At 50.6% G+C, this 142,544-nt stretch overlaps 3 protein-coding genes across 5 annotated transcripts; 2 read left to right on the top strand and 1 right to left on the bottom strand.

The window, feature by feature from the left end:
- Positions 1-85,706: 85,706 nt before the first annotated feature.
- On the top strand, positions 85,707-92,087 carry FICD (FIC domain protein adenylyltransferase). Of its 2 annotated transcripts, none has more exons than XM_075534143.1 (3): positions 85,707-85,781; positions 87,938-88,296; positions 89,344-92,087. In XM_075534143.1, exons 2-3 carry the CDS (start codon positions 87,969-87,971, stop codon positions 90,414-90,416), a joined length of 1,401 nt encoding a protein of 466 aa, XP_075390258.1. In that variant the 5' UTR covers positions 85,707-85,781; positions 87,938-87,968; the 3' UTR covers positions 90,417-92,087. The 2 variants fall into 2 exon arrangements, with proteins under 2 accessions (XP_075390258.1, XP_075390257.1); XM_075534142.1 differs by having other exon boundaries at positions 89,341-92,087.
- Positions 92,088-94,514: 2,427 nt separating this feature from the next.
- SART3 (spliceosome associated factor 3, U4/U6 recycling protein) lies at positions 94,515-120,172 on the bottom strand. Of its 2 annotated transcripts, XM_075533352.1 has the most exons (19): positions 119,816-120,171; positions 114,134-114,260; positions 113,119-113,223; positions 112,030-112,214; positions 110,992-111,043; positions 110,085-110,209; positions 108,155-108,310; positions 107,411-107,549; positions 106,915-107,022; positions 106,293-106,370; positions 106,116-106,174; positions 104,281-104,390; positions 101,914-102,026; positions 101,022-101,098; positions 99,798-99,939; positions 97,777-98,231; positions 96,852-97,004; positions 95,972-96,162; positions 94,515-95,460 (listed from the first exon to the last, which is right to left on the bottom strand). In XM_075533352.1, exons 1-19 carry the CDS (start codon positions 120,143-120,145, stop codon positions 95,283-95,285), a joined length of 2,883 nt encoding a protein of 960 aa, XP_075389467.1. In that variant the 5' UTR covers positions 120,146-120,171; the 3' UTR covers positions 94,515-95,282. The 2 variants fall into 2 exon arrangements, with proteins under 2 accessions (XP_075389467.1, XP_075389468.1); XM_075533353.1 differs by lacking the exon at positions 106,915-107,022 and having other exon boundaries at positions 119,816-120,172.
- A 2,050-nt stretch (positions 120,173-122,222) lies between these two features.
- Positions 122,223-127,631, top strand: ISCU (iron-sulfur cluster assembly enzyme). Its single transcript, XM_075534252.1, has 5 exons — positions 122,223-122,374; positions 124,893-125,006; positions 125,758-125,868; positions 126,899-126,977; positions 127,208-127,631. The coding sequence occupies exons 1-5, from the start codon at positions 122,261-122,263 to the stop codon at positions 127,288-127,290; spliced, it is 501 nt and encodes a 166-aa protein (XP_075390367.1). The 5' UTR covers positions 122,223-122,260; the 3' UTR covers positions 127,291-127,631.
- Positions 127,632-142,544: the final 14,913 nt, after the last annotated feature.

The raw sequence follows: 142,544 nt of genomic DNA, 5'->3' as shown, positions 1-142,544 counted from the left end.
ACAAGTGTCTCTATGTTTGACTCCATGGTTACAGCCACTGGATCCATCTCCTTGAGACTCCCCCTCTTTTTCTCCTTACTTTCCCGTGATCATGTCCGAAGTACAAGAGAGGATGTCTCCCCACCATTTCTAAGGGAGATTTTGGCTGTGCTTCACTCAAGATGAATATGTTCATTCTTCCGGAAGTCCATTCGAGATGCCTCCCTAACACCATAGTGATTCAAATGCATCAATTCTTCTCTGCTGCTTTTTATGCGTGGTCCAGCTTTCACATGGGTGTGAGGCAACTGAAAATATCATTCCAGGGGCTAGGCCCACCCTAGTCCACAAAGTGACTGGTGCTTCAGAGAGATACTTTGCAATCATGCAATGTGTCGTTTGGCTTTTTGACTGGATTGCCATGGGCATTGATTGTGGATCCAAGTAAAACAAAATCCTTGATATCACCCTTTCCTCCTTTTAATTGTGAAAGTGTTTGTGGCAGTTAAATAATCTACTGGTAACTTGAGGGAGGGGTGGAGTCTAGCCTGTCAATCAGGTTGCAGGTTGATGACCTCATTTGGAGGCTCCGTGGAGATAAATAGATCACTGGAGGCCAGACACACTCTCTCTGCGGGACTGTTACGCTGATGGAACCAGAGCCCTGGAGCAGGAGGTACCACATAGTGTCCCACGTCAGTGCTAAGATGCTCCCACCCCCACTGAATCCACAAGACTTTCCACCCACTGGCCTGTGATCTTCCTACATTTGGTGTCATTGCATGTGTTGCATGAGTCTGAAGAGGAATAATTAATAGACTGGAATTGGACATATGGGCTAATATCAGACTTATGGACTTGATCGGGACTGTACTGAGATGTTTTCTTAATTTATAGTTACTCTTTGATATAAAGTTATTTATTACACACATATGAGTACCTCTGGATTTGTTACTCTAGTCAACCCAGACTAACACAGTGCCTATTGACCCAATTGTGAGGATTGTTGTTGTCCTTACTCTGAGATGTAATCCATACTGGATGCTGCAGTCTTTGATCTTCCTCAGTCAAGTCTTCTTGGCTTTCAGCAAGCAAGGTTGTGTCATTTGCATTTTGAAAGTTGTTGGTGAGCCGTCCTCCAATCCTGGTGCTATGTTCTTCTTCATATACCCCAGCTTCTCAAATGAAGTACTCGGCATATAGATCGAGTAAGTATGGGGAAAGAACACAACCCTGATACACAACTTGTCCTGATTTTAAACCACTCAGTATCCCCTTGCTCGATACCAAAAAAAATTGAGTCTTGGCTTGTGTGCAGCTTTTACATGAGCCCATTGGAGTGTTCTGAAATTCCCTTCCTTGGCAATATTATTCATAGTTTGTTATGAGCCACATGGTTGAATGCCTTTGCACAGCCCAGAAAATGCAAGTGCACATTTTTCTAAATTCTCTGCTTTCAGCCAAGATCCCTCTGGTGTCAGCAATGAGATCCCTCTTTCCATGTCCTCTACTGACTCCAGCTTGAATTTTGAGCAGCTCCCTGTTAATTCACTACTGCAATCTTTTTTTTAATTACCTTCAGCAAAATTTTACTTGCACGTGATATTAACGATATGGTTCAATCATCTCCACATTCTATCGGGTCACCTTTGTTGGCAATGGGCATCAATATGGATCGGCAGGCCACAGAGCTGTCTTGCAAATCCCTGACACAGATGAGTGAGCACACTCAGGGCTGCCTCCACTTATTGAAATATTTCCATAGGTATTCCATCAACTTAAGAAGTCTTGTGTTTTGCCCATACCTTCGGTTGGTACTTGATCATATGACTTCTCCTGAAATGGCCCAATGGTGACCAATTCTTTTTGATACCATGGCTCCGTGTATTCCTGCCATCTTCTTCCTTTACTACTGACTGCAGGCTTTATTAGGGAGGTGAACAGGTTAGAATTCAGAAATGCTCAGGATTCAGTTCTGAGGTCAGGACAACCCTTCTCAGCCATTCCCCCAGACATGCCTCTCTTGGGTCTTGAGCCTCTCGGCTAAGCAGCCTCTCCTTGGTGTCTGCCCAGCTCTGGCAATGTGGCAAAGTTCTTTCAGTGCTTCCGATGAGTGCCCTAAAGACATTCCACTCCACCATAAGCCCCCAACCAAAGGTGCTCAGTTCTATCTCTGGGGGTCAGCAAACCTCTCTCCCCTTAGTAAGTGTCTGAAGGCACAAGCTAGCATCCTCCCTGAAAAACACTAAGCTTTCTCACTCTGTGGGCCAGAAGTCCGCTGGCACCTTGTGCTCTTGGTTCTGTTTCTACCATCCCTCTGCTGCTCCTCGGTGTCACAGCCTCCTGTCTCCTGGATCAAGGAGACTCTGTGCACAGGTCTCTCAGGGTCCAAATGACATGCTCCACTTCTGTGTTTCTCTCTTGATGCTGCTGAAATCCCCATTCCTGCCTCTGAGGTGGCTCATTTTAAACCCAGCTGGATGGCGACATGGAGCTGGATGGCTAAACTGACCAATCCCTGTGTGAGATTTCCATCCACTGTTTGTCTGGCCACAACCGAATCATTTGGTGGGCGTTCCAAAGCCAACAGCTAGAAGAGCCCTATCAGTGAATTCACTGGGTGGAGTTGGAGGTTGGAAAGCAGAAGAGAAAGGTCATCCAAGGCAAGAAACAACCTGGTTGGAATCTTCACCCACCACTGATGGGAATGTAAGAGGGTACAACCACCATGCAGAGCAGTTTGACTGGCCTCCAAAGGGTTGAACGTTGGTGTCAGTCATGGTGTTGTTAGGCATGGTTCTGACACAACGGAAAGAAAATGCTGCCTGTCCTGCACCATCCTCACCATGATTGCTCTGCTGGAGCCTGTTGGAGCCTCCACTGTGGCCATCCCTCTCATTGAAGGCCTTCCTCTTTTTCACTGACCAAGCATGTTGTCCTTCTCCAGGAGCTGGTCCTTCCTGATAACATGTCCAAGCGAAGCTAGACCAAGTCCCTTCATCCTTGGGTCTCAGGAGCATTCTGATTACACTCTCACCTCTCCTCCAGGGCAGCTGTTGGGTCTCCTGACCGTTTATGTTATAACCAACATTCTTTGCCAACCCCAGCGTTCACATGCTTCAATTCTTCTTTCATCGTCCAGCTTCCGCTTGCATACGAAGACACTGAAAATGCCATGGCTTGGGTCAGGCGCACGTCAATCCCCAAAGTGACGTCTCTGCTTTGCAAGATTCGGAAGAAGTCTTTTGTAGCAGACTTGTCCAAGGGCAATGCATCACTCCATCTGTTGACTGCTAATCCCATGGGTATTTATTGTGGATCCAAGTAAAACGAAATCCTTGACAACTTCAATATCTCCTAAGCTTATCGCGATGTTGCCTATTAGATCTGTAATCAGGCAGCAACCGCAGAGACCTATTGCCTTACTACAAAATGTGGGACGTGTCCATGATCATCCTTGTGTATTTTGTCTCATCCTCCTTGGAGGGATGAAAGCCCCTGAAGTCAGAGGGATTCACCTGTTTAATTCACAAGGCTATTTCCAGAGGGCCTGGAGAAGTGCCTCTCAGTTGTGATTTCAGGAGCCAGGTCAGGGCCCCTTCCATCTTCTTTGGATGTTTCCTGCATCGTGCAATATCTTAGTGTATTAGTCTGAATGCTTTAGAAAAACAAATCCACAGAAACTCATGTATAAGAGAGGGTTTTCTATAAAGGGTAAGTGCACATCAAGAAAACATCCCAACCCAGTGTTGCCCAAGCCCACAAGTACAACATTAGCCCATATGTCCAACACCAATCCACAAAGTCCTCCTCCATCTCACAAAATACACACAATGATGCCAACTGCACGAGGAAAGCCAGATCAGTGAGCATGTCAGCATCTCTGCGCTGGCAGGAGTCAGCACATGGCTGCTCCAGCATCCAGGGCTGCATCGGGATAGATCCATGGGGCTTCTCCTCAGGGATGTCTTGCAGGAAGTGAAGTCTTGCCAGCTGAAGCAGGGAACAAGCTAAGGCAGCTGCACCCTGGTCAGACCATCAGAAAGCAAGAGACCCAAGAACTCGAAAGGCGAGGCTCACCGAACTATGCCTCTCTCTGCCCTTCAATTAACCCCACATGTGTTTATCGGCCAGGTTGGCACAATAAATTAACTCACTCATCCATGTTGTTGTTGGGAGCTGTCCGGTCAGCACCAACTCATAGGGGCCCTCGGTACACCAGAAGGAAGCCCTGTGCCATGTTCACAAGTGTTATGCTTGAGCCCGTTATTGCAGCTTTTGTGTCAATCCATAGACTTGAGGGCTGTAGTCTCTCTTCTCTGACTCAGCATGAAGTGTTTTGACAGGAACTAGTCCCTCCTAATCACACGCCCAAAGTATGTGAGACACAGTACAGGATTCTGGCAGCGCTTCCTTTTTCAATATTGCAACTCCAGGCTTCGATTAATATTTCGGTTCCTTCCGCTAGAGAAATGCGGAGAGGGTTTCTTTTGGTTTTCTAACTCCCGGTCTTTGCACATGTCATTGTCATTCCTCGATGTGTCTTCTTGACCTGCCCTTTCCATTTTTCTGTTCGTCGTTTCTTCCCATGGCTTTTACTTCTCTTGATTCAAGAGCAACTTTCAGAGTCTCTTCTGACAACCACTTTGGTCTTGTGTTTCTTTTCTGCCTTGTAAATGACCTTTTGTGTTTCTCGTGATGATGGTCTTGCTGTCACCTCACAATTCATCTGGTCTTTAGTCATTAGTGCTCAATGCATCAAATCTGTTCTTGAGATGGTCTCGAAATTCAACTTGGATAGACTCAATGTTGTAATTTGGCTCTCCTGGGCTTGTTTTAATTTTCTTATGATTCAACCTGAACTTGCATATGAACAATTGATGGTTTATATGATGGTGGTAAATTGATGTTTACAGCTGACCCCTAGCCTTCTTCTGGCTGATGACATTGAACTTCTCCATCATCTCTGTGATAGGTAGATTTATTGTGCCAACCAGGCCAATAGGAACATGTGGGATTAATAAGGTCACAGTTTGATTGGAGGGCAAAGAGATAAATGGCTCCACAAGCCCAGCCTCCCTCTCTCTTTTGCTCTCTGGTGATTGGACCAGTATGTGACTGCTTTAGCTAGTTCTCTACCTCAACTTGTGGGCTACACTACCTGTGGGACAGCCACATGTCACTAGAGCTTGAGATTCCTTCAAGGCCTGCTTTGCCTCACTGCTGGTGTATACTTCACTTGAGCTCGAGCCTGTTGGATCCTATCATCTTGCATTGCTTGAATTCTATATCCCAGTAGGTCTGCTTCATTAAGATCCTGAGCTGCTGACTGTTGGTGACCTGCCGTTTGCTGCCTGTGGCTGGACTGCCTGCATTGCCTTAGGGAAGACTCAGCTGCCTGCTTCCTTAACCTTGGACGCAGCAGCCCTCATGAGTTGAAGGACTTCCAGTATATTAACTGTTTCACGGACGTGAGTTGAACAGAGCCCTCTGTACTGCTGTGTGGACAAATTAAGCTATATATATATACACACACACACACATAAGTGTCCTGGTTTTGTTTCTCTAGAGAACCCTGTGTAACACAATATCTTTTCAAAGATGTAGTCAATTTGATTCCTGTGTATTCCATTTGAGTTCGTGTGAGTCACCATTTACATTGTTGAAAAGGGTATTTTCGGTGAATCATTGGTCTTGCACAATTCTATCATGTTATCCCCAGCTTTAAATATGTTAACACCTTATTTTCCAACTAGTGATCATTCCTTTGTTGATAACTTTCACCTTCCAATCAGTAGTAATTATCAGTACATCTTGGTTACATGTTGATCAATACCAGACTGCAGAAGTTGATAGAATTCTCCAATTTCTTCATCTTTGACTTTAGTGGATGGTGCATAAATTTGAATAGTCATATTGCTTGATCTTCTTTGTAGTTATATACATATATTTAAATCATTTTATTGGGGGCTCTTACTGCTTTTATAACATTCCATCAGTTGTATGAAGCATATTTGTACATATGTTGCCATCATCATTTTCTAAACATTTACTTTCTATTTGAACCCTTGATATCAGCTCCTCTTTTTTCCCTCCTTCCTCGCCCTCCCCCCACCCTCATGGCCACTTGATAAATTATAAATGATTATTGTTTTCATATCTTACACCAACCACTGTCTCCCTTCACCCACGTTTCTGTTGTTCATCCCCCTGGGGTGGGGTGGGGTATTATGCACCAATCATTGCAATTGGTTCCCCCGTCCTCCCCTTTTCCCCTACCTACCCTCTACTCCCATATCTGTTCCTGAGGGGTTTATCGGACCTAGAGTCTGTGTGTCATGAGCTCTTATCTGTACCAGTGTACTTGGTGGGGGGTAGGGAAGCCTCAAAAAAAAACAGAGGAATATCATGTGTTTCATCAGTGCTATTCTGCACCCTGATTGATTTATCCCGTCTGTGACCCTTCTGTGAAGGGATGTCCTATTGTCTACAGATGGATTTGGGGTATGGGCTCTGACCCCCCTCGCTCTCAATAATGTGTGTGTGTGTGTGTGTGTGTGTGTGTGCTTGGTCTTCTGGTGCCTATTACCTGATCCCCTTGACACCTCATGACTGTACAAGCTGGTGTGCTTCTTCCATATGGGCTTGTTTCTTCTCTACTAGATGGCCGCTTGTTTAACTTTGAGTCTTTAAGACCCCAGACACTATATCTTTTGATAGCTGGGCATGATCAGCTTTCTTTACCACATTTGCCTGTGCACCCATTTTGTCTTCAGTGATCATGTTAGGAGGGTGAGCATCACAGAGTGCCAAGATGTTAGAACAAAGTGTTCTTGCATTGAGGGAGGACTTGAGCAGAGGTCCAAAGTCCATCCACTTCCTCAATGTACTGCTATATGAATATATGTACCTAGGCCAATACTTCTATTTGTATGAATTAATATATTTACATAAGTGCACACCTATGTTTATGCTATTCATAGCTTTGCTTCCAAGACCTTCCCTCTGTTTCCTTTTACCATCCCCCTGCCCCACCATCACACTCGCCCTTCTTCTACCTCTTGGTAATTCCTCTCAGCAAGATTTCTGTTGCTCCAACAGCACCGGGATCTCTACGTCCTCCTCATTGCTGATTTTAATTCCATAGCTGTTCCCCTGTGTAGGTATATATATTTTTAAAAACTCAAATTCACTGCCATCAAGTCAGTTCTGGCTCATAGTGACCCTGCAGGACAGGGTAGAACTGCCGCTGTGGGTTTCTGACACTGTCACTCCACAGCAATAGAAAGTATCATTTTTCTACCGGTAGACATATGGATATCATTTAATGACTGATAACACTGGATTTCAGGATAGATCTTGAAACATTCTTTTTGACAATAAATCTAGCCCATTCTTCAATTTGTCATTCCTGGCATAGTAAATTATATGGCTCTTTAATTCACAATGGCCGCTATCCATCCATTTCAGCTCATGAATGCCTAGGATATCAATCTTTAGCCATTTCAATTCACTTTTTTAATAAACATTTTATTAGGGGCTCATACAACTCTTATCACAATCCATACATATACATACATCAATTGTATAAAGCACATCTGTACATTCTTTGCCCTAATCATTTTCAAAGCATTTTCTCTCCACTTAAGCTCCTTGCATCAGGTTTCAATTCACTTTTGATGTCTTTCAATATCCCTAGGTTCGTACATTGTACATCCATTCTGATTATTAATGGACATTTGGGGCTATGTCTTCTCATTTTGAGTCATGCTACATCAGCCAATGAAGGTCCCCAAAGCTTGACCCCATACTCATCATTAAGGTGGACTCCACGTTGAGGAGGCAGTTCTTCCCCAGTCATATTTTGGGGAGCTCATCTTCCAACATGATGTCAGACAATGTTCCACTGTGATTTGTAAGAGGTTCGTCGACAAATTTTATGTAAGTGGTCCACTTCTCCCTAGTCTGTCTTCATCTGGAAACTCCTAAGGAACTGGTTCATCTGGGATGATTCTGTTGGCATTTCAAATATTAATGGACACGTGTGTGTGCATGTGTATGTATACATAGAGAGAATATATCTCAAGGAAATGGCCCACAGGGTTATAGAGGGTCAGACGTAAGGCTGGAGACCTCTCCTGGCTCATGTAGTTATAAGGAGAGATAAACCCAAGACTGGCAGGCCAGGCAGCAGGCTGCTAACTGCAGAGGTGCGCAGATCCAAAGTCAACAGGTAAGATGGCAGCGTGGTTGCTGGTTCATAGACAGAAGGGGCTAACGACACCCAGGGTCAGTGGAGAACAGGGCAGGTTGCTGGATCAAGACCGGAGAACTAGAGAACAAAGGATGGCGAGGCAGATGCAGGATCCAGAGCTGAGAAAAACAAGAAACCAGAAAGTCCACATATCCTGGAAGGAGGGAACAAGCTCAAGGAAAACTCCATTCAACGGAATGACTGCTCATGGCAAATATCATCATGGAAGTGGTGACATCATATCAGAGCTCATCATGGTGATGGTGACATCATATCAGAGCTCATCATGGCAAACGACTGCGTCCTAGCTGCCACGCCACTGAGAATCATCATGGCCTAGATGAGCTGCCACATAACCATAGCCACCACAACACGGAACTGCCTTGGGGTCTTAGTTTAGGTTCTTCAAGGAGCAGACCCTGAGGCAAGGACTTGGGTGCAGTCATTTATTTGGAACTGGCCCCAGGGAATGCCGGCCAGGAGGTGAGCAGAGAAGGGAAGGGAGACCAACACAGAGGGCGCTTGGGGCAGGTGTCTATCATGGACGACGTGGATCTTATCTTGTTGGGGAGCCTCTGGGAGAGCGTGTGGAGTGTGCTCGGAGTTGACTAGCCTGAGAGGCAAGGATGCTGCAGTATGTCTCCACCAACAACCATCCCTCCCTGGCTACCTCCCCCGAATCCCAGCCAGCCTCGCTGCAGGCTGAGCTCATCTCCATAGCAGGAGGACTCGCCTCAGGCAGGAAGACTCGGGTTCTCCATGAAGCTATGGTTCTAGTCAGGGCCCGAGGGTGCTAGAGTGATGGATGGAGGTGGAGCACCAGGCTCACTGACTACAAGATGCAGAGTGCTTCTTGACAGGAGATGCTCAGTAAATATTTCCTTTTCTCTTCCTTCCTTTCAGTTCACCTCCTGTGGAGGAGGCAATAGGACCAGTGTCTCCATGGAGCTTGCTTCAGCCTCATTCATATACAGAGGAGTGTGTCTCACTGTCCTGCATTCCAGATCAGAAATGGGCTTCAATAGGCTAAGGTAGGCAATGGATGGAAGAATCCAAGTTCAAACTCAGGTGTCACATCATCAAATCCTACCCTATTTCAACAGTGACTCCCTAGAACCTCATGACTGTGGTGTGTCTGGAAAGGAAGGCCCTACGTGTCCTGGCTCTGGTTCATATGTTCCTCTCAGCTGGTGGTGGCAGGTAAGCCCCTGCCCATCCCCATGCCCTGCAGGAGTCATCTGTGCCGGTGGCTTTTTGCTTGTAGCAATGATTAGCTGATAGACGGTGCTAAATGAAGAACAGCTGCAGGTGTGAATTATTTAAAGGAGACAGCATGACTCCGGTGGGCCTGGTGGCATCGTGGGCTACTTGATGGGGCTGCTAACAGCAAGGTCAGCAATCTGAAACCATCAGCCTAATGGCTCCAAGGGAGAAAGATGAGATTTCCACTCCCATAAAAAGTTAGTCTGGGCATCCCCTACGGAAGGATCGTGGGGAGGAGATGAGCCAGTCTGGGTGCAGGGTAGCAACGGTGAAACATACAACTTTCCTCTACTTCCTAAACGCTCCCCACCCACCCATCCACCCACTATCATGATCCCAATTCTACCTTACAAATCTGGCCAGACCAGAGGATGTACACTGGTACAGATAGCAACTGGGAACACAGGGAATCCGGGACAGATAAACCCCTCAGGACCAGTGCTGAGGGTGGAGGGAGGGTGGAGTGGAAAGGGGGAACCGATTACAGGAATCTACATATAACCCCCTCCCTGGGGGACAGACAACAGAAAAGTGGGTGAAGGAAGACATCAGACAGAGCAAGATATGACAAAATAATAATTTATAAATTATCAAGGGTTCATGAAGGAGGGGCAAGTGGGGAGGGGGGCGGAAATTGAGGAGCTGATGCCAGGGGCTTAAGTAGAGAGCAAATGTTTTGAGAATGATGAGGGCAATGAATGTATAAATGTGCTTTACACAGTGGATGGATGTACAGATTGTGATAAAAGTTGTATGAGCCCCCAATAAAATAAAAATTTAGTCTCGGAAACCCACAGGGGTGGTTCTACCCTTCCCTCTTGGGTCCACCACGAGTCAGAATTGACTTGATGGCAGTGAATATTTTTGAGCATTTATCAGAGAAGCCCAGTATTCAAGCGCTTGGCTGGCTACTAACCACAAAGTTGGTGATTCAAACCTATCCGATGACTCTGGGTGGCAGAAAGGCCTGGGTATCTGCTCCAGTGAAGATGACAGCCTAGAGAATTGTAGGGGGCTGTTCAACAACTCACATGGGACCACAATAAGTCAGAATCGACGTGATGCCTTCCAACAACATGCCCACGCTGAAGCCCCATTGGACGACCTCCTGCGCCCAGGCTCTCTCTCAGACTGAGCTGGCCACCCCGCCACACACCCTCCCCCATGCCCTCCCCCTCCTCATTGTCCTTCTATGCTCAGCTCAGCCACCACTGACCTGCAGCCTGCAGGTGCACTCAATTCAAAGGCACCGACCATCACCAGCAGGCAACTTGCAATGGCAAAGCATGACTCCCATGAAAGGGCAGCCAGAGCTGGTCCCCCACCAGCCCTCATGGCCCCACTGGGGACTGAAACCACTCTTGGTGGCCTCTGTTTGGCTCTGGCATGTTTTGACTCGGGAATTTTCCTCCTCTCTCTGCCCCAGTCCTGGATCTGGTCCTCGCGTGTGATCTACTGCCGTGGCATCCTCAGTGGGTTTCTTTAAGATGCTCCTGGGTCCCATCTGCCCTCTGTGGCCTGTGAGGCTCACGGGTCATCCAAAAGCCCAGCTACTTTCGAGTTTCTGATCGCAACAGACCTGATGGTGATTTTCAGCCAACAGAGTGAAGTTCACACTCCTAGGCCTGGCACCAGTGACCCTGCTTGATCAGGTCCCAATTCCCCTGACTGCCACCCAACCTCCCTTCTCATTCTCCTTGACCCGACCTTTCACTCTCCAAGGGAGCCCTGAGCTACACGGAGGGCTGTTCCCCACAAGGTCAGAGGTTTGAAACTACCAGTTACTCTGAGGGAGAAAGAGGACATTGTTTACTCCTGTAAAGGTTTCCAGTCTTGGAAACCCACGGGGGCAGTTCTACTCTGCCTGATAGGGTCACTATGAGTCGGAATCGGCTCGACGGCAGTAGAGTTTGAGGCTTGGGGAGTTTTTTTCTACTCTCTAGCCTCCTGCTCAGGCACCACCTCCTTCAAGGAGCCAGTCCTGACTGCCCAGGCTGGCAGGCTCAGACCTCCCCAAGTTAAGCATCTGGGGGCTGGGCGAAAGAACAAGGCATGGAACAAGGAACAGTGTTGCGTTAGATATGACCGAGGCAGAGCAAGACTGGAAACATCCAGAAAGCCTTTCTCAACAGGCTTCTGCCTGGCAAAGAGGGAGGCAGTGTCCCTGGCAGAGGGACCTGGAAATGGCAGTAGGCAAAGCTCGGCGAAGAAAATGAAAGCTGCTTCGTTCATGGAGCGGCGAGGTCCCCAGGGAATGCTGAAGGTGGACTTTGGGGCCAGGACGTGGTGCCCCAACAGACTGGACTCCTAAAGGCCAACAAACAGTCCTTGAACTAACTACAAGCTTTTCTTTCTTGTTGTGTTTAGTTTTGTTTTTTGCCATTGGTTTGTTGTTGTTGTTGTTTTGTTGTATATTGTTGCTTGGTTTTGCTCTGTCTTATTTTTGTTCACATTACTATCTCTGCAGATCGGTCTAAATAAAATAGGCTGGATGAACAACCTGGAGAAGAAAACAATGTGACTGACAGTTCTGGGAGGACATGGTAGAGGGAGAGATGGGGGGGAAGGTAGTGGTGTTAACAAACCCAGGAACAAAGGAACAACAAGTGATCCAAATTGGTGGTGAGGAGGGTGTAGGAGGCCTGGTAGGGCACGATCAAGAGTAATGTAACCGAGAGGAATTACTGAAAGCCAAATGAAGACTGAGCATGATAGTGGGACAAGATGAAAATCAAAGGACACAGAAGAAAGAACTAGAAGGCAAAGGGCATTTATAGAGGTCTAAATAAAGGCATGTACATATGGAAATATATTTATATATGAGGATGGGGAAATAGATCCATGTGCATATATTTATAGGTTTAGTATTAAGGTAGCAGAAGGACATTGGGCCTCCACTCAAGTACCCTCTCAATGCAAGAATACTTTCTTCTATTAAGTTGGCATTCTATGATGCTCACCTTCCTAACACAACCACTGAAGACAAAGTGGGTGAATAAGCAAATGTGGTGAAGAAAGCTGATGGTGCTCGACTATTCAAAAGATATAGCATAAAAAAAAGATTTAGCATCTGGGGTATTAAAGGATTGAAGGTAAACAATCAGCCATCTACCTCAGAAGCAACAAAGCCCACATGAAAGAAGCAAACCAGCCTGCGCAATCACAAGGTGTTGACGTGATCGGGTGTCAGGCTCATCAGAACAAAAATTCTTATCATAGTGAATGAGGCGGGGGGTGGGGGCAGAGTGGAGACCCAAAGCCATTTCTAGGCCACTGGACATCCCCTTACAGAAGGATCTTGGGGAGGAGACAAGCCAGTCAGAGTGTGATGTAGCAACGATGAAGCATACAGGTTTCCTCTAGTTCCTAAATGCTTCCTCCCCCACTATCATGATCCCAATTCTACCTTGCAAGTCTGGCTGGACTAGAGGATGTACACTGATACAGATAGGAACCAGAAACACAGGGAATCCAGGGTGGATGATCCCTTCAGGACCAGTGGTGTGAGTGGCGATACTGGGAACCTAGAGGGAGAGTGGGCTGGAAAGAGGGAACCGATTACGAGGATCTACATGTGACCTCCTCCCTGGGGGATGGACAACAGAAAAGTGGGTGAAGGGAGACATCAGACAGGGCAAGATATGATAAAATAATAAATTTTAAATTATCAAGGGTTCATGAGGGAGGAGCGAATGGGGAGGGAGGGGGAAAAATGAGGAGCTGATGCCAGGGGCTTAGGTGGAGAGCAAATGTTTTGAGAATGATGAAGGCAATGAATGTACAAATGTGCTTTATACAATTGATGTATGGATAGATTGTGATAAGAGTTGTATGAGTCCTAATAAAATGATTTCTTTTTTTTTTTTAAGTAGAAGGCGCCAGGGAAAGGTGGGGAGGCGGCAAAGGCTAAAACAGGCAAGGTCAGGAGGGAGCAGATCACCAAGGGCCTTGTGGGCCTTTATTAGAAGCTAGGCTCTATCTGGGGCTCTGGGGAGCCATGGGGGGGGGGTAGAGAGAAAGGAGGAACTGAAGTGCACTTTAGGAAGCCCACCTGGGGCAGAATGTGGCAGAGGGATTGCATCCCCCTATGGTGGAGGCGGGACACCCAGGGAAAGATGAGGCTGGGAGGGGCGAAGGGTCTCAGGACATGGGGCCAGTAGCCCAAGGTCCTCACCTTCAAAAGCCAGTGTGGGGAGAAGGAGTCTATAAACTACAAAGCATGAGCAACGTGGAGGTCAGTCTGTTTCTTTACGTCTTTACATCCGTTTTTCTCAGGCCTCCTGCTCCCAGGCCTCCACCTGGGCTGGTGAGAGACTGGCCGGCCCAGGTCACCTGACTCCCTCCAGCCACGTGGCCGGAGAGCAATGGCCATTTCCCAGCTGAGGGGGCATGCAGAAGCGTCTCTGGCAGCTGGAAGTGCCCCTAAGTTAATTGGGGTCATGCGGGATGAGCTGCTGCTCTGTTTGCTCCTTGATGGATCTAATTAGACAAAGCATGATGGTGCAGCACCAGCCAGCCCTGGCAGACCTAGGCCAGAGCCGCAGGCACAAAGCAGAGCAGCCTCAGCCAGGTGACCTCAGACACAGGTAACCTTGAAGTACATTTCCATGGACACGGTGGCACGGTCACTTCGTGGCCCACAATGACCGCCCCAGTGGGTGCATTTCCTGCGCACCTACTAGGGGCCCGGTGCTGTGCTGGGTGCTGGGGACCTAGCTGTGAATGAGGCAGAATAACCCCTACGCTCCCGGAGATGACAGTCTGTGGGGGGAGGCATTTTAGTCATGTGATCCTACGAGAACCAAGCCCGTTGCCAGCAAATCAGTTCCAACCCACCATATCCCCATGTGTCCAGGGGGTTTTCTTGGACATGATCTTTATAGGAAGCACCCTGGTGATGCAGTGCTGAAGCACGCAGAGGCTAGCCGAAAGGTCGGGGGTTCGAACCTACCTGCTGCTCCATGGGAGAACGAGATGGCCGTCTGCTTCTGTAAAGATTCACAAATTTGCAAACACTACGGGGCCCGGTGGGTCGTCACGAGTCAGAGTCGACTGGACAGCAAGGAGGTTGGAATGTTTCTTCTTTTGTCATCTTGACAGACGCAGATAGCCAGGCCTTTCTTCTGCAGAGCTGCTGCCTGGGTGCGAACCACCAACCTTTAGTCGTCCAACACCAAGTGTTGGCACGCAAACCAAACCACTGCCATCAAGACAATGCTGACCCCTAGTGACCCCATTGGACAGGGTAGAACTGCCCCTGTAGGTTGCTGAGACTGTCACGCTTAATGGGAGTTAACCCTGTAACTCTTTACTCTCCCTCGGAGCAGCTGGCTGGTGGTTTCGAATGGCTGATCTTGTAGTGAGCAGCCCAGTGCTTGGCCTACTATACAATCATGGCTCCTGTTCCCACCCAGGGACCCCCTAAAATGATCAGATATAAAAAGCACTACACCCCCACTGTTCACTTACCAACACAGGGAGATTCCCAAGACCAGGTTGTTATATAAACCACATCACACTGGCCAAATCACTGTGAATCCTGGCCCAGCCACGTCAACCCATAACATTAGCCATCACAGCCAGCATCCTCTCGCTACGTAGCTCGGTGCTTATTACTGCCGGGAGTAATGCTGCTGGGTCAGGCAGCTCAGCAGCACCTTTTTTACATGGTCATAAATGTGGAATGCCAGATAATAAGAGAGTCGGCTGATAAGAGAGGAGTAGGTGTCACCGTGGCTGAGCTGTGAGAGAGGGGTCATGGGAATGTGAAAAAAAGAGATGTGTTAGACAGGGTTCTTTCCATGAGACAGCTAATACACTGGCAGTCCTTCTAGTCTTGAGGTCCACCAGGTGCAAGTCAAGGAAGCAGACAGCTGAGTCCTCTGTAGAGCAATTCAGGCAATCCGGCTACAGGCAGCAAACAGCAAGGCAGGTCACGAACAGTCAGCCAGATGACAGGGTCCGACAGTCCCCAGCTCAAGAGATGTAAATTCCAATGGTATGGCAAAGCAGGTCTTGAAGGAACCTCAAACTACAGTGACACAGTCCACAGGTTGGGTGTCCCACAGGTAGTGTAGCTCACAAGGTGAGGCAGAGACCTAGCTTAAAGCAGTCACATGCTGATCCAATCACCAGAGAGCAAGAGACAAGAAAGGTGAGGCTTGCCAAGCCATTTTTCTATCTGCTCTTCAATCAGTCCCACATGTGTTTATTGGCCAGGTTGGCACAGTAAACCCACCTATCACAAGAGAATAGTAACCATCACAGAATAGGCATCTCTCACAGACACATAGCTTATTTAAACATCACAGCCACCCCGGGAAGCAGGTGTTAGGGCTGTTGGCTCGGTTTTGCAAATGAGGAAACTGAGGCTCAGGATGGTCATTGGGTGCCATTGAGTCAGTTCAAATGCACAGTGACCCTACACACAACAGAAAGAGGAAACACCAGCCAGTCCTGTACCATCCTCACCATCATTCCTGTGCTTGAACCCATTGTTGCAGCCACTGGTCCATCCATCTCTTGAGGGCCCTTCCTCTCCTTCTCTGCCGCTCAACTTTCCCAAGCAGGATGTCTTTCTCCAGGGACTGGTCTCTCTTGACAATGTGCCCAAAGTATGTAAGATGAAGTCTCGCCACCCCTGCCTCTAAGGAGCACTCTGGCTGTACTTCACCCAAAACAGACTTTGTCTGTCCTTTTGACGTCCAGGCTAATTTTAATATTCTTCTCCAGCACCACAATTCAAATGCATCGATTCTTCTTCAGTTTTCTGTATTCAGTGCCCAACTTTCACATGCATAGGGGGCCATTGCAAGTATCATGGCTTTGTGTGATCATGTGGTTCTGAAGGGATCAGTTATCAGACATCAAAGAAGAAGAAAATCATATCATTGGGTGCACTCCTCCATGATATAATCGCTGAGGACAAACGGGTGCATAAGCAAATGTGGCGAAGAAAGCTGATGGTGCCCGGCTATCAAAATGTATAGTGTCTGGGGTCTTAAAGGCTTGAAGGTGAACAAGCGGCCATCTAGCTCAGAAGCAACAAAACCCACATGGGAGAACACACCAGCCTGTGCGATCATGAGGTGTCGAAGGGATCAGGTATAAGGCATCATCAGAACAAAAAAAGTCTTACCATAGGGAATGAAGGCGAAGTGCAGCGTGGAGACCCAAAGCTCATTTGTGGGCCACTGGAGATCCCCTCACAGAGGGGTCTAGCGGGGGAGATGAGTCAGTCAGGGTGCGATGTAGCACCGATGAAGAATATAGCTTTCCTCTAGTTCCTAAATTCTTCCTCCCACCCCCCCGCCCCCCCTACTATCATGATCCGAATTCTACCTTGCAAGTCTGCCTAGACCAGAGGAAGTACACTGATGCAGATAGGAGCTGGAGGCACAGGGAATCCAGGGTGGATGATCCCTTCAGGACCAGGGGTGTGAGTGGCGATACTGGGAGGGTAGAGGGAGAGTGGGTTGGAAAGGGGGAACCAACTACAAGGATCTACATGTGACCTCCTCCCTGGGGGATGGACAACAGAGAAGGGGGTGAAGGGAGACGTCAGACAGGGCAAGATGTGACAAAATAATAATTTATAAATTATCAAGGGCTCATGAGGGAGGGGGGAGCGAGGAGGAAGGGGGGAAAAAAGAGGACCTGTTGCAAAGGGCTTAATTGGAGAGCAAATGCTTTGAAAATGATGAGGGCAATGAATGTACAGATGTGCTTTAGACAATTGCTGTATGTATGGACTGTGATAAGAGTTGTATGAGCCCCTAATAAAATGTTTAAAAAAAAGAAAAGAAAATATCATGGCTTGAGTTGGGCACTCCTTAGTCCTCAAGGTCACGTTCTTGCTTTTCAACACTCTAAGGAGGTCTTGGGCAGCAGATTTGCCTAATGCAATGCATCTTTGATCTCTTGACTTCTGCTTCCATGACCATTGGTTGTGCATCCAAGTGGGACAAAAATCCTTGATTACTTTGATTTTTTTCTCCATTCATCATGATGTTACCTATGAGTTTAGTTGTGAGGATTTGGGGGTAAAGCCTGTGGGAGTGGAACCTTTGGCTGATGAGGATCTGGGATGGGGAGCAATTTCCCCAAAGTACCGAAGGAAGTGGCTGGGCTGGGATTTCAACCAGATGCTCTGACTCCAGGGTCTAGGTGCCTAACTAACCAACAGGGCTTGGGATGCTTGCATGTAGGTAACAGGAGCAGTGCAGAGACTGCCAGCAGGCAGTGGAGCTGTGGGGTAGGAGGGGGGAGGCAGGGCATATCATGGGGATGTCAGTTACACCGGGGACATGTGTCTTGGTTTTGAGGGAGGGCAGCATGGAGCCACAGAGACTATTGCAGGGGAAGAATGGCATTGATATGGATCTTAATGCCACCCAGAAGAGTGAGAGCAGAAAGCAAAGGTATCGGGGGTGGGGGTGGGGGGGCTCTCCAGTACATTCAGCCTGACTGAGGACACTTGGAAAGGACCCCACCAGTTGGTTGGACTTAGACAGCCCTCTGCCCCTCTGTGGAGCTCAATATCCCTATCTGAGAAACAAGGTGTGTTAGTCCGGGTTAACTAGAGGAACAAATTCAGGAGGACTAATATGTGTATGAAAGTTTTATATAAAAGACCAATTGTATATTGAGAAAGCATCCCAGCCCAGTCGCGGTCAAGCCCATTAGTCTGATATTAGCCCATATGTCAGATACTAGTTCATAAATTCTTCTTCAGACTCACGCAACACATGCAATGATGCCAAATGCAGGAAGATCACAGTCCAGTGAGTGGAAAGTCCAGTGGATCCAGTGGTGGTGGAAACATCTCACTGCTGGGATGAGTCTTCACATGGCTCCTCCATCTCCTGGGCTCCGGCTCCATCAGCTTAGCTCCATGTGGCTTGTCAACAGGAATGTCTTGCAGGGAGTGAGTGTATCTGGCCTCCAGTGAGCTATTTATCTCCTCCGTGCCTCCAAATGAGATCATCAAGCTGTGACCTGACTGACAGGCTAGACTCTACCCCTTCACAAGTTGACAGGAGATTATGTAACTGCCACACAAGGACCTCGTGTAATCCTCAAAGACCATCCTAGCTCGGACCTTTGATCGCTCTCTGTTCTTTTCATCAATGTATCTGTGAGATCATCGCTAAGGGCCAGGCTCGGTGCAAATTCCAAACTCATCACAGCCCAAAAGTGCAAGGGACCGTGGACTGTGCTGCGCATCCATTAGGGCCCCATGCTATGTCACTAGGGACAGAGGGACCAACCCAGCATCTGCCAAGCTTACCTGGGACCCTCACTTCTCACTGTCCAATAGTCGCGGCCCCATCGCCTTCCATCTCTGCTCTGATCCTCTGAGGATAACAGATGGAGGAACTTGGAGGCTGCGCAAGCCAGTCCCTGCCCCAGGCGCTGGGCTCTGGGGTGGGAAGAAGGCAAGAGTTAGTTCCAGGACCAGCTGCCTGGTACCACCTCCAGCCTCTGAGGCCAACTCCCCCAGAGCCATAGCTGCTGCTCAGCCAGCCTGGGGAACTCAGACTGGATTTCTGTGAGCTCCATCACTCTGCTTTTGGCTCCTACTGTACACTGCACACTCAACCCTGTCTCCCTGGCAGGCACACCAGCCATCCTCACCCAGCTCTCTCCCCAAGCCATTTGGGAGTTCAATGCCTGCTGTCCATGAAAGGCCACCATCCCATCTCCACAGGATGCAATGGCCTCCTTTTCTTTTCCTTTTTTTTAAATCACTTTATTGGGGGCTCGTACAACTCTAATCACAATCCATACATCCATCCATTGTGTCAAACACATTGGTACATGTGTTGCCCTCATCATTCTCAAAACATTTGCTTTCTACTTGAGCCCTTGGTATCATGCCAACTTGAAACTATATAAAAGCATAGAAAGAGAAAGAAAGTGGACCTCATGCTGGCCCACCAAGCCTCAAGGACAACACTCTTGCTCGGAGCTGCCAATGCACAGAGAGGACCGTAGGACCAGCCCCAACTTGAGACATGTCATCCCCTCACTGGCCCACATTGCAAAAGAGGACAACACTGGAGACATAGTGCAGGAATGTATCTGGTCAGATCCCCCAACAGTGGGGTGAGTCACAAAGGGATCATAACAGATCAGCAATGGGAGCGAGGTTATGAAATCCCTGAGGAATCCCTAAAATAGGCTTCTAACTCAGGGGCAGTACTTGGCACCTCACATGACTGGCTGAAGGACATTCACAAAGGTCAACAGATAGACCTGGAACTATGTCTTTTCTTTTCTTTTCTTTTCTTTTTCTGTTATGTCTCTCTACATAAGACAGGCATGATAAAGAATCCCAAGGAAAACAACGGACAGAACGTTCCAGTGGGGAGGGAGGGATGGGAGAGGAGGAGGCTGGTGGGGGGGTGGGGCAGGGAAGGAGCAGTGAGCCAACAAACTCAGGGACAGGGGAGCATCAAGGGATCTAAAATGGACAGTAAGGAGGGTATAGGGTGCCTGGTGGTATTTGATTAATTATAATGTAGCCAAGAGGAATTACTGAAAGCTGAGTGAAGGGCGAACATGATGGTGGGACAGGAGGAAAATAAAAGGAAATCGAGGAAAGGACTGGTAGGTAAAAGCTATAGAGAGAGGTATAAATATAGACATGCATATATGTAAATATATTAATATATAAAACAGGGTTATTGATCTATGTATATATATTTATCTATTAAAGCACTAAGGTAGCAAACAGACTCTGGGCCTCTACTTAAGTCTTCCCTCAACACATGAACACTCTGTTCTAACAACGTGGCACTGTGTGATACTCACCTTCCCTATATGCTCACTGAAGACAAAATGAGTGCATAAGCAAATGTGGTGAAGATAGCTGATGGTGCCAGTCTATTAAAAGATGTAGTGCCTGGGATCTTAACGGCTTGAAATTAAAAAGCAGTCATCTAACAAGGAAGCCACAAATTCCACATGGACAAAGCACACCAGCCTTTGTAATCATGAGGTGTCGATGGGATCAGGTATGAGAAAATTAAAACAAAGAATCATATCATTGTGAAGGAGAGGGGTCAGAATGGAGACCCAAAGCCCATCTGTTGATAATTGGACATTCCCTCACAGAAGGGACACATGGAAGGGATGACTCATCCAGGGTGCAGTGTAGCACTGATGAAACTCACAACACTCCTCCAGTTCTTTAATGCTTCCTCCCCACGCTATCATAGCCCCAGTTTGACCTCACAAATTCTGCTAGACCAGTGTATGTACCTTGGTACAGATAAAAGCTTTCGACACACAGAATCCAGGATAGATAAACCCCTCAGAAGCAGTAATGGGAGTAATGATTCCATGAGGGTACAGAAAGAGAGCGGGCAGGAGGGCAAGGAGGAACTGATAGCAATGATGAATGCGTAACCACCCTCGAGGGCAATGAATAACAGAACTGTGGGTGAAGGGAAACATTGGACAGTGTGAGATATGAAAACTAATAATAATGTATAATTTATTAAGGGTTCACGAGGTTGGGGGAGGGAGGGGAAAAACAGGAGCTGATATCAAAGGGCTCAAGTGGAAAACAAATGTTTTGAAAATGATGAGGGCAGCATTTGTACAAGTTCATTTGATGTGGTTGATTTATAGATTGTTATACTATCTGTAAGAGGCCCCTATTAAATGGTCAATTTAAAAAAGCATAGGGAAAAACAAAACAAAATAATAAGCATAGGGATAGAGCCTAGCCTGTCAATCAGGTCACAGTCTGATGGCAATGTCTCCCTGTGGGTGTGGCCTTCTCATAGAAAGGCCCTGGGAACCTCCCCGCCTCCCTCTGCCTTCACTCTCTTGCTGGTGAGCCACTTGGACCTGCCAGAGCCCTGGGGATGTGTCCACCGCCACTGGATCCACAAGACTTTGTGCCCAACCCACCGGCCTGTGATCTTTCTGCCTTCTGCACCATTGCATGTGGCTGCGTGAGTCTGAAGAGGGACTGATGGACTAGTCTCAGACCGATGGGCTTGAGTTGGACCGGGCTATTTTCTGGGATATATAACTACTTCTGACTATAAAGTTCATTCTTGCACATAGATGAGTGTCACTGGATTTGCTTCTGCAGTCCACCCAGCCTACCATATCGAGGCTGTACATCTTTATGAGAGCAGATAGCCTCAACTTCTCCACAGAGCAGCTGGTTTGAACTGCCAGCCTGGCAGTAAGCAGTCCAGCGCTTACCTGACAGGGCCACAAGGAATATGCACATCGCTCATGTAATCATAGACATTTTCTTTGCATGTATACGTCCATCATCTATGTCTGTCCACTTGTATGTGCGTAGAAAAGAGACAAAGCATCTGTTTAAGGAATCCCAAGACCAGGGTCCTAAGCCACTTTTCTGACTTGGAACTGAAACCCTTCCCAGGAGACCACCTTTCAGCCAAACGATGGACAGGCCCGAAAATAAACACCGCCACCTGAGAGGCACAGGGATCACCAGACAACCTGTGTCCTGAAGCAAAGATGAGGCAGTAGGAAGGGGTAGGAAACCTGAGGGAAGGAAACGGGCCCCAGGGCGGAATGGGGAAAGAGCGGACTCAGGAGGCGGAGTCCAGCAGTGTCATAGAACACTTTCCTATCCACTGTTGGATGGGAGATGAGTGTGCTCAGAAAATGTTCACCTAAAGTATAATACATGGCTTTTGAGAGAGAGAGAGAGAGAGAGAGAGAGAGAGAGAGAGAGAGAGAGAGAGAGAGAGAGAGAGAGAGAGAGAGAGCGCCTAATTGGCTACTTTGGAAGGGGAAGAATTCCAGGAATTAGGGATGAGATGGGAGGACTCCATTCGAGTGGATCTCTCTCTCTCTCTCTCTCTCTCTCTCTCTCTCTCTCTCTCTCTCTCTCTCTCTCTCTCTCTCCCTTTCTGTTTCTTTCTCTTTCTCTCCCTCTCTCTCAGAAGTGGTTTGGATGTTTTACCAAGAATGGAGGTTGGAGAAGAGAAACAAACTCCTGTCTGGCCTGGGAGGCCATCTCCCTTGGATTGTATGATATGGTGTGGTATGGTTGTGCATTATATTGTTTTCTTTTGTATTGTATTGTATTAGGAGGTAGCAAAAAAGGAGGGGGGAACGGATGTGATGAGGGGGATAGTGCATGTGGAATTCATTTTACCAACCCAGACTATTAATCAAGCTTTCTATTTAGAGGTTCTGAACAGATTGTGTAACAGTGTGTAACAAAAAAGGCCTGATTTGTGGCAGACGGGGGACTGGTTTTGCCACCACAATGTACTTGTTCGCGCAGCCATCTCAGTGCACTAGTTTTGGGCAAAAAGCAGCATGCCTATCTTGCCCCACACACCTGACTCACCTGACCTCGCTCCAGGCGACTTCTTTTTATTTCCAAGAATGAAGAGGGACATGAAAGGACAGGGATTTGATGGCATAGAAGAAGTGAAGGAAAAAAATGAGGGAGGTGCTGTCAGCCATTCAAACAGATAAATTTGAAAAATGTTTCCAAGAATGGAATCGTAGATTTGACAGATGTATTAAGTGGAGTGGAGAGTACTTTGAAGGTGATAAGGTTGTTTTGTTAAAAATTTTTAAATACATATCTTTTGGAAAAAATCCATTGTTTCTTTGTTGTTGTTTTGTTTTTTGCATTGTCTGGTCTGGTTTAGTTTAATAACTTAACTCACTGCTACTGAGTTTACTCTAATGCAAAGCAACCCTATAGGACAGAGTAGAACCCTGCTGTTGGTTTCTGAGACTGGAACTCTTCACAAAAGCAGAAAGCCTTGTCTTTAGAGGGACTAGTCAGAGCAGGGGCTCGGAGGTGGGCGTGGCTTTGAGGAATAGGGAGGACAAAGGGGGGCCGCTTGATTGCCCAGCTCCAGCCAATGGCTTGCAGGCAAATTGAGAACACGGTGAGTCAAGGCAGGAGCAGCAGCCACCTACATCCACAGGCTGCACCTCCTGCCTGCTGTGCCTTGGTCTCCAGAAACAGGCAGGCTGAGTTGCTCTGTGTCCAGACTCCTGAAACAGACTCCCACCCCCACAACACAGTCAGCAGCGATACAGCATAGCAGCTGACCTGGCTGAGCAGCAGGCAACACCAGCCTCCAGATGGTTCATGGAGGAGGGGTGGGGTCTCAGTGTTGCTGTTGTGTTTGTTAGATGCCGTCCGGCCAGTTCCAACTCAGAACAACTCTATGTACGACAGACGAACACCGCCCGGTCTGCACCATCCTCACAATTGTTATGTTGGGGTCTGTTGGTGCAGCCATGGTGCCTGTCCATCTCCTTGAGGGTGAGGTAGTTCGTTTATTGTGCCAACCTAGCCAACAAACACATGTGGGATTAATTGAAGGACGGAGAGATAAATGGCTCGCCAAGCCTCACCTCTCTTGTCTCTTGTTCTTTGATCATCGGACCATTGTGCGGCTACCTTGCTTGTTCTTTGCCTCCATTTGCAAGCTACACTACCTGTGGGACACCTAACCCGTGGACGGTGTCACTGTAATTTGAAGTTCCTTCAAGACCTGCTTCACCACACCATTGAAGGACTGCCAGTGTCTCACAGGAGTGAGTTGCACTGAGCCATTTGTACTGCTTTATAATTTAATTAACTGATTGTTTCTTATGTTATCTATCTACACAGAGGGCCTTCCCCACCCCCACCCCCCTTTTTTCTTTTTTTTTTTTTTTGCTGCCCTTCTACTTTCCTAAGCATCATGTCCTTCTCCAGGGATTAGTCTGTCCTGATAACAAGTCCAAAGTACGTGAGACAAAGTCTTGCCATCTTCACTTGTCGGGAGCATTCTGGCCGGACTTCCTCCAAGCCAGATTGGTTTGTTCTACTGGCCGTCCGTGGGACTTTCAATCCTCTTCCCAGCACCATCGTGCAGCTGCATCAATTCTTCTCCGGCCTTCCTTATTCAATGTCCAACTTCCACATGCAGAGGAGACCATGGAAAGAAAATACCAGGCTTGGGTCAGGCTCATGCTAGTCCTCCAAGTAGCATCCTGGCTTCCCAACCCTTGAAAGAGGTCTCATGCGGCAGATTGACCCCATGCCATGTGTCATTTGATCTCTTGACTGCTGCTTCCGTGAGCATGGATTGTGGATCCAAGAGAGATGGAATCCTTCACAACTTGTTGGTGTGGGACTCGAGAAACCTAGCTTCTAGCCTGAGTCTACCAGGAGAGAGGGCTGTGTGACCTTGGACAAGCCACTGAAGCCCTCGGAAGACCCTGGACATGCATAACTCCTAAGATGCGATCAAAGTCCCTGGGTGGGGTGAAGGATTTGCTCGGTGCCACAGAAGAAAGGTCTGGCGATTTGCTTCCATAAACCTAATCCCCACACATGGGCGTGTGAGTGAGCGATTTGCTGGCATTGCGGAGCAAGTTCTGTTTTCTGTTTTTCAGTAAGATGCTACCAGCCCCTGTACCTCACAGCTGAGAAACTGGCCTGGGAGGTGTCACATGCCTTATTCTGTTCACACAGCTAATAACTGACAAAGTGGAGATGCTGTTGAAATCCATCAGTGCCCCAGAACTCCTTTGCAGTCCCCTCATGGGCCCCAGGCCTGGGCGTATGGGAGCCAACCTGGTTCACAGCCCTCGGAGTGGAAGATTTACTGATCTTGTCTCAACGACAGAACAGTCCACAGTTGGAAAATTACTGAACAAGGAAGCACAGCAGGCACTGATTTATGCGATGTGTGGCACCATGCCAGGCAAGCCAATCAACAGGCATGGATTTGCATATTAATGAAGCCTCATACATAATGCAAGCGGACGATAACCAGAGCTGAAGCTGGCCACCGGGCAGCAAGCAAAAGTCATGGTTCCCAAACAGGAGGGGGCCTGGGGATCACCGCAGAGCACACAGATGGTTGGGCCCACCTTGAGTGGGCGGGATGCAGTAGGTCTGGGGTGAGGCCCAAGGATGTCTGTTTCTGACCAGTTCCCTGGCGGTGGTGCTGCTGATGCTGCAGGTCCAGGGACCTCACCGCTGCTCTCTGTCCCTCCACCCTTCCCCACATCAGGACATGCCCAGAGACTAGCTGGGCATGTTACTGATGCTCGTGGGTCCTTAGTTTCTTGGTCTGTAAAACAGGACACAGGTACTTCCCTCCAGGGATAAACATGAATGACGATTGTGCTACGTACCACATACAAAAAGTGCTGGCCAAGGGCCTGGCAGGTAATTGAAAGACAGATCTAAGAGGAATACCCAGCATGAAGAACAGAAGTCTATTTTGTTTCCCATATTGCTGTTTAAGGAGCCCTAGTGGCATCGGGGGTTAGGCACTGGGCTGCTAAGTGCAGGGACAGCAGTTCAAACCCGCCAGCTGTTCCTTGGGAGACAGATGAGGCTCTCTGTTCCCGTCCTCTAAACAGGGGCAGCTCTACTCTGTCCTAAAAGGTCCCTATGAGTTGGAACCAACTCGATGGCAGTGAGTTGGGTTATTTTTGCTTTGGTGGGTTGGTATTATTGTTTCGTTTTTTATCTAGAGATAATTTCAGACTTACAGAACAATTGAAAAAAATAATACCTAGGACCCTATATAGTCTTCCATGAGGATTCCGCAAAAGTTAGTGTTGACCACATTAGTTTCATCCTTCCTTCCCTCTGTATACATACACAGGCATGTGTGTGCACATGCATGTGCACACATGTCAGTGTGCAAGCGTGCATGAACATGCACTTATGTGGATATGAGAAAGATTAACCACCAACTTCCAAAAATATTAGAGCCAAGAGAACCCTTGGCTAGGATAGGTCTACTCTGTAACGCCAGGTGACCATGAGTCAGAATCCACTGACAGACAGTGCCCAATAACAAGAATATATATACACTGTACATGTTTCCTAATAGCACTGCAACAAAGTATCAGATTGTCTTAGAGTTCTGGAAGTCAGAAGTCCAAAGTTAGGTCTTACTCAGTGAAGCTCCCTGTATCAGCGACGTTGGTTCCTTTCCGAAGCTCCTGGGGAGAATGAACCCCCAGCTTTTCCAGCTTCCAGAGGCCACCTGCATTCCTTGGCTTATGGCCCCTTCCTCCATCTACAAATCAGATATTACGTGAGCTACCAAGTTCTGGGTCGTTTGTAAGAACCGCCATTGGAAGCCAGTATAGTCAGTAGTGTTTTGTGTGATGATCCCGTGGGACAGCACAGCTCTCCTGGTATGCTCCTGTTCCTGAGCTTTCGCCCTACTGATTGGCATGTCTATATATTGTAGCAATGATAAAGTGCTATTGCTAGCAATAATAGTCATTTGTAGTGGTGGGGGTTGTTTGTTGAGATCAAGTTGGCTCTGACTCATGGAAAGCCCCTGTGTTTTGAGCAATCCCTATGTCCCAAGAGCAGAGCACTACACCTATACGTCTAACTGAACGATCACCTTTACCCTACGAGGATGATACGATGCTCACTCATTGCCGCCGATAAGAAACTGAGGCTCAGAATGATGATGGCAACAAATGGACAAATGTGCTTGACACGATGGATGGATGGATGGATGGATGGAAGGATGGATGGATGGATGGATGGGTGGATGGATGGGTGGATGGATGGTGATGTGTTGTATGAGCCCCCAATAAAATGATTTTTTTTAAGTAAAAAAAAACTAAGACCCAGAGAAAGAGAAAACATGCTGCCCAAAGGCACACAGCTGGTAAGGGGCAGAACTGGGATGTAGACCCAGGCAGTATGGCTGTAGTACCCATGCTCCTAACCCCTTCATATTCTGCCTCTAATTCTCGGGCATCATCTTATCCTCTGAGATAGTTAAAGTTTATTGTGTCGACCTGGCCGATAAACACAGGTGGGGGTAATTGAAGGATGGAGGGATAAATGGCTCGGTGAGCCTCACCTCTCGAGTTCTCGGGTCTCTTGCTTTCTGATGGTCGGACCAGGGTGCAGCTGCCTTAGCCAGTTCCCTAATCAGCTGACAAGGCTCACTTCCTGCAAGACAACCCTGAGGAGAAGCCACATGGACCTACCCGGACACAGCCCTGGGTGCTGGAGCAGCCGTATGGAGACCTCTGCCAGCACTGAGATGCTTACACGTTCACTAATTCAGCTTTCCTCCTGCAGTCTGCATCATTGCGTGTGTTTTGTGAGATGGAGTACTTTGTGGATTGGTGTCAGACATATGGGCTAATGTTGGACTTGTGAGCTTGGGCAGCACTGGGTTGGGCTGTTTTCTTGATGTGCACTTACCCTTTATATAAAACTCTCTCTTAAACATATGAGTTTCTGTGGATTTGTTTCTCTCATATGCCCAGACTAACAAATCCTCTTACTTTGCAAATGAAGACGTAGGTCACCCCAGGAGGAGAGTCACCAGCTGAGATACACACCCCAACTCCAAGGCCAGAGCACTTCCTAGCCTGGTGGACAAACCCAGACACATTCCTCATTCCTGATCCCTGCTGCCCAAGTGGGAAGTACAGCACGTCTCTCTTTACAAACCAAGCAGTCACCCATGTCATGTCGCCAGACAGAAGGGGGAGATCAAAGGTTGCAGCCTTCAGTACGGATTGCAACTCAGTGTAAAGAAAACCAAAATCTTTGCAAGTGGACCAATAGGTAACCTGGTGATCAATGGAGAAAAGAATGAGGTTATCAAGGATTGTGTCTTACTTGCTTCTGCAATGGATGCTCATAGAAGCAGCAGTCAGGAGATCAAATGATGAATTGCACAGGGCAAATCAGCACAAGACCTCTTTAGTGTGTTGAAGGGCAAGGATGGTACTTGGAGAACTTAAAGTGCACCAGACCCAAACCAAGGAATTTTCCATTGCCTCGTATGCATAAGAAATATGGACATGGAATAAGGAAGACCAAAGAAGAATTGACACATTTGTATTAGGGGTTGGCAAAGAATATTGAAAGTGCCACGGTCTGCCAAAAGAACAAAGAAATCTGTCTTGGAAGAAGTACAGCCAGAATGCTCCTTCGAAGCAAGGATGGTGAGATTTCATCTCACATACTTTGGACATGTTGTCAGGAGAGGCCAGTGCTTGGGAAAGTTGAGGGGCAGCAGAGAAGAGGAAGACCCTTGGTAGCATGGGTTGGCACACTGGCTCCAGCATCGGAACAATGATTTGGATGGTGCAGGATCCAGTGGTGACTCCTTCTGCTGAACATAGGTCACTATGAGTGGGGCTGACTCGGAGACACCTAGCAGCAACAACAGAGATGACAAGTTGCGGTAGACCAGAAGGTCTTGCAGACCAACTCTCGGGGTCAAAGAAAGCCAGCCTTGTGAAGTTCAGGGTATACACAGCATCAACCTCATCTCTCTAGGGTTCAAGGTTCTCACGTGTGTCTTAAGCACAGCCAAATCAGTGGCAGTCTCTATGCACCTGGCACAGTCCTTAGTAAGCAGTTGATCCTCACTGCCGTCATTTCGGTGATCCTGGCATTTCCCGGGTGCTGCCAGTACAGCCATGACTAGGAAGGGCAGACCCTCATGCACCCACAAACTAACAGGCACATTCAACAGTTGGCAACTGATCTCTGACAATGCCTTTCAGAACTGTGTATCTCCAGAGCCCAGCATGTTGGAAGGCGAGTGTGTCACGTTCGTGCGGAGCCTCATCTGTGAAAAGGGGACCACGTCAACTGTAATGGGGTTGTACGTGGATTAGCAAGAAGATGAATATAGCCCTAGAAGTATATGTACAGTGTCCGTCCACCAAATGAGTCGCCTCACACGACGATGCTCAGGCAAAATATCCAATATTTTCGCCAACCCCATACTTCAAAGGCATTGATTCTTCTACAGTCTTCCTTATTCAATGTCCCAATTTCATATGTAGATGAGGCCACTGAAAATACCATATCTTGAATCTGGCACAACTTAGTCCTCAAGGTAAAGCAACATCCTGGCTCTTTAACACTTTAGAGATTTTGTGTGGCAGAATGCAATAAGTCTTTTGATCTCTTGACTGCTGCTTCTGTGAGCATTAATTGTGGATCCAAGCAAGATGAAATCCTTGACAACTTCAATCTCTCTCCATTTATGATGATGTCACCTAGTGGTCCAGTTGTGAGGATTTGGGCTTTCTTTACATGGTTGTGCTCCACACCGAAGGCTCAAACATTGATCTTCATCGGCAAGTGCTTCAAGTCCTCCTTGCTTTCAGGAAGCAAGGCTGTGTCATCTGCATAGCACAGGTTGTTAATAAGACTTCCACCACTCCTGATTCTGAGTTCTGCTTCATACAATCCAGCTTCTCTGAGTGTTTGCCCAGCATACAGATTGAATAGTATGGTGAGAAGATATACCATGATGCGCACCTTTCCTGATTTTAAACCGTGCAGTAGTCCCTGGTTCTGTTCTCGCAACTGCCTCTTGATTCATCCGAGTTCCACATGAGCACAAAAAGGTGGTCTGGAATTCCCATGCTCTCGAGGTTAGCCATAGTTTGTTATGATCCACACAGTCCAGTCCCTTGGATTAATCAATAAAACACAGATCAACAACTTGCTGGTATTCTCTGCTTTCAGCCAGGATCCATTTGACATCAGCAATGATGTCCCTTGTTCCGTGTCCTCTTTTGAATCTGGCCTGAACCTCTAGCAGCTCCCTCTCAGTGTACTGATGCAACTGGTGTGGGATGATCTTCAGCAATTTGCGACTTGCGTGTGCTATTAACGATACCGTTCTATAATTTGAGCCTTCTGTGGGGTCACCTTCCTTTAGTACAAATCTGAATCTCTTCTGGTCACTTGGCCAGGCAGCTGTCTTCCAAATGTCTGGACATAGATGAGGGGCATGACCCGTGCTTCATCAGCTTGTGAAAACATTTCTATTGTTGTTCCATCAATGTCTGGAGGGTTGTTTTTGGCTACTACTTTCAGTCCATCTTGAACTTCTTTAGTGCCATTGGATCAGATGCTACCTCTTGAAATGGTTGAACATCGATTGCTTCTTTGGGGAATAGTGACTGGATATTCTTTCAACCTTCTTTTGATCTGTTCTGTGTTCTTTCCGTTTAGAATATGCTGAGTGTGTTCTTCCTCTTTGGTTTTCCTAACTCTAGGTCTTTACACATTTCAGTATAACATTTTATTCTGTCTTCTCAAGCTCTCCTTAGAAATTTTCTGTTCAGCTCGTTTCTCCCATTTCGTTTAGCACAAGTGTCAGAGTCTCTTCTGACACCCGCTTTGATCTTTTCTTTCTTTCCATGCATCACGTCTGTTCGTGAGATGTCTTTGAAATTTGGGTGGGTATATATTCAAGATCGTATATTGGGTCTCATCGACCTGTTTTCATTTTCTCCAGCTCCAATTGGAACTGATATATGAGCAACTGATGGTCTGTTTCACCGTTGGCCCCTGGCCTGGTTTTAGCTACTGGTATTGAGCTTCTCCCATCAGCTCTTCCCACAGATGTAGTCCACTTGGTTTTTCCCTTAATAAGTATTCCTTATAAAGACACACTTAAGAACTGAGTTTCCATCACCCAGGTATTGCTGGTGATAATATAAACTGTAACAGCTAAGGCTGATTGGTTTATTTCATGCCAGGAACTATGCCTTGGGCTTTATGTTTTACTCAGTTCCAACTCACGGCAACCCAGGTGTGACAGAGTAGAACTGGGTTTTCTCAAATAATATCAGATCACCAGACCTTTCTTCCACAGTGCCACTGGGTGGATTACTACCACATTTAGTCAAGTGCAAATCATTTACACTATACATGCACTCACTCATTACCACCATCAATTCTCTTCTGGCTCATAAGGACCCTATAGGACAGAGTAGAACAGCCCTGGTGGGTTTATAAGACTATAAATCTCTATAGAGTGGAAGGGCTCATCTCTCTCCTGTGGATCAGCTGGTTTCACACTGTTGACTTTAAGGTTAACAGCCCAATATGTAGCCCACTACATTGCCAGGGCCCACACACTAGTCCATTTAATCTTCACAGCAACTTTATACCCAAACCCACTGCCATTGAGCCATTTACAGCTCAGTGACCCTATGTGATTTCTGAAGCTGTGAATCTTCATGGGAGCAGAGAGTCTCATCATCCATCAAGGTACGGTTGATGGTTTGAACCACCAACTTGTAGTTGAAAATATAACAAGGGAGGGGACTCCCGGGGACTCTACTAGCTGTGCAGTCATGAGCAAATCATGTAAGCACTCTGAGCCTCATTTTATGTGTGTTAATTTGTTGTGTATTGAAGATGAGACGATATCTGTAAGAGACTTTGTGCCTATAGAGCGCAATGTGAGTTCTCATTTAAGGACAGGTACCAAACCTTGAAGGGGCTATAGTGGGGCACTGGTTAAGTGCTCAGCCCTGATGGCTAGGGATTATGTCAACGAGACAGACACTCTTGGGTGAGGACAGGGACCAAGCTCAATGCATCAATTTCATCACAGCCTGATGACACCTCTGTGGTGTCATCACCCTTTTTGCATAAGAGAGAGAGAGAGAGAGAGACTAAGCAGAATCAAATCCTCTTTGGCCCTTCATCTTCTGCCAGAGCTGGATCTTGTGTCTGGCTCCTCAGTCTCCTGCTGCATTGCCTGCTGATCCCAGGAGCCGTCAGCAGAGTACCGATGGTGGATTTGTTAGACATCTCGGGTGGGAAATACCTTGGTTCTTCGCTTAGCATGAGAAAGAATTCACATCAAAGCCTGGTTTGTGATCCAATTGGGTTTTTATAAAGGCTAGAAGAAGTTTCAGGCTTCACAGTTAACTGAACACAGAACTGCACCGCCCCCCCAACATGGGGCAACCTGAAGGGAAGAGAGAGAGAGATTGATGGCAGCACGGCTGAGCTGAAGGCCAAGGAGCAGCTGGAAAGAGAGTAGTGGGCTCCAGGTTCTGGCTTTTCAGGGCCTTCCACTGGGAGGTATGGTCAGTGGTACTGGTTGACCCCATTGGCTGACTTCTGGCCTAGATTGGGCCAATCCAGGTGTACTGCCCACCTAGGTGTATTTCCCCCACCACCCCACCTCTTAGTTTGGGGCCTGAATTGGTGCATGCCCTTTAGCCTTTACCAACTTCTAACTTCCTGTAGGAGGCCCCTAGGCATGGAGAGGAAGAACTCCCTATCTTGCTACCTAACAGATTAATTCAGCCGCCTTCAGACATTTGCATCCACCAGCCTGTGCCCCCTATGGTCTCTGCTTCGTCATCCTGCTTCTTTTTCATCAGCTTCCACGAGTCAGGCAAAACCTGACTTGAACCAGACTGGACTTACCTATTTCTACACCCGTGTAAGTCAGTGATTCTCAACCTTCCTAATGCCACAACCCCTTAATACAGTTCCTCATGTTGTGGTGACCCCCAACCATAAAATTATTTTCATTGTTACTTCATCACTGTCATTTTGCTACTGTTATGAATCGTAATGTAAATATCTGATAGCCAGGATGTGTTTTCATTGTTATGAATTGAACATCATTAAACATAATTAAAGCATAGTGATTAATCTCAAAACAAAATGTAATTACATATTGTGAAATATTTCTGTGTTTTCCTATGGTCTTAGGCGACCCATATGAAAGGGTCATTCGACCCCCAAAAGGGGTTGAGGCCCACAGGTTGAGAACCACTGGTGTAAACCATTTCCCAACCTAACACATACGCTGTGAACCAAAAGGTTGGTGGTTCAAACCCACCCAGCAGGTCTGCAGGAGAATAACCTGGTTGATTGTCCCATAAATATCACCACCAAGAAAGGGCAGCTCAACTGTCACATAAGGTCCCTATGAGTAGAAATGAACTCAGTGGCACTATAAAACGATCGTTCCCATACAGGAAGGAACTACTTCATAGAACCAGAGGGTCTTGGACAAGTGAAATCCTTCATGCTATGAAGGAAACTGAGTACAAGGGGGTCTCAAGATCCTGGAGCACGGGTCTCTTTCTAGTTGGGTGACATCTGAGGTGCACCTTCAATGCTGGCCCCAGAGACCAAAGGCAGAGCCCAAATACCCACGACCATCAGCAAGGAAGACCATTGTCTCCTGTGACTATAGAAAGCCAAAAGGAAAGAACAGGGTGTCGTGCTCCCCGACCCCACCTTGCACGTGTCCATCACCCATCGCCTCGCTGGGGGTTTTGCGGACACCGTTTCTAAGTTACAGCTCAAATTAGACGCTGTGGCCTACATTCGGGAAACAGAGTCATCACAGTGCTAAAATTGGCATGTCCAAATCCATCTCGGGGTGGAATCCAGGAAAATGAAAACACGATCACCAACCCAACGGAATCTCCCCCAATTGCAGGACTTGCCAAAGGGGGTGGGGAGGCAGGTCAGAGGCCTCGAGCTCAAAAGTCTCAAAAGCCAGACAAGTCTTGACAATGAGTGAAGAGGGGACAGGCGGTCCCGATTGCATGTTGTCTCCTCTAAGAGGTGTTGGAATTCGAACCTCTAGACCTGCCTCAGGGGGCACAGTAGTTAAGCACTTGGCTGCTAACAATGGTAAATGGTTTAAACCCACCCATCTTCTCCAAGGTTGGAGGGGGATATTTGTCCTCTACTCTCCTAAAAATAACAACCTAGGAAACCCTGGGGGCCGTTCTACTCTGTCAAGTGAAGTTGTTGCTTTGAGTGTCAAATTGACTAGCTACCACCTAACAACCTACTGTGGGTTCAATCCCATGTATAATAGGGTTTTCTTGGTTGGGTTCCTCGGCCACTTCCACTGAGTCATTCTAACTCATAAGGACTCCATCTCTAGGTTTTCGAAGACTGTAAATATTGATGGGAGCAGACAGCCAGGGAGTGGCTGCTGGGGTTGACACACTTACAGTTAGCAGTTCAATGCCTACCTAACCCATTGCATCTCCAGTGGTTCTTTTTGTTAGTTAGGTGGTATCTTGGTGGGGTTAGGGAAGGAAGGTAACCAATAAGTATGTTCTAATTCACAGTAGCCCTCTCTACAAAAGAAGGAAACACTGTCTGGTCCCCCACCGTCTTCAAAATTGTTGTGTTTGACCCCCTAATTGCAGCCACTGTCAGTTCATCTCACCAAGGGTTTCCCTCTTGTTCGCTGCCCCTCGACTTTCCCCAAGCATGATGTCCTTCTCTGGGGACTGGTCTCTCCTGATAATACTTCCAAAGAATGTCAGCGTTGGTGGTATAATGGTGAGCATAGCTGCCTTCCAAAGAATGTCAGAGGCACACACATAGGCTGCACAGATAGATGTTACATGGAGCTGGCCAAAGAGCCAAGGAAGGAGGAATGCCCAGCTAGAGAAGCTGAGGCTAAATGGATTTTCTCCCAGAGCTGAGCAAAACCACACCAGGCCAAGCCCAATGCCATCGAGTCCATTCCAACCAGTGTTGCTGTTGTTGGGTGCCACTGAGTCAGTTCCGACCCATAGTGACCCTACACCCAACAGAACGAAACACCGCCCAGTCCTGCGCTCTCCTCACAATGGTTCCTGTGCTTGAGTCCATTGTGGCAGCCACTGTGTCAGCCCATCTCCTGGAGGGCCTGCCTCTTATTTGCTGATCCTCCCCTTTCCCAAACATGATGTCCTTCTCCAGGGACTGGTCTCTCCTGACAACACACTCTGAGAACATACATGAGATGAAGTCTTGACATCTGTAGTAGTTAGTTGCATCATCTGCTGTCAATTTGAGACTTACGAGTCAAGGGATGGAGTTTAGCCTGTCAATCAGGTCGCAGCTTGATGATGACCTCATTTGGAGGCGCTAAGGAGATAAATAGCTTGCTGGAGGTGGGACACGGGGTCCCTCCCTGGAAGACACTGCAGTGGACAAGACACATGGAGCAACACTAGAGCCCTTGAGCTGAAGGAGCCATGTAGAGACCCCTGGCAGTGATGAGATGCTTACACCACCACTGGATCCACAAGACTTTCTACCCACTGGCCTGTGATCATCCTGCATTCATCATCATTGCATGGTTTTCGTGAATCTGAAGAGGAATTTATAGATTGGTGTCGGACATATGGGCTAATATGAGACTTATGAACTTGATCTGGACTGGCTGGGATGTTTTCTCAATGTTCATTTGCTCTTGTCTATAAAGCTCTTTCTTACACACATGAGTGTCTATGAATTTGTTTCTCTAGTCTACCCAGACTAACACAACACCCTTGTTTCTGCCTGTGCTTCTTCTAAGACAGCTTTGTTTGTTCTTTTGACAGTCCATCGTACTTTCAATAGTCTTAGCCAACACTGTCATTCAAATGTATCAATTCTTCTTCAGACTTCCTTATTCAATATCCACTTTCACATGCGTCTGAGGGGATTGAAAATGCCATGGCCTTCCACTCAAGTACTCCCTTTGTTCTATTGAACTGGCATTCCATGATGCTCACCTTCCCGACATGATTGCTGAAGACAAGTGTGTGCACAAGCAAATGTGGTGAAGAAAGCTGATGGTGTCTGGCCATTAAAAGATTTAGTGTCTGGGGTCTTAAAGACTTGAGGTAAACATGCAGCCATCTAGCTCAGAAGCAACAAAGCCCACCAGCCTGTGTGACCAAGAGGTGTTGAAGGGATCAGGTATCAGGCATCAAAGAACAAAATAATCATATCACTGTGAATGAGGGGGAGTGCAGAGTGGGAACCCAAAGCCCATCTGTAGTTAATGAGACATCCCCTTACAGAAGGGTCATGGGGAGGAGATGAGCCAGTCAGGATGTAGTGTAGCAACGATGAAACATACAACTTTCCTCTAATTATTAAATGTTTCCTCCCCTACTTATCATTATCCCAATTCCACCTTACAAATCTGGCTAGACCAGAGGATGTACACTGGTACAAATAGGAACTGGAAACACAGGGAATCCAGGACAGATGATCCCTTCAGGACCAGTGATGAGAGTGGTGATACCAGAGGGTGGAGGGACGGTGGGGTAGAAAGGGGGAAGCGATTATAAGGATCTACATATAACCTCCTCCCTGGGGGACGGACAACAGAAAAATGGGTGACGGGAGGGAGACAGCAGACAGTGTAAGACATGACAAAATAATTTATAAAATATCAAGGGTTCATGAGGGCGGGGGAAGTGGAGAGGGAAGGGGGGAAATGAGGAGCTGATACCAAGGGCTTAAGTAGAAAGCAAATGTTTGGAGAATGATGAGGGCCACGTATGTACAAATGTGCTTGACATAAATGGATGTAGGTATGGATTGTGATGAGAGTTGTATGAGCCCCCAATAAAAATGATTTTCAAAAAAAGAAAGAAAATGTCACGGCCTAAGCCAAGCGTACACCAGTCATCAAAGTGACAACACTTGAAAGAGATCTTGTGCGGCAGATGTACCCAGTACAATGCCGCCTTCTTTGATCTCTTGGCTGCTGTTTCCATGGACACTGTTCGAAATCCTTCACAGCTTCAGCCTTTTCTCTGTTTATTCTGATGCTACCTATCGATCCAGTTGTGAAGGTGTTTTGCTTTCTTTACAAGGAGTTGTAATCTAGACTGGAGGCTGTAATCCTTGATCTTTGTCAGCAAGTGCTTCAAGTCCTCCTCACAAGCAAGGGTGTGTCACCTGCATATTGCAGGTTTTTCATTCTTCCTTTAATCCGGATGTCGGGTTCTTCAGATAACCCAGTTTCTCTGGTGATATGCTCAGCATACAGATTGAATCAGTATGGCTAGAGGACACACCCTGACGCACACTTTCTAACATACAGCCACCCTGTACAAGGTCCCCGAGGCTGTGACTCCTGTGTGGGAGCAGATAACCTCGTGTGTCTTCCCTTGAGACCAGTGCTCTGAATGCAAACCTGTTGCCTCCTGGACGCTGAGAAAATACCGGTAAATGTCTGTTCTTTAAGCCTACCCACTCGTGGTATTCCTGTGACAGGAGCACTAGCAAACGGAGACACCCAGACCAAGGGCGCAGCTGCCATTCAGCAGCCAAGTGGAAGTGTGAGCCCAGGACTGCCAGGCCCAGCTCCGCCACTGACCAGCTGGGTGGCCTTGGTCAAGTCACCTAACCTCTCCCTGACTCGCCTTCCTCATCCATGAACCAGAAATCATAAGAGGTGCCTCTTGAAAAGGGCTGTGAGGATGACATGGTTAATACAGCGATGCTTGTGAAACATCGCCTACCCCATAGGAAACACTCAAACACGGTTAGATTATTTTTAAAAGGAGGCGAGTGACTAGCTGGGAGGAAAAAATACCAAGTAGGAAGGGAGGCAGCTATTTTAGGCAGAAGACAGTTTTTAAGAATTACACGGTCTAAGAGCTTTGAATGTTTTGATACTTCAAAGGGTATTTTTTCACACTCTGTCACATGAGGAGCCCCAGGGGCATGCTGGGTTACATGCTGGGGTGCTAACCTCAAGGTCTGCAGTTAGAATCCACCAGCCGTGCCAAGGGAGAAAAACAAGGTAAATGAGTTCAGCTGCAATCTGAAAGGTCAGCAGTTCGATACCACCGGGTGATCCTTCAGGAGAAAGACGGGGCTTTCTACACCTGTAAACAGTTACAGTCTCAGAAACTCACAGGGGCCGTTTTTCCCTGTCCTACACGGGAATGCTGTGAGTGAGTTTGAGATAGGGTCACTGTGATTCAGAAGCCACTCGATGACAGTATTCCTTTGGTATAAAATTATAGAAGCTGCAAATTGTGGGGAGCAGAGAATGAGAAGAGAGCTTATATGGATGAATCCTTTGTTCTCATATATTAAGAAGCCTGACAGGCTGGGTTTCTGGGGTGAAGGCCTCTCTTGCCCCCCACCATATCCTCCCATCATAATGCTACCTGAAAGTCACCTCTGACAAGCACATGGCTGATGCTATGTAGCCGCAGCTTTAACTAAAGAGGCAGACACGGACTATTGCCCTCTAGGCTCTGCAGACAGCCACCCCCCCTTACCTACCCCTGCACTGGCATTAGGTTACTCCTCCCACAGACTCAGGGTCCTTTAGGGTTAGGGTACAGACCACTTTGTTACGTATGTGGTTACCTGTCATTAAGGGAGCTTGTATATAAACAAACCTTGGCTGGAAATATATTCTCTTTCTCTGCGTGGACCTGGCTCCTGAATCATAACTGCAAAGGTGAGCATTTGCATGCTTTGTCTTTTCTGATGTCTCTTGAATGTTACCCCTCAGTTACACAAGCGCCCCTTGGACCTGTTTGTTTGTGGGGGCTGGCACCTCACAGTAAACTAACCAATAGCAGCAAAGGGGTGAGTTTTGCTTGGGGCTTGGGGACAAGGTGGAACAGGAGGTATGAGGGCACCTTTGAAAGGGATGACTGCTCACTCTCTTGATTACAGTAATGGTGTCATGGGTGTACACATGTGTCAAAATCCATTCAATAGTGCCTTTCGAACTCGAGTGACTAAGGGCATGTGATTGTACCTCAAGAGCTATGGGAGGAAACTTTAAAAGAGAGAAAACATTTTCTTAACAATGCTTGCCTTATGTGAACCTTTATAGGGTGGTTGTTTTTTTCTTTTAATCAGAGCAGGCATTGTGGCCGTATGGTGCTTGGATCCACAAACAGTGCTCAATGCCAACTCACAGCCACCCTATAGGACAGGGTAGACCCGTCCCTGTGAGTTTCAGCAGTAGAAAGTCCCATCTTTCTCCTTCAGAGTGGTTGGTGGTATCGAACTGCTGACCACTAGGTAACCATTCCAATAAGAGAAGAGAAAGGTAGGAATTACTCTGTGGCAGCGAGTTTGATTGGAATGGTGAGTGCTGGACTTGAGCCCTCTCAGGTCTCCCTAGTGACAGCTTGTCTTCCTGGAAACACTTGTTCCTCCTCTACCTGAGTCACTTCCATGGCTGCGCAGGAGAGGTTGGGTGATATGAAGAGTTAAGCCTCTATTAGGCAAAAGGTGAGTTGGGAGTTAAAACCACCCAGAGGTGACTCTGAAGACAGGCCGGGCCTTCTGCTGGCAAAAGGTCACAGCCTTGACCTCCCCGAGGAGCATGGGTCTATTCTGCACGCCTGTGGTCACCCTGAGTCGGACTGGGCGGCACAGCAATTGCTGGATCTGGTGAGCACCATCCACGCCTTCAAACGCATATCCATACTCTGTGCACATACACACAGACATGTGAAGGTTAATTGTGGACCATGGGGCCTCCATGTCCCTTAGTGACCATTAAATCGGCTCGATTCACGGTGACTTCATATGTAAGTGACCAAAGTGAGGCCCAGCCCTGCACCATCTTCATAGTCGCTGGTAGCCTTGGACCCATCGCTGCAGCAGTTGCGTCAAGCAGTCTTCTGTCGTGATCCATGGCGTTTTCATTGGCTGAGGTCCAGAGTAGATCACCAGGCCTCTCTTCCAAGCCTATCTGGGTCTGCTGAGACCTGTCTGCTATGGGTGATGCTACTGGTATTTGCAATATGGGTGGCAGAGCTTCCTGCATCCTAGCACCACTCCAACCACCGCAGTATGACAAACTGGTAGATGGGTGGGGGTATACCAGCACTCGTTCACTCAAATTCGCTGATCAATTAAAAAACAAAACAAACTCACTACCATGGAGTGGATTCCAACTCATGGTGACCCTATAAGACAGGGTCAAACTGTACCTGTGGGTTTCCGAGACTGTCACTCTTTCCGAGAGCAGAAAGCCTCCTCTGCCTCTTACTGAGCAGCTGGGAGTTTTAAACTACTGACCTTGCAGTTGCAACAGGGATCTGGAGACTCAGACGTCTGCTCTCTCTGCCCTTCCCTGGAGCTCTTTCGGGTTCAGGACACAGCCAGGTGGACTTCATCCTGAAAGCTTGACGCTGGAAATCATGTTGGCATGGGAAGAGCTGAGGGGCAGCCATGGAGCACTGGCTGGGGTCCAAGGCCTGCTTTGGCTGCCCCATTGGAGTCCGGCCCCTTGGGTACTGGGGCAGTTAGATTTTATGTCAACTTGAATTCGTGTAAAACTGTATGGGTAGAATTGAACCTCTCAATCAGGTTCCAGCATGATGATGCCTCCTTAGGGGTGTGGCCTTCTTATAAGGGAGAAACCAAGACCTTTCCTCTCTCTCTGCCCCACCACCTTCCTTCTGGCTGGTACTCTGCCCGTCCCAGCGTAGATCACCAGGCCTTTCTTCCTAGTCTTTTGGGCGACCCCATGTGGGCTGCCCAGCCCTGAGATCTATGGGTTTCCTGCCATGTTTCCACCAACAGTAGATCCACTGGGCTCTACACCCACCAGCCTGTGCTTTCCCTGCACCCCGCTTCACCTTTCTGCATCTCCAGCCTGCAGCTATGAGTGTCTGAAAAGGGGTCTGTCTAGCACAGGACACATGGACTTAAGTTGGACGGGGCAGCGATGCCTTCTTGATATAAGGTTATTTATTGACATAAAACTCTTTCTTCTACATGTATGAGCGTCACTGGGTTTGTTTCTCTAGACAACCCAGCCTAACACAGGCCCTTCTTTCAGCCGCAATGAGTCTCAGTGGATCCGTCTGTGAGCCACAGGAGCTGTGGCTGACATGAGAATGCATGTGGCATGTTTGGTGCCGTGGTACACACATTGCAAATGCTCAGTCATCCTCACCTTCATCATCACGACTTGATGGACAAGCACTCTTCTGATCCCTGAGTCCCCCATCTCCAGTGCCTCATCCCATGGAACATGAGATCCAAATTTAAGGTCCATTCAAGCGTGGCCCAACCACGCTCCCCCTGCATCTCCTATCAGAAGGAGAGAGCCCAATGGGAATATCCTAGTGTGCCCCCAGTGCCGTCTACGCAGTCGCCACTCAGTGGCTCCCTGTGTGTCAGAGGAAACCACACTCCAAGGATAACACCATCCACGGCAACAATCTTTTCCCAAGTCCATTTCCAAGACACCACTGGATGAATTCAAACCTCCACTTGGCCCTTCAGGGGCAAATGAGTAACTGTTTGCACCCACCAGGGGCTCACCTGACACCATCAGCAGCTGCCACTTCATGAGGGTCTCGGTCGTTTTGACGTGTGGGGTGGCCCATGTGCACTGGGACCTGCTGAGTGACCATTATTCTAACCATTTCACAGGCAAGGAAACGGAGGGTCCTGGAGGTTCAGGAAATTGCTTCCACGTGGGAGAGCCGGGATTCAACCTTAGGTTAGTCCAAGTTCAAAGTCTGTGGGCTTCCCCCTGGCCCTGGACCGCCTCTGCTGGGGGGCAGGGAAATGAAGCTTCACAAGGACAGTACTGGGGTCAGGTTGTGCTGGGTACTATCCTAGGAGGGCATTTGGAGTCCAAAGGTCCAAATTCCAGACCCCCTAATCTTCACCCAGAGAGGGGATCAACAGAGGTGGAGGTGCAGTCTTCCCCCTGATGCCTACCATCGCCAGCCAGGATTTGGGGGTCCATCATCCGTCTGATAGGGGTCCTCAGAAACCGGCAGGGGAGAAGGGAAGAGGAAAGAGTGCTCTCTGGATACGAAGGTCTGTCCTGAGGGAGAACACTCAAAAACAGAAAAAGAAACCTCAGTGCCATCGAGCCAATGCAGACCCGAGGGACCTTACAGGACAGAGGAGAGCAGCCCTGTGCGCTTCTGAGGCTGCAACTCGTTATGGGAGCAGAAAGCTCCCTCTCCCTCGAGGCAGCTGGGGGTTCCCAACTGCAGAACTTACCGTTAGCAACCCAAAGGCAGAGAGAACACTAGTCTCCAACAAAGAAGTAGGAAAGGAAGACAAAGACCCAATTGTCCTTGACAATCAGGTCAGAGATGGATTGTTGCCAGGGCAACGGCACCAGAGGTGGTGCGTGTCAATCAGACAGTTGGAATATCTCACTGGGCCACCTGCGTTGAGAATCACATTCTGGAAGAACAGCAAGCAGGCGCTGGCCCTTGGTGTATTTATCAACAGGGCAAGGGGGCCACAGTATTTTAAGCGGGTATTGCAGGTTGCAAGACACGAGGTACACGGGGTTAGTTAGGGCTTGAGGAGATGTCTGTGGGTTGCCCTCACAATTCCACGCCCTTCATCTCAAAATGCAAACCAAACCCACTGCCATCGGGTCGATTCTGACTCAGAGTGACCCTACAGGATGGAGAAGAGCTGCCCCTGTGGGTTTGTGAGACTTTCTATATGGGAACAGGGAGCCTCCTCTTTTGCCCGCTGATTAACTGATGGATTCGAACCACTCATTTTGTGGTTAGCAGCTCAGTGTACCACTAGGGCTCCTCATTCATAGAGCCTATAGTTTATTCTACTAACCAAATACTCTCAGTCCTTGTGTATGTGGGGGTGGGGGGGAGTAAGATGTGTCTAAACCAGTGGTTCTCAACCTGTGGGTCGCAACCCCTTTGGGAGTCAAACATCCCTACCACAGGGGTCGTCCGATTCATAACAATAGCAAAATGACAGTGATGGAGTAGCAATGAAAATAATTTTTTGGTTTGGGGGTCACCACAACATGAGGAACTGTATTAAAGGGTTATGGCATTAGGACGATGGAGAGCCACTGGTCTAAACCAATCATGGCACCCTCCCCACTTCCATTTTCTGGTAACTGGTCTATAGAGGTAAGAAGGGTCCTGGTAATATAGTGGTTACATATTGGGCTGCTACTCACAAGGCCAGCAGTTCAAACCCACTAGCTGCTCTGTGAGAGAAAGATGAGGCTTTCTAATCCCATAAAGAGTTACAGTCTCAGAAACCCACAGAGGCAGTTCCACCCTGTCCTACAGGGTCACTGTGAATCAGAACCAACTCAATGGCAGTGAGTTTGGTTTGGTTTGGTTGGCTTTAAGGTACACATAGAGCCTTTATTTGACCAATAAACCTAGAGAAGTTTGCTGTGATACTTTCAAGAAATCATTTCCTCCCCGATAAGAGTTAAAAAGAAGTCCTGGTGGCATGGTGGAGTACACCTTGAGCTGCTAACCACAAGATCTGCAGTTCGAACCCACCAGATGCTCTGCAGGTGAAAGATGAGGTTTTCTACTCTCATAGAGATGGCCAGCCTCAGAAACCCATAGGGTCAGTTCTACTCTGTCCTAGAGGATGACTAGGGGTCAAAATCAACTTGAGGGCAGTGGGTTTGGTTGTGAGTTTAGAGAGAGCGGCATATTGAGAGAGCTCCTGCTCTCTCTTCCTGCTCTTAGACAGTGTGGTAGCTACATAATCTGGTGCCAACTTGAGACTATTAAGAGTGAAAGAGTGGAGTTTAACCTGTCAATCAGATTGCAGCTTGATGACCTCTTTGGAGGTGCTGAGGAGATAAATAGCTCACTGGAGGTGGGACACAGACACTCTGCTAGACATTCCTGATGACAAGCCAAATGGAGTTGTTCTGATGGAGCCAGAGCCCTGGAGCTGGAGGAACCATGTAGAGACCCATGCCAGCGCTGAGATCCTTCCAACACCACTGGCTCTGCAAGACTTTCCACCTACTGGCCTGTGATCTTCCTGCTTTTGGCATTATTGCATGGCTGTGTGAGTCTAAAGAGGAATTTATGAACTAGTTTTGGACATATGGGTTAATATTGGACTTGATCTGGACTAGGCTGGGATGTTTTTCAATATACAATTGCTCTTTTATATAAAGTTTTTTCTTACATACATATGTCTCCCTAGATTTGTTTTTCCGGTCTACCCAGACTCACACAGACAGTAGCTAGAGGATGTGATCCTTGGCTGTCTTGTGACCATAGGGAGAGTCGCTGCCTACAGGACAGAGGATGGAAAATGTTAGGCCCTTGAGGGATCCAAATGGTTGCATGTTCAACTAGTAGTGGAAAGTTGGCAGAGGTGTCTCAGAAATCAGACCTGGCCACCTGCTTCCAAAAGGTCCCAGCCTTGGAAATCCCTGTGGAGCAACTCTACTGTACACACAGGATGCCACTGTGAATTGGGGTCCACTCCATAGCAATAGACAACAATAACCAGCCTTCAAGATCAGAGGAGGGAATTTCAGTCAAACTTAAATTCTGAGCCACCTGGTTTGCAGAAGGCTGCGCGTGTTAGGCTGGGTTCCCGAGAGACACAAAGCCAGTGATACTCATTTGGTATAAGAAAGAGCTTAACATCAAGAAGTAACCAAGAAGGCAGCCCAGACCAGTCCAATTTAAATCCATGAGTCCGTTGTTGACCAGAGCCCTCTTCAGAGTCACCTGACCGCAGGCTGATGATGTAGAAAGGTGAAACGGGAGGCAGGGAGATCGTGGGACAGTGGATAGAGACATGTGGATCCAAGGATCAGTGGGTACAAGACAGGATGCTGACATCTTGGGAGATTGGTTCCCAGGCCCACATGAGGCTGCCCTCTGAGGCAGACACAGAGTCCCAGTAAGCAGGGAGGGTGAATGGGGCAGAGAGAAATGAGGGACCCCTAGTGTGTCTCTCATAAAAAGGCCACACCTCCCAGAATGCATGATCAAGCTGTGACCTAATTGACAGGTTGGACTACACCCCTGCACACATGCAAGGTGACGTAAAATAACTGTCACACCACGGATGACAGTGAAGGCCCCCAAATCCATTTGCACAGTCTTCACTCAGAGTGAGCCTCCCTTGGACTCCCTCAGACCCCTGACCATGCATGAGAACAGCCTTGCCCTTGGGCAGCATGCCCTGGAAAGTGGATTTCTGCAGATGTAGTTCGGTTAACATTTAACATGCTATCATTTGTTCACCCTCTTGGTCCATTTTTAACTTGTTCTCGTTTCTACTCTCTTCTGCTTTCTCTGGGGTTGAGGTTTGCCTGTGTTTTATTTGGGTATCTTCATTGGGTGTTTGGTTTGGTTTGGTTTGGTTTAATTGTCTTTCTATGAAATCCAGGATAGGCAATCCATAGAGATAGTTAGCCGCTCTTAGGGTTGTTTCAGGGGAGGTTGGGGATGGGGAGCTAATAATAACAGGTTCAAGAATTCAGAAAATGATCTAAAATAATAATAAGAGAACTTTGATGATACAAAATGCCCTCAAACATCCTTCATCCAGGTTTCTTGTAAACAAAGTCTAGAGGTCAATGTTTTATGTTTGCTGGTAGGTATGGCTGGGTTTTGTTTCGCTGGTTTGGTTTTATCTCGTGTTCCTGTCATTTGCCATGAAAAAGCATCCTGACACAAGACTTCTTGGTTGCAAACGACGGAAATGCTCTCAGTCTAGGGGAGTTAGAAAAAGGAGATGTGTTGCAGGATGAACGAAGAACCTGGTGTGTGATGGGGCCAGACCATGGGGAGGAAGCGTCTCTGAGTTTCTCTTTCAGTTGGCCTTCTTCCAGAGCCCTGGTGCCACAGCTTAAAGTGGTTGGCTGCTAATGGCAAGGTGAATGGTTTAAAACCACTCGCCACTCTGAGACAAAGAAGACGTGGCAATCTGCTCCCATAAAGATTACAGTCTTGGGTGCCCCGGAGGCAGTTCTCTGTCATATAGGGTAGAGATGAGTTAGAACTTACTCAACAGCATACAACAACTCCCTCGCTGTGATCACTGTCCTCCGCTCCCAAGCCCATAACAAGGTGCTACCCAGGCAAAGTTCTCTACTGCTCCCTTTATGGAATTACCAAGAGTGAGGCTGGAACCTGTTGGTTCCCATTCCAGATTCCAAGGACAAAGAACGCACTGATTCGTTCAGCTTGAGTCAGGTGTCCATGTTGGATTTAATCAGCTGTCGGGCCTGTGCAAGCCTGGCTTCCAAAAGCACACCTACGATGCTATGCCAGGCCAGGTGGACTGGAGAAACAAATCCATTGGCACTCATGTGTGTAAGAAAGAGCTTTATATCAAGAAGTAATTATATGTTAATTAAACATCCCAGCCCAGTCCAACTCAAGTCCATAAGTCCGATACTAGTCCATAAGTCCCTCTTTAGACTCATGCAGTCCCAAGCAATGATGCAGAATACAGGAAGATCACAGGCTGGTGGGTGCAAAGTCCTGTGGATCCAATGGTGGTGGATGCATCTCCAGGACTGTGGCAGGTCTCAGGGTGGCTCACCAGCAGGAAAGTGAAGGGAGAGGTGTGAGGGGGTAGGTTCCCAGTACTCTCCTTATGGGAAGGCCATACCCACAAGGAGTCACCATCAGGCCGTAACCTGATTGACAGGTTGAATACCACCCCCTACACTCTTATATATCATCAAGTTGACATGAAATCATGTAACTACCACAGATGCCATAGGTGGGAGGAGGGCCAGTTCCTGAGAGGTGGGTGGGGATGGGTGGCAGACAAAAAAAATGCCCATGGAAAGTTCCAGAAAGTTCCCCACCAAAATTTAACTGTGGTGGGGTTAGAATAGTTTTCTTCTCTGTGATTCTCTGTGCTCTCCTAGCTTCCCTGACAAGACACCCACGAAAAGCATCCACGGAAGCTCTAGGGTGCCACTTACCAGGGGGCAACCTCGCCTTTCTGAACCTCAGGTGCCCCCGAGGTTCTCTGAAAACAAACATCATTGTTCCCATTCCATCCAGTGGCAGGGGAAGCTCAAGGGGGTAAAGAATACCACTGGTTTAGCCTGCTATGAACTGGGAGGTATGGAGGGTCGGGTACCTGCGTTTTTCTTGTCCCTTCACTTGGCTTTTCTATTCCAATGGAAAAGCATCCTCCACAGTGCCTGCGCATGGCTGTCTCAATAAATGTTTGCTGAATGGGGGCATGCATGTGCCTGGTGAATGGATGCTGCCCCGGCTTAGCCAATAGGCTGGGCCAGCCTGCCATGACAACCACAGCTACCGTCCAATGATCTCTCTCAATCTTCATTCATTCACTCACCCACCCCTTCATTCATTCCGGAGATTTTGCTTTGGACCCAATGCTTAACACTGAGTAGCAAACTCCAGAGCCGGAATTAGGGGAACTCCGTCCCTGGCACCTTGGTTTTGATCGATGACTCCTCAGAGGCCATCCAGCCACGCTCGCGCAATAAGGGAGAGAAGACATTTTATTAAGATTCCAAATTGCCTTCCTTTGAATTCAAATTGCTTCATCTATTATGTTCACGATAATGACGGCAGTTCCTAACCAGCCCCCTTCAGAAGCTCCATGCTGCTCGCCCACCACCACCCCTCTGTTCTAATACAAGGCAAGTCCTTATGTTAGTTAACCCGAGTCTTTCGCTGAACACCCCTTGCACGGGCAGCTTCCTCACCTGCGACTTCATCCATCCCGCAGCAGACGCACAAATGCCCCCTTGCTAAGTACCTGGGACCAATAGTGCATGGTTCTCACGTACTTGGTCCTACGCACTACCGCCAAGAAGGCAGTAATTGAAAAGACCTTATAAATCAATATGGCCAAATTGAAAACGCCAACAGAACGCCACATCATTCACCAAGGCGCTTGTTAAGACTTCGCTTGACTTTTACAGGGGTTGGGGAAGGACAGAAAATAAATAAAAACATTGGCAAAAGGGTGAAGTAGGGCAGGGGTAAGGAGGGTAAAATAAAACAGATATTTCTATTTAATTCTAATCGCTCAGCAGAGATGGAGGGTGGAGAGGAGGGCAGGGGGCTTCTACTTAGCATGGGTGTTTAATTTAGCTTTGATTACATGTCCTGATTAATTTTTTATTCCGTCTGAACTGCCGTTATTAAAAGACAGAATCCCAATGCTCCCCCTGAGGGCTTCCATATACAGGCCCTGCATCGTGGTTGTGGACTTCCGTGGAACTGCACTGAACAGAAGGACCTGCTGCCACAGAAGCGCTGATGAAGGTGAGCAAAGTGGATGTCCTGCCTCTGATCCCCTGCCTGCTTCCCCCGCCTGATCACCTTCCACCCTGGCAATGAGTTGAACCTAATTTACGTTGGGTTGGCACTCTGCTTGTTCTTGTTTCATCTTATGTGCTTAATTGTCCCCGTAAAAACAATGTTCGAAACTGAAAGTCTCTGACCCAACAGGGAGAGAATGCTCTGTTGGTTGGTGGCCCACATCCAGTAAAACCAATTGCCACCCAGTCGATTCTGACTCATGTGTGTCAGAGTAGAACTGCCCCTCCCTACCCTGGGAAGTTTTCTGTGGCCAATTTCTCAAAAGTAGATCACCAGGCCTTTCCTACTAGGTGGCCACTGATTGCAAACCAAGCCAACCCCAAAGCCATTGAGTCAGTGGCACCTCACAGGGACCCGGTAGAGAGTGAAGACTAGATCTTGATAGGAGCAGCTAACCTCGTCTTTCTCGTGCGGAGCGGCCTGTGAGTTTGAACTGCCAGCCTTTGTGGCGCCATGAGTTAGGCGTTGGGCTGCCACCACCAGGTCGGTAGTTTAAGCCCACCAACCGCTCCATGGGAGAAAAATGAGGCTTTCTGTTCCCAGAAAGACTTACAGTCTCCAAAACGCTGCAGAGGCCAGCTGGGAGTCTAACAGATAGACTCTAACTGATTCCACAGCCATGGGTTTGGGGTGATTCCATCCACAGGGAAGCCAGCCCTGAGGTGTTTTGGCATAAAAGGAATTCTGCAGCCTTAAAATGGGAAGGAGAAAACAAAACAAAAGAGGGAACTGTGGTATCCGAAAGGAAGTGGGATGGTGGGTGTTTTCAAGAAAATTAGGAACTTGTTCGTGATTAGGAGGAGTCCAGGAAATGCGTTTGAAAACAAACAGTCCGGGCTTCTTTGGCCATATGAGCAACAGCATCAGGATGGTGGGGATCCCTCCCCACTGCTGGCCAGGCAGAGGGACAGGGCCCAGAATGAACAGGCTGCTGCATTTCGAAAGCCTTTTCTGAGGGCAGCTGGCAGACCCACCCAAACGCAAAGCTTGCACAACCTGTGAACTTCCCTGCTTCTCCTTCTGGGGCCTGTCTTCTCTAGAGAAATGTCTGTGGTCCGTGGAGACCTGACGCTGACCATGGTAGCCCTGTTGAAAGCACACACACGCTGGAAGCGCCCACCCATCCAAGGAGAGGTCATGGTCCACAGTAATATCTTTAGAAGATGAGTTCATTCTCTTTATGATCGCTGGGCCTGCTTCCTTTTCATTCTCACCTTTCTTTCTTCCCTTTTAGTGGATTTTTTTTATTGTACATTCATGGTGTGGGGGAGGGATCGCATCTCAGAACAGCGGTTCTCAACCTGTGGGTCACACACAACCCCTTTGGGGGTCAAACGACACTTTCACAAAGGTTGCCCAATTCATAACAGTAGCAAAATGACAGTGATGAAGTAGCAACGAAAATAATGTTTTAGTTGGTGGGTCACCACCACATGAGGAACTGTATGAAAGGGTCGTGGCATCAGGAAGGTTGAGAACCACTGTCCTAGAGGATCAAGTCTGAGTCAAGCCTACAGTTAAATCCACTCATCAAGCTTCCTCCACCACCACCACCACCCCCCACCCCAAGTCTATCTCACCAGCCTCCCTCCTCGGATTTGTCTCCGCCCTCTTAGGGATCTCCAACCTCCTGCTCACCTAAGTCAACACATGTCAACCTCTCTTGAGCAGATAGCTAGAATGCCCACTGAATCAGATTGCACACGAGCATTGACATCGAATCCATTCCCAGGCACAGGAGAGGGTGGAACTGCTCTTGAGGATTTCCAAGGCAGTTCCTCTGGATGGTGCTCCTGCAGTGTGGCTAGGATCCCTGGTGGCCTAGTGGTTACGTGTTGGGCTGCTAACCACAAGATCAGCAGTTTGAAACCACCGGCTGCTCTGTGGGAGAAAGATGAGGCTCTCTACGCCCATCAAGAGATACAGTCTTAAAGCGACCCAAGTAAAATATGAAAATAATAATAACTTATAATTTATTAAGGGGTCATGATGGTGGAAGGCAGGGAGGGAGGGGAAAAAAAGAGGAGCTGATACCAAGGGCTCAAATAGAAAGTAAATGTTCAGAAAATAATGATGGCAACATATGCACAAATATCTTTGATACAATTGATGTATGCATGATTGTAAGAGCCCCCAATAAAATAATCTTTTAAAAAAATTTAAAAATGTTTCTAAGAATGGAATTGCTGATCTGACAAATGTTATAAGTGTAGTGGAGAGTACTTTGAAGGTGATAAGGTTGTTTTGTAAAAAAAAATTAAATACATAGCTTTGGGGGGAATAACAAAAGAGGTACAGTCCTAGAAACCCACAGGAGCAGTTCTATGCTGTCCTATAGGGTTTCTGTGAGTCAGCATTGACGCAATGGCAGCTAGCTTGGTGAGTTTCAGTAGGGGGGTGGGAGATTTGCAGCATTGCTGGTGGTTCGAACTGCGACTTTGTGGTCAGCAGTCCCCATGCTGTACACACACATACACACATACACACACACACACACACAGCCTGTCCGGCTCCTCACTGTGGTAAGTACAGTGTCACAGTGGCATTTTGTACAAAGCATCCATACGCTCGAAATGATACCTTCTCGGGGCTCTTGCTCATGTTCCACTCTCTTGACCCTCACACCTCCCCGTAGTGTTGACTTTATCCCCAGACAGGCTTTCCTTGTAAAAGCAAAAGGGCTGCAGCAGGTCTGGGCCTTAGGTTGGAAACCCACGCCATCCACAAACAAGACATGCCTTCCCCCCAAAGGCACAGACCAAAGAATCCTGGCATCTGTCTACGCTGATTGGACTGCAGGAGGTCACATGCTCAGACCAAAGCTAATCACTGTATCCAGGGAAATCAAACGGGTTGATTGGCTGAAACCAGGCGCCTCTGTGGCATAGTGAGTTACACATTAGACTACTCACCACAAGGTCAGTAGTTCAATCCCACCAGCCATTTCTCAGGAGAAAGGTGGGCTTCCTGCTCTCATAAAGATTGACAGTCTCAGAAACCCTCAGGAGCAGTTCTAATCTGTCCTATAGGGTCACTGGATTAAACGAAAAGGAATGTGGCATCAGGATTGGAGGGAGGCTTCTTAACAACCTGCAATACACAGATGAGACAGCCTTGCTTGCTGAAAGTGAGGAGCACTTGACATACTTGCTGAGGAAGATCAAAGATTGCAGCCTTCAGAATGGGTTACAAATCCGCAGAGAGAGAGGGTGTCTCCCGCCTCCAAAGAGGAATACTGGAATTCCCAGAATCCTCAGGAGAAGGTCATGCCCACCCAGAGGCCTCATTAGCTGTGACCTGATTGAAGGAGTAGACTCCACTCCTTCCTTCTTATTCCTCTCAAATGGACAAACGATCATATAACTACCACAAAGCACAAAAGGCGCTCCCACCTCAGAAGCTCCAAAAGCACCCCCCCCTCCTACTCTGGCCTTCAAGGTAGGATGTGCTCTGTTGGCCCTGGCCTCATCTGTGCGCCCCTCCTCAGGTGCTCTGTCCTTCTTCCATTTCTGGAACCGCCCTCACCTCTTCTTCTCCCCGTGGCCTTGTGTTCAGGAATTCCCAGACCCCAAGTGCCTGCTCCTTCAACTACCAGGTCACCTCCTCAGGACTCCTCCCTGAGCCTGCCCATCTCAGGTCCCAGCCAGGGTCGCGTTTGGCCCCTAAACTCATCTCTGTTGGTTGGTGGGCTGTCCGTCTGTCTTCCCACACAGACACCACAAGAGCTGAGACCGGGCCTGCTTTGCTCAAGGAGCCACTCACTGCGAAAGGGACAGGGGAAAAACTGGCCCCGCGGGTTTCCAAGACAGACACTCTTGACACAAGTAGAAAGCCTCATCTTTCTCCCTTGGAGCAGTTGGTGGTTCTGAACTGCTGACCTTCTGGCTAGCATCCCACCATGTAACCAATATGCCACCAGGGCTTCTTGTTCAAGGGACCAGTGTGTAGCAAACAAAACAACCCTCCCTTTAAAAGGAAAACGCCACTGCCGGAGCCCCCCAGCATTCCAACTGCCAGAGGCCCCATGTGCTACAGAGCAGAACTGTGCCCCACGGGGCTTTCACAGCCTCCCGGATCTCCAGGACTTTCCTCTGGGGTACCACTTGGTGTGTACAAACTGCCAACCAAGGGCCCTCCCAGGGGAGGCTCAAGAAATATTTGAGCAATGGGGAGAGGGAATGATGGAGGTTTCAAAGAAGAGAGAGAAAGGGAGCTGGGGGAGCTGGCGGGCAAAGACTGGGGGAGGGAGCGAGGCTTCTTCAATTGGATTCTTCAGGGGAACATACATTTCATGGCCCAGGCACCTAAGAGAGCGTCTGCTAGCCACCCTAAAGCGAGCCCCACCCGCCATCACCAGCACCCTCCTCCTTGTTGGAACTTGTCCTCGGCTCCATATCCAGACCCAGATGGGACACACAGCACTGTAGGCACAGCAGGGCTACTCCACAGTAGGTGGGGGGTTGGCCTCTGCCGTCACACTTTGTGAATACATCTCTCCAAGTCTGGTTTGTGGCTATTCCCTGGCTCTGGTGGCATGATGATGGTCCAGTGGAATTAATCAAATGGGGCTGGGGGAGGGCCTCAGTGTCACATCATTCTAGTGTCAGTCCTGTGAGGGAGGTATCATGCCCATTTTACAGATGAAAAACCAAGGCTCAAAGAGGGTTACACAACTGCTCCAGGGCTGAGCTGAGATTCAGACCAGGCTTAAAGGCAGCTTTTAACCTTCTCAGGGAGCTCCTAGTATGGGGTGCTATGGGATTTTATGGGGGCTTTGGGGGCTCCTGGCATTTGGTGGTGCCTCTGATGTCTTCAAGAAGCCAGCCAGCTGGGATCCACCTTGATTGATTGGTTGATTGATTACTATAGGGCCTTGGGTCCTGGGGACACTGGTGGCTTCAGAAAACCCAGCAGTCCCTAGTGAACCAGAGAAGGAGGCGGTTCCATTCTGCATGCAGAAGCCCCCTCCCACCCTCTGCAAAGAGCAGGGCCCCTGAGTCAAACCTATTGGAGCAGATTCCCCCAGAACCCGCCATCTCCCCCACTCAAGAAGAACCAGCATTGACTACTCCAATTTAATATACCTGGGAGCTGGCAGCAATCCTGGCAGGGAGGGGCAGGGGCCAGGAGATATTTACGGGGAGCCAGAGCAAGAGAAATGGGGGTGGCAGTGCCCATTCTGCCGTTGGCCACAGACTTATATGCTCCAGGCCTAGTTCATCATCCTCAGGGGTCTTCAAGGGTCCTCGGGGGGCCTTTCAGCCTCTGCTCTTGGCCCATTGCTGGTGTGAATCACACACAGAGAGGGGGCATCTGCTGCTGTGTCTTTACGATGTGTATGTGTCTGCGTGTGTGTGAATTCAGTGTAAACTGAGCCGGAAAAAAAATACCTGTATTCAAAATTCTTCTTCCTTCTGATCTGGCAAAGTATCGGCTCTTCACCGCTGGGGGGTCCAGTTGGAATTAGAGTACTAGCTCCAGGAATAATCTTGGCTTGAGAAAATCAACTCGATATCACCCTCTAGCTAAGATGGACTTTTCAGTTGGGTCAATTTACTAGAGAAGAGGGGCAGAATGGGACACAGGACACATGCCTGTGAATGAAGAGGCGTAGAGACACAGGACAAGTATATCTTGATGAGGGGAGGAGAGATGGGAGACAAGTATATCTTGAAGAGGAGGCAAGATACAGGATTAGTACATCTTGATAAGGGGGAAGAGAGACTCAGGACTAGGATGTGTGGGTGAAAGAGAAGAGAGACACAGAAACTGGGCCGTCTTGATGAAGTGGGGGAGTCAGTGTTTGGGCACTGATGAGATGTCCCACGTACAATATGAATGCATAGTACCTGAATCACCTCTCTGCTTACAGCCCTTGTTTCTGCCTGGGCCAAATCTACAGGATGTGTTGAGGTTCTAAAATATTTTCCCCAAAGTTTATTTAAAGTGTGATGGCCCTGTGAGGTGTTAACATCGCTATTTCCAGCACCATTGTCACGTACGCGCCCTCCTAAGGGAAGTCCTCACAGAAACCCATGCTCCGTGGCCGTGCAGCTTCTCTTGCCTGATGCCTCATGCCATGTGTGTGGATGAATCAAAAGGCAACCCTCTCCAGTCTCCAGGACCCTCCTGGAATCAGTATTTGTTCTCTAAGAGGGTGGCTTTTTAATTCCTCCGTGAGTAAGAGCCTGGCTTTCAGGCGCTCTCTCTGCTGTCATGGAAACCAGCACTGGCAGCTTGGCGTGGAAACAAGAACAGGATGCTTTCTTCTCTGCTACCCCGCCCCCAGGAGGGGAAGGCTGGGAGGAGGAGACGACCAGACAGACCGACAATCAGATCTGTCTTCAGGGAGGAGCACCTCTCACAAGAGCGTAACAGAAGTGGCCTGTTTCAGCACCACGGAAAGCACCCCAACAAGACTTTTAAGGTTGGGCATTGAAGGGGAGAGAGAGAAAACAGGTTAGCAGTTACAGGGTGTCCGTGACTCCTAAGGAAGACAGAGTACAATTAAAGGTGGTGAGTCTGCAGTGCTTAAGGTGCCAGGATGGCAGATAAAGTGCTAGTGATTATTGAGCTCACAGTTCCGCAAGGTGTGTTCATAATGACCTGGGGCGTCATCCCAGCGTAGGCCTACCGCCTCACTCCCTCTGCAGGTGGAACCTTGGGTGATACGTTTGAACATCCCTCCAAATACTTCTCACTAGGGGAGAAGGCCCCTGCATCCTGCGCGTGTCCACATTCTCCAGGTGGGAAAACGGGCTAATCAAGGAGGTAAATTCCCCAAGTTGGATTCAAAACCCAGCTCTCTCAGCTGCAAGATTTCTACAAGTTGCCCATCACTGCCTGGAGTCCCACTTCTAAACCCTGCCAGCACAGGACTGGTGCTGGTGGCCCTGGAGAGCCCCTGGGGTAATCAATGCCTTAGAACATCTCCCGGGGACTGCTCTTGATGATGCCAACGCATCCTGGAAGAGAGCAAACATATCACATCCCTGGAGCCTTGTACACGCTGGTACTCAATCCATGTCGCCTGAATGAATGAAGGAATTCGTGGACCACTGAGTGATCTAGCCAGCCCTTTTCAACAGCAAAGGGCAGTGTCTCTGGACGGAGCTCTCACCAAAACCCACATGGTGAGCTAGTACCTCGGGCCGATCACCAGGCTAAGAAACTGACAATCACTGGCTCACTGGACTTGTCAAGCCTATGAGAAAGAAAGGATTGTTGCCGCCCATTTTAAAGAATAAGAGATGCAGGTGGAAAGGCTTAGTCACATCCTTGAGGGAAACACAGCTAGCGCTGTGCAGCAGAGCTGGGGTTCAGAGCTGGGTGTGCTGAATCCTGGGTCTGCCTTCTGAGCCACATTCTCTGGACACCCTTAGGAAGAGGCTTCCATGCACCAGAGGGAGGTCAAGTACAAGGAACTCTGGATCCTTGGACTGTTTATGGTCACTAGACACAGCTTGCTACTTAGCAACCAACCCAAAGACCAAACCCACTGCCACCGAATCGATTCTGACTCGTAGTGACCCTACAGGACAAGGTAGAACTGCCCCTGTGAGATTCCAAGAATGGGTGGTTTCAAACTGTTGACCTTGTCGTTATCAGACCAGCTTGTAACCACTATGTCATCAGGGCTCCACTGGTGCTTAACAGAGGAGGGTTATCTCTGCCTGTCCATTGTACAAATATTCACTGGCCACCCTGGATGTACCAGGTCCTAGTCTAGGTAGTGTTGTTGTTGTTAGGTAAAGGCTGAATCAGTTCCAACTCACAGTGACCTGATGTACAATAGAATGAAACACTGCCTCGTCCTGCTCCAGCCTCATAATTGTCCTTATGTTGGAGCCCCTGGGTCAGTCCATCTCATTGGGGGTCTTCCGCTTTTCCTCTGACCCTCGATTTTACCAAACACGATATCCTTTTCCAGAGATGGGTCTATCCCAATAACATGTCCAAGGTATGTGAGACACAGTCTCACCATTCTCTCTTCAAAGGAGCATTCTGGCTGTACTTCGTCCAAGACATAACTGTTCATTCTTCTGGTGGTCCAGAGTACTGTTACTCTCCTCACCAGGGTCACAATTCAAATGTATCATCAACTCTTCTTTGATCATCCTTAGTCAATACCCATCTTTCACATGTGTATGAGGTGATTAAAAATACAATGGCTCGGGTCAGGTGCACCCTAGTCCTCAAAGTGACCACCTATTCTAGGTCCTCTCATGCCCATTGAGCCACTGCTGACTTATGAAGCAATCCTGTGGATTCCCGAGACTGTAACTGTTTATGGGAGTAGAAAGCCCAGTCTTTCTCCTGCGGAGCTGCTGTTGGTTTCGAACTGCCAATCATGTGGATCGCAGCTAACCACTACACCACCAGGGCTCCTTTTCTAGGTCTTAGGGTATCATAATGAACAAGGCAGGCTGGGTCTCAGTCCAGGTGACAACAAAGTGGCTTGCACAGTTGTAGAAGTGCCTAAGTCCAGTCCAGTCCAAGTCTGTGGGTCTGATGTGAAGCTGGAGGCTTCTCCTGACTCGAGTAAGGACTTGAGGGACTGATAAAACAGAAAGATGCAGCAGGAAGACCATAGAGAGGTAGATGAATCCAAGGACAGCCAGGTTGGATGGCAGCTGATTGCAACCAGGGTTGGAATGCAAATGACAACGGTTGGCTCAAGTCCAAAGAACTGGAGGCCGATGAGCCAGACAGGATCCAGACCAGCAGGAAGTGAGGAGGTTCTCCTCAGTGTGTGTGTGTGTGTCTGTGTATCTGTGTGTGTATGAATATATATATGAATGAATGGATGAAGCAGGTAACACTGCCAAGAAATCATCATTGGAGCTGTGGCCTGAATAAGGGGGTTTCACTCCATACCAACCTTCCCACAACTGCTTGGCTTCTCACAGTAGGTCCCTTCATGGAGTTGACTACATTGTATTAGGTCACATCCTGGGGAAGCTTCAACTGCCAAACCACTGAGAATCCTGGCCCAGCCAAGTTGACCCAAAGCCTACCTACCACATCTCCTCTTGGGCCCGCCCCTCTCAGCCTGCCTCTCTGTGTGCTGTTGGCTCGGACTGTGGCACCCTTAGTGTGACAGGAAGTAAGAGCTGCCCACAGCTCCTGAGCTCTGCATTTTTGTTCAGATGCATCCCTGTGACCCTATACCTTGTTGGTTCCCATCCCAAGTACCCAAGGAAGGGACTCTGATTTGTCCTTTTGAGGGACTAGGTGCTCTCCCTCTGGTCATTCAGCTGTGGCCAGGGATGGTGGCTCGCCAGAAACAAATATAGCTGTTGGTTCACATCCCCAGAAGCCTGTGATCAGAAGAGGGAAAGGAGAGTCTATGTGAGCAGCACAGGATCTCACAAACTCAACACGGCACTAACAACAGAAGAAAGTACCAAGCGTGAAAACCAAAGCATTCTGGTTGAGAAAGGACTTGGGGTCCAACCAGTGACGTGATGGGGGGCATGTAAAAGTGTCCCACCCAAAGTCTGAATTTTGAAGAGTCCCCCAGCTCACTCAGCAGTCATTGAAATGGCCTCCATAAAGCTGCGTGACAAAATTATAGATCATCATTTTAATTGAGTGAAATTGGCTAGGCATTAATATTCATGATTATTAGAGCAGCTAATTTTCCTCTTTATAGAAAATGAGTGGGGGGATCGTGTCAGCTGCTCCGTGCTTTCCCTCCCTCGGATTTCTGCGGGGGAGGTGAGAGAGAATAAGAGCCCTGGCTCTGGGAGTCAGCCTTCAGTGTCTGTGCGCTGGCTAATGACTACGGATTCATAATGGCTTTGACCTCTTTGAAGGAGGTGAGGAGGAACATCCCGTGAATATAAAGCATGCACACTGTGAACTTCTAGGATCAGCCTTTCTGAGGTGGCCCAAAAGCCACCGCCCATCTGTCACTGAGCTGGACATGTGGTGGACGTGTGTTGCTGGGCTGCAGGAAGCTATGCCACCAATATTTCAAAGACCGTCAGGGTTCTCCATGGTGGACAGGAGCTTCCAGACTAAGACAGACTAGGGAGAAAGGGCTGGCAATCTACCTCTGAAACCCCTGCAGGTGACAACAGCACACTGTCTTCTGCACTCGCTTTGAATGCGTCCGTGGGAGGGATCAACCCCTGGAGGAGGAGGACACCGTTGCGTTTGGTGCAGGAGGGGGTCGGTGAGGGCGTGGAAGGTCCTTGGTAAGATGAACTGGCACAACAGCAAAGGACTCGAGGGGCATGGAACTAAATGAGACCCGGATTCAAGCTTTCTAAGTCAATGTCCAACTTTCACATGCATGGGTGACTGAAAATATTATGGCTTGGGTCAAGTGCACCTTAGTCCTCAAAGTAACATCCTTGCTTTTCAAAGCATCCTTGCTTTAAAGAGGCCCTGTGCAGCAGACTTACTTAATACAATGAGTCATTTGATCTCCTGACTGCTGCTTCCATGAGCATTGATTGTGGATCCAAGCAAGATGAAATCCTTGATACCTTCCATTTTTTCTCCATTTACCACGATGTTACTTACCTACTAGTCCAGTGGTAAAGATTGCCGTTTTCTCTACACTGATTTGTAATCCAGACTGAAGGTTACAATCCTTGATCATCAGCAAGGGTTTCAAGTCCTCCACACTTTCAGCAAGCAAAATTGTGTCATCTGAGTATTGCAGGTTGGTAGCCTTCCTCCAATCCTGATGCCACATTCTTCTTCATATAATCCAGCTTCTCTGCTTATTTGTTCTACATTCAGACTGAATAAGTATGCTGAGAGAATGCAACCCCGATGCACACCTTTCCTGATTTTAAACCATGCGCTCTTCCCTTGTTCTGTTCTCCCAACTGCCTCGTGCGCCGTGTACAGGTTCGGAGTGAGTGCAATGTAGTGTTTGGAATTCCCATTCTTCTCAAGGCTATCCATCGTTTGTTAGGGTTCACAAAGCCCTATCCCTTTGCATAGCCAACAAAACACAAGTGAACATCTTTTTGATACTCTCTGCTTTCAGCCAAGATCCATCGGACATCAGCCATGATATCCTTTGTTCCATGGTCTCTTCTGAACAGAGCCTGCACCTCTGGCAGCTCCCTGTCTTATACTGCTGCAACCAGTGTTGGGTGATACTCAGAAAAATTTAATTGATATTTAAGACACTTTACTGATATATTCGGCAAAAAATAATATGTTTTCTATAATTTGAGCATTCTTTGGGCTAACTTTCTTTGGGGTGGGTACAAATATAGTCAAGAAGTTGTCCTGCAAATTTCCTGGCATTGGCGAGTGAATCCTTCCGATGCTTCATCAGCTTGAAGAGTATGAGGGGGTACAAAAAGAAAAACGGGAAAAAACCTCCGCTGGGCAGAGCTTTCATAGTAAGCATTTTCCTGCTGATGAGCATTGGGTTAACACACCACCCAGTAACTCGCTCTGAGCTAGTGCACCCAGTGGCATCACCTGGGAAGGTTCTCTCTGGTCCCAGCAAGTTTTTTCGTAAAAGGATTTTCCCTTGAACCTTGTTTTTTGTGATGGCTGATTTAAGAGAACAGCATGCGACTGTGAAATTTTGTTTCCTGCTACATGTGGCTTGTCATCAGGAATATGAAGCAGAGCTTGTCTCCCGCCTCCAGGGAGGAATAGAGGAGTTCCCAGAATGCTCAGGAGAAGGCCATGCCCACACAGAGGCCTCATTGGTTATGACCTGATTAACAGGCTAGACTCCACCCCTTTGTAAATTGACAGGAGATGATGTCACTGCCACACCCTTCCTATATTGTTGTTGCTGTGTACCATCAAGTTGATTTCAACCCATAGCAAATCTATGCACAACAGCATGAAACACCACTCGGTCCTTTGTCATCCTCAAAATTGTCCCTGTGCCCCAGGGCAGATGATCCCTTCAGGACCAGGGGTGTGAGGGGCAATACTGGGAGGGTAGAGGGTGAGTGGGTTGGAAAGAGGGAACCGATTACAAGGATCTACATGTGACATCCTCCCTGGGGGATGGACAACAGAGAAGGGGGTGAAGGGAGACGTCAGACAGGGCAAGATATGACAAAATAACAATCTATAAATTATCAAGGGCTCATGAGGGAGGGGGGAGTGGGGAGGGTGGGGGAATAAAAGAGGACCTGATGCAAAGGGCTTAAGTGGAGAGCAAATGCTTTGAAAATGATGAGGGCAAAGAAGGTACAGATGTGCTTTACACAATTGATGTATGGATGGATTGTGATAAGAGTTGTATGAGTCCCTAATAAAATGTTTTTTTTTAATTGTCCCAAAAGATTTATTATAAATAAATAAATAAAAATTGGCCCTGTGCCTGAGCCTATTGTTGCAGCCACGGTGTCCATCCATCTCCTCGATGGCCTTCCTCTCTGTCGCTGCCCCTCCACTTGACCAAGCACGATGTCCTTCTCCAGGGACTGGTCTCTCCTGACAACATGTTCAAAGCACGTGAGACAAAGTCTCGCCACCATCCTGGTCTCTAAGGAGTAATCTGGCCATACTTCTTCCAAGACAGATTCATTTGTCCCTTTGGCAGTCCATGAAGAGCATATAGCCATAAAACAGCCAGACGGAGCCCAGTCCCACTCAGCCACATGTGGAGTCACCGTGAATGAGAGTCCACTGGGCAGCAACGGGTTAACTGGTAGTGCACATGGGGGGAGGGGAGGTAGAAGGAGGGTGCTTGATGTTATGTTTTACATCATTTTAATCCATTTGAATGCAAACAGCCACTTGTGACTAGAGACTACCACACTTGCCACACAGGGCCACACCCTGGGGACAAAAGGCTCAGCTCCTTTCACTTCAACGCCTACACTTTCCAGAGGAAGGCACCCAGTGGAAGCCTGAAGCTGCCCTGACCTTTGTCACATGACCCTTGCCCTCTGGTCCCTGGGATCATCCCCATGGTTTATTCCACCCACGGCCCCTTCCAAACAGGGGCAACTGCTTTTTCTAAGAGGTACAATCCCTTTCGTGAGAACGTACAGGGCTAAATTGCGTTCGTTCTTTCTTTCTTGTCCCCTGACACACGGCTCCCTCTAATAAGATTCTCCCTGGCTAACCCATTTTCACGGCGGCTGCTCTAAAAAGCCATCTTTTGATTGAGCCGTGACTTACTCTAGTTTGGGGGGGGTGGGGAGGCACAAAGCCAGGGGGATTTCAGTCTATTTTCTCATCTCCTCGGGGTCAGACAGGGAGCATAATCATGCCAAAGCCTGTTCCCCTAGCCTCTGCTGGGAGACCAGCTGGCCGGCACTGGCCAAGTGGGCTGTAATTGATGGTGGAGCCCGCAGGACGTACCTGGAACGCAGGGAAGAAGAAACCTGCTTCTTGCAGAAGAGGAGTGGGGCTTAGTCTCTGGCCTCAGAGAGTGCGCAGAAGGGTCAGCCCAAAATATGGTCTGCAAGATGGGCCAGCCGCAGGGTGCCCTTGGAACACACGCTTTTCTTGCCCAGGTCCCTGTTATGGTCCCCACTCGTGGCAGCCCCATATGCCATCCCCATGATTCAAACACTGGGCCCTGTGGGGATTTCAATGGCTGGGTTTCACATGGAGATCACCAGACTTTTCTTCCTGGTCTTAGTCTGAAAGCTCTAAGAGAGAAAAAAAATACATGAGTTTCCCTGATAAGTGGTGGCTGGACAGGAGATGCATCAGCCAGGAAGTGAATCCAGGTTTCCTGCATGGAAGGCGAAAAGTCTACCACTGGACTGTGTGCTGTCCCCACCCCACCCCCAGTCCCTCGTATCTGCTCTGTGAGCGTATCGTGGTCTCCTTGCTCCCAAGATGAATCCAGAATCTATCCCCTCCTCATCATCACCCCATCACCAACCCAAACCACCACCATCCCTCACCTACAATGATACCTCGCCCCCCTGCCCAAGACAGCCCATTCTCTCATGGCACCGGGTGCTGTGTGAACCACCCCCAAATGTGAGGCACTTTCTCTGAGTGAACTCAGCCGTTCCAGTCTTTTGTTCTCCCTTGCCCTTAACTTCTCATGGTGAGTTGGGCGAAGGCTTGCTGAGCAGATCCGTTAAGCATCCAGGGATGCTTTTCCGTTTTGTTTCGCGTCGCTGATTGCCATCGCCACGACGTCATTTCAGTCCTGCTTCCTCCCCGCTGCTGCGTCTCACCCATCTCCAGTCCTCCTCCTTCCCTCCCCCTCCCTGCCTTCTGAACTTTGTCCCTGGGCTAACACTGCCCCTGCTGGTCTCGAATGGGTGATGGTTCTAGACAGTGCAGGCCTCCCTCCTGTGACTGCTCCCCTGATAGAGCTGTCTGTTACTGCGCTGAACCGTGAGCCACAGGGCGAGGTAATTTCCAGGCAGGCAGGATGGCTAAGGACCATAGTCCCGGGGGTCTTACCAGTCTCCATCTGACCAGTCAGCCTGGTCTCTTTCACAACGTTGAGTTCCGGCCCACGTATTTTTCCCATTCACTACAAGCCCTCTCTTATGATCCATATCAGAGCAGCTGCCTGGCACCATCTAGATTTTAAGGGGAACAAATTACCACTGGCGTTTCCCAGTGTCTTTGGGCTAACTTGGTTCCTATCAGAAGGAAGAAAACCAAAACCTGAGCAGAGACTCTGGGAATGCTCTCTCTCTCCCGGCTTCCCTCAGGAACCCACATGCAGAGTGAGAAACCTGTAAGGCTAACGTGCTGGTTCCTGCGAGACTTGTCACCTTACGGATCTCAACGTTAGAATTAGCAAAACAGGGGTGTGTTGTTGGGTACACTATCCTGATGTTTCCTTGTTGAAGAGATGATTTCACACCAGCGGCGGAGCTGGCTGAGGAATGGGAAGAGGAATCTTTTCTTTGCCTGGCGGAGCGCCTACTGTACTCCTTCTTGGGCAAATTTCTTGGCTAGGAGAGACTAAAAAGGTGACCCTTTTATTTTTTGAAAGCGGCCTGGGCAGCGGCCAGAAGAAACCCATTGCCATCTGGGTTGATTATGACCCATAGCAGCCCGGGTCACTGAGGAGCACTGCCCCCGCTGATGTTCTCGGCTGTCATCGTGAAGGAAGTCAGTTGCCAGCCCTTTCTTCCGCATCGCTGCTGGGTGGGTTCAGACTGCTGACCCTGAGACGAGCAGCTGGTCATGATGCTCGCTCCTGGGAACTTTTACATCCCAGGGTGGATCCAGCTCCTAACATCCTTGTCTCTAGAGAAGCTGGTGACTGTGTTTCCTTCAGGGCCACCACTGCTGGGAAGCCCTCCTTGACTCAATTTTGTGAGCCTCTGAGGATCTTACGCACCTGGTGGTGCAGGCTTGAAAGCACCACACCACCCACTGCAAGGTCAGTGGTTCTAAGGCACCAGTCGCAAGAGAAAGACGGGTGGGCTGCTTCTGGAAGAACAGTGGCCTTGGACAGCCCCAGAGGTCATTCTACCCTGCCCTGTAGTGTGGCTAGGAGTTGGCACTGGGTTGGTTGGCTGGTTGGTTTTTTTTAATGAGTATCTTCGCCGTCTCTAGTCTCAGGATTTCGGCCTCAACACTCAAATATGGGTAAGTCTGATTCAGCCCCTCTGAAGTCAGGACAAGGACCTCTGGTGATGGAGTGGGTTACAAGTTGGTGGGCAGTTTGAACCCACCAACCCCTCCATAGAGATGAGGCTGTCTGCTCCCATGAAGAGTCCCAGCCTCCAAAACCCACAGGGGGAGTTCTACCCTGTCCTGTAGAGTCTCTGTGTGTTGGCATCCACTGGATGGCAGTAGGTTTGAAAGTTTCTTTGAGAAGCCAGGATTACTGTGTCCTTCGCTGTACCCGGTAGGGTCTGTGGACAAACCAATACCATCCTGTTGGCTCCATCCCCCCACAAGCATGCTCCACGCAGCCCCGATCTCTGCCCTGAGCCTTGTCGGCTTTGGTTTGGTTTTAACTTTTAATTATGAATTGGATTCAGGCTGACAGAGCAGATCAGGTTCACATTCAACTATTCATGTGCATTTTTTGTTTGTGTCCCCTCATAGGTGGCCATACTCACAAGGGCCTGCCAGCTTTCCCACTTCCTCCCTGTTTCCTGTGTCCATCTGAACTCTGTCCTTACACAAAGGCTGCCCTCTGAATCACAAATGGCTGGTGAGTCTAAGGAGAGCATGCATATCCTCTTATCGACCTCTCTAGTGTTGGGCTGAAGCTGGATCCCTGCGGGTGAGTGCGGGTTGAGACCTGAAATGTGGCTGAAGGCCACAGGCAGCGGTTTCTACCAGTCGCTCTCCAGCCAGGAAGCCTGGTCTCTTTTTTTATGATTTTGAGTTCTACTCTACATCTTTCTCCCACTCTACCCAGAAACTTCTAATGGGATCCTTTTCAGAGTGGTAGGCAGGCACCATCTAGTTCTTCGGGACTCAGGAAGCTGGTGTCTGGAGGCTTCATTCATCCACTGGACTAATTGTTTCCATGGGGCTTAGATTTTCACTACTTATCTTTGCTCTGGGTAGGGGAGGCACCAATGCCTTGCTGTTGTCTCCAATGACAATGGGTCCTTGGCAGGAGCCCTGATAGGATGCGCCTGTGATCGACAAGGTTGGCATTTCAAAACCACCAGCTGTTCCACGGGAGAACGATGGGGCTTTCAACTCCAGTAAAGAGTTAGTCTTGGAAACCCACAGGGGCAGCTCTACCCTGTTCTGTAGGGTCTCTATGAGTTGGTACTGACTTGAAGGCAGTGAGTTTGGTTTTCGTTTTGGCAAGAAGAGAGGTGGCAGGTGGGACAGCCATCATTGTCCCTTGGAGGGCTGCTCACGAACTTTTAAGGCTCTAGTCACTGCTCACCACTGTAAGTTGTACAATGTTGCCCTGTGACCCAGGTGTGTGAACTAAGAGTGCTTTACAGTGCAAATTAGGCCCTACCCGGTACTTTTGATGGATTCATGTGTTCCAACTGATAATGCCAAGTTGCTTGGCATTCAGGCCAACACCCCCTGTTCTGTGTGACCACCGTCTCCATGACCCCACTCCGGTAGTCCCTGCCCTCACACCTATACCCCTAGCTAGCTGGCACCGTGGCCGCATGAGCATTCCAGCGTCCAGCTCCTCTAGGCCCTTCCCCGAAGCTCCTCTGTTTCCAACCCATCTTCACACTCCCGCCCATCCCTCAGGACCTCACCAGAGTGCTCAGGCCTGGGCTGCTCACCCGCTCTGGGTTTGCAGCGACTCCCGGGTGCCCCTGATGAGAGCATTGATCATACGCAATCTGTTGACCACACTCAGCTGTCTCCCTCCCTCCCTCGGCTAAAACCTCCTTGAGGGCGGAAGTTTGGCCTGTCTCATTCCCTAGAACCACACCTGGCACAATAAACGAGCCATCAGGCGGGGACTGCCTCGTCTCAATGCCTACACATGGTGGTGACCCCGCGTGTAACAACATAGACGGCTCCATGGGGCTTTCTGGGCTGCCATGTCCAGGCCTTTCTGCAGCAGCTCGGCTGGGAGGGGGTTAAACTGCTAACTGTACATTAGTAGTTGAGCACAAGCCATTCATATTGACCGGATAAATGGCCAGAAGAGGGGCAATACTCTTCACTGTTGCCTCCAGTGACAGTGGGCCCCTGGCAGGAGCCCTGATGGGGTTTCAGCTGCAATTGGCAAGATTGGCATTTCGAAACCACCAGCTGCTCCACAGGAGAAAGATGGGGCTTTCTACTCCAGTAAAGACTTCATTTTAGAAACCCACAGGGGCAGCTCTGCCCAGTTCTATAGGGTCTCTATGAGTTGGTATTGACTCAATGGCAGTGAGTTTGGTTTTACTTTGGACAAGAAGAGCAGTGACAGGTAAGAAGGTGCCCTTATGGTCACAGTGAAATGAAAGCAGTTAAGAACTCGTCTGTTCGAGCCAGTAAACGTGTGATGTGGCAACGATGAAAAATACAAGTTTCCTCTAGTTCCTAAATGCTTCCTCCCCACCCACTATCATGATCCCAATTCTACCTTGCAAGTCTGGCTAGACCAGAGGATGTGCACTGGTGCAGATAGGAACTGGAAACACCAGGAATCCAGGGAAGATGATCCCTTCAGGACCAGGGGTTTAAGTGGCAATACTGGGAGGGTAGAAGGAAAGTGGGTTGGAAAAAGGGAACCAATTACAAAGATCTACATGTGGCGTCCTCCCTGGGGGACGGACAACAGAAAAGTGGGTGAAGGGAGACATCGGACAGGGCAAGATATGACAAAATAATAATTTATAAATTATCAAGGGCTCATGAAGGAGGAGGGAGCGGGGAGGGAGGGGGAAAATGAGGACCTGATGCCAAGGGGCTTAAGCAGAGAGCAAATGTTTTGAGAATGACGAGGGCAATGACTGTACAGATGTGCTTTACACAATTTATGTATGGATGGATTGTGATAAGAGTTATTGAGCCCCTAATAAAACGATTAAAAAAAAAAGTCGTCTGTTACTGAACGTGCTACAACGCGATTGAGCCCGAGAGCCATTCCACCGAGTGAAAGAAGCCACATACGATATGATGCCATTCGGATGAAATGACCCCACCCACCTACCACCCTCCAGCTGATGCCGACTCACAGCGAGCCTGCAGGACAGAGTAGAACTGCCCCTGCAGGTTTCCCAGGCTGTGGCTGTTTACGGGAGCAGACAGCCTCCTCTTTCTCCTGCGGGGGCCGCTGGTGGGTTCCAACTACAGAGCTTGCTGGGGGAGCCGCCCAACACTCCCCAAGCAGAAGGCGCACACCCATAGGTCCAGAGGGTCCACCGGCAGTTTCCAGGGGAGACTTGGGGGAGAGATCGGGGTGTTTTGTTGGTGGTTGGCTTTTTGATTTGGGGAAGGATGAGATGTTTGGAAATCAGATCAAGCTTGTGAACACAGTAAAACTCACTCAGCTGTGCACTTCAAAATGGCAGCTTTGATAGTATGTGACTTATATAGCACAGTCAAAATAGATGATGGCGGGACGGTCGGAGGGATAGCTGATACACTGATACTTGCTAGCTACTGCCTTCAAGTCGATTCTGACTCACAGCAACCCTACAGGACAGAGTAGAACTGCCCCTGGGCGAGGGGAGGGTGGGGGTGGGGCGCGGGGGGGGGGCGGTGTTTGAGACTGTAACTCTTGACAGGAGCAGAAAGCCTGGTCTTTCTCCCTCAGAGGGGCTGCTGGTTTCCACCTGCTGACCTCGAGGTTAGCAGTCCACCTCGTAACCCACAATGCCACCCGGGGTCCCAGGGATGGATAGTATGTTCAAGCTATGCCACGAATTCACACAATAACCCAAGTAAGTGCCTGGGTGGTGGTGCAAACAGTTAACCACTTGGCTACTAACCCCAAAATTGGAGGTTTGAATCCACCCCGAGGTGCCTACCAAGAAAGGCCTGGAAATTTGCTTCAGAGAAACCCAGCAGGGAAAAACCCCTGGAGCAGAGTTCTCCTCTGATGGGGTTGCCCGCCCGGAAGGCTCAGCCAGCACCACAGCCCGGTGAGTAGCCGCTAGCCTTGCATCCGTGAACGTGTCTGCTTCTTCAAAATATATTAAAGAGTTTCTTGTTAAAAAAAAAACAACACAAAACTGAAGTTTGTGCCTTTAAAAGCAAGAAAATGGAAGAGGTGATCCAGGTGCTCTCACGTCCTGTTTCCCTGCCGGCTGCAGGCTGCTAGAGGTGCTCAGCTCCTGGTGAATGGCACCTGCCTGGGTACTGTCGCTCACCGTCAGTACAGTCAACCAGAGTCAGTAAAGCTATGCATGGACATTCAAGGACTCAGCAAATCTCAGGCACCTTTTCTCACATACCTGCCCACTCCCCTCATCCAAATGCAGGCATGGCTGAGCAAACACAGGTCTTCCTGTCCGACCCCCCACTAACAGTGGCCAATGCCAAGGGCATCCCCTCAGGAACCATCATGATCCGGCTAAGGGGTGGAAGTACATCACCCCTTCCTGGAGCCACCCCTTTGGCCACGGTCCTCCCACTAAAAACCAGTTGCCATCAGGTTGGCGACGGCTGATTTTTCAGAAGTAGATCACCAGCCCTTTCTTCTGAGGCACCTTTCAGTGGTCTCCAACATCCAACCTTCTAGTTAGCAACCAAACGCTTAACCATTTGCAGCGTCAAAAGTCATCTCGTTATCCATCCCTCTGGTGTCAAGCTTGGCTTTGTGACTTGGCTTGGGACCTGTGGGGCGATATTGGATGCGACACAGTAAAGACCCATCGAATTCTCTAGCAGTGGACGGCTTCTTGGCCTTCGGCCATCCATCCACATGAGAAGAGATGCCCTGGGGGAGAGGAAGAGCCCTGCACAGACGTCAATCAGCTGAGCCGCAGGTGGCCTGCCTGGGTAAGACGTAGCTGCTCTTGGCCAGAAGTCACAGCATGTTGAGATGGTTGGCCACCCACAGTGATCATGAACATCACAGACCAATACACTGAGACACTTGCAGCCAGTATGCCCTTTGGGACAGACCCTCCCTCTGGAGCAGCAGGGGTGGTCCCTTGGGTGGTCAGTGTGGTGGTGGGATGCTTCTATGGGCCGCAGTGACACCCCACCACTACCACCACCACATTCCCTGTGGATCTCAGTGCATTGCAGTGGGTCTTCTGGGAAGGAAGGCGTGAACAAGAGGTGGGGAAGAACCATGCACTCCCCTTGAAGGCTCTGAAGCAGGAAGGGGACTTCTGCAGCTGTGGGACCCAGCCCCAGGCTGTTGATGAACCAGCAGGGAGGGGTGGGGAATGCAGCTCCCAGGAGAGCTTGAAGCACTGTTCACACCCCAATGGCCATGGTCAGCCACCAAGCACGTGCTGAGCTAATGCCAATGAAGCTCTGTGGTGAGCAAGACAGCCTGAGGCTACCCCTCTATGGTAGTTACATAATCTGGTGTCAACTAGAGACTATTAAAAGTGAAGGGGTGGAGTTGAGTCTGTCAATCAGACCACAGCTTGCTGACCTCATTTAGAGGCACAAAAGAGATAAGTAGCTCACTGCAGGCCAGATATACTCTGCTTGAATTTCCTGTTGACAAGCCACATGGAGCTACACTGATGGAGCCAGAGCCCCGGAACTGGAGGAGCCACATGGAGACCCACACCAGCACTGAGATGCTCCCACCGCCACTGTGTCCACAAGACTTTCCACCCACTGGCCTGCAATCTTCCTGCATTCGGCATCATTGCATGTATTGCATGAGTCTGAAGAGGAATTTATAGAGTGGTATTGGACATATAGGGTAGTATCAGAATTATGGACTTGCTCTGGACTGGGCTGGGATATTTTCTCAATATACAATTGTTCTTTTATATAAAGGTCTTTCCTATACACATATGAGTATCCATGAATTTGTTTCTCTAGCCTACCCAGACTAACACGCCATTGTATTGTATCATACATTAATTATATACCAAGAAAATGGTCAAGATTTTTAAGTGAGTCTACTTAATGACACCTAACAAAAACATAGCCAGCCATTGTATATGAATTATATATGAATTATATGCCAATAAAATGGTTAAATTTTTTAAGTGATTCTATTATCCGCCTTCTCCATATGAGACAAATGGGGCCCCAAAAGCCAGGCAAGCTTAATTAGACTTACATTTATTTAAACCAGCAGTGAGTAACCTTAGTACCTACAGGGGACAGTCAGGTAATAAATGACGGAACCAGACCAGGCAGGGAATGGGATGATCTGGGAAACACTTCCCTTGCCTCCCAAGAGAGACCGCCCCACAGCTCACGCCAACCAAGGCCTCCTCACAAAACACGGGCCCGAGGCTGCCGGGTAAACCAATTAGTCCAAGGAGACCTGGAGACACACATTGGGAGTAAAATCTTCCCGTGCCTTAAAGCCACCAATTAAAAGAGAGGGAGCAAGAATATGAAGCGACCTTGGAATATCCAAGTACACATCCACCAAGCAGCCCCGACTTGTCTGGCCTGGATTTACAGCTCCAAGTCCAAATGTTGCATGTGGGGCTCTGGGGTCTGACCCTGAGCTTATTGATGGGCCTGCAGAGCCTGAGCGAGGGCATGTATTGTCCAGGGAAATGGAAACCGGAGCTGCCTCTGCCTTGTTGGCCACTCTGCTTTCAGGATACAACGGGGCCTGGCATGCAGTTGGCTCACCAACACTGGGAGGAAGGAGGAGAGAAGAAGGGGATGACAGAGACAAGCCAGGAAGGAGGGGAGGAGAAATGACCACTTATGGAACATCTCCCTCACTCAACTCACTGCCATCGAGTCGATTCTGACCCATAGCCACCCTACAGGACAAGGTAGAATGGCCCCTGTGGGTTTCTGAGACTGAAACTCTTTACGGGAGTAGGAAGCCTCGTCTTTCTCCCTCTGAGCGGCTGGTGGTTTCAAACAGCAGATCTTGCAGTTACCAGCCCAATATGTCACCACCGTCCCTCCAGGGCTCCATGCTGGCCCTGCATGCAACAGAATGATACACCGCCTGGCCCTGCGCCAGCCTCACCATGGCTCTTAGGTTTGACCCCATGTGTCCGTCCATCTCGTCAAGGAATGTGTCCATCTCTTAGGTCTGAGCCCATGTGTCCGTCCATCTCGCAGCCACTGTGTCCATCCATCTCATCGAGGGTCTTCCTCTTTTTCGCCACCCCTCTGCTTGACCCGGCGTGATGTCCTTCTCTAGGGACGGGTCTTTCCCGACGACATGTCCAAAGTACGTGAGACAAAGTCTCTCCATCCTTGCCGCTCAGGAACATTCTGGCTGTACTTCTTCTGAGGCCGAATTTTTGGTCCTTTTGGCAGTTCGTGGTACTTTGAATATTCTTTGCCAGCCCTGCCATAATAGAGTCGTTAGAGAATAAAATGCTTTTGCCATCTTTGACCATTTTATTACATAATCAATAATTTCTAGAAGCCCTGATGACACGGGGGTAAACACTTGGTTGGGAACTGAAAGATTGGCAGTTTGAACTCACCAGCTGCCCCACTGGAGAAAGCTGTGGCCGTCTGCCTCTGTCGGGATGACAGTGTGGAAACCCTATGGGGCAGTTGTACCCTATCCTAGCTCACTGCCATCAAGTCAGTGCTGACTCATAGTGGCCCCCTGGGGGTTTCTGAGGCTGTAACTCTTTATGAAAGAAGAAAGCCCAGCCTCTCTCCTGCAGAGTGACTGGTGATTTTGAACTGCCAACCTTGCAGATCGCAGCCCAATGCGTAACCACTATGCCATGAGGGCTCCACAAGGTTGCTGAATTGTGGTGCTAGTGAAGAACATCGAAAGTACCAGGGACTGCCAAAAGGACAAACATATGTGTCCTGCAAGAAGTACAACCAGAATGTTCCTTAGAGACAGATTTTTCAATGGCGTGAGTTACATGTCCCACCATGCATCACTGTTCTCTTCCATTGCACTCTGGTTGTTCCATTTCCAGTGTTCTAGTTTCCCTGGCCCCTTAGCTCCTCAACTTTGCTTTAGCATAATTGTTAGCCTCTTGATCTCCTGGATGGTTACTAGCCTGTATTTTGTGATCTAATCGGTTATTTTTGGTAAAAGGTGGCCTCATCGTTAAATGGAAATCTCAGGGTGAGTCCCATCTAGTCTAGTAAGCCTTAACTTTTCGAGAATTTGAGATTTGTTCTACGTTTTCCTCCCATCTTATCAGGGTCCATCTATCTAGGCCCTGAGCAGAATAGTTGGTTGTGGTGGCCAGGCACTATCGAATTCTTCTGGTCTCCTGTGGGCAACCAGCCCTGTAGATTGGTTTCCCTTCGGAGAGACTTTGGCTCCCTCCCTCATGGGGTTTTCTTGGCTATCATATTGATGGAAGCAGATCACAGCCCTGTTCCTTCCCGGTGCCGCTGGATGGGTGGGGTCAACTGCCAACCTTTTAGAATAGTAGTTGGGTGCGAACTATTTGTGCCAGCTAGGAACCGGAGCCCTGGTAGCATAGCAGGTTATGAATTGGGCTACTAACCACAAGCTCAGTGGTTCAAAACCCGTATGCTGCTCTGTGGGAGAAAGATGAGGCTGTCCATTCCTGTAAAGATTTTGAGGGGCAGTCATACTTTGTCCTATAAGGTCACTATGATGGCAGTGAGTTCAGTTTGGTGTGTGGGTGGGGTGGGGGGGCACTAGGGTGTGCTATCTTCACAATTGTTTGTAGACTGAGACCGTTGTTGCAGCCTCTGTGTCCATCCACCTTGTTAAGGGCCGTCCTGTTTTGATGCGCCACCACTTTACCAAGCACGAGGTCCTTCTCTGGGGACTGAGCTCGCCTGACATGTCCAAAGAAGGTAAGAAGTCTTGCCATCCTTGCATCTAAGGAGCACTCTGGCTGTACTTCTTCCAAGATAGATTTGTTTCTCCTTCTTGGCAGTCCATGGTACTTGCAATTTTCTTCGACGGCACCATAATGCAAACGCTTTGATTCTTCTTCAGTTGTCTTTGTTTGATGTCCAACATTCACATGCACGTGAGGCAACTGAAAATACTATGGCTTGAGTCAGGTGCGCCTTCATCCTCAAAGTAACCTCCTGGCTTTTCAACTTCTAAACAGGTCTTGTGCGGTAGAATTGCCCAGTGCAAAGCATCTTTTGATCTCTTGACTGCCGCTTCCATGAGCACGGATTGTGGATCCAAACCAGACAAAATCCTCCACGGTGTCGATCTTATCACGATGTTATCTATTGATCCAGTTGTGCAGGTTCCTGGTTTCTTTTCGTTGAGTTGTGGCCCAGACTGAAGGCTGTGATCCTTGATCTTCATGAGCAAGTGCCTCACATCCTCCTCACTTTTAGTAAGCAAGGAAACCCTACGGGGCCACGCTACTCTCTCCTGGAGGGTCGTCATGAGTCAGACCCGACCCTGTTGCACACAGTAGTAGATGAAGACGTGCCTGCTCGCCTCATCTGACAGGTGAGGAAACTGAGGCCCAGAGGGGAAGTGACCTGCCCAAGGCACCATAGTGAGGACAGAGCCCCCTAGACCACATCTCCTCCTGGCACTCCTTGAGACTGAGCCCCCTCAGAAACCTCCAAGAGACCATTCTAAGGTTCAAGAGCAATGTCCCTGGGGCCCTGGGGACCAGGAGACAGGGCTAGAAGTCAAAAGAGGCCAGTGGCGAATGCAGCTGTGCAAACAAAGACAATACAGGCAGAGTCTTCCCCGGGCACATCTGCGCCGTGCTCTGTCTAGATATGAGACTGAGCTCACTGAACTTCCGGCCGTATGCAAAGCCTCGCCAGCTGTTGGCCGTGTGATCACAGGAGATTTCGTGGAACAGCGAAAAAGAATGAGAGCACCACCAAGGCAGGTTCTGGGCATGCCCACAGACAGGGGGCTTGATGTTCCCGGGAACACGGTGAAGGATGTGCTTTGGTGGCAGACAGCTGGATGCAGTTGTGGACCCAGATTCCTGACAGCTCCTTTGCAGCCATGCCAGGGCAGTGATAAATAACAGCTCAGGGCAGACCTGGCCGTCCGTGTGCCATGAACAGCTCCCCCTAGACCCCACAGCTTCTCTCCAATAGCCAAGGCTCAGCCTGGTCCAGCCATCTGGACCGAGGGTGTAGACATTATCAGAAGAATCATTGGGCTTTGGTCCCCCTGGGCTGGACCCAAAGGAGTGGGAGGAGGGCTGCTGACAAGGGGGGAAAGAGGCTAGGGTGTTAGCCCAAGGGGCTCTTGCTTCTCTGCCCTAGCCAACAGTTATAGCAGGACCCCCTTCCCTAACTGCTTACTGCGGGTCAAAAGCCAAGCACCCCACTTCCTGTGCATTATCTCAATGTTTCCCAAAGTTTAGAGGACTTAAGGTCATTCATTGGCTGTCTGTTCAGTCAACAAACATTTAGTAGGCACCTATGGTGTATTGGGTTGCTCATTGGGCTGCTAACCACAAGGTCACTGTGAGTCAGAATTGACTCCGTGGCAGTGAGTTTGGGTTTGGGATTTTTTTGTAAGCTTTATTGGCAAATAATTCACATATAATACAGTTCAATAGTTCAATCATAGTAGATAGAGTTGTACAATCATCACCACAATGAATTTTAGAATATTTTCTTCTTTCTTGTACTCATCGTTATTAGCTTCCCATTTTCCCCCAAACTCCCGTACCATATCCCTAAGAAAGCATTACTCCAGTAACTGTCCCTGGAGATTACTTAACCTACATTTCATTTACAGTTAAAAAAAAAACCAACAAAGCAACAACAACAAAACGAAACAGAGAACAACCTCAATCGAAAAGAAAGCAGAAGGAATTATAAAACTATTTTGGTTTGGTTTGGTTATGGTAATAGTAGGTTACAAATCAAGTTACGAACTGCAAGGTCAGCCGTCCAAAACCACCTGTCACTCCACCAGAGAAAAATGAGGCTTTCTACTCCAGTCAAGAGTTACAAACTAAGGAACCCACAGGGCAGTTTTACCCTGTCTTGTAGGGTCGAACTGGGCTCTGGGTCGGCATCGACTTGGTAGCAGGTGAGTGGCTGTGTGTGAGGCCCCCCAGGAGATGGACTGACAATAGCCACAGCCCATGGACTCATGCGTGAAGAAGACACAGGACTGGGCAGTGTTTCCTTCTGTTGTGCATGAGGTCACCACAAACTGGGCCTGTCGGATAAAAATAACAAGCACAAATGTGCCGATTCCACTACCCATTTGCAAGTGTGCCGTCCGCCCTGTGATGTCTGTGTGTGGTCGTGATACTGTGGGTTTGCCATCCTGTGATGTCTGTGGTGGTCATGATGTGGCTTGGCTGATCTGTGATGGTCTGTGTGTGGTCGTGGTGAGTTTACTGTCCTGTGATGGTCTGTGTGTGGTCATGGTGTGAGTGCACTGTCTTGTGATAGTCTGTGTGTGGTCATGATGTGAGTTTACCATCTTGTGATGGTCTGTGTGGTTGTGATGTGACTTGGCTGATCTTTGATGGTCTGTGTGTGGTCATGATGTGGGTTTACCATCCTATGATGGTCTGTGTGTGGTCATGGTGTGAGTGCACTGTCCTGTGATGGTCTGTGTGGTCGTGGTGTGAGTTTACCATCCTGTGATGGTCTCTGTGTGGTCATGATGTGGGTTTGCCATCCTACCATGGTCTGTGTGTGGTCATGGTGTGAATGTACCATCCTATGATGGTCTCTATGTAGTCATGATGTGGCTTGGCTGATCTGTGATGGTCTGTGTGGTTGTGGTGTGAGTGTGCCATCCTGTGATGATCTCTATGTGGTCATGATGTGGCTTGGCTGATCTGTGATGGTCTCTATGTGGTCATGATGTGGGTTTACCATCCTACGATGGTCTGTGTGTGGTCATGATGTGAGTGTACTGTCCTTTGATGGCTGTGTGTGGTCGTGATATTGTGGGTTTGTGTCCTGGGATGTCATGATACTGTGTGGTTGCTGATCTGTGATGGCTGTGTGTGGTAGGATGCTGGAAGGTGTGCTACCCATCTTTTGAAAGCCAGCAGGATCGCTCCCATCGGATGAGTTTCCCTGAAGCTTGACCAAGGCGGGCTAGAAAGGTAGACCTGCTGCTCCACTTCTGAAAAAGAGCCAATGAAAATCCTTTGAATCATAACAGCCACTGTCTCGTCTAATGCTGAAGGATGAAGCTAGAGAGAATACAACCTCCCTGCCATCCAGTTGATGCCAACTCGCAGCCACCCTATAGGACAGAGCAGAACTGCCCCTGTGGGTTCCAAGACTGTAACTCTTATGGGAGCAGAAAACCTCCTCTTTCTTACTCAGAGCTGCAGGTGGGTTCGAACTACTGACCTTGTAGTTAGCAGCCCAACTCGTAACCCACTCTGCCACCAAGACAGGCACTCAACATACACAGTGGCTATATAGAGACAAAGATCGTGCGTATGCCAACATATCAGTGAGCCATGTTTTGGCCTATTATATCCAGAAGGTCACCATGAGTAATAAGCGCAAACTCAGCCACAACAAGACCCTTGTACCAGGCTCTACACATAGTCTCACTCACTGCCATCGAGCCTATCTGACTCACAGCATCTCTATGGGCCAGGGTAGAACTTCCCCTGTGTGTTTCTGAGACTGAAACTCTTTCCAGGAGCAGAAAACCTCATCTTTCACCCACGGAACAGCTGGTAGTTTCGAACAGCTGACCTGTGGGTTTCCCAGACTGAAACTCTTGACGGGAAGAAAATTTTTTAAAAGCCTCATCTTTCTCCTGCAGAGTGATTAGGGTTTCAAACTGCTGACCTCGGGGTTAGCAGCCCAACACATAACTCACTATGCCTCCAGGGTTCCTGGTGCCTCCACAGAGACATGATTAGCAAGAAGTGGTCTCACAGTGATAGAAACTCGCTGCCATTGGGTTGTTGGCGACTCCTAGCAACCCTATAGCACAGTGCTCTTGTGGGTTTCCGGGCCTGTAACTCTGTACTGGGGTAGAAAGCCCCATCTTTCTCCCTGCAGTACTGGAGCTCAGGGCTTAACGGTGGTTTCCGGGGCAGGCGGGAGGAGAGGAAGGGGAGGCAGAGTCTGGGAAGGCTGGAGTGTCTGTTTCTGAGGCTGGAACATCTGTCTGCACACACTGGGGAAAGGCTCCACAGCACAATGGATTTCCCTGGTCCCCCTGAGTGCAGGCACGGCACATGTCGACTTGGCGAGTGTAGTGTTCTGCAGATTCTTACAACACTCGGGGAAAAGATATTATCGGCAAAACGAGAGAATGAGGAGTTGCCTGGGCTCTCAACTTATTGCCACAGGGCCTCTGAGACCTGCTGAAGCGACTTCTCGCTCCATGGTGAAAGCTGCACTCTACTCCCAAGCCTTTCTTTATTTTTTTAAATTTTATATATACATAGTTATACATATATATATAACATAAGAAATAAACAGTAAGTTAATCTATAAAGCAGTACAAATGACTGAGTGCAACTCACTCCCTTAAGACAGTTGTGAGACACTAGTAGTTCTTCAAGTCTTGAGGGCCGCTGGGTAGTGCTCTGTAGAGCAATTCAGGCTATCCGGGCACCGGCAGCAAACAGTAAGGCAGGTCACCAACAGTCAGCCAGATGACAGGGTCCGACAGCCCCAGCTCAAGAGACGTAAATTCCAATGGTGTGGTGAAGCAAGCCTTGAAGGAACCCCAAATTACAGTAACATAGTCCACGGGTGAGGTGTCCCACAGGTAGTTTAGCTTGCAAATGGAGGCACAGAACCAGCAAGACAGCCGCACACTGGTCTGATGATCAAAGAGCAAGAGACAAGAAAGGCGAGGGTTGCCAAGCCATTTATCTCTCCGCCCTTCAATTAATCCCACATGTGTTTATCGGCCAGGTTGGCACAATAAACTAACGACCTCAGGGAGGGTTAATATTCAAATCCTATGTATTTCATTCACTGGGATTATGGAACGGTTTCCAGGAGTCCTCAAAATTTTAAAAATATTTTTTAATCATTTTATTAGGGGCTCATACAACTCTTATCACAATGCATACATACATCAATTGTGCAAAGCACATATGTACATTCATTGCCCTCATCATTCTCAAAACATTTGCTCTCCACTTACCAAGCCTCTTTCTAAAAGAGCATTTCCTCCACACCTGACACAGACCCTGTGATGTCCAGCCAGAGCCCTTCAGGGAGTGCTGATCTATTTAAAAGGAGGGATGGAGTATGAACAGTGTGGCTTCCTGGCCAGCCAGGCACCCTGCTAATTTCCACGATTCCACATTACTATGGCAACCGAGAGCTTCCACAAGAGCTTTAAGAGAGCTTTAAGGCACATCAAAGGGGCCTGGGATCTGGATCTGGGGTGGGATGCAGCCCCTCTATCCAACAACCCCCTCCCCAGCCCCCAGTCACTGTCACCAACCAGGCCGAGAGCAGGGTCGGTCTCCGCTTTTAGAGGCTTTGATGGGAAACTGCTCTTCCAGCTCATCTCCGTGTGAACATGACCCTATTTTCAGGCAGGCGTAGGTGGCTTCCCGGGGCAATTAAAGTCGTTGGGAGTCACTAATTAAACAGTTGGGGGAAAGGTGGTTGGTGATGTGCTACGTGGCCCTGCTGCTCTCTCCAACCATTGGAATACTTCAGTCCATTACTGGATCCCCTGGGTAATTCAGGCGCCTTCCAGTGACACACCGCAAGGTCAGCAGTTCGAAACCACCAGCCACTTCAGGGGAAAAACAACAGGGCTTTCCACTCCTGTTAAGCGTTACGGGATCCCACAGGGCAGTTCCACGGTGACCGATAGGGGCGCTATGAGTCGGAATCCATTCGGTGGCTGTGAGGGGTTTTTTGTTTGTTTTTCTTTTGGTTACAATCAAGTGGGTTCCCAGTCCAGGACTCTCTGTCATCAGGTTTCCTGCTGGCTGGTTTTCAGAAGACGTTTGCCAGGCCTTTCCACCTATTCTTAGTCCAGAAGCTCTGCTGAAGCGTGTCCACCGTGGGATGATCCTGCTGGCCTCTGAAAGGCAGATGGCATAGCTTCAGGTGTCACCGCAACAAGCAAGCCACTGTGGCCCTGCACACTGACAACTGACACGAGAGTGGCAGGGGTGTGAAGTCAGAAGAAGAAAGCGAGAGAAAAAAAATCAGGCAGGCTTAGGAGTGAGGAGGAGAACAGGATCAGGTAATGCAAGTCCCTCAAGGTGGGGGTGGGAGTGGGGGCTTTGTTTTTACAAAGGAAAGGAGCCCAACTCTGGGGCAAAAAATCACTTGGCTGCTGTTTCACAAAGATGCGGACAGTGTGGGCTTTTTGTTTTGTTTTGCAGAATGGACCCATTCCCCCAGCATCTTTCTGGGCTCCGTGTCAAGCGTCAAGGTAAGCATTTTAGACAACTCCTCCATGGACCCAGAAGAGGGCGGCGAAAGCCAACTTTTCGCTATTGCTTCCGGGACCAGTTTTTGAGCATGCCACACAGCTGAACACGGAGAAAATTAAGCATTGTTTTTGATCAAGGGGATTGCTTGAAGGAAGAGGAAGCGATTCCAGGGGAGTGACTGCCCCCTGGTGTCCAGAGACAGTGGTGCACTCATTTACTGAGATTTCTTTGTGCTGTTTCTCCCAGCATTCCCTGCCAAGGGGCTCAAACAGAAAAACAACTGTGCAGAACCCGGCATGTTTCGCTCTATGTGGTCCCTGAGTCGGAACGGACTCGATGATACTTAAAATAACCACCACCTCACTGCCGTCGGTTAATTCTGACTCACAGTGACCCTACAGGGCAGGGTAGAACTATCAGTGTGAGTTCCCAAGGGCAGAGAGCCTTCTCTTCCTCTCATGGAGCAAGCCTGGGGGGTTCCAACTGCATGACTGTTTAATAACTCACTATGCCAGTGGGGCTCCTTTCTGGAAAGTCTATGACCAGGATTACAATATGACAGCCCTCCGCTGCTGGCAGGCAGACACAGCCAACTATTTCAAAAATAGCTCAAAAATCTAGGCTTAAAAGAAAATTCTTTTGAAAAATGGGGAAATTTGTATTTGGACTGCACACCAGCATGGTAGATGTGAGCTAGAACGGAGTGGCTGCTGCCTGCTCTTGACCAGGTGTTTGCTCTCATCTTCTCCAGAGTCCCCACTGTGCCCTATTGTCTCTCACTAGGGGTCCTTTTACTCACTAATGGCTCCTGCCTGGTTTGTAATCTGCTATTATGATGTAAACTCCCTGAAGCGGCTGCAGTGGTGTCCCAAAAGGTAGTGAAGAACGAACGGGGACTGCCTTCAGTGATGTTACTTTGAGGACTAAGGTGCACCTGACCCAAACCAGGGCATTTTTGATCACCTCCTATGCATGCGAAAGTTGGACACTGAATAAGGAAGACTGAAGAAGAATCGATGCATTTGGATGACGGTGCTGGTGAAGACCAAACACACCTGTCTTGGAAGACATACAGCTAGAATGCTCCTTAGAGGCAAGGATGGCAAGACTTTATTTATCTCTGCTACTTCGGACATATTATCAGGAGAGACCAGTCGCTGGAGCAGGACATCACATTGGGCAAAGTAGAGGAGCCGCTGGAAAAGAGGAAGGGCCTCAAGGAGATGGATTGACACAGTGGCTGCAGCAGGGGCTCAAACATGGGAACGATTGTAAGAATGGCACAGGGCCAGGCTGTGTTCCATTCTTGTGCAGAGGGGCTCTGAGTCAGAACTGACTTGATGGCACCTAACAACAACCCTGGAGGGAGGGAGTAGCCAAAGCTGCACCAGCCCCATGGCAACCACCTGAGCGGTGTCACTAGAAGAGTGTGGGTGTGTACAGGGTGACTGGCACTGCCCGGGGAGTGGCACCAAAACAAATGCCAATAAAATATGTGTCACATGATTCACTAGGCACGTAATGCTGTTTCATAAAAAGATCCCTGTAGTTGATTATAACAACGCAAACATTTTTAGTAAGCTCAGCTGACGTGTATCAAGATACCTACAATGTTAAAACTATGTTAGTTTTCTTTTAATAATTTTCGTTTGGGTGGGAGTGTGCAGAGCATATTCATTTTCCACTCAACTGTTTACACACATTTTGCCTCGTGACACTGGTTTCCAGGGCTGATGTACTTTTTGAAACTTATCTGCTCCAGCCAAAGTTGTCATTCTTACCCAACCACAATGCCACACTGAATCACCTGGTTTCTGCCAGCTACAACCAAGCTGTTTTCCTTGCTGCTAGTGCTTTGGTTTGGTTTAGTTTTTTATCATTTTATAGGGGGCTTGAACAACTCTTATCGTGAGCCATCCATACATCCATTGTGTCGAGCACATTTGTACATTTGTTGCCATCATCATTCGCAAGTTTGGTCAAATCTTCTGATGTGTTAGTGCAATGCTGTGGTCATTCATATTTGTGCATAATTACCCATAAAGAAACAAGTAGCACCACACACTAAACAAATAAACAGCAAGCTGAGAGCAAAAGATGCATAGCTATTGATAGTTACATTGCGTGAAAGTGGATTCAATGTACAGAGAGTTGCAGAATGCATAAGAAAGCAGGACCCCTCATATGCTACCAGAGACACACTCTAGACACAAAAACAAAAATAGATGAAAAAGATCCAAGGATGGGAAGAAAATATATCAAGTAAATGGCAATCAAAATAGAGCCAGCAAGGCAAGATTCATTTCTGATACAACAGACTTTTAGACTAAGTCCAGCATGAGACAAAGAAAGGCGTTGTGATTAATGGAACGACTGAACAGGAGGACATAACCACAAGAGACACTTCTGTACCCAAAGAAGGAGACTCAAAATACATTCATCAAACTCTTACAGATTGAAGAGAAAAATAAGCATCTCCACAATGACAGTGGGATACTTTAATGCAACACTTGTAATGAAGAACAAAACAAGTAGAAACTCAGCCAAGAACTAAACAACACAATCAACCAACTCATAGATATATGGCCTCTTAGATACATCCAGAACCAACTCATAGATAGATCTGTTAGGCAGATAGTCAGGGATGGGATGTCCATTGACGCATGCCCAGGAGAGCCAACACAGAACAAAGGCAGCCTGGGTTTTCCCCGCCGGTAGGTATGGATGGGCTTTAAACCTGAATCAGCCCACCTGGGCCAGGTGATTGCAATTCAGCTACTGGGATCAACCTGGGGTCGTTCACCACACCTCCCCCGGGAATCCTTGAAAAGGCAGGAGCCAGGGGGTGAGGAGGGGAGAAACGAAAGGAACTGGGAGAGAACTTGAGAAAGAACTTAAAATAGTCTTTTTCGGAGGAAAAACTTGGGAGAGAGATCTTTGCGTGACCCCAAGCAGTCTCTGCCAGGCTGCATGGTCGAAAGGAATTCTATGGGTGCCGCGTAAAACCTAAAGCTTCTTATAACTCTCATTAAATTCACTTGGATCACGAGCCAGGCTTCGGTGTGAATTCTTTCTCGTGCAGAGCCAAGGACCAAGGTTTAACTCTAGCCCAAAGAGACAGATCTTACAGATCCAGCACACTTCACCCCAAAGGAAGAAAAGATATGTTCTTTTCTAATATACGTGGAACGTTCTCTGAAATAGATCTTAGGTCACAAAGCAAGCCTCAGTAAATTTTGGAAACACATGTTATAAAGCATCTTCTTAAGTCACAATGCTATAAAGTTACATACCAACAATAGGAAGAAGAAGGGAGGCATAACAAAACCTCTAGGGCACAGCAAAAGCAATATTCAGAGGGCAATTTATAGCAATAAACACACACTGCAGAGAAAAAAATAACATCTTATTGTAGCCAACAGCTACAATAATTAGAAAAAGAGCAGCCAGAATCATCCTATGGTCACCAGAAGACAAGAAATAATAAAGATGAAACCAGAAATAAATGAAATTTTAAAACAGGAAAAATCAACAAGACAAAAGTTGGTTCTTAGGAAGGATAAGCAGAGTCAACAAACCACTGGCAAATCCAACAAAGGGGGGGAAAAAACAAGAAGATGCAAATCACATGAATGAGAAATGAAAACGATGAGCAGAAGCAACTGAAATAATAAGGGTAATTGCTGAATATCATGAAGAGCCACACTCGAGCGAATCTGAAAACCTGAAAGAAATTGGCTCCCATTCATCTGTCAGTGTGTCACACGGTGGTGGCTAGCATGACACTAGGATGCTGGAAACTATGCCACCAGGATTTCAAATACCAGCAGGGCCACCCATGGTGAAGAGGTCTCAGTAGAGCTTCCAGGCTAGAACAGACTAAAAAGAAGGAATAGGCTGTCCACTTATACAAGATTAAAATGCAAAAATCAGTTGGATTTTTTGATACTAACGAAGATAGCTATGAAAAGGGAAATAACAGCATAGCCACCCAAAAGATGAAATAGTTAGGAATAAATCTAACCAGAGAAACAAAAGACTTGTCCAAAGAAAACTATAAAACACTACTACAGAAACCAAAGGAACCCTACATGAATGGATGAATATGCCATGCTCATGAATAGGAAGACTTAGCAGGTGAAAATGTCAATACCACCCAAAGTGATCTACAACTATAATACAATCCTGATCCCTCATCCAGCATCATTCCTTAAAGAGGTGTAAAAACTAATCACCAACTTTATATGGACAGGAAAAGGCTCTGGATAAGCAAAGCACGACTGAAGAAGAATCTCAAAATTGACTACATAGCTATGGTAATCAAAACAGCCTGGTCCCAGCACAACAATAGATACAGAGACCAACAGAACAGAATTGGGAACCCAGAAGTAAATCTATTCAACTACAGACAATGAACCTTTGGCAAAGGGCTAAAACATATCTCATTGGGAAGATGTTATTTCTTTAATAAGTGGGGGCGGTAAACTGGATAGCCATGTGCAGAGGGGTGAAACAGGACCCGTCTCTCACACCATATACAAAAACAAGCTGAAGATGGATCAGAGACTAAACAGAGAACCATAGGTTTAGTCTCAGATTGATCAGAGACTAAATGGATCAGACATTAAAACCAAAACTATAAAAAATGTCAATTAAAAACACACAGGTGCATTTACAGGTCAAATAGAAGAACACTAGTATATTGATGTACTCTGTGGTAGTCACCGAATCTGGCATGAATTTGAGGATTAGGAGTGTAAGGGTGGAATCTAGGCTGTCAATCTGGAGATAACCAATGAGATTTCTGTGTGGGCATGGCCTCCAGAGAATTCTGGGAAATCTGGTACTTCTTTCTTGGAGGCGGAAGACACCTCTCTCTCTCTCCTATTCCCTTGGAGACTCTACTGACAAGGCTGAGTTCCTGCGAAGCATCCCTGAGTAGACGCCACATGGACTAACCCTGAGGCAGTCATGGGAACTGAAATGTCTACGTGGAGACCCCTGCCAGCACTGAGATGCTTCTACCACCAAAGACTTTTTACCCACTGGCCTGTGATCTACATTCAATGTCATTGCATGTGTTTCATGAGTCTGAGGAGGACTTTAAATCGGACTATGACCTTGGACTGGACTGGGTTGGGATGGTTTCTCAAGGTTCAATTCCTCTTGTATATAAACCTCTCCCTTATATACAAATGCGTGTTTATGAATTTGTGTCTCTAGTCTACCCAGACTAGAGTTGGGGGAGATCGGGTTCAGTGGCAAAGATAAAAATGGGGCGCTCCAATGATTCAACAGGTAAGGCTGAAATCAGTCCTTCACCTTACACCTCTGTCCATCAAGCCTGGACACTTGCTTGTGTGCTGTGGACAAGCTGGTTTCTTAAAAGAGAATCAGAATACAACCTATGTTAGTGAAAAGGGGATCCTGGTGGTGCCGTGGTTAAAGTGCTTGGTGGTAACCCGGAGGTCAGCAGTTCAAAGCCACCAACTACTCCACCAGAGAAAGGTGAGGCTGTCTGCTCCCATGAAGCTGGCATCCTCTGGTGTCAGTTCAACTCCATCCTATGGGCCAGGTCTCTATGAGTCATGATCCATGGATGGACTCGGTGTGGGTAAGGATAATAAAATCTCTTCCCCATGGGACGCTAATACTCTCTTCTGCGGGATAAGAAATCAGGCGGCAATAACTTGGTCCTTGGCCCAAAGAATCCTGGTAACACTTAATTCTTATCCAGCGCCTGCAGGATCTCAGCACAAAACTCGGCTGAGGGCCTGCGATGGCGAGATGTCCATTTTACAGAACAGCACACAGGCTCAGAGGAAGCAAATCCCAGGCTCAGAGGGAGCAAGTCCCTGGCTTGGGTTGTGTGCGGTCTGCAAGGTCAGCGGTTCAAAACCAGCAGCCGCTCCGCAGAGCAAAGACGAGGCTTCCTGCTCTGGTAAAGAGTTAGTCTGGGAAGCTGACAGGGGCAGTTCTGCCCGGTCCTACAGGGTCGCTGAGAGCGGCCGGGTTTGTTCTCAGGGGTGTGTACCTCCAACCATAACACCCACCAGTGTCCCGAGGAGCACTTGGGGGGCGGCGGAGGCAGACCTTGAGGTGGCAGTCCTCCTGCGAGTCCCACACTTGAGGGCGAAGGCGAAGTGGGGTGCCGGTCCCATGTTACAGACGGGGAGCCATCGCTAGGCCTGCACTGGAACCCAGCTCTGAAAACTAACATTTTCATGCTTACCGGCGCCGGACCACGTTCTCGGGAGCTCGGTTTCGGGGTTTCGTGGCGTTAAGAGGGAGGTCTCTGCTCCCTGCTTCGGGAGCAAATTTAAACTCTCTGAGCTTGGAAGCCCCCAAGACTCAGCCCGGCCATATCGAGAGGAGGTGAATAAAAACTTAAGGGGGGAAAATGATTTTAAAAATAAAACGACAACAAACAGTAGAAAAATTAAAAAAAACTTAAGGGGAAAAAAGAGAAGGAAAGGTGAGGAAGCGGGTACACCTGGTGGCACACGTGCGAGGGCGGCTGTTTTGACAGCTGAGGAAACTGAGGTACGGAGGGCCGGCAGCGCGCGCTACACTCGCAGCTGCAACTCCCGCCGGCCGCCCAGGCCCCGCCCCCTCTGTTGCTTATTGGCTGCGCGAGACCGACGTAAGAGGCAGCCAATGGGAGTAGCCCACGGCGCGTCTCTCCCCGAGGAAGGCCGACCCCGATGCGGGAACCCGGAAATGCGAGGGATAGACAAGGGAAGCAGGCCAATCCGCTGCGGCGAGTGGGACGGGCTGACCAATGGCGAGTCGCTAAGGGCGGGGTCAGAGAGTTGGCTGTGGAAGGATTCCCGGGAGCCGGAGGCTGCAGAGCTGGCGAGCCGGAGGAAAGCAGAGGGAGGGCCCGGCATCTGCGCGTGGTGAGGATGGGGTAACCCCGAGGGGCTCCGGAGGAGGGAGCCGGGGAGGGTGCGGGGAGGCGCCGCGAGCCCTGGGCACGGTCCAGAAAGCGGCGGCTCCGTAGAGTGACCTTAGACCCATCTCCTCGCCTCTCTGGGCCTCAGTTTACCGTTCCTAGGGTGATAGAGATCGCACTTGCGGGAACGCACCCTCCCCTGCCCCCTGGCGAACTCCTACGTTGCAATTACAGCCCTCTGGCTCAGGAAACCCTTCCAGATCCGCTGCCATTGCCCCGTGGCACCCCGACCCCCGTTGGAACCCCTTTGAAACCCACATTAGCCTGTCAGTCCTAATCAGTCAGTACGGAGTCCGCGCTGAGCAAGTTCGCCGGTCAAACTAATTATTAAGATGGAGCCATAGACCCGGGAACTCTGAGCAGAAGCGCACTGAGTTTTCGCTGTTGTGGGGCGTCGAGAAAGGACTTACACCTCTCTGTGCCTTAGTTCCCCTCCTCCGTGAAATGGAGTTAACCATTCTTTCTGCCGCCCTGGGTGGCACAGCTGGTTAAGCACTCCCCTGTTGTCAGAAAGGTTGGCGGTGGTGCCTGGGTGCTCTGGAGTTGATTTCCACTCATAGTCGCCCCCCCCCACGGGTGACAGACTAGGACTGCCCCATATGGTTTTTCCACGAGCAGATAGCTATATCTTTTTCTCCCACTGGAGAGGCAGGTGGGTTCGAACCACCCAACTTTGGGTTAGCTGGAGAAAGACAAAGCTTTCTACTCCTGTAAAGAGTTACAGTCTCAGAAACTCCCAGAAGCGGTGCTACCCTGCCCAATTTGATCAGAAAGTCAGAAGCAACTTGATGGCAGTGAGTTTTTGTTGCCTTAAAACCAAATAATAAGGGGTGGTGGAGGTAGAGGTGGAGGAGGAGGAGGAGGCGGCGAAGGTGGTGGAGAGGTGGAAGTGAAGGTGGTGGTGGAGGTGGAGAGGTGGAGGAGGAGGAGGTGGAGGTGGAGGAGAAGGTGGTGGAGGTGGAGGTGGTGGTGGAGGTGGAGAGGTGGAGGAGGAGGCGGCGGAGGTGGTGGAGAGGTGGAAGTGAAGGTGGAGGTGGAGGAGGAGGTGGTGGTGGAGGTGGAGGTAGTAGTAGTGGAGGTGAGGGGAAGCCAAGTCAGTTCAAATCATGTTATTAAGTCCTGTCAAGTCAGTTCCAACTTACAGTGATCCTATGTGCAGCAAACAAGACATTCCTCGATCCTGTGCCATCCTCCCAGTTCTTCTGTGTGAGCCTATTATTGCAGCCCCTGGATCAGTCCACCTCAGTGAGCATCTTCTAGAGTCTCACCATCCTTGCCTCGAAGGAACATTCTGGCTATACTACTTGCAAGACAGATCTGCTGGGCTTTTGGCAGTCCACGGTACTTTGAATACTCTTTGCCAGCACTGTAATGCAAACGCATCGATTCTTCTTTGGTCTTCCTTACTCAATGTCCAACTTCCACGTGCACAGGCGGGGAATTGAAATAACCGTGGCTTGGGTCCAGTGCACCTTAGTCCTCAAAGTAGCATCCTTGCTTTTCAACACTCGAGAGAGGTCTTGCGCAGCAGATTGACCCAATACAAACCCAAGCCATCGTGAATGAAATTGCCAGGCCTCACACGGTCCTCACTTAAGTGAAAAGGGTCTGGAAGCATTATGCCCATGTGCAACCTATCTGTGTGGGACCAGGTTGACAGCAGCAACTGAAAAGATGAGATAGACAGAGAGGAGCTGATACCAAGGGCTCAAATAGAAAGAGAGTGTTTCTAAAATAATGATGGCAACATATGTACAAATATGTTTGATATAATTGATGTGTGGGTTGTTATAAGAGTCCCCCATAAAATGATTGTAACAACAACAACAAAAAGATAGTAGCCTTGGGGGACAGTGGTGTGTTGGGGGGGCGGTGTACAACTCAGAACAGGAGGGAGCGAGTGGTTGCAGAAATCAAAGCATGCCATCCATCATCACTGAGTGGACATGTCAAAGCTGCTCGATTGGTAGGTGTGTTTTCTGGGTCTCAACAGCAGAACACGTCGAACCCATGTACGTCTCTCTCCAGCTGAAGTCGGACGCGCCTGGTGCATGTCCCTCTTCCTGCCTCGCCTCCTACAACTCTGGGTTTGCCTTCCAGGTCCCGCTCTGTCTCAGCTGAAGATGGATATATGCACGGAGCCCACCAACGAGTCCAGATGACGCTCATGCCAATGGTGCCCGTGATGGCAGTGGCCGAACCGAAATGGGTCTCGGCCTGGGGCCGCCTCCTGTGGGTAGCGCTGCTGAGCATGGCGCTGGGTTCCCTGATGGCCCTGCTGCTGCCGCTGGGGGCCTGGGAGGAGCAGTTCTTGGCCGTGTTCAAAGGCGTCCACCTGCTGTGGAGCAAGCTGGACAGGGTGCAGCACGCTGTCACCAAGTGCACGCGCCCTTCCACAGAGCTCAGCGTCACCTCCAGGGACACGGGGCTGCTGGTGCTCAAGCCCAGGGCCTCTCCAGGTACGACTCGTCTCTCCTGATGTGTCAACACCGCGGGTGTGTGCAGGGCGCCCGGGACATAGGACTGTGGGGAGGGCACTCAGGGCTGAGGGAAGGCTTCTGAGGGGAGTGCGTGTCTGAGCTGAGAGGTGGTTAGAAGGCAGAGTGAGGGGCCATTGGGAGACCAGAGGGTATGAGCCAGCCTGAGACAACTGAGGAACACAAAGAGGTGGACTGTGTGTGGCTGGCACTCCGTGGAACTGAGCTTAGGGTCTTTCACTAGTGATGTCTTAGGTCGTGAGAGCTGCACCTCTGGCCTCCACTCACTGGGGGGGCAGGGGGGTAGCCTCCCCTCCAGCGCAGGTGTGACCATCAAAAGTAGCTCCAGGCTTGGCCCTAAGTCTCCAGAGGAGATACCAGCATCTCTAGAGAAGTACTGGGTCCAAGGAAAGAAAGGAACTTTTTTTTTTTTTAAGCAAAAAACTAGGTGTATTTGTGAATGAAGTCGCTCAGTGGTTTCAAGCCATTCAAGGAAAAGCATTAAAACTGAGAGATGGTGCAGCACCGTGGGGCAGGGGGAGATGGAAGAAGTCCTCAGAGGGCCACCTGTCAGGAGCCCCTCACTGCCAGAGCCCACCTGGTTAGGCCTCCCCCACCTCCCGCCTGTGCCTCCTATCAGTCACTGCCAGGCAGAAACCAGGGAGCCTGGGCGACGCCCTCCAGGGTGCGCAGAGACTGGCTCTGGGGATAGCAGGACAGCAGCCAGGAGAAGAATGCTTGAACGTGGGTGAGTTGGGGCCAAGCAGTGGTTAAGCACTAGGCGGCTAACTAAAAGGTGGGCTGTTTGAACCCACCCAGCTTCCGGGAGGGCGAAAGCCCAACAGTCTGCCGCCCTAAAAACAGCCGCGCCGCACAGCCTCAAGGGCAGTCCTGCTCTGCCCCGCTCGTGGCACTTAGGGCGCTCACCACGCAGCTGGAACAGGTGCACTGCCCCCCGGGAGGTCAGCGCAGGTGACCGCTGCCCCACGCGTCTGCTCTGACCATGCTCCTCTGCCTCTCTTCCAGCAGGCAGGCTGGAAGCCCAAGCTGCTCTGAACCAAGCCCTGGAGATGAAGCGGCAGGGCAAGCGGAGCAAAGCCCACAAGCTCTTCCTGCACGCCCTCAAGATGGACTTGGACTTCGTGGACGCGCTCACCGAGTTCGGCGTCTTCCTGGAAGAAGACCAGGACATTGTCCAGGCAGATTACCTGTACACCAAGGCGCTGACCATCTCGCCCTACAACGAGAAGGCGCTGGTCAACCGGGACCGGACGCTGCCCCTGGTGGAGGAGATCGACCAGCGGTTCTTCAGCATCATAGACAGCAAGGTGAAGAAGGTCATGTCCATCCCCAAGGGCAGCTCGGCGCTGCGCAGGGTCATGGAGGAGACCTACTACCACCACATCTACCACACGGTGGCCATCGAGGGCAACACCCTCACGCTGTCGGAGATCAGGCACATCCTGGAGACCCGCTACGCCGTGCCGGGCAAGAGCCTGGAGGAGCAGAACGAGGTCATCGGCATGCACGCCGCCCTGAAGTACATCAACACCACCCTGGTGTCCCGCGCCGGCTCCGTGGCCATCGACGACGTGCTGGAGATCCACAGGCGGGTGCTGGGGTACGTGGACCCGCTGGAAGCCGGCAGGTTCCGGAGGACCCAGGTCCTGGTGGGCCACCACATCCCGCCCCACCCGCAGGATGTGGAGAAGCAGATGCAGGAGTTTATCCAGTGGCTCAACTCGGAGGACGCCCTGAATCTGCACCCTGTGGAGTTCGCTGCCTTGGCACACTATAAGCTGGTCTACATCCACCCCTTCATCGACGGCAACGGAAGGACTTCCCGCCTGCTGATGAACCTCATCCTGATGCAGGCTGGCTACCCGCCCATCACCATCCGCAAGGAGCAGCGGGCTGAGTATTACCACGTGCTGGAGGTGGCCAACGAGGGCGACGTGAGGCCCTTCATCCGCTTCATCGCTAAGTGTACCGAGAGCACCCTCGACACCCTCCTCTTGGCCACCACCGAGTACCCGGTGGCCCTGCCAGAAGCCAAACCCAACCATTCTGGGTTGAAGGAGACGCTTCCCGTGAAGCCCTAGCTGTCAGTTCTGCAGGGCAGGCCTGAGCAGACACAAAGAAGACACGTGGCATTTCTACAAGCTCAGTCATCTCCCCTCACCTAAGAGGAGAACTTACACATTCTTCATTGCCAGCTATTCTGGGTTTGAGTCACAGGGATAACTAAGTTATTATGGCTCGTCTTGAAGATAATTTATCATGCTACCCGCTTATTTATTTTTCCTGTGGAGTAAGCTGTTGTGTCCATGGCGTTGGCTGGGCCACGCTTTGTGGGTGGACCCTGGCTGGCCTGTGGGGCATCAGTGCTCCTGGTGTGACCAGAACACCCAAGTTCTGGAGCAGAATTTTCATTGTCAGGGAGGGAGGTCCAGAAGAGTCTTCAAGAATAATGCCGCCAAGTCTTCCTCTCAGCCAGGGTTTGGAGAAAGGGTTGAAAGCCCACTCTCGCTCTTGCTCTCAAAGGTTTTCGCTCCCCTGGAAAGATTGGCACCGTGCCTAATTTTTTACTTGCAGTGCAGGTCTTTAAGACAGGACACTAAAATTAGCACTGGTACCTCTTCTAGCCAATCTTCCCAGGAAGTCTTGAGCCAGGGTTACTGAGGCGATGGTCTTACCAACGGCAGGTTTTTAACTCCAGAAAATTTTTCTAATTAAGAGCAAGGGAGTAGCCAGAGGGGTGGGTTTGGGGCTTCAATGCTTCCTTTGCCGGAACTTGACCAGCTACTTCATTTTCTTTTAAGTTATCTGCACCCTGGGTCTCTGTTATCCAACAGCTGAATGCAGCCATGCTCCAAACCAGGTATTGTACAGGTAGGCAGGTCTGCCTACCTGTTCCACAGGTCGACGTCAGAGAACACAGTTGCCACACAGACACTGACCAAACATTTTTAATTGTGAAGGAGCGTGTTGGCTCTGTGGCACCGAGGAAAACCCACAGCCCATCCATGCCCTCTGTCTGGTAGCTTTAACCACTCCGTGGCCTGCCCACCTGCCCACCCTACTTCCCACAGATTGTCCAGCCCACCCTTCCGGGAGGCGAAAGAAATCACCCCTCCAAGTGGCCTTATTTTTTTTTGCTAGAAACTTGCAAAATGCTAAAACCCGTTCTTTGTAATGCAGCCCTTTTCAAGTGGCCGTTTTATGAACACGGAGGGGGTTCTTCTCTTCCCGTTCCATTTGGCACAGGTGCCGATCCAGCTGCTGCTATTTAGAGTCCAGATGGCCAGGCATCCCCGGGGCGTTCTCCCAGTCACAGGGCCCGGCCTTGGCTCATGTCTTAAGTGATGGCCAGTGGACACACACCCCCTCTTGGCTCTGTGAGCCAAGGCTCTGGTTTCTGCGTAGTAAGGTCACCGCTCTGCTGTACTCAACAGATAATGACCCAGGGGTCTCAACTGGCACATTAAGAGACGTCTTTTTAAACGTTGAGGAAAAAATATATGCGAAAAGATCTATGAAATGACCCCAGGTGACAGTTAATTCAAGCCTTTATTAAAAAAAAAAAAAGTTTTATCGGCTGCCAAGAGGTTATTTCCTAAACCATAATTCTACTATGGTTTGGGTTTCGTAAGCACACCAAGGAAGCCCGAATGAGGGCTTGGTTTGTACTGTAGAGGGAGAGGCATTTGCACTTTAGTTAAATATGAAGGATATTATTTTAACAAATTACTGACCCTAATAAAGTATTTTATTACATACACATCTGAGAGACTGCGCTGTCGCATTCAATCGGGTTTCTCATTTGGCCTAGGAGGTAAGTGAGGGATATGACTTTAGAATCCGAGCTGTTCTTTTTCTCTCTGGGCCTGGGGGCCTGAATCCACGACTGATTTCAACAGGAAAATGTGGCAAAACGCATGGGCTAAAGGGCCTACTTAGGGTCATATGGATGAATGACTGATTTTTTCAGGAGGAGCCATTTTAACTTTCCTATTCTTCGTTGTCATCAACCCTTGATTTTCTGAAGGGACAGGTCCACTACGGAAATCCATTTTGAGAACAGTCAACATCTCAAACCTCATTTGGATCCTGCTCGAGAGATGATTGACACCTACCTGTAATGAGCATGGGTTGACTTGTGTGGAGGAAATGAGGTCATTTATTGGTTGACAGTGAGAAGACCCAACAGCTCAACGTGAAGCAGCAAGAACCGAAGCCACATCCACCTGTCTTAATGACATCATGCTCTTCCAGTGTCCAGTACTCAGGCACCAGAGCTGTCCGAGAGTTCCCCAGGTAATCGCCATCTGCACTGCCTTCAGCAGAAGTGAGGGGACAGCCCCAGAGAACACGCAGAACCTCACAGGCTCTCCTGGAAATCACCAAGCTCTATCACATTCAAACTTCCCAAAACCAGAGACCAAGAAAATAATCCTATAAGCAACTTGGGGTGGGGGGCAAAAAGTGACTGTAAAGGGATACCCATAAGATTAAGCGCTCATGTCTCAGCAGAAACCATGAAGGCAAGCAGGCAATGGGATACCATATACAAGGGGGCATGTAATTTACAACATACATTTATGGGGAAAGGCTACATCGTTTTGCTTCCATTTCCACAACTTGGTAAAACCAGACCCATCATTGAAGAAATGATAGTCCTTCAGACAGAACCAGCAACCTTCCGTTGAAACACACACGACACAGCTCTGTAGTTGATTTGTAAGTGATGACAACTGCCAAGCAAAAGGGAAAAAGGTGTCATTTTAGAACTTCCAAATGGATGAGAAGTCAGTATTGAAGCAGAATGGGAGGTTTTAAACTTTGGGAGACATTAAATTATAGGTAAGGGTAATCTCAAAATTAATCTTCTGATCAAAGGGGGGGGGCAGTAGTCTCAGCAAACACTGAAGTTAACAGCAACAAAGGAAACGTGTGGTGTAGACTGATTTAATAAGGCAGAAAGTGTGTCATTTACTAAGCCCTGCCTGGTGGCGCAGTGATTACACGTTGGGCTGCAATTTGCGTGGTCGGCAGTTCAAAACCACCAGCAGGAAGACTGGGCTCTCTATTCACATAAACAATTAGTCTTGGAAACCCACAGGGGTTTACTGAGTTAGTAATGACTCAATCACAATGAATTTGATTTTTTGATATCCCTAGTCCAAGAGCCCTCGTGACATAGTGGGTTATGTTTAGGCTCCTAAACCCAAGGTAGGCAGTTCACAGCCCCATCGCTCTTTGGAAGAAACATGAGGCTTTCCAGTCTCAAAATTAGATTTTGTCTGGGAGACTCACAGGGGCAGTTCTACTCTGTCCCGAGTTGGAATTAACTTCATGTCATTGAGTATTTTTCATTTGAAGCCAGTCCTCCATTTTGTGGTGTTGACCCAAGTTTGCGCCTGTGTGGCCCCTCCCCATTTGGGAGGGACTGATCTGTTATGCTGGGACAAGATAAAGCTGGGAAGCAACCTTACTAGAAGGTGCATCTCAAGTCACCGCCCTTTGTGGTCTGCCTATCATGCTGCCAACGCTCAAACCCGAGATCCTGGAGAGTAGGGGAAATGTGAGACAGTTATCCCAAAGAGGAGGAGACTTGCTGATCTGCTAGAGCCCGGTGGAGCCCTAAAGCCTACACCCCTTAGACATCCTCCAGGTAACTGTACAAACCAACCTCTACCCCACCCAAGTTTTCAGATAGACAGACAGACAGGTCTGTACAGTGAACAGCACCTGGGAGGCAGCACTTGCTTACGACAGTCAACCCAACAAGAGTCAAAGGGCCCCAGCTTGCCTGGGGATAAAGCTCGGCAGGCAGGCAAGGCTGGGAAAGGACAAACGGAATGTGTGAAACGGAGATGTGGAGGAAGCGCTGCTCCACCATGGTGGGGCTGCAGTCAGAAACCATGTATGTGAATTGTTGAATAGAAAACCAGATTCACCCAAGTCACAGTGAGTTAAAGAAACAACCAATGATGTGTAAATACTTTAAGAAACAAATCTGGGGTCGGTTTCCATGGCATAGATTCCGTCCCGTGCCTTAGTAAACTGAACCGTCCCCAGCTGGGCCACCAGCAATGCTCTCAAAATCTTCCTTGGTCGCTCCGGGATGGGGTAGAAATGCCCTCCCACTAGGTTTACGACTGAAGACGACAAGCCACACTGAAAGAAAGTCACAATAGAACGACTTACAAAACAGCCTTTATTTACACGTCTATTCGGTTGAGCAAAATAAATCCAACACGTGAATGACCAGCTGAGTACCGATCGGCAAGAGGTCCTAAGAAAGCTCCCGTTTCCTAAGCAAAGCCGAACGGGGAGGAGTTGAACTTCGTACAGGACATGGTATTTACTGGAAACCAAAGGGCCGACACTCACTAGTCAGACGAACAAACAGGGATCACTGGTTACTAGGCCAAGAAACATGGTCCACCTAGAGCGGCCTACAGAATTCCTCTGAAAACCGGGGCTGGTGTTTTGCTTATAGGAAACACAACGTGTTGACATGTTGTTACAAATCTATGATATAAAAATGCACAGCGCCTTTATTCCCACCTTGTCCCCACCCCTTTACTACAATAGGCCATTGTGGTGAATTGCTAACATCGGTTGTGTTGTCTTTTACAAAGTAAGAACGATGGGCACAGGTGTAGGACAGGTGTCTTCCACAGGGACCAGCAGCCTCAGAACTGGGTTCAGGTTTCACTTCTGAGGCTCACACTCTGAGACAAAAATAGCTTCGGAAACCAGACCCTGTGCCCAGTCTGCAGCGTGACCCTCCTCCTCCCATTGCCCTCAATATGAGGGAACGTTTCCACCTCCTGCCTGGGAACAGCCCTCCCCTTCAGTCTCATCGGAGGGCAGGGAGCGCCCGAGGTCCGGCACATGGCTCGGTAACCGAACCGGGACGAAGTCAAGTAAGGCATCTCTTTTCTCTGGCGGAGGCCCGTTCACTTTCTCAGAAGCAACTTGGCAAAGTCAGCATTGGACATCTTGGGCGCCTCTGCCTGGGTGGCGTTGGCGTCTGCTGGATGCGAGGCAGGGCCGTTCTCGGCCTGGGAGGCAGTAGTGCTCGGGCGCTGCAGGGCCCGAGGCAGGAGAGCGAGCTGGGTCCTTCCTTTCCCCCGCCTGCAAAAGCAAACGTGGAAGGTAGCCTCTAGAGATGAGACGCCAAGGGCCGCTGCCCCCGACCAACTGGTGAAGATTGGTCAGTATGGCCTAACGGTGCTGAAATGAACGTAAAAGATGGAAAGCAGAAAGCAAGAAGGATAACACCACCCCCGCCTCCGCTGTTTCGATGACAAAGTGGAGCTCTCCCTATCGGAGCAAGGCTAGGGTCACAGGCAGTGGATAAAATGGCCAGTCTTGCAATCAGGCCACGATCCTTACAACTGTGCTGTCTGGTCCCTGCCAGGCAAAGAGCCTCGGTTTCACAGGAGGAGACCAATGAGTTTGTTGTAGGTGATTCTGGAGAGCACACACTGCATTCAATCAGCAAAGAGCGACTTTATAAACACGGTCTACACTCCTTGAGTTTGCGCTCCGCCCACCCTCCCCACTGAGCCAGCAAGGGCAGCACGGAGAGCAGGCTCCATGGGGCGGCCCCACCCCAGCCGGGCCCAAGCGTGCAGACACTTACGCGCCGTAGATCTGCCGCGGCACCAGGGGACCCCCAAGGGCTTTCCTGGCCTCTGGCTTCTCTGGAGCTTTCCTCTGAGGGGGATTGCTGATCGCCACCTTGATGACGTTCTCCTTGACGCTCATGCCGTCCATCTTGAGGACGGCCTGCGCCGCCTGGGATTCGTTCTCAAACTCCACATAGGCCAGGCCCTGAAGGAGGAGAATGCAGAGTGGCGGGGATCCGGGACCTGGCCACAGCCCAGCGCTCCAGACTGCCCTCGACCTGCCTGCCTTCTGCTCTCGGTTTACCCCTGCCCTACTGCACTTCCTGTGCGCCTGCCTCCCGACCGTAAGGGGAGAAAGCCTCTCTCAGTTCTGGACCTGGGGACAGATGCGGGAAGGGAAACATAGGGGAGTGCAAGCAATCAGAGGGGAACTAGCAGCAGGGGGTTCTCAGTGGGGAGAGCAGAGCCACTGCTCACCAGGGCTGCAAAGGGCTTAAAGACTCCAAGGAGGCCGCCCAGGAGGAAAGGGGGGTGGGAGGAGGCCCAAAGGGACCTGGAACCAGAAGGGACTCTTGGGAGGCCTCAGGAAAACAGCTGGAGGCCCAGTGAGAAGGAAGAAAGCAGAGGAAGATGCTAGAAGGGCAGGTGCCATGTGGGTCTGGCCAGAGCCCAAGAGGCTTTGCAGCCAGGGATCACAGCACAGCCCCTGGATGCTCGGGATGTGGTTTGTCAAATGCCTTATTCGCTTTTAGGACGATCAGCTGCCAACAGGATAACTGGACTCCGGGTGCAAGCAGAGCCCAATGATTCATCGCTCTGAGCAGAGCACCCGGCACCCCTCCAGGAAGACGTCACCCAGGAGATGGAGAAGCCAAGCTGGCCTCCAATGCCAACCTTGGGTTTGCCAGCCCGGTTGGTGACCAGCCGGAGGTCCTTCACAGTGCCGTGTGCCTGGCAGAGTTCCTCCAGCTCCTCTCGGGTACAGGAGAACGGCAGCCCCGAGATGAACACCTTGTGCTTCTCCAGCGCAGTGCTGTACCGGAACACCTGTCGGGGAGCAGGAAGGAGGGGTAGGTCACAGTTGGGCCCTGCCGGACCCCCACCACCTGCTCGGTCCCAGCATATCCACCTGAACTTGCCCTGCCAAGGCAGCAAAGTCCAGGCTGCCAGTGTCACTTAGTTAATGGGTCACCCTGGGCAAGTCACTCCGCCTCCCTAAGCCTCAACTTCCTCGTCTATGAGAATGGAAAGAATCTGAGCGTGGGGAGGACTCGGTGACGCCATGTGTCAAACGGTTAGCACAGTCTCAAGGCGGCAGAGCATTTCATAGAGGTGGACATTACTGTAACTCATCTCATCGCTGTCAAACCAGCTAATACACGCTCCAAGTGGCCAGGCCACGAGGCCAGTCAGACATCCTAGTTCCTGCAATCACACGAAACCTCCATTCAGTCTAAAGGCAGGAAAAACCGTGACAGCTGGAGCATGCCTGCACTACCCGCTTTGCCCAGCTCTGGCAGGGTGCCGCCTTGCTAGCTTTCAGTCACGGGTTCCAGTGCAGCGTTTCCCAAAATGGGAGAGTAACCCTGGGGTGGAGGGGGGGGAGTGCGGGGTGAGCCTGGAATTGCAGATCCTACACTTTGTCTTCGATGATGGGGGACAGGAATTTTTCCTTGCCGGGGCACCCAGTGATTGTTTTCCTAATCTATTTGGGAACCTACAACCTGGCGGGAAACAAACGATTTCCTTCTCTGCTGGGCTCCAGCGTCCACAGCGTCCACTGTGGTCTGTCACCAACAGCCTGTGTCCACAAGCATACCTTGAAATCTGGGTTCTTGCTCTTGTCCACACAGGGGGAGACAAACATCGGCCTCCCCTCCACATTGCTGCGATCCAGCTCCAAGGCCTGCAGGACCGACTTCTCTTCTTTGAACTCCACGTAGCAGTAGCCCCGGAAGTCCCCGCGGTTGCTGAAGATGGGGCGGATCTCAGCCACTTCGCCACAGGCCTCAAAGAGGGGCCGGAGCTTCGTGTCCGGCTCGGCCATGCTGTAGGGCAGGTTGCTGACAAAGACGGTGATGCCATCCTTCTTGCTGTCGTGGGGCACCCGGGCCATGTCCCTCTTCAGGGCGGTGGCCTTTTCTTTCTGCTTGGAAGGGGGGCCGACCTCCACAGGGGCCCTCCGCCCAGGGAGCTCTGCTTCCGTGCCTGCGCCCTGTGCAGTGGTGGCAGGAGGAACGCTGTTCTCAACTCTCCGCCGTTTGGAGGGCTGCTCTGCAGGGTTCACAAGGAAAGCAGCAGTGACGGAGGGCTCTAAGCTGCTGGACACGTTTACGGGGCGATGGTGGTTCTGTTCCTCTGGACCCTAACGCCCACTGAAAACAGCCCTCAGACACGAGGCACAGGCCGAGCAGACCAGTCCTGCGTCATTCTGGGCCCCAAGGAATGCAGGGTAACAGGCTCAGTCACAGGGAAGGGCTGAAACCACCAAGCTCCATTGCCCAGAGGGTCTCACACGTCAGCGGCACATTCCAGAACCCCTCTCTGGGAAGTTCCGAGAGCAGATGCAGGGTGGAACCTGTTGCAGCACCCAGATGACTAACATGCGGGTGTCACGACCTCTGAGTGAATACCAAGGACTAGCCTAGCCCGGCCTCGGGTCCTTCAAGAAAGCTCACCAGCACTGGGGTCGCAGCACTCTCAGCACTGCCCAGGGCGGGGTCACTGTGGACACTTAAGTTGAGCCACCTACTGACAGACCCGTCCAGAGCAGCCCTGTGGGCCTGGGGAGCACACGGGCCTGCTGCTGCTGCTGCAGCCTCACATGCCCCGCCCTCTGCTCAGGGACAGCACAGACTGTGGGGCTTCCCCATGCGCTTTCCCACTGGACACCCCCTTCCTCCGCCTGAGATGCTGATGCATGCACCACGTCCTCCCTACGGTCTCTGACCCAGCTGGCTCCAGGTGCCCTCTTTGGTCCATTCCAGGGACACAGCACTGTGGTCACAGGGTCACACGGGCCCCACTCTGCTCTGATGAGGGACAAATGAAAATCACCTGCCCTGAGGCAGTGAAAAGGACCCAGCGTCATTCCTGGGTCCCTGCGGTCAGACATGTGGGCTGACTAGGAACACCTGGACAAACTAGGCTAAGGAGCGCTAAGGACGAAGGGCCTGTCTTCTCCCAGAGGGCAAAAGTCACAAGAGTCACAGGAAGACTGAGGATGAGGCCAGACTGACACCAGAAGACCATGAGTTTTCAAATGGAAGCCTCGGGCTATGAAGGGCCTTTGCTACAGGGACAAGGGCCTCGGCTGAGGAATGGGGAATGAGGACAGTAGGCAGCAATATCCCAACAGTGTCCTGAGTTTAATCGAGGCTGCCCGCTCCTGCAAGGATTTGATGGCCTTGGAAGCCCTACTGAGAACTACTGCGTCCAAACGGAAGCAATGGTTTAGGTTTTTATCAAGCTTTACAAAGACCAAGAGGAGCCCTGGTGGCATAGTGGTTACATGTTGAGCTGCTAACTTCAAGGTCAGCAGCTCAAAACCACCATCGGATCCGAGGAAGGAAGATGAGGAGTTCTACTCCCATCAAGAGTTACATCCTGGGAAACTCACAGGGGCAGTCCTACCCTGCCCGACAGGATCACGCGGAGTTGAGACCAACAAGCTTCCTGAGTTTAACAGAAGACCATCTTAGTTTGCAAGACATACACCCTAGAGAGGGGGTGGGGCAGCAGGCCTCCCTCCAGCCTCTGGGGAGACACCAAGCTCTCAGTACTGTCTGAGCAGCAGCCTTACAGCCTGAGAGTTTCCACGATGCCTCGCCCAAGCGTTACCTTCGTCACCCCACTCTCTCTCTGCATCCTCACTGGCTCGGCTCTTCTTCTTCTTCTGGGCTTTCTTCTCGGCCCGGGCCCGCTTCCTCTGTTCACTCTTCTCCTCTTCCTGCTGCGCCAGGACGGCTTCCTTCTCCGCAGCCTAGACAAAAGATAATGGACACATCACTGGGTGTCACAGCATGAGGTGTACCCAACTGTCTTGAGGAGGGGACGGAGGCAGTGAAGGCTCATTTTGAAGGCACAGCAACACTCCAGGGCAGAGTGGAGCGGGCTCATGGGGTTTACAAGGCTGCAACCTTTACAGGCATAGACTGCCACTGCCACGGCGTTCTTCCCCAGGGGGACAGGGGGGCAGTGTGTGTCCCCCTACCAGCCCCTTTGCAGGAAAAATGTCACCCTGGCAATTCTTTAATTCTGCACTGTAGCCCAACATCCAGAGTAAAGGGTAGGTATCTGTAGATGGTTCCAGCATCCCCCGGGGGCAAGATCCTACACTCTAGGAAACACTGGCTGAAGCTATAGATCTGCCTTCTGACTAACAGGAGCCCTGGTGGTGTAGTGGGTTATACATTGGGCTGCAATCCACAAGATCCGAAGTTCAAAACCACCAGCTGCTCTACGGGAGAAAGACAGGGCTTTCTATTCCCTTAAGAATGAGTCTCAGAAACTCACAGGGCATTTCTACTCTGCTCTACAGGGTCACTATGAGTGGGCATCAGCTTGGTTTTTGGTTTTCTTTGGGTTAGCAGTCCAGTGCTTAACCCCTGCACCACTAGGGTCAATAAGAGACCCGTGCCCACATGCTGAGACCTCAATAAAACCAGGACAGGCCCACGCTGCCCTGCTCACCTAGCCTTATTATGACTACACTTCTACAGATCAAGTCCTTGGCTTTTTAATAGCACCTCACACTGCGTCACCGGGGCCCCAAGTTATTTTGGGGCGTTAAGTGAGACTTCTTGTCACTTGTGCATAAGGACCTGGGTGGCCCTTTTCATTCTTTAGCATCAGAAGCAAAACTCCCCCACAAGAACACTGACTGTGGAAGCTAAAGGCATCAAACAATCAAAGACTGCAGCACACCAGATGTCACCCTGTTTCAAGTACTTGGTAATTAACCCGTTCTCAGGAAAGACACTTGAGAAACCCTAAAAGGTTCAGACAAGAAGTCATAGTAAACGCAGACAAAAATGCTGCTGGCGAGTCCAAGGCCCTCGTTACCTTGATCCTCTGCTCGTTCACACGGGCTAGCCGCGTTTCGGTTTTCTGAACGGCTATGTCCCAATCTTCTAATGTCCCTTGATGGAAGAAGAAAGCACATGTTCACTTCTCGGGTTTCGGAGGGATGGGGTAAGTGATTTTCTTTAACTAACACACACACACACACACACACACACACACTCGCTCCCCCTCAGCAAGGGGCAGGACAGCCAGCTCCCCATTTTTTTAAAGAGCGGTCATTAGCAGAGGCTTGAGATTAGAGTTCAAATAATCTTCTCAGGCTTAAGCTGCCTCTGTGCCTTCCGAAAGGAGACCTGGAAACTAAAACCCAACAAAACACTGGTGTTAAAATTAAAAGAATTAGGAGTTCAGAGAGGTACTCTGTCCTTGCTGGGACATGTCCTGTCCTTGCTGTCTATGTCCTGGTGTGATACTGAAACCCACAGGCTGTGGCCTCACACTGTAATGTCCAAGCAAATGCCCAAGCAGATGCCCAAGCGTCTGTCTGTGTCTCTCAGCCGGCTGCCTGCAGGCTCCTGCGCCACTGTGCTGAAGGAGGGTTCTCAACCTGCCCTTGACAAGACAGAGGAAGACACTGATGGGTGCCAGCACACCGGAGTGTGTGTGTGCGTGTGTGTGGTGCTGAACCTCCTACAAGGGGCAGGGCAGCCCCTCGAACCCCACGATTATGAGAACATCTGCCCTCTTGAGCCTGTTCGCACACAAAGATCCGACAAGAGCTGTGGGAGGGCTCAGCCAGCAGAGCACGAGGTGACACTCTGGACACCGTGTGGCTGTGAGAACAGCCTGTCCTGACAGGGGCTTCCAACCAGAGTGCCTACAAGACACCGGTCAGATGTGGCCAGGCGCAGAGCGAGCACGGAGCGCTCACCTTCCGTCCTCTCCATGGTGAGCAGCACTTCACAGACGTGTTCCGGGTAGTCGCTGGTACACTGCACGGCCCGGTGGAGAGCCTTCCTGCAGTGCTGGGTGTCCCCGTGCGCCCTAGGGTGGAAAACAAAAACAAACAGCTGCTGCCACCAGGGCTCACAGAGGAAGAGGCCGCCGCCTTCTCCCACAGGCAGGGCCGAGGGCCCGAGCGCTCTGACAGGTGCGAGACACCAGCACAAGAACCACGCACAGCTGCTGGCACCAGCACTGCTGGAGCGCTTGCTCCTTCTTAACACCCGAGACCCGATGGTCAGAACCCGAAACATCCTTTCCTTAGACAGGCAGGGCGCCAAGGAGCAAGGAGTGCAGCACTCGGCCTTGCTAACAAGTCTGCTTTCCAACTCTGGGCGTGCAGCACCCTGGAGGGGGGACGGGGGCCCAGACCCACCAGGGCAGCGGATGCGCTAACATACAGCATATGCCGACAAGCTTGCCCATCGGATCTGTGTGCGCCAACAAGGGACGGACACACAGGTAAGTACTGTGCATCAGTTAGAATACAGCGTGTCCTCATTTCCGCCTAGAAGTTTGTGTCAACACAGAGGGTTCGTAACTCGACCTCAGGACCACTCTAGAACCCGAGCAGCACGTCTCAGAATCGGAAGCACGTGCTCACAGGGGCCCCTCCGAGGCCCTCTGCTGGTGGCCGGCCAGATCAGAACGCTTTGTTAAGCGTGGAAGCAATGGTGCCCCTTAGGCGGGATCAAGACCCGGCACACTGTTCTCATGATCCCACGGCAAATGGCAAGTCAGCACAAACCGAGTCTGCCGCGGACCAGAGAACCTCAGCGAAGGGCCAGGCGTCCCACGCGGTGCGTGGAGCCGGCCAGTTTGCGCAGAGAGCGCATGTCTGCTTGCAGGAACAGGTGGCTTGACCAGCTAAGGGCATTCACGTGGGCGCATTGGCTCAACCATGAGCGAAGGGAATCTGTCGTGTCAGGGAAAACCACCCAGTGGATTTGCTGCCAGCGGGAAGATTCAAGCTTTCAAGGGAGAATTTCAATTTTGGAAAACTTTGTATCTGCTACGGAGAGTTTGAATGCTTCCTACTTAAGAGTTTTCCACTGAGATCAGTGGGTGTGTGTAATTAATGTGATTATAAAAAACAAAACAAAACACACTGTTCTAACAAAATCTCAACATTTGGAAGAATACTTAACTCAGTGTTTCCAAATGACAAATGCATTAAATAGATATTACAGGCTCAGCCATAGGTAAGATTTACTCAAAATGCAAACAAACCAGTGGGTATGAATGGAACATAGCCTGGACAATTCACCAATCTGGTCTCGGATTCCACAGAGCCACCAACTTTTAAAAACTACCACTTGGTGAGTTGGACACAGTATAAAAGAATGACCCACATGATCTAAGAGGGCTACTGAACTACTCTCATTTCTAACTTCCTACCTTTGCAAGGCCAAACACTCTTCACGTTCTTCAACAAAACAGCACAGCACACAACTAACGGTAAATGCAGAGCTGGGAACCGACCAGTGTAAGCTGAAGGTATTTGCATAGTGTCTATTTTTAAAAAGAGACTAAAAATATTGGCAAAAACTCAAACCTCTACCACTTTTCTCATTACATGTTAGGGGTTTAGAAAATAGGTGCTATTCGTGTTAGATGCAAAGGAGTTACTACTGTTATTTTGAAATGAAATTTTAAAATATTTCTTAAAATTTTCTAATACAATAAAGGTTAAGACACGAAAGCCCTTTGCGAGTCTCACAATTGCTGTGAGGATAAATGAGTCTGTAAAGGCACCATTCAGGAGGAATAGCAACAAGCTGCAAGAATGGTCATCTCTCGGGATGGGAGTATAGAAAACGTCCGCTTCTATCACATATTTCCCTTAACGTCCAACTTTCCAATCTAGAAAGCAGTTTTAAAATCTCGGAAAAACTAAAATATTCAAAAAGGGGAAAAGGCAGTGTAGAAATGTATTTGGCGACATGCAATGTTGAAGACATACCGAATCAAACAGCTGATCATGTTCACTGCCTCTCTATGTTCTGAATGCCATTATTAAAACAGCTTGAAAGATGTACAACATATACATTGATTGCATTTTCAATTACACACAAGGAGAGAGATGTAAAGAGGAGCCTCAAGGACATTAACTAACGGTGGTTGTGCGTGTGTCTGGGTCGGTAAGTGCTGAGCTGTTGAACTGTTAGCTCTGCTTTCAAACGCTTGGTTCTTGTGTAGGCAAAGCAAGACATTTTTTTAAAAGAAGCCAAAATAGACACGAATGTACAAAAACCGAAACCCTTGTGAAGCACCCCTCCCCCACGCGGTCAGTTACCTTTCCAGGTTGTAATACTCAAGCCACATGTTGGCGTACTTGGCATTTCCTTTGGTCATGATGCTGTCCCAGAGTTCCCGGGCTTTCTGCATATTCTTGCACAGTCGAGCCTAAAACGAATTTGCAGGCTCAGTGATGAGAGGCCCTAACCCATTAACACGAACCTGCAGATACATACAAAAAGACTCCCTCCCGGCAGTCAGTGGGAGCACATCCACAAATACATACAGGTCTGACAGAGGATATACGTGCACCATACGTACTCGAGTATAAGCCGGCCGAGTATCAGCCGAGGCACCTAATTTTACCACAAAAACTGCATTAACAATGTGCTGGAAAACGGCGTAAACACAAGCATATCCGGTCTGTGTACTTACCTTTGCTGCAAACACAACCATAAATGTGGTAGCGCAAGCAGGGGCAGCGTTCTGATACCTCCTTAGCTACGCTCTCACCAAACACCTGAGGGGGAGTCGCAGAGCCCACAAAGACAGTGCTCTGCATGCTACTTCGGGGAGCAGGGCAGAGTGAGGAAAAACACACACATCCTGGGAACTAACGGCTATGCGGACCTTCTTCACCACCCCGAGATCGACCTCCACGGGGCCCAGCACCACTACCAACCTCTCTGAAAAGAACCACTACCAATAAGAAGGTTCGGGATAGAGTAGGAAATAACGTAGAATAGAACTCAACATTGAAGAGACCGGACTTTCTAGTTAGATGAATAGAACCTCATGGCGTGGCCTGTTGCTACCCTCCAGCTGGAGAACAAAATTCACCCCCACAGCTCAGTTTTTCGCCCAACGATACACAGGTCCACAAGAGGAACAGTAACACTAGGGAGCGTACGCCACATCTGAGCCTGATCAACCATCAGAGAGCAGAGAATAGCAGTGACCCAGGGCGAAGTTCAGAAGGGTTAGGAGGCAAGAGGGACCACAGGGAGGGCTGGCATGAGGGATGGCCCATGGTGGGGAGGGCCAGCAACGACACCAAACAATGTGTAGGGATTATGGACTGGAAAATTGATCTGCTTTGTAACCATCACCGAATTCAAAAAAGGGATTAAAAAAAAAAAGACTCCCTGTAAATGCCGGGGTTCCAGAAAGTCTTGACTGTTTCCCTGCCAATCACTACTGAGAACCAACCCTGGGAGCCCAAGGCCCTACCAGTACTGGCTTGACACTCTGTAAGAGGGGTTTACTTTGACACACAGGCAAGAAGAGAAGCATCAACTCAACTTTTTGTGAGTGTGTGGGGACCGGAGGGGAGGGGATTAAGTAGAGAAAGACCGATTGGGGATCAAAGCCTGGCTCTGCCACTTACTAGTTCAGCGGCACACGCTCTCTGACCCTGTTTCCTGGTTAAAATGGTCATGACAAGCATCCTATCCAGAAATTTCCCGAAACACGCAGCAGTCCCTCCATCAGTGGTTTCTCCAGCCCACCTGCCCTCAGAGAAGGAAACCAGATGAGAATTTTACAACCCTGGGTCCAGTGATTACAAACTGTAAACTACAGGTCACAGCGTGACTTACAGTGTGGGGACCAGGTCTATCTTGTTCCAGGAGCAGCCCGTCAAAACCAAAGTTGACAAACACTATTACTGAGTCAATTCCAGCTCACACACGCTAAGGGGTTTCCAGGCCTGGAAATCGATGGAGTGGCCAGCCTCATCTTTCTCCCACCACAGCTAGACAAGTGCCTGGCCAATAGTGAGTGCAGTCTCCTGGATGAGTAAAGGCCTGCCCCTCACGTGTGAGCTCCTGGAATGTGCAGGAAGCTAGACAAATGTCCCTGCTGAGCCCAGCCATCGCCCTCGGGAGCACGTACCTCGATCCGCGCCCAGTTCTGCATGATCACGCAGCTTGGGTCTCCACTCTCGTTGAAACCTTCAGAGAACAGAATGAGTCACCAATGGAAAGGCTGGGGAGGGAGATCGGCGAGGCTTGGGCAGACAAGGCCAATCGGCCAAGGCAGGTGGCAGGGCCAGGCTCACGCAGCACTTACGCTCCTCCACTTCCTGTTTCAGGTACTCCAGCGCCCGGGTGAACGTGGACCGCAGCTCCTCCAGCTCTTTACTGGAGTCTGTCAGAAAGGCAAAAGTGGTCCAGCTTCCGGGACCTACGTGGCTCGCTGGTCTCACCCCCACCCTGTACTCGCCTAGGAGCCTGTGACACACCGGCATCGTGCCGGGGGCACTGCAACTAGACCCCTGCCCCTGCCATCACAGGGAGAAAGGCCCCAGGGGCAGTGTGGACAGCATGATGACACACAGGCACAGAGCCACGTGGGACCACAGAGGAACACGGCTCTCCCAGCCAGGGCCACACTGGATGACTAAGTGTAGCTGACTTGAATGTGCAAGTACAAGTTAGATGGGATTTTTGAGTTGCTCCGGGTGGGTCAGAGGGCAGGGATGGGCACGATCAGGACAAGCTGTCCTATAGTCTTTTTTTTAGGTAACTCGTTAGCTGTACAGAAATGAGAGACAATGAGCTGCACGACAGCTGATGATGAAAACCACTCAGGGTTCTAGGGAGAAGCATATTCAGGGACCAGTCTGCACCAGCCCCACGGGGCAGGGTAAGGGGAAGTTCAGCTCTGAGGTGAGACAGGTGAGCATACACACCTTGTTGGAAATCAACCCTCCTCCTCAGGTAATCGAGGTACACCTGCCAGATCTCCACGTAGTCAGTAGCCTGGATAAAGCCTGCACTCAGAGCTTTCTCGAAGGTTGCTAGAGCGAGAGAAGGCGGGATGTGTGGCCAGCAGACCAAGAAGCCAGTGTGCCATTTCCCTGGCTCTGGTAAGAACCTCTGCCAGCTACAACAAGAAAACGCCTGCGCGCAGTGCCCCAACGGGACATCCCCACGAGACACCAACACTGCCCTCTCGCCTCAAGTCCGTCCGTCCCAGGGTCCGAGTCATTTGGAGAACCCCGTAATTAGCATATTAAGACATCAACATCCCAACCCAGCTTACCCCCACTGATGGCCCGTTTTTCACTAATGCCCAATATCCCAGAGTCTCACTCAGGGAAAACTGGATGGCCGAGTTTCACTGCAGCGCTATGCTTTCAACCAGGAGCACACGACTTAAGAGTCCTCCCTGAGAAACAGCCTCACCCGCAATCGTGCAATGGTCAACTTCATATCTCTCCAGGGCCAGCAGGTACCGACTCCACAGGGCAACCGTCCAGGGGCAGTTTCTCACAGCGCGACTGTGTACGGATAAAACCAAGTCCTTGACTTTCAGCTGCCGGTCCTGGGAGCGAGAATTCCAGGGTCAGCAGGGACTCGGTGGCGTGTCAGAGCCGCCACAATGAGACCGGCTCCCAGCACAATTGAGCGACAGTAAGAAAAGCTCTCGTGAGACCGTTTCTGCAGCAAATCAGTTGTCCAAGGGGAGTCTACAGACTATAGCAACCTAAAGAGCTGATGAAGGGCCCTGTATGGCTATTTCCCAATGCAAGGCGATTTCTGGGTTTGCTTCAAGCTAATACAGAGGTGGGGGTGGGGGCGTAGTTGAGAATACAGATAAAATCAAACTAGCCATGAGTTAAAAACTGAAGCTGGGTAAGAGGAGGGCTACTTTAACTATGCTACTTATTTTGTATGTTAATTCTCCCCCAAACTAGTCAAAAGGGGATGGAACATCTATTCTATGAAGTCCTCCATAACAAGGCCGTGCACCAACGGGCCTCCAGCTCACGACTGGCTTACTACCATGGCCAATGTGGTGAGCTGGGAGGAGCAGCAGCAGGGACAGAGAGAGGGGCAGTCTGCCGCTCTTATTTATTGCTCCTTGAAAGACACTCGGAGTCGCTTACAACAACAACCTTACCAAAAGGAGGGCAGAGATGACCTTACTAGGTACTGACTGTAACGGATCCACAGGTCGGGGACGAGGCAGTTCTCCACCAGGGCGCGCTCAAAGACCACCTGGATGCGAGCGGGATCGCCGACTTTCAGCTCGAAGTCGATGTATGCCTGGTACTCGGCCAGCCTCGGCGCCTCCGCTTGCAACTGCAGCAAATGAAAAAGTCACGGCACGGAACCAATCGCTGGCTGCCGTTGGGCGCACCCAAGTCCGCCAACAAGCTCAACTCCAGCCTGACCGCCCAGCTCCGCCTCCCAGCGCATCTGCACAATGGGGTCCACCGAATGAGGCGTGGAATCAGAAGCCTGTGTGGTTCAGAGTCTCTTAAGGGGAACTCTCTCCCGGGCCTCCCAACTCTTCTCGAAATCCATCCCTGGACCACAGGAGACGGCACTCTCCAGCCAACCTGGAACCGGAGCAGAGAAACACTCTTGCCACAGACAGCTGCTAACCTGCCTGCTCCCCACAACTCACATCCTGAGCCTGCTGAGCGAGGGAGCCAGTCCAAGCAGAGCTTTCCGGCTCCTCATCCTAACGGGGCTGGATGGCTCCACCGCACGTGCAGGAGCTAGAGGCGGCCGTGATGAGCAACTGCAGCTACACACGCACATGCACACACACACGCGCGCGTGCACACAGTTCTTGCCACTTAAAAGCCTCACAATCACCGTCTTCAAGGCAGTGAAGTGACAGGGAGACAAGCAGATCTAAGTAGAGAACTAGGCCTTGTCCACAGATTGGAAACTCGGGATTGACCCTCTTGAGTTGGTTCAAGGTGGAGGGACTCATCCTACCGAGAGGGAACCGTGTTAGGACCATGCAACAAAAACCAGTAGAAGGCACTGGAATGCCCAGAAACAGACCGCACACACATGGACAGCTAACCTGTGACAGCTGAGGAACTGTCTTGGCAAAACTCATGCTGGAACACCTGGCTCCCCAGATTGAAACTCCACAGGTGACCCAGCCTCACACCACATAAGCAATCACACCCAGGTGGATTTGGAACTTAAATGAAAAAATAAAAACTGTAAAACACTTAAAGAAAATAAGAAATTTCTTAAACACAAACCATAAGAATATTAATAAAGCCAATGACACCCGAAAGAGAGGCTTTTAAAAAGACATGGTCCTAACAAGTAAGAAAACAAGCCACACACGGGGGGGGGAACATCTGAACAACAACTAAAGGTGGGGTCTGCATACCGTGCTCCCATCAGTCTGTTAGGAGAGACACTCCATCCGGGAGAAAAACAGGCCGCGGCTTGAGGACACACTTCACTAAAGGGGAAATCCCAAGTGGCCAATAAGCCAAACAAGGATGCTCAACTTCATCTTGGATAAATAAAGGGAATGCACATGGAGACGATAAGGAGAAGCTGTCAGACACATCGGACCAGCTGAGATGGAAGGTCGAGTCTGTCAACAGCCAAGGTCAGCCAGAGCACCTGGCACACTACTGCTAGTGCGAGGGAGGGTCCACTGACAGCCTGGAAACCAGCTTCAGCAGCGCCCTACCACCCAGCACACACACACTTCACCAGCACTACACACCCCAACTCCCTACCCGCCTGGACACCTCCCTGGTGGGACACAGAGCCCCAGTTACAGCAGTGACACTCGAGAGACCCACCGACCCAAACCCACAAGCACGGTGCATGAACCCAATGGCAGTACCGTGGCACGGCAAGAAAGTCTGAAGACCCAACTGAGCGAGCCAAGTGGTAAAACGACAAAGAAATACAAGGGCACACCAGTCCGGAGGCGGCCATATCCGAGAGCAGCACACGGAGCGCCTAAGGCCTGGCGAGCTCTGTTCCTCCAAGATGGTGGCTACACAGATGCTGATGTTATTATCATGATCACCACCGTGCACAGTGTACACTCGCTCCGTAACCGACAGGCTGCTCACTCACTCACCAGGGCGTCCTCGTAGGGCTTGTATTTCTCCAGCTGCTGCAGCGCCTTGTGGTAGCTCTGGAGGACCGGTTCTGGGATCGGGTCTTCAGACCATTCTTCATACTCTGCAAAGGTAGCCTCCATATCTATTGAAAGACGGATCCAGTCCCGTGGGTCTTGCCAGCGGGTTTTCAGCAACCCAAACACAGAGGAACCCGAAGGTGCAAGGCTCCACCCACCATCTGAGACCCAGAGGGCTCCCCAAGCTCTTCACAGAGGCCACACTTGGCCTCGAGTCTGCTTCAAAACACTGTCCCTGGCAAGCCCACCCACACAACAGCAAGCCAGTGCTTCCTGGGTCCCAACCCTTGCCCCACTTGAACTTGCTGGTCCTCCCCCTCCAGGAAGGATGTACTATTAGGACACGTTTTGCAGAGGCCCCGAGGGAGGCAGTCATTGGTCTACAGTAGCTAAGGGCAGAGCTGTGAAGCCAGGTGCCCGGGCTCCCGCTCCACTCACTATGCCGTGCTGCCTCACAGGTGAGGTGACATCGACCAGCCACATCCAAGCACAGAGAGGACTGCGGGCAGCCCCACTGCTCAAGAGAGAAGGCTCCACAGAGGGTCTCTTGCTTGGGAACGATTCCCCAGGAAAAGCAGGGCGTGTCACTTTGCTTATTCCCACTGCTCTCCAACCAGGTCTTACAGTGGCGAGCTCTCAGCTGGGGGGCAGGGAGTTTGGCCTTCTCGTCCTCCTGCGGCCCGCACTCTTGCGCACTGGCACAACTCAAGAGAACTTCCCGCCCCGAGCGAGTGTCCCAGGGGCATGAAAACAGCAGCCCTTCATGCCCCTGGAAGCTGGGGAAGTCTGGCTATGGGATGTGCCCACAGCCTTCTGAACACGGGGGTGACGTGCCAGTGCCTCTTACCATAGAGCGGGATCGCCAGCTGCCGCCGGAAGAGACTGTGGACTTTCTCAAGCTGTGAATCAAAGGTTTGTTCCCAGTCAAAAGGGGAAAGGAAGCCAGCTACAGGCTGAAGAAGCAAATTAGGCGTAAATGACATGACATCTGTGCTTCGACCCACCCTAAAGATCTTTTCAACCAATTTTCGGTTCAAACTGGAATAAAACCAGTCTCCGCCCACTTACACACGCAATAGTGTAGGCACTGCTAAAAGAGCTGCAAAGACTAATGCCCTCTCAGCCTAAGTGTTCCCACTGTGGAGGCTGCGAGGAGAGAGAGACCTTTCCAAATGCCACTGCAGGCCGAGACAACCTTAAGAGCATTCCGCACTGGCCATTCTGCAGGGGGTTTCGTGGCTGTGGTAAGAGCCAGTCATGGAGGGTTCCTGGGGGAGCTGGCATTGATAGGGGTGACAGAACAGGCTGGAGTCACTGCCCAGAACAGGACTGTCCAGAGGACGGGCACGTGTCCCGACAATGGGAAACAGAGGCCACTTAGGAGCCATGCTTGACACGAGATGCCCAGCAAAGGGGGTGTGGGTAGGCGTGGCACCATCACCCAGGGGGAAGCGGAAACACGGCTGCAGTTTCCTCACCACTGATGCCATGGAGCTGTGGCTGAGGCTCCTGACAGTGGCCTAGTTATGCGCAAAAGCTGAGAGATGCAGTGTGGGGAAGGAGGGTCCAGCGTCCTTTCTCCATGACAACTACACGGGGGACGGATGACCACAGGCACATCTACACACACTGAACCAACTAAGAGTCTGGGATTTTCAATTATTGGAAAACAAACTGCAGACTCACCAGCTTTTAACTCACAAAACTCAGCCTCCCCAGGGCATGAAAGGGACTGCATTTACATACATCACTGCCCACCTGTGACTACGCGAGCCACCAGACTCATCTGGAGACTTCCACTTCAAAACCCTCCTTCAAACCAACGGAAGCTAGCCGCCCCCCACACACACACACACACAGCCCAGCGGCCCCCACTAGCCCTTACCCGAGCAGCTTCCCCAACCGCACTCTCAAACTCTCGGTAAGCCTCCCAGACGGCGAGTCCTTTGGTCAGGTGCAGGCCGACGGACGAGAGCGCCCTTTCAAACACGGAGCGCACCTTCTCAAGGCCGCCCTTCTGGCCAATTCCTCCGACGGAGTACTGCCCATACTCCAGCCAGATGTTCGGGCCTGCAACGGGCAAGTGTCCAGTGAGTTGTCTGCCCCTGTGAAGGTGGCCGTCTCAGAAGCTCACAGGCCAGCTGCGCTCTGCCCTCCAGGGTCTCGCTAAGGCCAATGGCAATGAGGGAGGGAGGGTTTTTTCAGGGAACAGAGGGCAGTTTCAAAGGCTCTTACGTGAATCTTTTGGAGAGTCACATATAAACTCATGCTATAAATAAAGTTGCAATGGCAATGTGCTGGCTGCTCGGCGTTCAGAGCCCTCAGTGAGAGGGAAGCAAGGGCCCAGCCACTGGGGGAGCTGGAACGAGTGCGGACCCGGGGCTTCTCCGTGCCGTGGCTGCCTCTTCCTGGGGCTCTGAAATTATTCCTTCCACTTTCTATTTGAAAACCAAACCGCCTGACTTAAAGACCCTAGACCAGTGGTTCTCAACCTTCCTGAGGCCACGACCCTTCAATACAGTTCCTCATGTTGTGGTGACCCCCCCCAACCATAAAATTATTTTCGTTGCTACTTCATCACTGTCATTTTGCTACTTTTATGAATTGGGCAACCCCTGTGAAAGGGTCGTTTGATCCCCAAAGGGGTCTCGACCCCCCAGGTTGAGAACCGCTGCCCTAGACAATGATAAATAACAACAGAACTCAAATCTTGCCAGAGGTTGGCCCAAAACACAGCTCAGAAGAGGCAGGAGAGATGAGGCAAATGGAAACGAGGACCCCAGGGAGGAAGAGGGGGGCAGGCCATTATAATGGGGGATGGCAACCCAAATCATGAAACCAAACGTGCAGTGGAACACGCGTGTTTGTCTTCTCAGAGGTCTGAGATGAGATGAGGCTCCGCTGTCTGGGCACCCGCACCTCGTGACAGCAGGGGCAGCCAGGGCAGCCTCAGAGAGAACAGGCAGTGACTTACAAATGTAATCATTCACGGCCTTCTCAAAGAGCTCGTACACGTGCTCCCTGTCCAGGCCGTCCAGGGCCATGTTGATCTCATCATGCAGCCACTCCAGCCACAGCTCTGGAAGACAGACAGAGGCCGGCGTCACCATGGCGCCCAGCCAAGGGCAGCCGACTTTACCACCAGGCCGAAACAGCAAACGCACGACCCAGCCCACGCACCAGCAGTTCTCGGCCACCTGGATCAAGCACACGGGGTTTGGTGCTTCCAGGTACGATCCATGCACTAAAGTCCTATCTGGCACCCGGTGGGCGTCTTACACGTTGCCAGGGACTTGCGCACTTTCTCTTTGCACCTGACACAGTCCTCGTGGCAGGTGCTCGCACCATTAACGGCCAGGCGTCCATCCACACACTGTAAGGCACGCAGGCATGCTTGCCTATCGCCATCGGATGGCGAAACTACTGTGAGCCTCGGCTAACTGCAGGGAAAACCTACTCTCGGACTACTGGCCTGAGTTACGGAAGGTCACACGAGGAGGAAGCGGAGCGACCCAAAATGAGCCAAGCACGCTGATAACCAAGTCCGTGCTCAGCAGCCACGCAAAGGGGGGAGACGTGTGGAGAAAAGGAGAGCTGGACCTGGGACCACGGTCTGACTCCTGCCCCTCGTGTCGGTTCTGGGTCCTCCAGCAGATCCAACTACAAGGACACTCGGATGCAAGCAATTTATTCACTGTGCTCTGGGTGAGAAAGCAGGTTAAGGACACAAATACTAGAACGGGAGAGAGGGAGCAGGGGCCCAGCTCACAATAGCTGTCCTAAGGTAAGGACAAAATCAGGATTCAAGGTCTGACTTCAGCCATCACAGCGGCAATCAGCCACACACAAGTCGAGGCACTAAAAAGGACGGCTTCTGAAAGCCAGGTTTTCAGCTGCCTAGGACACTAGAGAATCCAAGTGCCCTATAAGCAGTGGCCCCACTACCGTAACGACCACGCCACGTTCTGTGCGGAGGGAGGGAGCCTCACCTTCGGTCAGAGGGAAGAGCTCACTCATCTTCTGGCGGGCTGCCCTCACTTTGGTGAGCTCCCCTTCCAGCCGGAGCAGCTTGATCAGGTCCACGTGGCAGTTGTAGTCATAGATGTTGATGGACAGCTAGGAGGGAAAGAGGCAAAAGCTGACACTGCAACGCCATCACCGGGATGGCTTCACTTCCATCACCACCGGGGACACCACCCAATAGCACTCACAAACAGAGGGAGTAAGTGTCCTGGGCTGCTAACTTCAAGGTCAGCAGTAAAAACCATTAGTCACCCTGCAGGAATAAGATGGGGCTTTCTACTGCTATCAAGAGTTAGTCTTAGAAACGCAGAGGGGAAGTTCTACCCTGTCCTATAAGGTCGCTGTGAGTCGGCATCGCCTCGATGGCAGTGAGTTTGGTTTGGGGTTTTAGGAGAGCCACTGGGACAGCTGGGCAGCAACTGAGCTCAGGAAGCAAGCAAGTGGCAGGGGATTTCTATAAGGACTATTATGCTCCTTCTGCCTGATCTGTTATGGTTTCTATCACAGCACATTTGGGCTTCTAAAGAAACCGATTAATCAACTGAGAAGAGTGTGACCTTAGGCAAGGTATTAAGTTTTCTAGCTCATCAATGTCCTCCTCTATGACACGGTTCCTGGTTGATGAGTCTGTTGTGAAGATAGAAAGGGCTGATTCTGCACACTGCTTAGCACATGCAGAGCAAATCCTATTTTACTACACAAAACCAAAGCAAAAGAAGATGAACGCTCCTACTGGAGCAACTAGAATGTTGAAGCTGAGTGGTGCGTAGATCAAAACGTTTTTGTGGTTGAAACTTTTCAAAATAAAACCGCTTTTTAAAATGTTATCCTAAATAGCACGAGCTTTGAAAACAAGCACAGTAAAGAAACCTATCATTAAAAGACAACTATGCTACGATTTCGCTAATATAAAATATCTATAAACACAAACCAAACTCCTTGCCACTGAATCAATTCCGACTCATAGCTACTTTACAGGGCAGGGAGAACTGCCCCTTGTGGGGGCTTCCAACACTGTAACTCTTCAAGAGTAGAGAGTAGTTGGTGGTTTCGAGCTGCTGACCCTCTGGCTAGCAGCCCAAGGAGTGACCAACTCCTCTACCAGGACTCCCCCCACCCCCGCCAAAGAGGCAAGTCTCTAGAATACAGGGTTTTCCCGTGGTTAGCAGGGGTGTGCAGAAGGAAGTGATGGTATAACCCGGGAACATCTTACAGGCGAAGGGTGAGCCCAGCATGCCAACACCACGACTGTCGTTAACGACAGTCACTGAATGTGAAGATTGTGAGACTGCTAGCCGCTTTGCTACCTAGCTACGTAGCGCGTGTGCACACAGACATCTGCACACACCAGCAGAACGTGGCACTGGCCGACTTGTGCTTAAAGAACGGTAAAAGCAAGCCCTTTGAAGAGAAAGGAAACGCTATTTAAAAAGACATCTTGGAGTACTTGGCCCCCAAGAGATGGGCTGTGGGTAAGGAGGGCAGATGATCCTTCTCCTGAGGTTCCTAGGGCCTATGTGAGGCCTGAGCCCAAAGAAGATCAACTGTGCCTGCGACAAGGAGATTCAGAAGTGGAGAACGCACAGGGGCCCTTCCTCGGGGTAAAACACCGAGACGCCAGTCGATTGCGATTGTGAAGTTGCAGGTACGCATGTTGCAATACCCCAAACAGGAGACTCCCCAAAAGACACATACTGAGCAACACTTCCAATAACTCTAGCAGGAGCCCTAGGGCATGTGACGGAATCCAGCAAAAGGCAGAGAGAAAGAACCAGAACGAGAAAGCAAGGAAGGAGGAAATAAAGCAGAGAAGGGCTGAAGCCTCCTAACCTTTCCATCATCACCTCAAAGGCAAATGGTGGAAAGATACTTTTTCTGAAAAAGACAGACTGGCCCACTGGAAATAAAAACACAACCCAACAACACGCTGACTACTGAGAACACACAGCAAATCCAACACCGTGGGCAGACTGCAAGTGAAAGGATGGAAAACCACCACCCACCCAGACCCAGCTGATTCTGACTCAGAGCATCGACTGGACAGAGCAGAGCGGCCTTGTAGGGTTTTCAAGGCTGTCAATCTCGGACAGAAGCAGGCTGTCACATCTTCCTCCCATCGCGCATCTCTCTGGTGGGTTCAAGGCAGTATTTGGTGAGCAGCTGGCTGAGCGCTTAAGCACTGCACCATCAGGGCTCCATTGAAGGGTATGCCAAACATTAAGGGGGAAAAAAAACAGAAATAGCTATGCTAAATATTACATAAAGTAGCTTTCTGAGCAAAGACAATTACTTGAATCAAAGAGAAACATATTACATCATAAGAAAGGATGAACTGTCCAACACAAAGACCTACGGATCCTAAAATGTGTGTGCACCACCTCTGATGACGACAGAGGAAACAAACAATACAACCAAAACAAACACTCACTGCCAGAGAGCTGATCTTCCAACTCACAGAGAATTGACAAGGCCGGCTCGCGATCTTCCCCGTCAGTTTCCCAGACTGCAGCTCTTTATGGGAGTAGAAAGTCTTTTTCTCCGGAGCAGTGGCTGGCAACCCCTTGTATTAACTACTACACCTCCTGGACCCCTCATCCCATACAACAGGGTCGTCTCAAAGGACACGTGGCAAAAAACACATCAAGCCCAAAGCAGAAATAAATGAACCCGCAATCATAATTTGCAGACTTCAACACCCTCCTCCCAGCAACGAACACCAGTACCAAGTGCCCTTAAGTCCACTACAACCCTTGTTGACCCCATGTGTGTCCGGGTGGAACTGGGCTCCACTGGACTTGCAATGACTGCTTTTCCAGAAATAGATCATTAGATCTTTCTTCCGGGGCACCTCTGAGGGACTGGAACCTCTAACCTCTTAGTTAGCAGCCAAGTACTGAACCGTTTAGACTACCCAGGGACTCCAGTAACTGATAAAGTCAGCACAGCTACAGAAGAACTCACCAATCTCATTAACCAACAACAAACACATAGTGCCAACAACAGCACAACACCCATTTTCCACAAGTGTTCATGGAACACCGACCAAGAAAGACCCTATCCTGGACCAAGAAAGCAGCTTCAACCAATCTTAAAGAACTGCAATCATACAAAGTCTAAGTTCTTACCACAGTAGATCAAACTAGAAGGCAGCAGCAATAGAACAGTCTCTAAACATTAACTTTTCCACAATATTATCGATCAAACATGAAGCTGCAAAGAATTTGTTTTTAAATACTACATAGAACTGAGTGGAAGGGAGGGGGGAAAAAGAGGACCTGATGCAAAGGGCTTAAGTGGAGAGCAACTGCTTTGAAATTGATTAGGGCAAAGAATGTACAGATGTGCTTTATACAATTGATGTATGTATGGGTTGTGATAAGAGTTGCATGAGTCCCTAATAAAACGTTTAAAAATAATAATAATAAAAGAACTGAATGGAAATGAAACATCGAGATGAATGGCATGCCGCTAAAACAGTGCTGAGGGAAACTGACAGCACTAGACAAACACTTATGAAAGAGGCCAACCGGCCTTCCAGCGACAGTGACGCAAGATGGCAGCCACCATGGGCTCGGACAATTTACGAAAACCGGATATACAGCCTTAAAATAGAATGTAGACCTAAATACCCAGAAGCACCCCCTTTTGTAAGATTTGTAACAAAAATTAATATGGAGTTAACAGTTCTAATGGAGGGGTGGACCCAAGAGCCACATCGGTGCCAGCAAAATGGCAGAATCCCTGCAGCATCACAGTTGTCCTGCAAGAGCTCCGGCGCCGAATGACGTCTAAAGAAAACATGAAGCTCCCTCAGCCGCCCGAAGGACAGTGCTGCAGCAATGAACCACCAAGAAAGCCCACAGGCCCTCCCCTCCCCATTCAACTGAAGTAGGCATCATGTTCCATGGTGGTACATTTTTCACATAACGTCTTGTAGACCTCAAAGAACTGGACAGGATGCTCCCATTCAAGGGCAAGTTATCTTAAGACACTGTACATGATACTAATGCTTTGACAATTTGAAATAGGTAAGTTGTGCTCTAACAAAAAAAAGAGGACAGATGGCAAATCAACCTAAATTCCTACTGCAAAACTCTACAAAAAAGACCAAAACAACCCTAAACCAAGCAAGCGGAAGGAAATAGACACAAGTGCGAGTTTGGCGCCCGCAACTACAGCAGTTTTCACAGGCCTGTGTGAAAGTTACTCATCACTAAGCTGCAGTTGAAGCAGGAACTTCCAGACAGTGGCATTAGGAAGAGGTGGGAGGTTTGGAAGAATCCATTTCTAGATTGTAGGACAAAAAGGACAGGTCAGAGGCCCTCCAGTCACCATTTGTCAGGTACCATCCTGTGGGACCTCCTGAGCTCCAGGCCACCCACCATCCCCTAGCAGGGCAGGCAGACCTCCACCTGCTCCTCCTCTTCCACTACAGTCGTGGACCTTCTTCAAGCACTCATCCTCGGTGGTTCCCAGCCTCCTCTTCCGACTACAACAGATGACCTCACAAAATCATTAAGGTCGAAGTGAGCTAATGGTTCATCAAAAGACCCAGCGCTAAAAAATCTGAAGACTTGCCGAGAATGCTGAGATCATTTGCTGAAGGTATACAAAACTCAATCTGCCTTCAGCATACCGGTACTCACTCATTAAAAAGGAGAAACGGTAACCCCTGCCTAGCCCAACTGGATTCTTTGATCATGATTCTAGACAAGCAGAACAAGCTACACTCATGGATAACAGTTTTACAACCAAGTCACAGGGCCAGAAGGACACCTAATACTGCATCTTGATCCACAGGAAACCTCGAAGAGTTCAAATCCCACTTCAAGTGACTGAGCAAATCACTTCACTTGTTCTGAGTCTCTCTTTCCTCATCTGTAGAATGTCCCCGTGCTGACCAGTCTGACCTGACCTCCCTGCTCTGCCCTTCCCTGGGTGGTCCACAGCTGCTGGTCTTTCCAGCTTCCAGTTAGGTTGGCCAATAGGAGAGACCAGCAAAGGAAGAGAGGGAGACTCGGTCTATCTTTCTCCACTGCTTCCGTCCCCTGTAGGCTGCTCCCCGACCCAATCCTCAGCTCCCAATGCCATATATCCACACTCACACTATAAGGTGGTTCCCAAGTCCACACGCAACCTCTGCTCTGCCATCCCTGAGCACGCCTTAAAACACAGTAGTCCCTTTCTGCTTCTTAGCCTTTTATTGTGAATGATGTGGGGCTGACATCAGTACAGCATCGTGTTTGCATTCACCCAGCTTAAGCAGTATTATCAAACTTCCCAATGGCTCGCCCTGTCCCCTTCTTTTTGGGGTGGGGTCCTGTGCCCCTCTTGTAGGATTACTGTCTTCCCTTTCACCTTGCCGTCAACTGCCAAGTACCATCCTGCAGGGTCACCTTCTGAACTCAGCCCCACCCATCCTCAGAGGCTGGCCAGGCAGACCTCTATCCCCCGCCTCTTCCACTAGTTCAGTACCTTCTTCAATAACTTAAACCTCGCTGGTTCTAAGCCCACTCTTCCTACCAATACCTATGACCTTATACGGTTTGGCCGCCTCGACCGCTTTATTCCCGCTAAGGGTCACGGAGGGGCACCTCCCAGGTCCAGCCGCCCAGGAAGAGGAGCCCGCTGGCCACTCCGACGCCCACCTGCTCCTCCAGCCGCTCAATTTCCAGCTGGTTCTTCTCCTCCTCTTCGTCGTACTCCCACTCGTATTCCCCCGGGGAGCTCTCCGCTGAAGAAGCCATGGCGTACTCCTCATCGCCATCGCTCTCGCTCTCGCCTTCCTCCCGCGGATCCCACGCCGGCCCCGCGGCCTTGCACGTCGCAGCCGCCGCCACCTCCCGCGACAGCACCTTCCGCCGCGCCGCTGGGTCCTTCACCTTGTCCTCCTCTCCGTCCGTCTGGGCTCCCACTTGGGGCCCAGCCTTGGACTCCACCTCCGGCTCGGCCGCGGAGGAGGCAGCCGCCGTCGCCATCTTGAACCTCCAGGAACGTGGGGTCCTTCGTACGGTCGCCGAAGACCGCCTCAAGCAGGGGCTGCCCGCGGCGCGCGCCTGTCCCAAACCTCGGTGTTCTCGCCACCAAAAGGAAAGCTACTACGTCAGGTGGGAAGGGGTGAAGCTATAAATACGCGCAGCTCAGATCACTTTTATAAATTCGTGAAGAGATTCCGTCAGAGAGAAACTCGTTCGTCAGGACACGTCCGGACGAAGCGTTGGGCAGACGTGGGGTCTTCGCACAGGAAGTGGAGGCCCTAGAGGAAGTCGTGGTGGGAGCGTGCTGACGGGCAAGGATTTCACGCCATCTTGAGTGGGGCACAAATGTATTATTACACTGCCTACGGTGACCTGGCGCGTGGTCCACTCTCCACAGCAACGCAGACAACGCCAAGGCCTTGGGAACGATCGGTTGCACTATTTTGTGCTGTTGTGTACAAGGCCGTTATGGGTCGGAACTCACTGGCAATTCACAACATCCGTCTCTATGGAAGCTGACTGCCACATCTTCCGCGCGCTGAGCACACCACCTTTGGTTAGCAGCTCAGCGCTTTACCCACTGCGCTACCCCGAGCAGTGCCTAATAGGTGTTAGGTGCACACCGGAGTTTTCCTGTCTTGTAAAATAGCCTGCACACAATATGAATGATTGACATTACTACGCATTTGTTTAGGAACTCCTAATTACTGGACATTGCCATATACATTTTGATAGTTTGAGGTTTACCTTGCACAGAAATAAAAGCAGAAGTATGTACTTTGAAGAAAAAAAATCAAAACATGGTGTTCGTTTCCGTCTTAATTAATCTCCCCATTTTGAAGTAGTGCCTCGCTCCTTAGCAAGATAATTTAGAACGTGAACTAGAACTCACTTTGTTTTTCATTGGCTCTCCCTTAATGCTTGCCGGAATACTGTGCTGCAGCTGATTTCCGAGACAATCAAGGCCGCACCGAATAAATCAAATGAGAAGCTTTTATTCGAAGCCAGGGGATCGTGAGTCGGCTAGGTCTCAGGTCTCCCGGTCCAGAGCACAGTTAACACTCAGCTTATACAGCATAAAACCACGTGCTGGGAGAGGTTGATCAATCACTGGCACAATCACTTAATCAAGGTGGGAAGGTTTGAGGGAATTGCTAATGCTTGCAGTCCTCAGGGAAGAGATGTTCTTAGCCATTGTTGATTTTAAAATTGGTCGCTGCGACGGGGAAGTCTGACTTCGTCAAGTGTACGCAAAAATTACAGAAGCCAAATTCAGCCGGTTAGTTATGAGCTACTAAGGTATTACAGGTGAAATCATTCTACTTGAGTAAATTAATGCACACACAAAAATGAAGTTAGATTCTGTTAGGGACTTACAGAGCTATCATTCACCTAGGGTAGTGGTTCTCAACTTGTGGTGGCAGCGACCCCTTTGGGGGTCGAGCGACTCTTTTCACAGGGGTCGCCTAAGACCGTAGGAAAAACATAGTTTCCAGGGTCTTGGGAACTGACACACGGCTCCTCCATCCGTCTGCAGGCGGTCCGCCCACGTGCAGACACGCCCACAGAAGAGTACCGGGCGTGAAGACCGTTACCCATCCATGCTTCAAGACAACATTTCGTTGATTTGTCATTAGAAATGAATATTCCACAGCATACAATTATATCTTGTTTTTGTGATGAATCACTAGGCTTTAGTGATGTTCAATGTGTAACAATGAAAATACATCCTGCCTATCAGATATTGACATGACGATTCCTAACAGCGATGAAGTAGCAACGAACATAATGTTATGGTTGGGGGTCACCACCACATGAGGAACGAAGGATCCTGGCATCAGGAAGGGTGAGAACCACTGGCCGAAAACCAGCTTGGGGGGCTCGAGTCTGGAGGGCTTTCCAGCCCCCGGCCCCGCCCCCGTGGAGGCGTGGCCAACCAGGTGAAAGCTCGACCACCACGAGAGCGCAGGCGCGAAGACGCTGTGACGTACGAGGGCGTGCGCTCTCGCCGGAGCCAACCGGAGGCCTCCCCGGCCCCGGCCGCGCCTCAGGCCCCGCCCCGGCCCCGCCCCCTCCAGCTTGGGGCTCTCGCAGACGCAGGCGCGACCCCGCAAGATGGCGGCCGCTAGAGCGGGCCGTCTGCGCCGGGCCGTGTCGCTCCTGCTGTTCCGGAGCGAACGCCTGCCCGCCCGGGAGCTGTCGGCCCCAGCTCGGTTCTATCACAAGAAGGTAAGGGCGAGCCTGGGGTCCGCAGGGGCGGCCGGGTGGACGAGGACCCCCGAGGGGACCCCCAGCTGTCCGGGCTCCGGTGAGGGACTGCGACCCGGGAACTGCCCCTCTTGTGACCTGCGCGGGGGCAGGGGGGGAGCGCCCAGCCCTGGATGGGGCAGCGACTGCCCCTGCCCACGTCGCCGCCTCCCTGACTCTCTCCGGCTCCGCAGCGCAGGTGCAAGTAACCGGCGCCGCGTGGGGCGCCCCCGCGACCCCGGGTGGTCCCGCCGCTGTTAGTGCGTCCCCGCCGAAAACTGCCCCCTGGGGACCCCTCAGAGTGCATGGTCTTGTCGGGAGACGCCAGCCGGACCCCACAGAGCCCGAGCTCTTTCAGCCCGGCAAAGTGAACTTGGACAAGGGACAACTTCCCCTCTCCCCCCCACCCCCCGTCATCCCCCGCTTGGAAGCTGGGGGTCGCTCCTAAAAGAGGGAATGCCCAAGAGTCGTCCGCACGGGGCCCGGCACTTGGGCCCAACCCTGAGGTCACTAGTGTGCTAGTGTCGTCGCTGGTGTGACAAAGCGATCTCAAGCCTCCCAGGGTCACTCACGACTCCCTTGTTTTTGCCTGGGGTGGCGGGTGCGGGGGGAGCATAATTTGCACCCTCCTGGAAGCCGACAGCCCGCTGAAGATGAGACTTCCGTTCGGGAGACCACTAAAGGTCGTTGGAAATCAGCTTAGGGGGCAGAAAGTCTAGGCAGGTCCCTCCCTGGGCTTGCCTTTGAAACCTCTGGTTTGCTACGCAGAGGGTGGGGGGAGGCGCCCAGATGAGCCCAGTGCCCGTGGGTAAACAACCCGCAGGGTGATTCCAGCCATCCGCTGAGGAGCCCTGGGGTGCTGCGGGCCCCGTGTTGGGCTGTGAGCTGCACGCAGGGCAAGCGGTTCAGACTCTCCTGCCTCTCCACGGAGAAAGAAAAGACCTTCAGCTACCGTCAAGAGAGACCGAGTCGGAAGTCCAGTGTGCCACTGTGGGGGCACGGAGTGGCATGGACTGGCAGCAGGTGTAGCAGCGCGTCTTCCTGTTTGCATGGAGGTTTGCAACGTTCTGGCTGCAGGACCTAGCCAGAGGCTGCAGCGCTGGATCACTGGCGCCCGGAAGGTTGTTGTTGACACTTCATACCGAGCGAACTTGGGCACGTGGCCTTCCGCCACTGGGGACACTGTTGAGCCAATGATATTTCAGGGCCGGTTTGTTTTCACGTGGTTGCTGTCGTTAGGTTCCATCCAGCGCACTGTGTGCAGCAGAACAAACCTACCGGGCCCTGTGCCCGTGCTCAGCATGGTACAGTTGGAGGCCAAGGCTGCAGCCACTGTGTCAGTCCATCTTGTTTAGCTGGAGCAGTGGTTCTCCACCTTCCTAATGCCGTGACCTTCTAATACAGCTCCTCATGTGGTGGTGACACCCCCCCCCCCCCAATCATAAAATTATTTTCGTTGCTACTTCTTAGCTGTCATTTTGCTACTCTTAGGAATCAGGCAACCCCACCCTTCCCACAGGGGTCAGACCCACAGGTTGAGCACCTGGGAACTAGTCTTTTTCACTGACACCCCCCCCCCACCAGCTTCACCAAGCATGGTGTCATGTGTGCTGTGGGCACATGCCAGCCCGTCAGTCCTTGTGTGAGAGGCACGCTGAGGCTTCTGGGAAGGCTCTCCAGAGCACTGAGGAACCGTCGTTCCCTCTTGAAGAGAGATTTCACCTGGCAGCAGCACTGCGGCTGTTTGAACCCAAATCTGCTGACTGACTGTGACTGCAGCCGCAGGGCACGAAGACCAGTACCTGGGACGTCTCCAGCGTCTTGGGTGGTGTCAGATGGTTGGAGAGGAGACACACACAGATGGCTTGGGGCTTCACGTCGCCCCTGACTATGGGAACCAGGCCTGGGAAGAGAGTGTGTGCCCATGAATTCTCTAGTCTCCTATTTGAGAAACCTGGGAGGCCAGGGTTCTGGGTGAAGGGCCTTCACACTTGTGAGTTAGGAGATGAGTCCAGTCACATTCTCGTCATTCCCCCATGCTAGTGCCCCCTCAGGTTCCCTGTACAAGCCCGTAGCTCGTTGCTATCTGTCTGACTGGCAGCTTGCTTAGCTACAGGAGCAGTCACATTGCAGTTGCTCTCTGCCCAGGGGACGGTCACGCCCCCTTACCTGCCCCCAGCACTGATGGTAGGTTACTCCTCCAATGAGCCCAGGGGGCCCTAAGGTTAAAGTATTGCCACTTTGTTACATATGTAGTTACCTGTAATTAAGGGGGCTTTCCTGCCCCAAGACTGGATCAGCTGGTGAAAGAATACACACACATACTGTCTCTCTCTGATGCCAGGTAGGAGGTGAGCATCCAAAAACTTTTGTCTGCCTTTAATGCCTTCCCTTACACCACTGCCCCTTAGGACCCACCCGGATGAGGACTGATCCCACGCCTGACCCCAGGGCAGTGGGCTGCCCTCCCAGCTGATTTCTCCTGATCCTCTCCTTTCAGGTTGTTGATCACTACGAGAACCCCAGAAACGTGGGGTCCTTGGACAAGACATCTAAAAATGTTGGAACTGGCTTGGTGGGCGCTCCAGCCTGTGGGGATGTCATGAAGCTGCAGGTACCCCTGGCGTCCTGGCTCCTTCGTGTTAAGAACAGCCACCTCTCTGACCCTGGTGCTGGAGCAGGCAGGTCTCGGTGCGTGAGACGAGAAGAGAGGGAGGAGGGCGGCGGGAGCCAGAGCCAGAGGAGCACCCTGATAACAGCCTGCCTGGCGAAGCGGGCCATTCAGGAAGCGTTCACAAACACAAGGTCTCCACCTGTACTCCCGTGGGATGGGAGGAAGCCGAGTGAAATAGGCAGAAGCCCAGCCCCCTTGCTGTCCTGCTCAGCTAGCCTGTCTGAAGCAGCAAGCTAGCCTCACCCATCTGTTCCCCAACCTCAGCTAACTAGAGTGGTGTAATCAAAGACAAACCGCATGGGTCTAGCTAGCATATCCCACTACTACACAGACAGGAAACCCTGTGCCGCCTGCCTGGAGGCCGCTTACCCAGCACCATCCCCGTCTCCTTTATCTCGGAGTGCACAGCTGGCACGCGGCTTCCGTGCTTATCTAGAGAAACAGACACCGGTCAGGAAGCACCCAGTCACCGTAGTGTGTGCCCCAGAAAAACGCTTGCACCAGAGTCCTCTGGAGCATGGGGCACCCAGGTTTCAAGAGGTCCAAGTTCAAATGCCCAGAACTGAAGTGTGGAAAGCATGTCCAAAGCTCTCCTGGGGGCCACAGGACACGCCCACAGTCTCTCCCACCGTCTCCTGAGCCCATCTTCCTGGGTTTAGAAGGAGAGTCACAGCCCCACCCTGTCTCCCAGATCCAGGTGGACGAGAAGGGAAAGATCGTGGACGCCAGGTTTAAGACGTTCGGCTGCGGGTCCGCAATCGCCTCCAGCTCGCTTGCCACCGAGTGGGTGAAGGGGAAAACGGTGAGATGGCTGCAGACCTGACAGCGTGAAGCCCTGTCTCCCGGCAGCTGCCTGCCGTCTGGGGCCAAGAAGTGACCAGAACTCTCAAAATGTTCCTCTAATTCCACCCCATCCCACCCCCATTTCTCTAACCCAGGTCCACACACACCCCCGTTTCTCTCACCCGGAGCCTGCTGATTCTCAAGTGTTTCTCAGACAGAAAGGGACCCTATCAGCTCAGGCAGCCACTTCGGCGGGCAGTGGGAGGCAGCGGGGCTCTCTGCTGCCTTTGGAGGAACGTCCTTGTCTCCTTGAGCTCCTGTGTGTGGCGAGTCACCCCTCTGTCCCCCATCTCTGCTGCTTCTGCATCCCTGTTCAATCTCCTCTCTGTCTCAGAGATTGGAGCCATGTCCTTGCTGATCCTGCCTCATTAGCCTAAAACAGCTAGCCCATGCCCCAAGGGGTTCCAACCCCAGGCCCAGGGGTTAGGCTTGGCACCACATATTGTGGGGAGGGGACGCACAATTCCACCCCGGACAGCCCTGGTTGCTCTCGTTGATCAAAGAGGAAAATGGGGCCCCGCTGCCTCACTGGGTTCGCAGGAGTAAGAAGGCCGGCCCTGCCCGCAGGTGGCAGAGGTCCACTTGGTTTCCCACAGGCCGAGGGGCAGGGGACTGATAGTCAACCGCTGTGTTTCAGGAAGGACTCCAGGGGCCTTAGAAAAACTCATCCAAGGAGAAGCCTGTGTTTTTCTACAGTGGGGTGAAAAATTAGGGACACAGCCAGGCGGTTGGGCACTAGCTACTCTGAGCGTGGTGCTGGGAAGGCCCAGACCATCTTTTCTGTTGCATTCTCTGCCAAAACCCCTGGGCTCTCCCCACCATCTAACTGCTGACGGAGAAGACCCCCCACCAAGCCCGGCGTAAAGCCGAACTTCCACGACCCCGACCATTGCCTTAAAGATCCTTTCAGGGGGCTGGGCACACACAAGAGCCCAGAGAAGGTCCCCCCACAACCAGCCTGACCCCACTCACCCTCCTCTGCCCTGCAGGTTGAAGAAGCCTTGACCATCAAAAACACCGACATCGCCAAGGAGCTGTGTCTGCCGCCTGTGAAGCTGCACTGCTCCAGTAAGGCTCTGCCCCTCTGGGGGCTCAGACACGCCCAATCCCCCTCACCCCCCGGCCTTGGGGCCAGGGATCTGGGCCAAAGGGGACAAGGGAGCCTTTTGGGTCATGAGTTCTGTTTCTGTGGCCCCTAGGGGGTAGGGGGCGCTGAGCCCAGGGGTTGTTTCTAGAGGCTGTCCCTCAGACTCCGCCCTCCGAGTCCCCACACAAGTCCCTCTCCTGCCCTCCCTCAGTGCTGGCCGAGGACGCCATCAAGGCCGCCCTGGCGGACTACAAGCTGAAACAAGGGCCCAAGCAAGGTCAAGCAGAGAAGTGAGCCCGGCCCCAGCGGCTGCCCCGAGCCCGCCTGCTGCCCCCGTCCATCTGCTGCATTCAAAGACCCTGCTCACGGGGCGCAAGGCCGAGTGAAATACACCTTTAATATTCCCGAATCCCTGGTTTCTCTCCGCCCCGTTCATCGCCTTAACCGAGCTCGACGTGTGATTGGCGTGGAGCGTGCACCGCAGTGCGCGTGCATCCAAGGTCCACTTGGACCAGTCTGTTTGTGGAAGGTGACCAGGAGAATGTCGTGAGTGTGATGATTGGATGGTGCTGGCGACTGTGCAGAAGACAGAGCTGCTGCTTCCTGCTGCATCAATAAAGGCCGGCACAATGGCATTTGTCCTGCTCAGCTTCTTCATTGCGACCCTTGCTTGCCTCTCGGGGCTGCCCCCACCTCTGCCACGTTGCCAAGTGCTGGAACACGGCGGCATCCCCAGACCTCTGGACCAAGCTAGGAGGGAGGTGGTTGCAGCCTTGGTATAAGCGTGTTATGAACAAGGCTGGCACACACACACACACAAAAAGCCTAGGTGATATAAGAAGGAGCCCCAGTGGCGTAGGGGGTTACACATTGGACTGAATCGAAAGGTTGGTGGTTCAAAACCACCAGCCTTTCTATGAGAAAAGGACATGGTTTTCAAGCCCTGAAAAGAGCTAGTCTCAGAAAACCCCAGAACCAGTTCTACCCTGTTATAGAGGTGAGAATCCACTCAATCATTACTAGGCAGTACCTGCAAGCTGTGGACCAAATAGGTAAGGCCTGGAGGGCAAACCCGGGTCCCAAGACTCACCTACAGCACTCCCTTTGAGCCCTTCCCCAGGTGGCTGTGCAAGGTGACAGATGAGTCAGGTGTTCACAGCTGTGAACTGCGCAAACAGTGGGCAGCTCCAAGCTGTCTAGCAGTTTTTCAAGTGGACAGCAGCTGGCTCAGGGGTGAGGCACAGACCCTCCCCACCCCTCCACTCCCCAGTGTGTGTGGGTGGACATTTTCAGAGCAAATTGGTTTTCCACTTTGTGTCAGTAATGTCTGTCCCCACAATCTGTCACCGCGCCCTTCCCACTTTGTCCCTGCACTTCCCAGTTCCCGCCCTCATCCTCTCCCTCCTCACCTTCTGAGCTGAAGTCCTGGACCAGGGTTGCCCTCTGGCTTGCAGAGGCTTGGTAGCCTCCCTGCTCGCACTGTCCACTCTCCAGGCCCGTGTGCTGTTGGGCTGAAGTATGGCCGAGCCATGGCTGTGGCTTCAGGTCCATGCTTTAAGGGCTTCTACGGGCCACACTCAGGCATTCCACTAGCCTTCACCTCATTCTTTGGTTTTGTTTTTCTAATTGGACAATTACATTAACATAATTCACATCCACAAGTCAATAGTTTTAAGACTTGTGCATTCATTACCACAATCGATTTTTTAAGTTCTCTTGTAATTATTATTAGCTCCCCCTTTTCTGTGGGATGCAAAAGGGTTTTTCCCCAGGTTGTCTTCCCCCAAATATATGCCAAACCTAGGCTGCTGCTTGCCTCACGTGGTAAAGGACTGTACACCTGGAGGTCAGTGCAGCAGCTTAGAGGTTAACCTCCCTGAGGGTCACCAGCCATGGAGAGCCATGAGGCTGTATAGTCGGCCGCGCCTCAGTGGGGCCCGCTCCCGTCTGATAAGGATGGCGTCTTGCCTCCCTGAAGGAGAGCCCAGAGACGAGGTCGAGCCCACTCCAGGGTGACCAAGGTTAGGCTGCCATCTTGACTCTAGGGTCCACCCATCTCGTCACATGTGTACCCCTCATCCCTTCCTATTGCGTGTCTACCCCTAGCTCATCCCTTTCCTGTGACGTGTATGCCTACTGTACAGCCCCTTCCTGTGATGTATGTGGTTACCTGTTAACGAGGGGGGGTGTTGTACACCCCTAAGGATATTTAGGCCTTAGAAATAAAGAGGCACCCTCCCTCCTCCTCCTCCTGCTCTCTGCAGACCTGGCTGCTGAGTTCATGGCCGTCCCAGAGGTGAGCGTGCTACCATGGAATGTGACTGACTCCTTTATTTCCTCTCCTCTCCTACCTCTCCTATCCTCTATGACTTTACTATCATCTTTGTATATTATAACCGTACAGTTGCGCCTATGGACCCGTGAGATTGTCAGAGGCTGGTCACTATGACGATTTACCCCAACCTCCCCTGCCGTCACACCAAGAAACAACTCCATTATTGTCTCCAGATTTACCTATCCTGGTAAAGAAAACCATGTCCCACCCCCAAGAAGGGTGGCATATCCCCAAAACAATAACAATGTAGAAAAACGTCTATCAAAAAAAAAAAAGGCAGAAAGTAATTGTAGTTACTTAATTTGATGTCAGCCTGAGAATATTAAGAGTGAAGGGTGGAATTTAGCCTCTCAGGTCGCAGCTTGATGACCTCATTTGGAGGTGCAACAGAGAGAAATAGATATATAGCTCACTGGAGGCTAAACACTCTGCTTCGTATTCTTGATGACAAGCCACATGGAGCTACACTGATGGAGCCAGAGCCCTGGAGCTGGAGGAGCCACATGGAGACCCACGGCAGCACTGAGATGCTTACACTGACACTGGATCCACAAGACTTTCTGCCCAGTGGCCTTTGATCTGTATTTGGTGTCATTGCATGTTTTTCATGAGTCCAAAGAGGAATTTGTAGACTGGTATCAGACATAAGGGCTAACATTAGATTTATGGACTTGATCTGGACTGGGCAGGGATGGTTTCTTAATGTACAATTGCTCTTTGAGATAAAGTTCTGTCTTATGCACCTGTGAGTGTCTCTGGATTTGTTTCCCTAGTTTGTCCGGACTAACACAATAATTAAAAACTAGAACCAACTTAAAAAGGGAGAACAAATGATAACGTGTTACGTTTTAAGCTAACTCCATCCGTGTTAATCCACTTCCCAGTGCACGCTGTCTGATAGCAAGGCTGTTCAAGGGTTATAGGGGATTTGCTGCAGCTTAATCCATGCGGGGACCCTGAAAATGGGCTTGGTGCTTTCACTGCCACCCACGGCCTTCTGCAAACCAGGTGCAGAGAATTTAACTTATAAGACCATTCCCTCCTCCAGTCTCGGCTTTTACAACCCTTGGACCACCCAGGTTGGTGTGCTTCCGTGCAGACTTAGCTGCCACCACACTTCGATGAAGACAAGCCTTGAAGGGACCATCTGATTTCTTCACCACCCTTTGCTATAGCACCCATATCTTCTGTGATCTCTGCCCCCAACCAACCACCATCAAATTGCTATCACCTCACGGCTGCCCAGCTCAGACAGAGTACCTTCCATTATGCTCCTGCAGCTGGAACATCTGTACAGAAGCAGCCTGCCTCTTCTTTCTCCCATGGAGCAGCTGGTGGATTCAAACTGCCAGCCTTTGGGGAAGAGGCCACTGCTTAACCCACAGAGCCTTCAGGGCCCCTCCCTCTCAGGGATCTGCCCGTGGTGAGCACCTTTGAGGGCAGTCAGCAGTGGGTGCTGGGCACCATCTAGTGCTTCCGGTCTCCGGGCCATCATCTCTCCTGCCCACATCTGCCCCCACTATTGGGGAACAAAGCATACCATTCTGATGAACCCACAGCCGTGCACCCTCCGACTTCCCTTAACAGAATATCCTCCTTACTGAGCGAGTGAAACACCAACGAACTGTCGCAAATCTTGCTCAACTCGTTTCAAAGTAAGGCGCTTTCTCCCCGATGGTGGTTATTCAGCCTTAAGACCATTCCCTCCTCCAGTCTTGGATTTTACCATCTATAAACCTTGGGTCACACTGGTTGGCTGCCTCCCCACTGAAGTATAATGCTGTTGTAAGAAAAGAAAGGAAAACAGGAAGAAAGCTGTTCTGGGCTTCAAAGGCTGTTCCCTGCCCAGCCTGCGGAGAAGACCACAAAGCAGAGCCTTGAAGAGACTAGAATTGGAGGCGCTGGGTGGAGAACTGCAACCCACCCTAGGGCCCTTTCTACTCTCTAATTCCTGGTCCCTCCAGCCTGAGCGACTCTTTCCCGTCTTCAGTGCCAGGGCCAACACTGCCATTCCCTACCACTCTTCTTTGTGATTTCTCAAACAAGACGTTTTTGTTTCATGTCAGCCGAGAGCCGAAATAGACGCCAGCACATCAGAAGCTATTCTGAAACGACCTCATGAAAATGTCCGGAAGAGCCGGAACCTCAAAGCCCAGTCATGCGGTTAGAAGAATCAGAAATGATTGAAACACAGCTTTGTCTCCAGTTTTACATGAGAGGCACCGTGATGCCAGGGACCTCCGTTCAAACCCGCCTGGCATTCTGCAGGAAGACGGTGAGGCCATCCGCTCCTGGGATAATCTGCAGCCTCAGAAACTCTGTCGAGGGTTGGAATCAGCCCTGGTAACATGAGGCTCTTTGGCGAGAAAGATGAATTCCCAAAAAGCTTTACAGCCTCAGGAACCCAAGGGGACAACTCTACTCTGTCCTAGAGGGTGGCAATGAGTCAGAGTCAGAGGACTGGGCGGTGCTTATTTCTGGGGTGCGCTTTTGGTCTATGAGTCACAAGAGACTTGGTGGCAGTGGCTGGGTTGGCGTCCCTGACAAACGCCCCTTCCACCACACGAGGGCACCACACGGCCTCCGGGTGGCTTTGTGTCTTCTGCGGGCTCAGGCGGGTCTTGGGCGTCAGAAATGACAGAGGTCAGGGAGTGAGAAGTGGTCAGTCAGCTGTCCCTTTGGAAATTTGCACGTACACATGATGGTCTAGGGGGCATTTGGCATGTGCTAGAGCCCAGGTGACAGCCTGTTAGTTCTCCTTACAGCCCCTCAAGGTGGTCCCAGAGACCAGCTGACTTCCTCCCGCCTCTGCGGCCAGCCCCGGTGACCTCCAGAGCCCTGTACTTGCCATACTTTTTTTCCTCTACAAAGAGACAGGCCTTGTCCCCATGGGTCAGCAGCTGCCCTAGACCCGAAGAGCTCGCACACACCAAAAGCCATGGTACCTGTTTCTTCCATCCAGTTCCCATTTGTGACACAGTACGGCAGCCTCTGGATGTTTCCAGGTTCTCATCTCTGGGAAAGCCAGGGCCAGGCCTTCTTTCCGCAGTGCCCCAGGGTACGCTCCAAGCCCCAACCTTTAGATGCGTTGCTGAGCATGAGCAGGGGCCTTGAGCTGGCACAGACTCAGCCTAACTCACTCAGGGGGCCTCAAATCGGCGCTCCTCATCCTGGCAGGCGCCCCCGGGGTACTGATAGCGGAGAATCCGATTGGGGAAGCACTGTGTACACAGGAAGTGCCCTGTGTGTGAGGACATCTGCGCAGGTTATTAGATGAAGTGGCAGGGTCCTGTCCCCTCACTCAGGTCTACCTCCCAGAGTCAAAATGCCCCCTGTGGGTTTCCGAGACTGTAAATCCTAATAGGAGTGGAAAGCCGCCTCTTTCTCTCGAGGAGCCGCTGGTGGTTTCAAACTGCTGACCTCCTGATGCACAGCCCAACCCACTAGGGCTCCCTCAGTCCTGTCCTAGAAGATATTAGGCACTCCCTCCCTTACTGCCCCAGGGCCTCAGCCTAGCCTTAGTCGAAGTCCAGTCCCCATCCCCTCTCCAGCCCCCCACTCCCACCCCAGCATCTCTTAGATCGCCCTCCTGCAGTCTAGTCTCCCTGCTCTGGCCCATGTGGCCACCACAGGGGTCCTCCTGGTGCCACCCGCTTCAAGGTTCCCTACTGCCTGCAGAGTTCAGGACAAGCGTCCCACCAACAGCAAGTCCACTGCTTTGCCTCCAGGTCTTTGCTCCTGATGCTCCCACTGGGAAGGGTCTCACCTCCCTTCTGACGTGAACCCTCACTTGGCTGGGGGTCTGGGACAAGCATCACCTCCTCTGGGAAGCCTTCCCAGATTGACCCAGGCTGAGTTTGGGCCCTCCTCCCCCAACGTTCTCTGTACCTCTGCCTCACGTGAGAGCACTTCAATGGCAATCTGATCCTCCCTGCTCTTTCTGCACGGCTCCTTTATTGGGATTATAATTTAGACCAATGCCTTTCGTGTCGAAGGGGTCCCAGAGACACCATGTTTTTAAAAAATCATTCTTTTTGAGAATGATGATGGCAACAAATGCACCAATGTGCTTGACACATGGATGGATGGATGGATGGATGGATGGATGGATGGATGGATTGTGATAAGAGTCGTATGAGCCCCCCATAAAATGCTTATTATTTTTTAAATCGAAAAGGACTGCAAAGGAATGGAGCAGAATGCACTTCCCTGCCACTCCCTAGAGCCTTTGTGCCCGGCTCGGGTGTGGCCTTTCTGAGGTTTGAGAGGCACCTGCTGGCAGGCGGATGGGCTTAAGTCAGCCCTCCCCACCTTTTCTTTCCTTTTCGTGAAAATGGTAACACACCTGGAACAGTCTGCCTCTTCCGGTTTTCCTCAGACTCCGTTTCCGCAGGACCCCGGCTTGTCCTTATCAACAACAGCACAGTACCCCGTGTATGCTGGTCCTTCATGGGTTAAACTAGTGGATGGTTAGGGAGGTGGTATTCAGGACAGAGGCTTATTATGGGACCCAATATTTGACACCGTTTTAGGCACTTCGTAAAGCTGCCTGCACAACTAGTGAGAGGATGGATGGAGAATAAGCAGGTGACTGATGCATGGGTGGATGAGTGAATGGAGGGATGGAGATAGATGGACAAATGGGTGAATGAGGGCATGGATGGATGGATGGATGGATGGATGGATGGATGGATGGATGGATGGATAAGTAGATGGATGAGTGTGGGAGTGAATAAATAATTGGGTAAGTGGGTGGGTGGGTGGATGGGTGGGTGGACGACCATGGGTAGGTGGATGACCAAGTGGGTAGGTGGGTGGATGATTGGGTGGGTGGGTGAGTGGGTGGGGGGGGATGATTGGGTGAGTGGGTGGGAGGATAGGTAGGTAGATGGATGGGTGAATAGGTGGCTAGATGGATGGGTGAGTGAATGGATGGGTGGGTGGATGGATGGATGGATGGATGGATGGATGGATGGATGAATAGGTGGCTAGATGGATGGGTGGGTTGATGGATGGGTGGATGACTGGGTGGGTGGATAGGTGGGTAGATAGATGGGTGAGTGAATGGATGGGTGGATGGATGGGTGGATGGATAGGTGGGTAGATGGATGGGTGGGTGGGTGACAGAGTGGATGAGCTCACAACCAGGTAGCAAGATAGATGGTGGACAGGGGGTGGCTGGGTGGCCGGATATCAGTTCTTACCACAGTGAAGAAGGCTCTGTGGTAGACTCCCAGGCATTTATTGGGTTTCCTGTGAGGGTCACAAAGGAGCTTTGTGGGAGCTTCTCACGCTGTCATTTGCCCTGTAGTCCCAGAAACTAGCTCATTTCCCACAAGGGTCAAGTCCCTGGGGACTGTCCTTTTGGAGTGGGTACTTGTCCACCCCGACCCCAAAGACTCACGATGGCCCGCCCTGCTCGCCTGGCAACGTCTGCTCAGTTGGCTGCCAGGAGCTGCGTCTCCTCCTGACCTTTCCTGACCTTTCCTGACCTTTCTAAAGGGCTGGATCGCAGACCGTCTATGGACATGGCCTCTTCTGGCTGGGCTGACGGAGTGGAGGGCCTAAGAGGAAGCACCCAGGCCAGGAGGCCCGGGCTTGGTGGATGTGAGTGAGCAAGCCAGCCTCTCACTGGCCTCCTTGCATGGAAAGCCAGCAGGGGCTCTGGGAAAGGCTCTCAGGGATAGTCAGTCTCAGCCCAAACAGTCTGTGCCTGCTCCACCACAGGCCAGGCCCTTTTACCAGGCAGGCAGGGGCTGGGGGCAGGGGCGGGGAGGGCATGCCCCCACTGTAGTGTCACAGGGCGCCTCCCTCTCTGCCCACCGCTCCCCCTCATTCAGCCCCACCCCAGGAGCACCCATGCCCAGTGCTTCACCCAGCTAGCTCCCCATTCAAACCTCTCACCTCCCACATCTCCTCCTCAGGCAGCCCAAACCCCCAAATCCGAAGGACCCAGCCATGTGGGACACATGGGTTCCATGGGGTTCTCAAGGGCCGAATCAGGGGGACATGCCACCAGGCCTTTCTTCCTAGGTGGACGCAACTCTACAGCCTTTCGGTCGGGATTCAAGGGCATTCAGTGTTCCCCACGCCTCGGCTCAGCAGGGCCTGACCATGACTGTGACCAGTTCCACGCACAGTCACTGTGACTTGCTCTGGGCTGCGGAGGAGTGTCTGAGAGACCACCTTGAGAACTCGGGTGCCCAGAGCGTGGTGGGTGCCAGCCAACAGGCTCACTCAGTCTCCTCACCGTCCTCACCCACAGTGAGGATGGAGACATAGCCAGATGGAGTCAGGAGTCTCTCTCTCTCTCTGCCTCCGCAGTTTTTCCATCTACAGAGCAGAGAAGGGGACCCACGGAATCCACATCCCCGTTCAGCTCCAACAAAAAGATTCCACCAATTTGCAGGACTCAGCTCTTTCCGCCAAGAACTAGCCCAACTCCAGGACATGATTCATCTCTGCCGAGTCTCCCTAGCAACCCACCCCATCCGGGTCCTCTTGCCTCCCCACCCTCCACTCCAACTCCCAATTCCCCCCATCAAGAAAAATTCCTGCCCCGCCACACACCCTCCCCCCAGTGCCCCAGAGAGGAGCACGAGGCTTGAGGGACCTCCCCCGTCTGCCACCAGCATTCTAAACCAACCTCAGATGTCTCCAGCTCTGTCTGGAACAACTGGGGGGGAGTGTGGGGAGGCGGTCTGGGGGCAGGGGGTTAGTACAGGAAACAGCAGCCTAAACCGGGAGGCTGAAAGCGATGAGCCAGCTCTGGGGCGCACGCCTGCTCCCAGGCCTCTGGCCGTGCACAGTGTCTGTCTGCATTTCAGGGAAGGCCCAAGAGGTGGGGGAAGGGAGTAGGGAAAGAGGAAACCTCAATGCTGGTGGGACCATGGGAGAAGGGGGTACAGCCATTGAGGCAAACCATCTGGCAGCTCCCCAAGAGTAAACCTAACGTTGCTGTGGGGCCCAGCAATCCGCTCCTGGCTCTACACCCCAAATGGGAGAGGCCCTGAGGTGCCAGTACACCAGGCTCACAGCAGGTCGTCCACAATAGAAGCTCCCCCGCCCCCCCGAGGATGAACGGACCGAGGTAAGACTCAGTCTGTCCATACAGTCAGGTATTGCTCTTCCCTGTCGCCAGACAGGAGGGAGGGAGACTTAACCCGCACGCTGTGTGCATCGAGCCCATCCCAACGCAAACAGCAAACAGCATGCAGGCGTGGGGGTACAAACGCCTTACAACAGGCCACAGCGCATCTGGGGGCCAAAGTTTGTTCGTGGCCGGTCACCAAGAGCCCAGGAACGGGGCGGAGAAACAAAACAGATAGGGAAGCTCACTGAAGTCTAGAGAAAGCCACCTCTCTGTGGCAGGAGCGATGGAATCTCAGACAGGGCGAGTGACCTGCCTCAGGCACTCAGCCAGGGACAGAGCAGAGCTTCTTTGTCCCCTCTGGTGCTCCTGGCCCAGGGCCAGCGCCCCCCTACCTCCAGGGCTCCCCAGGCAGCAGACCTAGCCAGGTAGAGCCCCTAGCCTCATGCCTCCCAGGCAGGCTCTTTCTGTTCCTTCAGGACCCCCTGAAGTGGGGGTGTGCAGCTCCCTGTGGGCCAGCGTACCAGGGGGTGAGTTCTTCACCTTCCCAACACCTTCCCCAGGGCAGCCCCCAGCTATCCTGTGTGTATCCAGTTACTCCTGCCACGGAGCAGGCAGTAGGGAACAGGGCTTAGAGGCCCCCACTCACAAGGATGGAGAAACACACCCCCCACCACTAATCAGGAAATGAAACCCAGTGCCACCGTGGTCACCGAGAACCCGACCACGGGGAGCCCATAGTGTTTGCACCCCCACTTTCTCAGAGGCCAGGCCCTTTTCTTCATACCCTATCTGACTCCCAAGGACCTCCTGGGGGACTGTCCAGCATCCTAGCGCTACCCGGGAACCCAACCTGGGCCTCTACCCACCTGGAAGGGCTCTCCTTGCAACCTGAGGACCCTACTGCCCAGTCACCAATGTCCCCCCAACAGCCCGAGGAGTCAGAAGCATACACCACCACCACCACCACCCACAAACCAAGTGATCTTTGGCAAGTCAGTCACCTTGTCTTTCTTGTCTTCCTTTGTGTAAAGTGAGTAGGTTCAGGGCCTCTGTGTGTTCTGTGGGGTTTCCGGGGTGTACAGGGTACTTCGTGGGGTTACGCACCCAGTCGAGTACATGGGAAGAATAGAAGCGAGGCCTCCCGGTGGTTTGTAGGCTCTGAGGCAGGCCTGAAGCTGGGGACTAAGGGGGTGCCCCAGAAACTTGCATGCTACTGCATCTCCCAGGGAGATCCCAGGGGAGCTACGACCCTTCCCCTCGCTGCCCATTTGAGAGCCCAACCTCTCTAGGCAGCTCAGCCATCCCTGGTCAGCATGTATTGCGCACATTCTGGTTTTCCAGCCCAGGCAGGATGGAAGGGGCCACTGGAAGAGGCCTGAGGTAGGTAGTTTAGTGTGCCAACCTGGCCGATAAACACATGTGGAGTTAATTGAAAGGAGGAGGGATGAATGGCTCAGTGAGCCTCACCTTTCTAGTTCTCAGGTTTCTTGCTTTCTGATGGTTGGACCATGGTGCCACTGCCTTAGCCAGTTCCCTACTTCAGCTGGCAAGGCTCACTTCCTGCAAGATATCCCCAAGGAGAAGCCACATGGACCTACCCCGATGCAGCCCTGGGTGCTGGAGCAGCCGTGTGGAGACCCCTGCCAGTGCTGAGATGTTTACACATTCACTGACTCGGCTTTCCTCCTGCAGTCGGCATCGTTGCATCTGTTTTGTGAGGTGGAAGAGGACTTTGTGGATTGGTGTCGGACATATGGGTTAATGTTGGACTTGTGGGTTTGGGCAGCACTGGGTTGGGATGTTTTCTTAATGTGCACTTAAGCTTTACATAAACCTCTCTCTTATACATGAGTTTCTTATACAAGGCCCTTTCTCACCAGAGTCTGTGTCCAGTCCTCATGAAACATGGCTTCATCCGTGCCAGAGACTCATGGGGAGCTGGGATTCAAACTCACGTCTCTCAGGACTCAGATGCCCGGTGGCCTCACCTCACTGCGTGTGTCAGCGTCTCCCACCAAGCCGGTTTGCAGCTGGAACACAACGACTCAGAGAGGGAAGGACCAGGGTTGTCTGGCAACTCATCTAACGGGGTGCCCCGCCATCCCTCCAGACCCCCCGAAATAGCCCTTCCATCTGCTCTCAAGGACCCTCGATCACCCAGTTTCCCCACCTGTCTCCAGCCTCACTGACTCCAGACAAGATCTGAGCCCTGACTGAGGTCACGGCACCCCAGAGGGAGGGAGCCAGGGAGCAGCTGCAAGGAGACCCCTGGTCCCTATCAGGCCAAAGCCCTGCAGACAGAGGGGTGCCGGGGCCAGGAAGGGATATGGGCCAGCCTCTCTCCTCTGGCCATGACTGTCACCCACATCATGGACTGTCAGGGACTTTTCTGGCTCCTGGGCCTCGTTTCTCATAGCGACCCGATAGGATGGAATAGAATCGCCCTTGTGGATTTCCAAGACTCCTTATGGGAGAAGCTCCACTTTCTCTCCAGGAGCAGAAGATGGTTTCCATCCAACACGGAGCCCCCTCTGCCACCGGGGCTCAGAAGCCACTGGATGGCAGTGAGTTTGGCTTTCCTTTTGGGGGGCACCCATATTGCCCACCCTTCCAGGACTCTAAAAGCCTCAAACAGCTAAAACAGACTGACCCTTTGACTCCAACATTTTAAGGTAACCCAGGGAAAGGGAGGGGCCTCTAAGGACAGCCAGAATGCACCCAAGGGGGTTCCCTTTTTTCTCTTTTTGTTTATGGATAACAGCTCAGCTGGAGTTCTGAGGGGACCTCCAGGGCTCCAAGCTAAGCGTTGGAAGGAAATGAACTCACTGCCCCCAGAGTTATGGGTACCAAGTACTTCCCGGTTCATTCTGACCACAGCAGCCCCCCGTGTGTCAAGAAGAGAAATTTTCACATATGGGCCCCATAGGGATGATTTACAACATTTTCCAACAAAATCTTAATGATGTCTCTAGAGTGAACCAGGGCCATATATAAACCACGGCTATATGAATGGATTTTGAGCGCCCACTTAAGCATCGCCTTAACCTAAGAACAATCAGTGCCTATGAGATGGCCTTGGCTCAATGCTTGCCCTCATGAAGAGATCCCGGAGGAGAGGGTGCTATATAGCAACGTGTGGTGAAGAAACTGCTGTCTTCCAACCCGCAGCCTTCCAAGGGAGGCATCAACTAAGCCCACACAGAAGCAGCACAGCAGCCTGTGTGATCCCAGGATTGTAGATCATAACATCCAAGACTGAAGGAGGGAACTGTGTCAGAGCTTACGTTCTGAGCACACGGTTTTCCAGAAAGCCATGGGTGACAGTGAAAGCCCAAACCCCACGTGGAGAGTCCCCAAGTGGATGAAGCCTTCAGGGAACTCCCTCTGACTATTGACCAAGGATGTCATAGCCTGTGCTGTCAGAGAGCATTAGAAAGATGCGGCAACGAAGATGGAATTAGGTTAAAATTCAACACCTTATCCCTTGCTCTCCCTTTGGGCGCAGCTAAAATTTATTCTGTTTTTAGTATTTTCTGCTGGCTTTGGGATGGATATTTCCTGTGTTTTCTTTCGTTATTGTTGTTAGAGTGTTTGGTGTGTGTGTGTGTGTGTGTGTGTGTGTGTGTTTGTCTTCACACAAACTCTATAGAGGTAAATCTGTAGAGACAGTAGCTATTAATAATTTCTTGGTATTATGGCCGGGGAGATGGGGGAAATGTATACGAGAAAGAAAATATTCTAGACTTGATTGTGGTGACGATTGCACAAATCTTTAACGTGTTTACATCATTGAGTTGTATGGCATGTGAATTCTATAGCCATTACAATGATTAAAATAGGAAGCACATGTTTCGAGAACGATGAGGGCAACAAACGTACACATGTGCCTGACACGATGGATGGATGGATGGATGGACTGTGATAAGAGTGGTAAGAATCCCCAATAAAATGATTTTTTAAAAAATAAATAAAATTGTTAAAATAAAAAATGCTTCAGAAGAGTCGGGTTTTCAGTGACGACCAGGCCTTCTTTCTGAGAGGCCCTGGTTGGCTCAGAAGCTCCAGCCTGTGGGTTGGCAGCGGAGCACATTCAATGTTGGCACTCACCCCAGCTCTCTTACAGACCCTACCATTACCCTCCCTTCCCAGAGGAGGCCGCTAAGGTCCAGAGAGCTCAGTGACTTGCCCAAGGTCACCCAGCTGCGAGGAAAGAGGCAGAAGAGGGACTCCAGCCCTGGCCCCCTGAAGCCTGTGGCCCTTGCCCTGCTGACCTGAATTCATGCTCCTCGGTCTCGCAACATCCTGGGGCTAAGGCAGGGAGCTGAAGAAAGCTCAGAGGTGAGGTTGTTTGCCCAAGGTCACACAGGGAGAGGGACTCAGCTGGGTCCCCTGGTTGCCTATTGCCCCGCCCTGCTACCCCTCCTACTCCTGGCTGTCCCCAATCACCAATTTGTACGCAATCCCATTCCTGTTCTCCCCTTTCCAAACTCTATCTCATCTCAACTCTCCAGACCCCAGAAGAGAGTGTCCGGCTGGCCGGCCCAGGCTGGGGCCCTCCATCCTCCTAGGGAATCCCCAGGCATCCCTGCAGGATCCCGACGGGCAGTGGGATGCCCACACCGGCACTGCAGATGCCCCTGGCACCTGTGATGTGACTCCAGCAGGAGCGGATTTACAAGCAGGGAAATTTTACACTGTGCAGCTGCTTCCATAAACCCGGGACCCGCCTGGGCTCCCCTGGGTGATAAGCAACAGCTGCAGGGGACCCTCCTGGAGCCTGGAGCCAGCCCTGAAGCCCCCCTTGCTATTTCGGAGCAGCGGACTAGAGAATACTGAAACAAAAGCCTCCCAGAAAAAGACGCGTGTCTGGTCCCACGACATGGGGCCTGCCTGTCCTTGTCCCAAGGGGATGCAGAGGGCAGAGCTGGGACAGCACGAGGCTGCCCACCAGAGCCTGCCCAGCTTCCAGGCCCTCCGTTACCCCAGTGGTGAGTGGGCTACCGGCCTCTGTCAGCGGGGCTCGGTGGGGGCTCACAGACTTATCCCTGCAACACCCACGAGGCTACAGCTCTCGTACCTTAGACACGTCACAGGAAGGACCAGTGCGCAGAACAGGCAACAGAGGGGTTGGGACTATGAGGGGACCCCTCAAAGTGATGGCCTGACCACCCAGTGGTCCCATGACAAACTCAACCACACCACCCTCACAAAGATGGCGGCGGACAGGGTTTCCTCCTGGACACAGGAGGTCCCCCTGAGTCGGGGTCACCTCCGTGGCGCTCAGCCACTGTCCCACGGCCCCTTCTCACTCCGGGGCCACCTCAGGTCAATTCATCCCAATCAGGAAAGGTCCCTGGCTCCAAGGCTCTAGGGAGGTGACTGAGGCGGAGGACACCCGAGAGAAACCCACGGGGGACAAAGCCTGGGCCTCACAACCCTCAGGAGAGGGGCTCAGCTGTGGGCTACAGACGGGTTCCCAAACGAGGGAGACCCCACACCAAGCCTCCCCTTCACCCCGCACCCCGCCCCAGACACACGCCTGTGAGGATAACAAGCCTCGTTCTCTCCCTTGGCGAAGGAAGGCAGGGATCACCAACAGCCTGAGCAGCCCAAGGCTGCGTGCTCTTAGGTCCAGTCAAGTATGTTTCCACCCTCCCTCCTTTCCTGACATTCGGACCCCTGGAACCCCTGGAACCCCTGGAACCAACCCGACAGCAGCCAGAGCGTGTGAGCGAGTGACACCTGCCATCCGGGCCCTCTCAGACCATCCTCAGGCTGTGTCTCAGGAAAGTGACAGGGTACAGTTCAGGATCAGGAACAAGCCAGGATGCAGTTCTTCCAGGAAGGACAGCCTCTTGGCTGTGCCCACCAGCAAGCCTTTCTCCAGGCCTTAGCCTCTTGGCACCCTGGCCTGGCCTCTACCCAGCTCGGGCAAGTATTACAAAGCTCTTTCACGCTCCCAGGAAGTGCCTGAGTCACCCCACTCCCCCCATAAAGCCCCCTCAGCTCTCTCTGGTTCTGCAAATCACAAATGCGCACACCCACTGTAACTGCTTGGCTGCACGGGGCGGGCCGGGAAGCCTGCTGTGCTGTCTCCACCGCCCTCCTGGTTCTGAGGTC

The sequence above is a fragment of the Tenrec ecaudatus genome, chromosome 16 (assembly GCF_050624435.1).
Source record: "Tenrec ecaudatus isolate mTenEca1 chromosome 16, mTenEca1.hap1, whole genome shotgun sequence".
Lineage (NCBI taxonomy): Eukaryota > Metazoa > Chordata > Mammalia > Afrosoricida > Tenrecidae > Tenrec > Tenrec ecaudatus.
Note: the sequence above shows the minus strand (reverse complement) of the source record. Positions and strands in the feature narration are given on the sequence as shown.

What these genes read in the sequence shown, in the direction of transcription:
- FICD (XM_075534142.1), top strand. Translation starts at nt 87,969, where the DNA reads ATGCACGGAGCCCACCAACGAGTCCAGATGACGCTCATGCCAATGGTG. An exon ending in CAAGCCCAGGGCCTCTCCAG is followed by an intron (nt 88,297 to 89,340) that starts GTACGACTCGTC and finishes CCTCTCTTCCAG; the next exon opens with CAGGCAGGCTGGAAGCCCAA.
- ISCU (XM_075534252.1), top strand. Translation starts at nt 122,261, where the DNA reads ATGGCGGCCGCTAGAGCGGGCCGTCTGCGCCGGGCCGTGTCGCTCCTG. An exon ending in GGGATGTCATGAAGCTGCAG is followed by an intron (nt 125,007 to 125,757) that starts GTACCCCTGGCG and finishes CCTGTCTCCCAG; the next exon opens with ATCCAGGTGGACGAGAAGGG. An exon ending in AGTGGGTGAAGGGGAAAACG is followed by an intron (nt 125,869 to 126,898) that starts GTGAGATGGCTG and finishes TCTGCCCTGCAG; the next exon opens with GTTGAAGAAGCCTTGACCAT.
- SART3 (XM_075533352.1), bottom strand. Translation starts at nt 120,145, where the DNA reads ATGGCGACGGCGGCTGCCTCCTCCGCGGCCGAGCCGGAGGTGGAGTCC. An exon ending in AGCCCTACGAGGACGCCCTG is followed by an intron (nt 108,311 to 110,084) that starts GTGAGTGAGTGA and finishes CATTTGCTGCAG; the next exon opens with TTGCAAGCGGAGGCGCCGAG. An exon ending in TGAACGAGCAGAGGATCAAG is followed by an intron (nt 99,940 to 101,021) that starts GTAACGAGGGCC and finishes TCTTTTGTCTAG; the next exon opens with GCTGCGGAGAAGGAAGCCGT.